The 144179-nt window shown below is 43.5% G+C and overlaps 4 protein-coding genes across 27 annotated transcripts in view; all 4 read left to right on the forward strand.

Moving 5' to 3' along the window:
* Positions 1-1496: 1496 nt before the first annotated feature.
* LOC110490314 (patatin-like phospholipase domain-containing protein 2) lies at positions 1497-16415 on the forward strand. The gene is made up of 10 exons (XM_021563628.2): positions 1497-1541; positions 2074-2287; positions 3601-3833; positions 4141-4206; positions 12893-13102; positions 14416-14476; positions 14676-14864; positions 15068-15200; positions 15681-15800; positions 15926-16415. Exons 1-10 carry the CDS (start codon positions 1533-1535, stop codon positions 16155-16157), a joined length of 1467 nt encoding a protein of 488 aa, XP_021419303.1. The 5' UTR covers positions 1497-1532; the 3' UTR covers positions 16158-16415.
* An 18818-nt stretch (positions 16416-35233) lies between these two features.
* On the forward strand, positions 35234-84832 carry ttll12 (tubulin tyrosine ligase-like family, member 12). 4 transcript variants are annotated; one of them, XM_036944628.1, is made up of 14 exons: positions 35234-35480; positions 36943-37091; positions 37457-37655; positions 37741-37900; positions 43131-43264; positions 43799-43875; positions 43958-44074; positions 44736-44930; positions 45029-45140; positions 47352-47503; positions 54334-54415; positions 54637-54705; positions 59264-59402; positions 64676-65601. In XM_036944628.1, the coding sequence occupies exons 1-14, from the start codon at positions 35256-35258 to the stop codon at positions 64825-64827; spliced, it is 1962 nt and encodes a 653-aa protein (XP_036800523.1). In that variant the 5' UTR covers positions 35234-35255; the 3' UTR covers positions 64828-65601. The 4 variants fall into 4 exon arrangements, with proteins under 4 accessions (XP_036800523.1, XP_036800524.1, XP_036800527.1 ...); XM_036944632.1 differs by lacking the exon at positions 35234-35480 and adding an exon at positions 35487-35625; XM_036944631.1 differs by lacking the exon at positions 35234-35480 and adding an exon at positions 36400-36583.
* LOC110490318 lies at positions 65751-107075 on the forward strand. Of its 11 annotated transcripts, XM_036944622.1 has the most exons (6): positions 66443-66677; positions 67799-73479; positions 73662-73727; positions 76129-76170; positions 76207-76260; positions 76381-77507. In XM_036944622.1, exons 2-6 carry the CDS (start codon positions 67833-67835, stop codon positions 76704-76706), a joined length of 6135 nt encoding a protein of 2044 aa, XP_036800517.1. In that variant the 5' UTR covers positions 66443-66677; positions 67799-67832; the 3' UTR covers positions 76707-77507. The 11 variants fall into 11 exon arrangements, with proteins under 11 accessions (XP_036800520.1, XP_036800521.1, XP_036800518.1 ...); XM_036944626.1 differs by adding an exon at positions 73831-73892 and having other exon boundaries at positions 66442-66677; positions 76129-77507; XM_036944623.1 differs by lacking the exon at positions 76207-76260 and having other exon boundaries at positions 66442-66677; positions 76129-76206; positions 76525-77507.
* Positions 107076-114516: 7441 nt separating this feature from the next.
* LOC110490319 (DENN domain-containing protein 5B) overlaps positions 114517-144179 on the forward strand; it is a 77335-nt gene continuing 47672 nt past the window's right edge. For all 11 annotated transcript variants that reach the window (XM_021563632.2, XM_021563635.2, XM_021563637.2 and 8 more), the window contains exon 1: positions 114517-114917. In XM_021563632.2, the coding sequence (XP_021419307.2) occupies positions 114809-114917 (109 nt within the window). In that variant the 5' untranslated portion in view covers positions 114517-114808. The remainder of the gene's footprint in view (positions 114918-144179) is intronic.

The following is a 144179-nucleotide window of genomic DNA, read 5'->3' on the forward strand; positions in this document are numbered from 1 at the left end:
AACATAGCTACTAGAACTAAAACGTTTGTTAACCAGTTAAAATCACGCAGTACAGTGTACAGCAAGCAGTTTAGCAGTTACACCGTCGGGACCCGATGGTAATAAATAAGTAAAACCGAAAGCTTACCTTGACTTGGAAGAGTTCCAGTGTTGGATAGCCTTAGCCAGCTAGCTAGCATAAATAGCATTCCTCTCTGTTTGAGCCGGGTATTTGAGTAGGCTAAATTAGCTAGCTGCATTAGCTAGCTAATTAGCTGTAAGCTATACTTCGGAATATAATCAGACCCCTTGTCTTTTTCAAAATTTTGTTACGTTACAGCCTTGTTCTAAAAATGGATTAAATAAAATAAAAAATCCTCATCAATCTCCACACAATACCCCATAATGACAAAGCAATGCATTGTAGCTCTCTCTCTGCTGCTTCTGTATAAAACTGTTCAATTATTGTCTTTCTCTCTCTTTGAGTCAACTACTCACCATATTTTATGCACTGCAGTGCTAGCTAGCTTTAGATTAAGCTTTCTATACTAGATTAATTCTCTGATCCTTTGATTGGGTGGACAATATATCAGTTCATGTTGCAAGAGTTCTGATAGGTTGGAGGACGTCCTCCAGAAGTTGTCAAAATGAATGTGTAAATCTATGGAAGGTTGATGAGAACCATGAGCCTCCTAGATTTTGTATGGAAGTCAATGGACCCAGAGGAGTGTGGAAAATATCTGTTCTCCGGCTACACCATGGTGCTACCCCAGAGAGTGCTGTTGAGGCTACTGACCATTGCAAAACAGTGTGTTTTAATCAGTTTATGTGGTGATATCAATATTTGTTGTATAGTTTTATCTAAAAAGGATAACTTTTTAATTGTTCTCTATTTTTATTTTTATTACATTCACTGAGTAGGATGGTCCTCCCCTCCCTCCTCCAAGGAGCCTCCACTGATACACCTAAGACCCTGCATTCTCAAGCCTACAGCATGCTGCATCTCAGGGTAGTGAGGGTACTGCACTAACATATTGCATAGCATCAACACATGTCAATATTGTTAACCTGACTTGGGATACATGACAATCCATAATTCGCTACTTCTGAGGGAGAAGTTGGCGATCTCCTCCATCTTTCCTCTGCAGAAGGGTGGGAGGCGCACTCCATCAAACTTGAAGTATTTGCTCTGCTTGGCGTGTCTGCCTCCTCTCGGCCATCCTCCGCTCTCGGCCATCCTCAAAACGGGCACCAAACGAAAATATCTTTGTAATCAATTCAACGGTTATAATTAGATTTGTTTTGAGAGCGATAATTTGTTTCCTCTTGAGTATGGCTTGGCTAGGACGTGATAGTGCGTGAGCGAAGTACTCCTTGGCCTTCAGGCTTCAGCCAATCACGTCGTTGCAACGTGATGGAATTGTATGCGATCATGTAATGCAAGCGCCTCCTCTTCAGCTTCAGCACCAGTTCGCTGTGGCGGGGTATGCGCGTGCTCACTAGTCTCTGTAGCCGGAAGAGGAACGCCTTCAAGCGTACGCGAAGCATTCAATATGATGCAGGTAGGCCTCTTGTTCTTGGAAGATCAAATCAACAGATTATGTTTTTAAATATACGTGAATGGTATCATGAGCCTATGGAATGCTCTGGATGTTAGCCTATAGGCTCAAATCGGTTAATAATAAAGTTCGACTTGTCACAGTAAAGCAGGCAGGTGAAACGAATATAGATTTGAATATAATATATTAGAATAGAATAGACATGAATGGATTGCATCGCTCTCATGTGTTACCGATGCAGAATGTGGGGGCGTGGCTCCACCTAAAATAAGGCTCAGCCTCCTTATGCGGATTGGCCAGACTTGCCCTGTTCTAGAACCGGGAAGTTTATGGCAAGTCAGCCCTCCCGCGATTCTCAATACATAACTGTCTCTTTGTACGTTACACGAGAGGAGTAGACTGAGTAGTGTGCGCTAGTTTGAGCCGTCCTCTTTCGGAACTGTTGTTGACATTCAGTAATGAAGGGAACTTGTCATAGACTCCAAGGGTAACATTTGGGAGTCATTATTACAAGCGCATTTACCCAAACGTCTAGGTTCTCTCCAAGGACTGTCCACCCGGGATGTTCGACCTAACGAAGGAATGGAATCTATCGTTCGCCGGCTGCGGGTTCCTGGGGATCTATCACATTGGAGTGGCCAGCTGCCTGTTGGAACAAGCGCCCTACCTCATCAAAGGTGCCACCAAGATTTACGGGGCTTCGGCCGGTGCCCTAACCGCCTCGGTGCTCGCCAGCCAGGCATCCATAGGTGAGCATCCAATACCCTACACTGGCCCCTTGAGTTCATCGCACCCTGTCATCAGTGGAATGAATGCCTGGATGGTGACTTTTACGCAAAAGTCGCAATTTTAGATTAGCAACTAAATTACCTTTAAAGAATAATCACTTGTGGCCTTGATACACGGGGGAAATTATTTCAGCAATGCTTAAAACTTTGCTCTTATGTAATAGATAGGTGGTTATACTGGGGCTCCTTTGTAGCTTAGTGTAGAACATGGCGCTTTTAACGCCAGGGTAGTGGGTTCAATTCCCGGGTCCACACAGACACAAAATGTATTCACACATGACTGTACATCTCTTTGGATAAAATCATCTGCTAAATGGCATGTAATTATTTTCATGTAATAAACTACTAATTATTAAGAATTACATAATTACATGGTTAGAGCCAAAATGGCTGCCTGTGTTTAAATATGGTAGCCTTCCACTCATTGATCATGTCACACCATTGATAAATGTCATCTGGGTCAGTTATAGGACTATTGACCTATTGGTCCTCTAGATCAGAGGCCTCCCAATGGTACTGATAGATCTCGCTGACTGAGGGAAAACACAATCATGATTAAGAGCAAACATGCCCCAGCTTGACATAGAACGTGACTCTTAGCTGAGTCTCGGTGTGATACCATGTCTCTTTCACTGTCTTTTAAACCCAATAACCTTATAGTGAAGAGACAAAAGACTGGGGAACTTAGTAAGTGTCCCAGTTGTGTCCTATCTAAATGAGAGCGAGAGAGAGAGAGTTAAAGAGGGTGAGAGATTGAAATAGTAATAGAGGGATAACAATTGAGTGAACAGTCAATAAAGGCATCATTAAGAGTCAAAAGAAAGTACTGGATTGTTGTGAAAATTGGCAGAAGGAAGATATAGGTTACCGTTCATGACCTGAGAGTTTCATGACCTCAGAGTTTCACTGTCACTCAGTGACTCCAATGTGTTCCACTGAAAGTACGAGGAACATCCTTATTTCAGCCAGATAAGACTACCTCAGTGTTTTTGTAATCACTTGATTTTCTTTACTGGAATTCTGTCTGTGTGTATAACAGTCTTTAGATCCATTCCATCCAAGTGTAGACAAGATGAACACACATAACTAGCTCAGTACAGGTGCAGAGCAGTAAATACGTTAAACCAGTGGAGAAAGTTTTTTTTGTGAGCTACAGATCACTGTTTAGTTCCCTTGAGAATCAATCTTCCTTTGAATAGAAAACATCCAATCCCTCCCAATGGAAGGCCCAAACACAACTAACACACTGTCTCTCCGTCTCTCCCCTCCTCTAGCTAAGTGCTGTGAGGATGTGATCGAGACAGTCAAGGAGGCCCGGAAGCGTAACCTGGGTCCCCTCCACCCCTCCTTCAACCTGGTCAAGGTCATCAGGTCGGGCCTGGAGCGTGACCTGCCCGCCGACGCGCACACACTCGCCTCCGGGAGGCTGTGTGTGTCACTCACTCGCGTGTCTGATGGACAAAACGTCATTGTGTCCGAGTTCAAGTCCAAGGAGGAGCTCATCCAGGTGAGTGTCCCCACTCAACCCACCTGGGCTGCTATTCACAAAACATATCCGAGTACGAGTACTGATCTAGGATCAGTTGGATAAGGAGGTGGCACCTGATCGCAGATCAGTACTCATACTGTAAAACGCATTGTGAATATGGGCCCTGAACACCCCTGAGCACTTGAGTTTTTCCATATCCCAGACATATCCCATACATATTTGACCTTTCACCTACTGGCCTTGCCATTGACTGTTTACATGAGTTGTATGTAATTTAAACTGGGTTGGACTGTGTAACATCTCTCTCTCTCTGATGTGTCTACAGGCACTGCTGTGTAGCTGTTTCATCCCCATATACTGTGGCCTGATCCCTCCATCCTTCCAAGGAGTGGTAAGTGCCCAAGGCCCTAATGCCTCAACTGCTTTCTTACGTTTCTTTTAGCACTGTTTCCTTGTTTTCTAAGAAAAAGCAGCAGATGTTAGACTGGGTTTATTATGGTCTCGTCTCTAATGCCTTTATTGCTCAGGTCATAGTCATAAGGTGGCTAGGTTCAAGTGTAGCGTAATGTTGTGTTTTTCTGTTTGTGTGTATGTCTGTCTGTCGGTCTGTGCATACACTCCGGTACTTGTTCATGTGTCAGTCTACCTTACTCTAGGAGCTAATCAGCCCGTGAACCATTTCTCTTGGCAGACCAGTGGTGTATTATATACTTCCAGACTGGTTTCTGGCCTCAGCAGATTGGGACCAGGAAGTCCAGGGTGGCTCCATTCTAGACTGAGTCACTAGGACATAGGAGCACAGTCCTCCAAAACATCAACTACCATGTAACAATGATCTATTTTTGCCACTTATTCTCTAGTATATTTCACTGCTATCTGCTCTTGTTATCATTGAGGGCATATAGCCTCTATCTGGGCATGTCTCTTGCTCAGTGCCAAATTATACATCCATAGAACACAGGCGGAACACACTAGATTGTTCAATAAATATAGGCTATAGTTAGTGTGTCCCATTGTCGGGTGTGTCAGGCTCACAGATAGCTATTTAGATATCCTGTTTAACCTCCTCCACCCCCGCCCAGTCGTCTCTCTCTATCTATCTATCTATCTATCTATCTATCTATCTATCTATCTATCTATCTATCTATCTATCTATATACACTGCTCAAATCAAACTGTCCACTTAGGAATCAACACTGATTGACAATACATTTCACATGCTGTTGTGCAAATGGAATAGACAACAGGTGGAAATTATAGGCAATTAGCAAGACACCCCCAATAAAGGAGTGGTTCTGCAGGTGGTGACCACAGACCACTTCTCAGTTCCTATGCTTCCTGGCTGATGTTTTGGTCACTTTTGAATGCTGGCGGTGCTTTCACTCTAGTGGTAGCATGAGACAGAGTCTACAACCCACACAAGTGGCTCAGGTAGTGCAGCTCATCCAGGATGGCACATCAATGCGAGCTGTGGCAAGAAGGTTTGTTGTGTCTGTCAGCGTAGTGTCCAGAGCATGGAGGCGCTACCAGGAGACAGACCAGTACATCAGGAGACGTGGAGGAGGCCGTAGGAGGGCAACAACCCAGCAGCAGGACCGGTACCTCCGCCTTTGTGCAAGGAGGAGCACTGCCAGAGCCCTGCAAAATGACCTCCAGCAGGCCACAAATGTGCATGTGTCTGCTCAAACGGTCAGAAACAGACTCCATGAGGGTGGTATGAGGGCCCGACTTCCACAGGTGGGGGTTGTGCTTACAGCCCAACACCGTGCAGGACGTTTGGCATTTGCCAGAGAACACCAAGATTGGCAAATTCGCCACTGGCGCCCTGTGCTCTTCACAGAAGCAGGTTCACACTGAGCACATGTGACAGACGTGACAGAGTCTGGAGACGCCGTGGAGAACGTTCTGCTGCCTGCAACATCCTCCAGCATGACCGGTTTGGCGGTGGGTCAGTCATGGTGTGGGGTGGCATTTCTTTGGGGGGCCGCACAGCCCTCCATGTGCTCGCCAGAGGTAGCCTGACTGCCATTAGGTACCGAGATGAGATCCTCAGACCCCTTGTGAGACCATATGCTGGTGCGGTTGGCCCTGGGTTCCTCCTAATGCAAGACAATGCTAGACCTCATGTGGCTGGAGTGTGTCAGCAGTTTCTGCAAGAGGAAGGCATTGATGCTATGGACTTGCCCTCCCGTTCCCCAGACCTGAATCCAATTGAGCACATCTGGGACATCATGTCTCGCTCCATCCACCAACACCATGTTGCACCACAGACTGTCCAGGAGTTGGCGGATGCTTTAGTCCAGGTCTGGGAGGAGATCCCTCAGGAGACCATCCGCCATCTCATTAGGAGCATGCCCAGGCATTGTAGGGAGGTCATACAGGCACGTGGAGGCCACACACACTACTGAGCCTCATTTTGACTTGTTTTAAGGACATTACATCAAAGTTGGATCAGCCTGTAGTGTGGTTTTCCACTTTAATTTAGAGTGTGACTCCAAATCCAGACCTCCATGGGTTGATACATTTGATTTCCATTGATAATTTTTGTGGGATTTTGTTGTCAGCACATTCAACTATGTAAAGAAAAAAGTATTTAATAAGAATATTTCATTCATTCAGATCTAGGATGTGTTATTTTAGTGTTCCCTTTAATTTTTTGAGCAGTGTATATATATATATACAGTGCCTTGCGAAAGTATTCGGCCCCCTTGAACTTTGCGACCTTTTGCCACATTTCAGGCTTCAAACATAAAGATATAAAACTGTATTTTTTTGTGAAGAATCAACAACAAGTGGGACACAATCATGAAGTGGAACGACATTTATTGGATATTTCAAACTTTTTTAACAAATCAAAAACTGAAAAATTGGGCGTGCAAAATTATTCAGCCCCCTTAAGTTAATACTTTGTAGCGCCACCTTTTGCTGCGATTACAGCTGTAAGTCGCTTGGGGTATGTCTCTATCAGTTTTGCACATCGAGAGACTGAATTTTTTTCCCATTCCTCCTTGCAAAACAGCTCGAGCTCAGTGAGGTTGGATGGAGAGCATTTGTGAATAGCAGTTGTCAGTTCTTTCCACAGATTCTCGATTGGATTCAGGTCTGGACTTTGACTTGGCCATTCTAACACCTGGATATGTTTATTTTTGAACCATTCCATTGTAGATTTTGCTTTATGTTTTGGATCATTGTCTTGTTGGAAGACAAATCTCCGTCCCTGTCTCAGGTCTTTTGCAGACTCCATCAGGTTTTCTTCCAGAATGGTCCTGTATTTGGCTCCATCCATCTTCCCATCAATTTTAACCATCTTCCCTGTCCCTGCTGAAGAAAAGCAGGCCCAAACCATGATGCTGCCACCACCATGTTTGACAGTGGGGATGGTGTGTTCAGCTGTGTTGCTTTTACGCCAAACATAACGTTTTGCATTGTTGCCAAAAAGTTCAATTTTGGTTTCATCTGACCAGAGCACCTTCTTCCATGTTTGGTGTGTCTCCCAGGCGGCTTGTGGCAAACTTTAAACAACACTTTTTATGGATATCTTTAAGAAATGGCTTTCTTCTTGCCACTCTTCCATAAAGGCCAGATTTGTGCAATATACGACTGATTGTTGTCCTATGGACAGAGTCTCCCACCTCAGCTGTAGATCTCTGCAGTTCATCCAGAGTGATCATGGGCCTCTTGGCTGCATCTCTGATCAGTCTTCTCCTTGTATGAGCTGAAAGTTTAGAGGGACGGCCAGGTCTTGGTAGATTTGCAGTGGTCTGATACTCCTTCCATTTCAATATTATCGCTTGCACAGTGCTCCTTGGGATGTTTAAAGCTTGGGAAATCTTTTTGTATCCAAATCCGGCTTTAAACTTCTTCACAACAGTATCTCGGACCTGCCTGGTGTGTTCCTTGTTCTTCATGATGCTCTCTGCGCTTTTAACGGACCTCTGAGACTATCACAGTGCAGGTGCATTTATACAGAGACTTGATTACACACAGGTGGATTGTATTTATCATCATTAGTCATTTAGGTCAACATTGGATCATTCAGAGATCCTCACTGAACTTCTGGAGAGAGTTTGCTGCACTGAAAGTAAAGGGGCTGAATAATTTTGCACGCCCAATTTTTCAGTTTTTGATTTGTTAAAAAAGTTTGAAATATCCAATAAATGTCGTTCCACTTCATGATTGTGTCCCACTTGTTGTTGATTCTTCACAAAAAAATACAGTTTTATATCTTTATGTTTGAAGCCTGAAATGTGGCAAAAGGTCGCAAAGTTCAAGGGGGCCGAATACTTTCGCAAGGCACTGTATATATATGACCCATCTATCTATATAGATGTACAGTTGATGTCGGAAGTTTACATACACCTAGATTGGAGTCATTAAAACTATTTTTTCAACCACTCCACACATTTCTTGTTAACAAAACTGCAGTTTTGACAAGTCGGATAGGACATCTACAGTCATGGCCAAATGTTTTGAGAATTGAGTGGCTTTTATTATCTATTTTGGTTAGGCCAGGGTGTGACTAGGGTGGGCATTCTCGTTTCTTTATTTTTATGTTTTCTGTTTCTATGTTTTGGCCGGGTATGGTTCTCAATCATGGACAGCTGTCTATCGTTGTCTCTGATTGGGAATCATACTTAGGCAGCCTTTTTTCCTTTATTTTGTGGGTAGTTATCTTTGTTAGTGGCAGTATAGCCCTAGTAAGCTTCACGGTCGTTGTTTGTTTCTTGTTTTGTTGGCGACATTTACATAAATAAAGGAAAATGTATGCTCACCATGCTGCACCTTGGTCCGGTCATTTCCACGACAACGTCCGTGACAAGAATGACACAAATATACATTTTCACAAAGTTTGCCGCTTCAGTGTCTTTAGATATTTTTGTCAGATGTTACTATGGAATTCTGAAGTATAATTACAAGCATTTCATAAATGTCAAATTTTTTCTTTTTTCTGCTTTTTTCTGGATGCCCCAAACAATCGTAAAGGGGATTCATCAGAGAAAAGGACTTTACCCCAGTCCTCAGCAGTCCAATTCCTGTACCTTTTGCAGAATATAAGTCTATCCCTGATGTTTTTCCTGGAGAGAAGTGGCTTCTTTGCTGCCCTTCTTGACACCAGGTCATCCTCCAAAAGTCTTTGCCTCTGTCACGTTCGTCATATTGATGAGACCAAGGCGCAGCTTGGTAAGCGTACATAACTCTTTAATGAAAGAGAGAACACTGAACAAAACTATACAAAACAACCAAACATACCGTGAAGCTATATGGCTAGTGCAGAACAGGCAACTAAACATAGAATAACAACCCACAAAATAACCAAGGAATATGGCTACCTAAATATGGTTCCCAATCAGAGACAATGATAAACAGCTGCCTCTGATTGAGAACCAATCTAGGCAACCATAGACATATAAACACCTAGACTAGAAAACCCCTAGACATACAAAACCCCCTACACAATACAAAAACTAAACAAACCACCCTTGTCACACCCTGACCTAACCAAATAATAAAGATAACTAAGGTCAGGGCGTGACAGCCTCACTGTGTGTGCAGATGCACTCACACCTGCCTGCTGCCATTCCTGAGAAAGCTCTGTACTTGTTGGGGGGCCCTGACCCCGCAGCTGAATCAACTTTAGGAGACGGTCCTGTCGCTTGCTGGACTTTCTTGGGCGCCCTGAAGCCTTCTTCACAACAATTGAACCGCTCTCCTTGAAGTTCTTGATGATCCGATAAATGGTTGATTTAGGTGCAATCTTACTGGCAGCAATATCCTTGCCTTTGAAAAAAAATGTAGACCTCCACAAGTCTGGTTCATCCTTGGGAGCAATTTCCAAAAGCCTGAAGGTACCACGTTCATCTGTACAAACATAGTACGCAAGTATAAACACCATGGGACCACGCAGCCGTCATACCGCTCAGGAAGGAGACACGTTCTGTCCCATCTCTGGATTTATATTTATGTCCCATCTCTCTATGTAGATGTATGCTCCATTTATCATGTTTTAAGGTAAGACCCAGATGCAGACTGTGTCGAAGTTACAATGTTTATTACAAGAACAGGGGCAAAGGTACAGGATGGCAGGCAGGCTCAGAGTCAGGTCAGGTCAGGCAGAGCTTGGTCATCCAGAGTTGTGGGGCAAAGGTACAGGATGGCAGGCAGACTCAGGGTCAGGGCAGGCAGAAGTCGATAAACCAGAGTAGTGGGACAAAGTTACAGGATGGCAGGCAGGCTCAGGGTCAGGGCAGGCAGAAGTCGATAAACCAGAGTAGTGCGACAAAGGTACAGGACGGCAGACAGGCTCAGGGTCGGGACAGGCAGAAGGGGCAAAGCCGGGAAAAAACTAGAAAACAGGAAGACAAGACTAAGACAAGACAGGAGCGAGGGGAAAAACACTGGTAGGTTCTACGAACAAAACAAACTGGCAACAGACAAACAGAGAACACAGGTGTAAATACACAAGGGATAATGGGGAAGATGGGCGACACCTGGGGGGGTGTAGTAAAGCACAAAGACAGGTGAAACAGATCAGGGTGTGACACCATGTCTCTATATAGATGTATGCCCCATCTCTCTATATAGATACAGTGCCTTGCGAAAGTATTCGGCCCCCTTGAACTTTGCGACCTTTTGCCACATTTCAGGTTTCAAACATAAAGATATAAAACTGTATTTTTTTGTGAAGAATCAACAACAAGTGGGACACAATCATGAAGTGGAACGACATTTATTGGATGTTTCAAACTGTTTTAACAAATCAAAAACTGAAAAATTGGGCGTGCAAAATTATTCAGCCCCTTTACTTTCAGTGCAGCAAACTCTCCAGAAGTTCAGTGAGGATCTCTGAATGATCCAATGTTGACCTAAATGACTAATGATGATAAATACAATCCACCTGTGTGTAATCAAGTCTCCGTATAAATGCACCTGCACTGTGATAGTCTCAGAGGTCCGTCAAAAGCGCAGAGAGCATCATGAAGAACAAGGAACACACCAGGCAGGTCCGAGATACTGTTGTGAAGAAGTTTAAAGCCGGATTTGGATACAAATAAATTTCCCAAGCTTTAAACATCCCAAGGAGCACTGTGCAAGCGATAATATTGAAATGGAAGGAGTATCAGACCACTGCAAATCTACCAAGACCTGGCCGTCCCTCTAAACTTTCAGCTCATACAAGGAGAAGACTGATCAGAGATGCAGCCAAGAGGCCCATGATCACTCTGGATGAACTGCAGAACTACAGCTGAGGTGGGAGACTCTGTCCATAGGACAACAATCAGTCGTATATTGCACAAATCTGGCCTTTATGGAAGAGTGGCAAGAAGAAAGCCATTTCTTAAAGATATCCATAAAAAGTGTTGTTTAAAGTTTGCCACAAGCCACCTGGGAGACACACCAAACATGTGGAAGAAGGTGCTCTGGTCAGATGAAACCAAAATTTAACTTTTTGGCAACAATGCAAAACGTTGTTTGGCGTAAAAGCAACACAGCTGAACACACCATCCCCACTGTCAAACATGGTGGTGGCAGCATCATGGTTTGGGCCTGCTTTGCTTAAGCAGGGCCAGGGAAGATGGTTAAAATTGATGGGAAGATGGATGTAGCCAAATACAGGACCATTCTGGAAGAAAACCTGATGGAGTCTGCAAAAGACCTGAGACTGGGACGGATATTTGTCTTCCAACAAGACAATGATCCAAAACATAAAGCAAAATCTACAATGGAATGGTTCAAAAATAAACATATCCAGGTGTTAGAATGGCCAAGTCAAAGTCCAGACCTGAATCCAATCGAGAATCTGTGGAAAGAACTGAAAACTGCTGTTCACAAATGCTTTCCATCCAACCTCACTGAGCTCGAGCTGTTTTGCAAGGAGGAATGGGAAAAAATGTCAGTCTCTCGATGTGCAAAACTGATAGAGACATACACCAAGCGACTTACAGCTGTAATCGCAGCAAAAGGTGGCGCTACAAAGTATTAACTTAAGGGGGCTGAATAATTTTGCACGCCCAATTTTTCAGTTTTTGATTTGTTAAAAAAGTTTGAAATATCCAATAAATGTCGTTCCACTTCATGATTGTGTCCCACTTGTTGTTGATTCTTCACAAAAAAATACAGTTTTATATCTTTATGTTTGAAGCCTGAAATGTGGCAAAAGGTCGCAAAGTTCAAGGGGGCCGAATACTTTCGCAAGGCACTGTATATGCCCTATACTAGGTCTATAATGACAAATATATAGAACAGTCATAAATGACTTATAAACAGCATATCTGAGGGCATGAAGTTGAACTATCTGCCAGTTGACGGAGCATGTACTTTTTCAGAATAATGTGCATACTATTTATTTAAGTTTCTTGTGAAAGTGATGAAGTTTCATTTAAACTAGATTTCATCACTGGACTCGTAACAGTTGGCTTTGACACTCTGAACAAGGAAATATAGTGCATTCTTTGTCCTCAGCCCTGAACTCTCTTTGCTAAACTCACTGCCAAGTTGAGTCTTGATCATGCTTTGGAACTGGCACTGCTATCCTTTTTCCCCTCAGATGTTCTCAGCGTTTGACACTGGAAAACGATTTATTCGTGTTGAAATGTTAGAGGGTAGCATCTGAACTTGGAATGGAGCTGCATCGGATAATTACATGAGACTGGTGTAAAAATTGATTAATTCTCCGAATAGTAATGTGAGATTGTTTGGTCATGAGTTGGCAGTGTGGAGAAGCTGGCTAAGGGGAAATCTGACATGCCTAATATGCCCTCAAGAGGGGAATGTTTCCGTGAATGTGTTGTATCGTATCATTAGATTTCAGTGATAACCAAGTTGGGTTGTAAGTTACATATTTTTTAGCAGAAGATAGGCAGAGGAAGTCAACAACAAATATTTATAATATATAAATATAGATTTAGAACAGTCATCTATGTCAGCCCTGAGACGTCCGGACTACAGTATGCCTGGGGTGTTGTTATGTAAAGGCTGTGGTCCTGGAAATAGTCAAACAAATACGGCTTGTTATTCGGCAATTATTCTCACTTTCTCGCTCTCTTCCTCCTCCCTGTCTCCCCCTCTTCTCTCTGTAGCGTTACGTGGATGGGGGAATCAGTGACAACCTTCCTCAGTCGGAGCTGAAGAACACCATCAGCATCTCTCCGTTCTCCGGCGAGAGCGACATCTGTCCCCGGGACACCTCCTTCAACTTCCACGAGCTGCGCTTCACCAACACCTCCATCCAGATGAACCTGGACAATATGTACCGCCTCAGCAAAGCCCTGTTTCCCCCAGAACCTAAGGTAGGTATACCGCTATGACTGCTTACCAATGCGTTATGCATGGCCCTGGGAAGAGGTTTGTAGTCCTTATGTCGGACCTATTCCCAAAGGTAGGATGGAGGATCAGGATGCTCCTTAGTCCAATTCATCAGATGGGTTGTTTATGACTACTTGTAAATAGAAGCCTTATGTATGGGTTGTGTGTTATGAAATCCTTATATAGGTACCCTTGAAATAGTCTAAACATTCTATACATTTCTGTAGGAGAGCGTAGTAGTCTGGTATGGGAGACTGGGCCCCTGACCTTCCACTGTCCTATTCCCTGATTATATAACCCCAACTCCCCCATTTCACCCCTTACCTTGTCTCCTCTTTGGACTCCTATCCTTACCGCCCCCCCCCCCCCCCCCCACCATACTTCCTATCTGAACTTTGCCCTCCCCTGTTCCTCCCTAACACTGTGATCAATACTGGCAGGACGTTATTGGCTTCTATTCTTGTTGAATTACATTTCCTGTATTGCACATACTTCTTCACTGTCTGGATAATAACATGGGAGTCAACTTTTAGCATCAGGTGAACTTTGCCCTCTTTGAGGTTGGTCTTTGTCTCTTGGTTCAGTTTTTGCCAAGATCTGCCACCGTCTTTTCCCTTCATGTGTGCCTGGAATGTTGTAACTGGAATTTTGGGATTATGCCAAATCCCACCGACAAAGCCATGTGCAGAGGCCCTACTTAGAAAAGGAAGTGTGTGTTTCACTTCACTCTGCCACCGTTGACATATTGTTTACACATGACATTCACAGACACACACACATAGAAGACTCCACCCTACCTTTTCCCTCACGTGTAATAGTGTTCAACCTACCCTGACTAAAATCACACATACTGTATGTCGTGCCACTGTGAAGTTATCTGTCCAGATACCTCTCTCCCTGTTGCTTTGTTGTTGTAGTAACACAGAATAAGGAGTAGCCAAAGAACAGAAAGAACTCTGCCACGTTGACCTTTAACCCCTAGTCAAACACTGTTGCACAGGAGGGTTCCGGCTGATATTAGTCATTCCCCTCTGTTTTATGTGGTTGTAAACAGCTGTACTTGTTTAACACGGTTGTTAACTGTCAGCGATAACATGATTGCTAATCAGTCAGCGGTAGTGATAGTTATAACTAATCACATAATGTGAGATCATGCTCTGTATCGTGTTTGGGTGGGTACAGCTGAGTCCTAATGATCCTGTGATATGATTAGGAGTATGTCTTATATTTATTCAATCTACCTCTTGCATATGATCCCTTACCTCAATAGGTATGATCTTTGTGTTTTCTTTGACAGGTCATGGCAGAGATATGTCAGAGTGGCTACAAGGACGCCCTTCGCTTTCTTGAGGAGAACCGTGAGTATGACTATGTTGCCTTTGACAGCAGTAGTGGGCTGTGCTAAGATCATAAGCTAATGTGATATACAGTACATGCAGTGGGCATCAATGATGTACAGGGTTTAACATGAAGTATGGAGTTAACCTGCACTTATTTATGGGGTAATGTTTTTATGCTGTGTTACAAAGATGATGAATGTATTGTTTATGATGTCAGATCTGCTGAAGCTGGAGTGTCCGACTGCCGGCCCCAGCCTATCAGAAGCCACACACACCTGCTGCTGCAAGCCCATCGCCACGGAAACCACTAAGGACTGGATGCTCCGCCGGCTCCGCCTCCTGAGGAAGCGGCACTGGTGGCTGGACGAGCAGATTGTTGACAACCTGCCAACCCAAATCAAAAAAGGTAGATGGGAGGTTAACCTAGACTCAGATGTTTTCTGCTCAAAGCTATTAGAAACTGTTGTTATCTAGTTACAACACTGACATTAACATTGTGTTGTTATCATGCTCTTGTCAGTGACGTGTGGTTGTTGTGTGTATCTGAAAGTCATCTGAGGCTGTGCCCGTGTCAGCGAAGTGTGACATATTTTGTCTCTATGACTGTAGTGTTTTGTGAAGCGTGCCAGCAGAAGCCTGGTCTGTATGCTCATGTGTCTGAGATGCTGCCGGTCAGAGTGGCCTCCTACATGCTCCTGCCCTGCACACTACCTGTGGTATCAGCCTACTCAGTGGGCAAGAGGTAAGTCTACATCCTATACCACTACTAGTACTACCTACCACAAACTAACAAGCCCTCAATGAACTCAATGCAGTCACAGTAGCTCAAACAGCAACCAATGACAACAGTAATGCAAACAAATCAGCTTTTAAAAAGCCCAGAAATATTATTTAGCATAACTATCCTTTAGCATAATTAGCCTTTAGCATACAGCAGCCGATACCTTCAAACTAGCCCTGACAGCAACCACTGACAACAAAGTAGTCTTTAAAGTAGTCATTAGCCCACCACAGCAACCAAATAACACTGTGAACGCAAACGAACTAGGAATACAAACAGGTTTCCTACTAAACGCAATAAATTTGAATGTGCTGCACAGGGACTCCACCTAGTTGGCAAGTCAATCCACCACAGGAATTGTTGAGGACCCCCCCACACACACACACACTTGGTGCTACATCACAGTACATTGACTCTTCTTGTCCCTCTCCTGTACTCCAGGTTTGTGGAGTGGATCCCAGAGGTGCCTGCAGATATGCGTTGGCTAGCTGGGGTGGCTGGGGATGTGGCTGGGAGCATGTACAGACAGACCCGGAGAGGAGCACCAGCAGACATAACCAGGTGAGAGACATGGAGTTTCTACTACTGGGTTATATTATGGATGGATGGAGTCTACTTGTAGATTTGGATGTATGTCATACAGTATGAATAAAGTCTAATGGCCTTGTGTGTTTTTATTTTTGCAGTGATGGTTCCCTGAGGAATTGCATGAGTCTGCCCCTACCCCTGGACAGTGACAGACCCAGGGAGAGAAACAGTCATCTCTCCGGGTTCGCTCTCTCTGCTCTTGACCTCCAAAGCCAATACTGGAACATCCCCACCGCCCCCTCTTCCCGCCGCCCCACCAGCCCCCTCATGCCCAGCCCCTCCCCACGACAGATCTGCTTCTTTGTTGGCTCGCAGGACGAGACTGACTGACAGTCCCATCCACCAATGAGAGGACACTTTGACTTTGTTTTAAAAGATGATAGGGCAGTCCAGCTCACGATCCCTCCCACAGGGCCTGTCTATAGGCTATAAAAAACTGGGATGGACAAATGATGGTCATGTGATTGAATAGCTTTGGGATCCAGAACTGTTGCTATAGACACACTAATCATGTCTTTTGATCACTCTAACAATCATATTTTATTCTACAGTACACATTGTAGAACAATTTACCAGATCACCACCAAAGACCTCTGCAAGTGAATTATTTTTTGAAATTATACATTTTATAAATAACTATGTCTAGTTTTTCCAGATAACTTGTTGTCACTACAACTATACCTACCTACTTACAGTACCTACCTACCAGAGGACGCTAGTGGAAGGAGCTATAGGATGACTGGCTCATTGTAATGGCTCGAATATAATAAATGGAACAGTATCAACCACATCAAACAGGGGCGGCAGGTAGCCTAGTGGTTAACCATGTGTATGTAACAAATAAAATTTGATTTTTTTTTGTTGATTTTTTAGAATGTTGGGCCAGTAACCGAAAGGTTGCTGGATTGAATCCCTGAGCTGACAAGGTCAAAATCTGTCGTTCTGCCCATGAAAAAGGCAGTTAACCCACTGTTCCCCGGTAGGCTGTCATTGTAAATAATACTATTTTCTTAACTGACTTTCCTAGTTAAAATAAAAAACATATGGAAACCACATGTTTGACTCTGTTCCATTAATCCATTCCAGCCAATACAATGAGCCTGTCCTCCTATAGCTCCTCTCACCAGCCTCCTCTGCTACCTACCTACAGTACACAGGAGGTTGGTAGCACCTTAATTGGGGGGATGGGCTCGTGGCAATGGCGGTAGTGGAATGGTATCAAATGGTTCCCATGTGTTTTCTGTTCCAGACATTATTATGAGCTGTCCTCCCCTCAGCAGCCTCCTTTGCAACAGTACCTACCTACGTGTGTTCAATTAAATGTAGCATTCATTCCTAATGGACTGTTGACCTGAGTTAAAGTTGACTTCCTTGACTATGAGCTGTGCGTTTTCCTGACTACTATTAGACAGGACCCTTGAACTGAACTATGAACTACTGTGATGAGCTGTGATGTCAAGAAATTTGAATCACAATGTTCTTGAAAGTTCCTTTCAGAACTTCTCGTAATGTTGACCGTTGCTTTTGCACAATAACTTGAGTTGCATAGGATTCACAATTTTTATATGGCATCTCAAATGGGTCATTTTCATGAAACCAGTTTTAAAATGTATGTAGAAAACTGAGTTACAAAACCATGATGCATCTGCAAAATCAACTATCATTCAGAGGATTAAGATGTCTAGTTTTTTGGAAAGTGTCTTATTTTCAATACATTTGACATTTTTGCCAGAATTTTTTATTTTATTTTACCCCAAATTCTCTTTACTGAAATGCTTTCGGATTAAATTATCAAGTCATTTTATTTAAAAAATTTTAGGAATATTTAGGACAACCTAATATCATATGAATAAGACACCAAATATGATGCTGTAATTTGTCCATAAATCATACAAATGGTATACTAGTTGACTATAATAATATTTATAATTAAATGCTTCAGAGTTCAAGTAACCGACACATCTCAACGTCAACTCTTCAGAGGAGACTGCATGAATCAGGCCTTCATGGTTGAATTGCTGCAAAGAAATCACTACTAAAGGACACAAATAATAAGAAGAGACTTGTTTGGGCCAAGAAACACGAGCAATGGACATTAGACCGGTGGAAATCTGTCCTTTGGTCTGATGAGTCCAAATTAAAAAAATTTGGTTCCAATCCCATGTTTTGGTGAGACGCAGAGTAGGTGAATGGATGATCTCTGCGTGTGTGGTTCCCACCGTGAAGCATGGAGGAGGAGGTGTGATGGTGTGGGGGTGCTTTGCTGGTGCCACTCTGTGATTTATTTAGAATTCAAGGCACATTTAACCAGTATTGCTACCACATAATTCTGCAGCCATACGCCATCCCATCTGGTTCGCACTTAGTGGGACTATCATTTGTTTTTCAACAGGACAATGACCCAAAACACACCTCCAGGCTGTGTAAGGGCTATTTGACCAAGAAGGAGAGTGAAGGAGTTCTGCATCAGATGACCTGGCCTCCACAATCACCCAACCTCAACCCAATTGAGATGGTTTGGTATGAGTTGGACCGCAAAGTGAAGTAAAAGCAGCCATCAAGTGCTTAGCATATGTAGGAACTCCTTCAAGACTGTTGGAAAAGCATTCCAGGTGACAACCAGCTCATGAAGCTGGTTGAGAGAATGCCAATAGTGTGCAAAGCTGTCATCAAGGCAAAGGGTGGCTACATTGAAGAATCAAATATAAAATATATTTAGATTTGTTTAACACTTTTTTGGTTACTACATGATTCCATATGTGTTAATTCATAGTTTGGATGTCTTCGCTATTATTCTACAATGTAGAAAATAGCAAAAATAAAGAAAAACTCTTGAATGAGTAGGTGTGTCCAAACCTTTGACTGGTACTGTATGTGTTACACTGAAAACCTCTGCCTACTTGTTCCTTTTATCCTTTATTGTTGTTATTGCACAGTTGGCCCTTATCTTAATAACATAAAGCACAACAAAAAATGTTATGATGTGTAAGGCGTCTAGGTGTAGCAGGTAAGGCGGAGTCAGGTGCAGGACACAGAGATGAGTAATTCACCTAACTTTACTCAAAACAACAAATATTCCAACAAGGAAAACAATCAAGTTCACAAATACAGACCAACTTACAACGATTAAACACGCACAAAACCATGGGGGAACCAGCGGGTTAAATAAGGAAATATAGAATTATGGGAATGGAAACCAGGTGTGTACATTCGTAAGTCGTGACATTCTGTGTTTAAATATACTGTAACTGTTCAAATCCTATTGTGGTGCCTCATCATTATGGAAACTGTGTATACGTGTTTTCAATATTGCCGCAGTATGTACTGTATATTGTTGTACTTTCTTTGTGCAAGTGAAAACTGAAAACATTGGGTCAATTGCAACCAACATTGAGCACCGGCTCAACATGAGGTGATCTCTCATTAAACCATCTATGGGCCGGTTTCACAGACAAGGCTTAAGCCTAGTTAGTCCAAGACTAAAATGCCTGTTTGAGCTGTCTTAACTCAAAGCGACTTGCACAGATTTATCTTAAAATAGTCGTAGATTTATCCTGTTCTGGATTAAACAAAGCCGATTGCAAGATGGAGGATTAGAGCTACTCTAAGGACTAAATTGAAGTTTAAATTAATCCTCCAAAGAGGCATGTTTAACTTCTGCTTAGTACCTTTTGTGAGGGAACATGGACTATTTGGAATATCTAAATGTAGACCAACATGCACTACAGAGGCCAGCCAGATGAGGATTTGTGGATAGGAGTAATCCAATAAATTACTTTGATGAAATTGCTTTTTGAGATCGCCTTCGTATGTACAAAGAACATGCATTGGAGATAATATCTTTGCTTGAGCCTAGACTTTCCTTTCTGTCTCAAAGAGGAAGGCCTTTTCCCAATTCTCTCCAAGTTCTGATCACTTTGGGGTTTCTGGCATCTGGAACATTTCATTGTGAAACTGGTGATTTGTGTGGTGCCAGTGAAGCAACTGTGTGTAGAGTAGTTCAAAGTGTGCAGGGCCATTTGTGAACTGAGGAGGCTTTACATCAAGTTTCCTGATACTACAGGCCAAGCCAACTATAATGTGCTATTCCATGAATATGGGCACTTCCCAGGAGTGATTGACTGTATAGATGGATGTCATGTTCCCATCAAGTGTCCATCAACTCTTGATGCTGACTGAGGAGTACAGGAACCGTAAGAACTGGTTTTCCATCAATGTTCAGGGTGTATGCACTCTTAATTTAGAGTTTTCAATCACTGTTGCCCGTTGGAAAGGCGCAACTCATGATTCAAGGATTTTTCTCAACACTTCATTGTATACTCAGTTTCAGAGAGGACAACATAGTGGACATACTACCTGGTGACAGTGGATATGGTAACTTTTCATTCACACCATACATAAATCCCACAGCAGGTGAGCAGCAAAGATACAACAGAGCTCATTTCTGTTGTATGTTTGGAGTATGGAAAAATTTATTCCAATGTTCACGCAATACACTTCGTTTCAAGTGTTGGGGTAGGTTCCTTGTTCGTTGTCAAATATTTGCTTATTGGTGAAATCAGCAATAAGAAAATATCTTTAAGTAAATCAATCAAAAACCTTTATTAATGCAATTGCAGACAGAAGTTGACAACGGGAACATAGCACGCATGTTTCCGAGTAAGTTCGACAAAATAGGAAAGGTTCCAAGTTGCTTTAATATGCTTGCAGTCAACCCCTAGTGATGTAACTGCCTACATCAAGGCCTTCTACTCATGAGACCAAGCCCATGCATATACAGTTATAGAACCTTGCAGGAGAGACAATAGTTCCAGTGTTTTCTAAGGGCTCAGCAGTCATTTTCCACTCCCCAAGTTGCTTTATAGTGGTATGTCTGACTTGTCTCTTATCTCTTTCACTCCCCTGCAGGGTTATGTGTCTATGAATCTCTTTTAGACGCGAAAGAAACACACACCTATTTAGGCAAGGTGCTGGCTAGCGGAGTAGAACACCTATTTAGGCAAGGTGCTGGCTAGCAGAGTAGAACACCTATTTAGGCAAGGTGCTGGCTAGCGGAGTAGAACAACTATTTAGGCAAGGTGCTGGCTAGCGGAGTAGAACACCTATTTAGGCAAGGTGCTGGCTAGCAGAGTAGAACACCTATTTAGGCAAGGTGCTGGCTAGCGGAGTAGAACACTTTAAAAAAATAAAGGAGAGCTGCACACTAAGAGCTCAGATGCAAAAAAATGTATGTCCAACGTTTTGACAGACAAGCTGTCTTCATCAGGGTATAATGACAAACACTGCAGGGTGACTCATTTATATAGTGTCAAAAGACACACACAGGTGTCTGTAATCATGGCCATGTATGGCCTGATATCATTGGCTAATTCTCATATATTAAAATAGCATACAAAAAACATACATGGAGAGCGTACGATAATAGATATAATTTGGCTACATAAGCCTACAAACATTTACAATAGCAAAATCACAATAATCACAAGAATGGCTTCGGATCAAAGTCTATGTTGAGACTGAAGGGAGCAAGGTCTTTAAATTAAAGATCCAGGCAGCCTCTCGTTTTAACAATAAATTGTCGAGGTCACCCCCTCTCCTAGGGAGGGTGACATGTTCGATGCCAATATAACGTAGAGACGAAATCGAGTACTGAGTAAGTCGAGTTTTTGCACCTAAATGTGCTATGACGCTCCGAGATTCGTACTTTTAATTTGCGCTTTGTTTTACCCACAAACTTTTTACCACAAGGCCAAGTTATAAGATAAATAGCTGCCTTAGTGGAGCACGTGATAACACCTTTGATTGGGATCTGTTTCCCTGTTTGGTGGTGTTTGAAGGATCTACATTTATAAGTGTCATTGCATTGAGCACAGCCGTTACATTTGTAGTTTCCATCCAGTTGGGGAGCAAATAGACGTTGTTCAGAGATATCTTGGGGTGGTAAATTAGAGGTTCAGAGGTTTCTGCCCCGCGAGAATACGACCAAGGGAAGGTCCAAAAACATATTACCAATACTTTTCATCGGATCTTAGAATGTGCCAATGTTTGTGAACGATTCCCTTAGTTTGTTCAGAGCACTTTGAATGGCAGGCAGTTAGAACGCAAGAATGCTTATCTTTGTTTTGTTCTGAATTTTCTGAATGGCAGCATAATCTGACCATTTTTGTACCCCCTCTCCTTTAATTGTCTTTGCGTCTCAGCCATATTTCTGTCGAAATCTGATTGTTTTTTACAAATTATTTTGATTCGACAGATTTAGCTGTAGGGCAAACTGTTTTTCAAGGGAAGTGGGTGACAACTGTCAGCCCTCAACAAACTGTTACGATCAGTAGGTTTCCTGTAAAGATCAGTGTATAGAACATTATCTTCACACAAGATCAGAAGATCAAGAAAACTGATTTGACGTGTATCAGATTGCATTTTTTATTTATTTTTTTATTTCACCTTTATTTAACCAGGTAGGCTAGTTGAGAACAAGTTCTCATTTGCAACTGCGACCTGGCCAAGATAAAGCATAGCAGTGTGAACAGACAACACAAAGTTACACATGGAGTAAGTAAACAATTAACAAGTCAATAACACAGTAGAAAAAAAAAGGGGAGTCTATATACATTGTGTGCAAAAGGCATGAGGAGGTAGGCCAATAATTACAATTTTGCAGGTTAATAACACTGGAGTGATAAATGATCAGATGGTCATGTACAGGTAGAGATATTGGTGTGCAAAAGAGCAGAAAAGTAAATAAATAAAAACAGTACGGGGATGAGGTAGGTAAAAATGGGTGGGCTATTTACCGATAGACTATGTACAGCTGCAGCAATCGGTTAACTGCTCAGATAGCAGATGTTTGAAGTTGGTGAGGGAGATAAAAGTCTCCAACTTCAGCGATTTTTGCAATTCGTTCCAGTCACAGGCAGCAGAGAACTGGAACGAAAGGCGGCCGAATGAGGTGTTGGCTTTAGGGATGATCAGTGAGATACACCTGCTGGAGCGCGTGCTACGGATGGGTGTTGCCATCGTGACCAATGAACTGAGATAAGGCGGAGCTTTACCTAGCATGGACTTGTAGATGACCTGGAGCCAGTGGGTCTGGCGACGAATATGTAGCGAGGGCCAGCCGACTAGAGCATACAAGTTGCAGTGGTGGGTGGTATAAGGTGCTTTAGTGACAAAACGGATGGCACTGTGATAAACTGCATCCAGTTTGCTGAGTAGAGTATTGGAAGCTATTTTGTAGATGACATCGCCGAAGTCGAGGATCGGTAGGATAGTCAGTTTTACTAGGGTAAGTTTGGCGGCGTGAGTGTTAGGAGGCTTTGTTGCGGAATAGAAAGCCGATTCTTGATTTGATTTTCGATTGGAGATGTTTGATATGAGTCTGGAAGGAGAGTTTGCAGTCTAGCCAGACACCCAGGTACTTATAGATATCCACATATTCAAGGTCGGAACCATCCAGGGTGGTGATGCTGGTCAGGCGTGCGGGTGCAGGCAGCGAACGGTTGAAAAGCATGCATTTGGTTTTACTAGCGTTTAAGAGCAGTTGGAGGCCACGGAAGGAGTGTTGTATGGCATTGAAGCTCGTTTGGAGGTTAGATAGCACAGTGTCCAAGGACGGGCCGGAAGTATATAGAATGGTGTCGTCTGCGTAGAGGTGGATCAGGGAATCGCCCGCAGCAAGAGCAACATCATTGATATATACAGAGAAAAGAGTCGGCCCGAGGATTGAACCCTGTGGTACCCCCATAGAGACTGCCAGAGGACCGGACAGCATGCCCTCCGATTTGACACACTGAACTCTGTCTGCAAAGTAATTGGTGAACCAGGCAAGGCAGTCATCCGAAAAACCGAGGCTACTGAGTCTGCCGATAAGAATATGGTGATTGACAGAGTCGAAAGCCTTGGCAAGGTCGATGAAGACGGCTGCACAGTACTGTCTTTTATCGATGGCGGTTATGATATCGTTTAGTACCTTGAGCGTGGCTGAGGTGCACCCGTGACCAGCTCGGAAACCAGATTGCACAGCGGAGAAGGTACGGTGGGATTCGAGATGGTCAGTGACCTGTTTGTTGACTTGGCTTTCGAAGACCTTAGATAGGCAGGGCAGGATGGATATAGGTCTGTAACAGTTTGGGTCCAGGGTGTCTCCCCCTTTGAAGAGGGGGATGACTGCGGCAGCTTTCCAATCCTTGGGGATCTCAGACGATATGAAAGAGAGGTTGAACAGGCTGGTAATAGGGGTTGCGACAATGGCGGCGGATAGTTTCAGAAATAGAGGGTCCAGATTGTCAAGCATAGTAGATCTCAGATGCTCAGAACAGGAGTTAAGAAAAGCATGGAATGCCTGGAGCTGTTTTGCATCACCCCTCCACAGAACAAAAATATCATCAATGTACCGTTTCCAAATAATTATGTTAGGCAAGAAAACATTTTTGAGAGGATTGAAAATAGACTGTTTCTCCATGTAACCCACATACAAATAAGCATAGTTAGGAGCCTTGGGGGATCCCATAGCAGTACCCTTTGTTTGAATAAAGAAATCATTTAGAAACATTAAGTAGTTGTGTGTGAGTACTATTTCAGCTAATGCTATAATGCATGCACTGGAAAGTAGTTCATTAGGGTCAAGTTGCAGAAGAAAATGTTCCATAACTTCAATACCGCCCTCGTGTGGAATATTTGTGTATAACGACTCAACATCAAAGTAACTAACAAAGTATTCTCAGGGAGAGGATCAAGAGATTCAATGATAGAGATCATACTGCTGGTGTCCTTTACAAAGGAGGGGAGCTGTTCTGCGAGTGGTCTAATAAAAAAGTAAACAAAGGTCGATAGAGGAGCCATTACCGCATCAATGCCTGCTACAATAGGGCGCCCTGGAGGTTTTGTAACATTCTTGTGTAATTACGGCAGAACAGTCCTGTGGTCTCCCTTCTCCTAATAGGTTGTGTCTCACTACCTCTCTTTATAAAGTATAAAAACCCACATTCAAGGCCTCCCGGGTGGAGTAGTGGTCTAAGGCACTGTGCCACCAGAGATTCTGGGTTCGTGCCCAGGCTATGTCGCAGCCGGCTGCGACTGGGAGGCCCATTGGGCGGTGCACAATTGGCCCAGCGTCGTCCGGGTTAGGGAGGGTTTGGCAGGCAGGGATATCCTTGTCTCATCGCGCACTAGTGACTCCTGTGGCAGGCTGGGTGCAGTGCATGCTGACCAGGTTGCTAGGTGTACGGTGTTTCCTCCGACACATTGGTGCGGCTGGCTTCCGGGTTGGATGTGTGTTGTGTCAAGAAGCAGTGCGGCTTGGTTGGGTTGTGTTTTGGAGGATGCATGGCTCTCGACCTTCGCCTCTCCCGAGTCCGTACGGGAGTTGCAGCGATGAGACAAGACAGTAACTACTACCAATTGCTCGTTGGCTACAGCCTTCTTCTTCATCTTTCTTTCCGGCCGTTTGGTCTGGGCCCTCTGCTTCTGTCCTTTGGCTCGAAACCCTCTTCCTCCTTCAGATGTTCTCAGGGCCCTGCTCTCCCTCCAGTCACTCATCCATGGCTTCCACTCTGGGAGATTCTTGCAGTGGGAGAGATGATGCCATCCGGACCTCTCCGCTACCTGGATTGCAATCGGTGTTGCCATGGTTACCTGGAAGGGTCCCATCCATCTTGGCTGGTTCCATTTTCTTTTATGGACTCATAGTTTCACCCAGACTTCCATGCAGATGGTCAGAGCATCTGGATCCTCACCTGGGATTGGTTCGGCTGCTTTCCTAGTGTGAGAGTGGAGAAAACTGAAAATAGAAGTTAGTTCTTTCATGTACTCAATGTGATCACACTGTGCCTCAGTTATGTCTGTCGGACAGTCACAGGTCTCACTCCTGGGGTGTTCATTGGTCGTCTTGTTAACATCTCGTAAGGTGTACACCCAATACCTTTGTTAAGGCTGGTGCGCATTTTCATGAGAACAAGGGGCAATCCCTCTACCCATGTCATTCCTGTGGAATGGCAGTTTGGCAAGGGAGCCTTTCAGGGTCTGATTAGCCCTCTCAGTAACTCCCGTTACTCCGCGGGTGATAGATGGACACAAACTTCTGGTCAACACCCATCATTTTGGCCATTTGGGCAACCACATCTCCTATGAGATGGGTCCCATTGTCTGCAGACAAAACCTCAGGCACTTCGAACCTGAGTATAATTTCCCTGACTAGCAATTTTGCAACTGTTCGTGCATCGCAGTTGGTGGTGGGAAATGCTTCCACCCACCTGTTAAACCTGTCAATTATCACCAGGCAGTATCTCTTTCTTTCTTTTTGCTCTACCATGTCTATGAAATCCATAGCAAGGTGGATAAAATATCATTTTGGAGTGGGGAACTTCCCTGGTTGCAGTGGAGTTCCCTTGTCTATATTATATAATAAATAATAAATATGTTACGCAATGATAAATGAACTGTTTTACATGCTGATTCAAATTTGTGCAAGGAGGGAAATAAGAACTGTTGGTGTTCTGATTTCCCATTGGCCATGGCTGTCCTCTGTCATTAACTTGTCCACTGTGTCCATAGGGCATAGGTGGCCCCTGGGGAGCATTTTCAGCTCCGGGCGAGTGGTACTGTGGCTGAGGAGCATATTGTTGCCATGTTGCCATAGTTTCCTCTTCCTCTGCAAGGCCCAAAGTTTCCTCTGCCCCTGTTGTAACCTCTTCCTCTTTCATTTCCCCCACATTGCAAACTCACATGCCCAAACTGCCCACAGGTCCAGCATTGTTCTAGTCACCTCTTCCTCTTTCATTTCCCCCACACTGCAAACTCACATGCCCAAACTGCCCACAGGTCCAGCATTGAGTGTTGTTCCAGGGCGGGCCCACCTCCTCTTCCGGTCCATGTTTGTGGGTCACCATAATGCTGAATGGTGAAAAGCACATACCCTGCATGCACTGGGTTCACGGGTGTGACTGATGTGACTGTGGGGGAGCTGCAGACTGTGGATGTGGTGAGCCTGTCGAAACAACTTGAGCCACCATCATATTGTGAGTAAAATCACCACTTCCTGTCTCAATCTGTGCAAGCTGGGCCTTCTTCAGTGCAGTGTTGTGTCCTCCTTTCACACTCTTCTATCTCCCTCTGGAATTGTCTTACCATATCCGTGGCTTGTCTGACCTCCTCTTTTAGCTTTTTACTTTTGTCCACATCATCTGTGTCCATTGTCTCTTTAATCTTATCAGCAATTAGCACCTGCAGATCTTCTTTCAACTTTCTCTTCTCTTTTCACAGTGTATACAACTTATCGTTTTCCAGTCTTCCTTCTTCTCTCTTCATTTCTTCCATTTCTCTCTGGTCTGGTCACCCATGGATGGTAACACTGTTCTTTTACTTCTTTAATTGTTAGTTTGTTTTCTACAGACGGCCATATGTCTAGGGTCTGCCAGTGTGTTTATTTTTGTGGAGTGAGTTGGGGTGTCGAAGGATACTCCCTCCAGGAACTGTGCCCCCCTTTTCCCCATCCAATTCTATTGTTATCACGCCGCTTGTTGCTGCTGTTGTGTCATTCACCTCCTTCATCAGAGTCCCCGTGAGGACAGTTGTGGTTGCTTCTCCATTTTCTTCTGTCAGTGGTGTGAGAGGGTAGATCTGTGTATAGTCACCCGGGGTGTCCTCTGGGTTGAGTCTCATACGGCGGTGGGGAGTACTCCTGTTCTGCCTCTGTCCTGACTCATTTCTTTCCTCCCGCACTCTATTGTTCTCTCCAGCTTTAGTTTGGTCACGGTAGCCTTGTTCAGAAAGATCTGTCCTTTCAACATCATCATTCCTATCACAGTTTCTGATACGAGGGTACTCTTCTTCATCCCTTTCTTTGTGTCCATTTTTCTTGTCTGAATGATCTCCTTGACTAAATCCAACCTATTCTTGTACAGGCTTCATTGCTCCTATCTCCTCATTCTGGTTCGACTGTGCCATGGTGCTCCGGCTTTTTATTTAGCTAGTCTGCGTGTAATGTATTGTTTAACTTCTATAGGGTTATCCTAAAGTGGGCGTAATATGTAGCAGTATGCCTATATAAATGATTCTCTATCTCTTTTTAGTGTGTGTTAAACAACAGTGGATGATACTGTAATCCTATTTCTACGCTCACTTAATCCAGGCTATAGTAAATGGTTCTACTAAACGCAAATATATTTCACACACGGGCCTCACAGAGACAACCGCATGATATACTTCAATTCCTAATATTATATCTTAAGGGTGCAGAGTAACAGTAATATGTTATACACCAGTGCCCCCTGGTGATAGCGTCACAAAGTCATTTTCGATGAAAATCTCTACAGAACACAACTTCCTTGTAATAATTGTACTGGTATACTAAGGGTTGTACATTTCCTATGGTAGAAAAATATCATTAACAAATATGTTCAACCTTTTATTCAAATAACTTCTGTGCTACTCCTAACTTTTTATTCCACCATTGGGCCATTACCCAATAAACTCCACCATAATCCACAGACAAACAAACAAATGAAACATACAACGCACTATTCATAAACAGCTCATTCACTGGGTCATTTTCACAAACAGCTCATTCACTGGGTAATTTTCACAGAATGACCTCTACAAAAATAAACCACCATCCCATAGGTCAAGGTGGCCTGGGTAATTCTCGTTGAATTACCCCTACAAAATAAAAAATAACTTGTATCCAGAGCGACTTTGTGAGTGCATATATTTTCGTACTTTGTAATAGTACTATAAAATGATAACAAAGTGTACTTCCATATGCTAAAATTACCACACTTAAAGTGTAGCCCACTTGTAAAGACATGATTCAACCCTATGGATTAATCAACCCTATGGATTAAGGGATGATCACCTAATTACATCCAGGTCATTGGGAGGGATCAGCCAATGAATTATACCTTGAGAGGAAACATTCCGTAACTGAAAGTGGAAGTAAATCGTCAACCTTGGCTTTATAGTATGTATGTTTTCCAACTCAAAGAAGTAGTAGAGGAAGAAAATGGACTTCTTCAAAATGGAGATGGCCTCAATGGCGCTCATGGTCTCGTTACCACAGCCACAAAGTCCTGAACCCCGCCTATTTCTACAATTTATCTAATTAAAATGTGATTTTAAACCTAACCTTAACCACACTGCCAAAATCATGCCTAACCTTTAATTAAGACTAAACAGGATTATTTTGTTTTCATAAATGTTTACGATACTGCCAATTTTGACTTTGTGGCTGTGCTAGTGGAAACCGCTGTAAATGCTCTATTTTATTTATATATATTTATTTTATTTAACCTTTATTTAACTAGGCAAGTCAGTGTAGGAGCAAAAACACATGTGTCAATGATTGTAGTTCTAGTTTTTAGACTGACCACTTTGAAGCCTTAGGACAGATTAACATATATAACGATGGACAAAGCTAGATAAACATAGAATTGAACATTAGACTACAGTGAAAACATAATGTCAGCAGAAAATACATTTGGAAACCCTCACCAGACATGTAGACATTGCATGTCAGTAGGTAGAGGTGCATGAAGCTAAAAACCAGACATATAGAAACAGAATGTCAGCAGAAAATGCAACAAAACTAACAATGGTTGTACTGGAAACACATGTGTGTAATAATTGTATTATTTTTTGTATCACAGCCACCATTATAATCTAGACTGTAGCAGATGTGGGCGTTAACAAGAACTGAGACTGGAAGATAACAGTGGCGGAGGGGCAAGGGGAGTTATTATCCATATAGAAGGAGGTAGCTCTTTATGCTATGCAAAGAATGAAGGCTATAAAAACAGAGGTCCAGGGCAGGAGAAGTCAGTCGTTCCATGGAATTGCTCGGCTCTGTTACTTTGTGTTACTCTGTAATAAAGTCTAAACTTTTACAAGTTCCAAGTTCCGGTATCGGTGAAAATATTTGACTTAATATTTCCACAACGTCAGTTAAGATCAAATTCTTATTTACAATGACGGCCTACACGGGCCAAACCCGGACGACGCTGGGCCAATTGTGTGCCGCCCTATAGGAGTCCCAATCATGGCCGGTTGTGATACAGCCTGGATTCGGCCCAGGGTGTCTGTAGTGACACCTCCAGCACTGAGATGCAGTGCCTTAGACCGCTGACCACTCGGATGCTCTAACACAGGGGTTCCCAAACGTTTTCCCTCAGGGCTTTCCTTCCAGCATTGGGGAACATCCCGCGCGCACCACATCTATTTCTATGGGCACAAGCACTGTTCATGACAAACTGTTCACAACTCTCCTGCTGGTGGAGAGAATTTTACAGGTTTATTTCCTGAAATTATACACATTTTGTCATGGGGTAAAAATAACATTTAGCAGTTTTAAAGCAAATGTTCTTGCAATTCTATCGTTTTGCCATGTCTAATGTGTATACATGTGATATTTGAGTGACAAAAAAACGGTATCTGACATGGGCTAGTTGAAGGTATGCAATGACTAACATGACAAGAATAACTTATGATGCACTAACCAATTTCGAAATTGCACCTTGTGCATTCTACTATTACAACTTTAAACTGGGTGGAGCGCCCCACCGTTTGGAAACCACTGCTCTAACAGACACAATAATGGGACAAATACAATGACGACATGTCTATCCAAGTCTATGGTTCCTTCCAGAAATTGTTTGAATGCTAAATGACGAGACAGAGGCATTGATGCGAGTAACCAGTCTTGTTCAGTACATCACAACACATCCGGGTATCTGAAGCACCCCGGTAAAACACAAGAGTTGCAGTAATGAACATTTACCAACAGATGGCATCACTGTGCCATCTTACACCCATAACATCTTCCCTTTAATAAAATAGGACAGGAGGTGTCAATTCACTAACAAAACAAACCTAGTAACAATTTCCAACATGAACAGTTTAGTATTTTTTTTTTTTTTTTTTTTTTTTTCCAGAACAACAACACATTTTGATATTCTCTTCACTTTTATCTCTGTCAACAATCCCTGATGGGAAACCTACAGATTAAGTCTTTTTGGTGGCTGGGACAGACGCCCGCATCGTGAAAAGACAGGGGGCTTGTCTGCGAGGACTGCGGGTTCCCGCACAGGCGTGTCACCTGAATGTCTAAGGGGAGAATTGATGGGTGAGGGAGCGGCCGACCTGTGATCCCCTGGCTCTTCGCCCAGTGCCTCAGGCCCCATGTGACTTGCTGGGGTTCTGTCTTTTGTCATGCGACCCCTTTGACCATCAGGGTTCTGAGTAGGTGCTGTCTCAGCAATCCGAAGGTCAACCCTGTTACGACGGTACAGTGATCCATTCACTTCGACCAAGTAGGAGCGTGGTGCCACTTTCTGTACACAGGATCCGAGTCTCCAGAGGCCTGTCCGGTCCCCTGGTAGTGGCTTCATTCGCACCGTTTCACCCACCCTGAGCTCAGGTAAGTCTTTTGCTGATTTGTCGTAGATGAACTTGGAGACCTGTCTTCTGTGACGTAGCTTCACCAGCACGTCTGTCACCACACATGGCTCCAGGAGAGTGCTGGCTACTGGCAGAGCTGCTTTTAAGCGCCGTGCCATGAGGCGCTGTGCCGGGCTGCTGTCCATGCCTTCTGTCGGGGTATTGCGCCACTGCAGGATTGCTTTCCAAGCATCTTTGCCCTCTCGCAGAGCCTTTTTGCAGAGGTTCTTTGCGATTTTTACTGCGGACTCTGCCTTCCCATTAGCTTTTGGGTGTCGTGGTGATGAAGTGACGTGCTCGAATTCCCATCCTGCAGCAAATTTTCGGAACTCAACTCCGGAGAATTGGGGTCCATTGTCTGAAATTACCCTATCTGGCTGTCCATAGCGGGCAAACTGAGCCTTGCAGCGTTTGATCGTTGTCTCTGCTGAGAGGTCGGGGAGGAGGTCGATCTCCCAAAAGTCTGAGTAATGATCGACTACCAGCAGAAAGTCTTTGCCACTGTGCTGGAAGAGATCTAGACTTACTATCTGCCAGGGGCGCATCGGTAGCTCGTGGGACATCATCGTCTCTCTCTGTTGCTCAATGGCATATTCATTGCAGATTGTGCATTTACTGACATAGTCTTTAATTTCACTCTGCATTCCTGGCCAATACAGTGTGTCACGTGCTTGTCTGTAACAGGCCTCACCTCCTATGTGACTTGAGTGCACGCGTGCCAACATCTCAGGGCGCAGAGACCGGGGAATAACGACTCTCTGACTCTTGAATATCACTCCGTTTTGAACACTGAGCTCCTCTTTGATTGGCCAATATTCTCTGACGGCTAAAGCAGTTTCTTCCCTGCAGTCGGGCCAGCCCATCAGAATCACAGACCTCAATGCCTGGAGTTGCCCGTCCCTGTCTGTGTGCTGTCTGATTTGTATAAAGCGCTGGTCCGTAACATTAAGGTAGTCAGCCTGGTTGATGTGTTCAACATCCACTTGCTCTGTTTGCAAGCTGCACACTGCGTGTTGTTCATGCATGGAGCGTGTGTGAGTGCCTGATGCAGTAGCCCTGCTGAGCGTGTCACTCACATACATCTCTGGCCCTGGCTTATACACCACCTTGAGGTTGTAGTTTTGTAGGGCCAGTAGCATGCTCTGCAGTCGTTTTGGGGCATTCAGGAGAGGCTTGCTGAATATAGCAATAAGGGGCTTGTGATCGGTCTCTGCGGTAATATTGTCGCGCCCGTACAGGTAGTGGTGGAAGCGTTGGCATGCAAACACAATGCTGAGGCACTCCTTCTCTATCTGGGCATAGTTCTGCTCTGTTGGGGTGAGTGCCCTAGAGGCGAATGCCACAGGCTGGCCCTCCTGCATGAGGCAACAGCCAAGTCCATACTGGCTTGAGTCACTCTGAATCGTGACAGGTTTTGACACATTGTAGTATCGCAGTACAGGTGTCTGGGTGACCAGTTGTTTTATTTCCCTCACTGCTGCGTCATGTTTTGGGAGCCAATGCCAGATGGTGTCCTTGTCCATGAGCCTCCTCAGTGGCTCACACACTTCAGAGAGCCGCGGTAGGAATTTGGCCAGGTAGGTGACGAATCCGACGAAGCGCTGCACTCCCTTCACGTCAGATGGGTGGGGCATTTCCAAGACAGCCTTCACTTTTTCAGGATCCGCCTTCAATCCGGTGGAGGACAAGATGTGCCCATGAAAGCGGACCTCTGGCACTTTAAACTGAAGCTTTTTTATGCTTAGCCTTAGCTTGACCTGTCTGCATCTGACCATCAGGGCCAGCAGCTTGGCGTCATGGTCACATTCTGCCTCCTCATCACTGTCCCCACAGCCCACTACGAGAATGTCATCTGCTATGGGTTCCACGCCACTAAGTCCCATCAACAGCTCATGCTGTTTCCGCTGATACACCTCTGGAGCCACGGAGACACCAAACGGAAGCTTCAACCACCTCTTCCTGCCCCAGGGTGTCCAAAAGGTGGTCATGTAGCTGCTGGGCTCGTCGAGCTTGCACTGCAGAAAGGCATCTCTGGCATCCACGAGCGTGAAGACTCTGGCCTTTGGGAGCTTGTAAAGAACATCCTCCAACGTGGGCATAATGTAATGTGAACGTCGCAGAGCCCGGTTGAGGTGTTTAGGATCAATGCATATCCGTAGCTTGTCTGGTTTCTTGACGATAACCATATTACTTATCCAGTCCGTAGGCTCGGTGACGGATATGATGTGGCCATCTGCTTCGTATTTGTCAAGCTGAGCCTTCGTAGCTGCTTTCATGGCCACTGGTACATTGCGGGGTGCACACTGGACAGGCTGGATTTCTGCGTCCAACTCAAAGTGGACTTCCCCAGGAACTGACTCGACCGGTGCGTTGAAGACATCATGGTACTTGCTTAGGAGTGTCTCCTTGCTCAGGGGCCCAGCCTGGACTTTGTCAATAATGTTAAGATCAGCTGGGATGGTGAAGTTAATAAGTCCAAGGCGCTCGCATGTAGAACCTGACAGTAATGGCTGTTGACTAGCCTCAACTATTTCAAACTCAAGGGTGTATTTCTGGCCACGTAAAACACACTCTGTCACAAACAGGCCTAAAGAGGTCATGAACTGGCCTGAATACAGTTTCAGCTTGGTGCTACTCTGTGTGAGTTTGTCTCTGGGCGCAAGCCTCCTTTTGTCTTTAAGGCTCATAACGTTGCATGTGGCCCCTGAATCTAGCTGGCATTGCTGTGGTTTATTATTAAGTAGCAGAGTGACAAACCACTTTTGTCCTTTTGCCCTCACTGCCCCTATGCACTCGCTAGCATATACATCCTCTGTGCTGTCGTTCCCTTCATCTGTGTTTGTTTCCATGGAGTGCACTTTACCCTCCTTTCTCTTGCTTTTCATGCAGACCCTTGCGAAGTGATTAGCTGTACCACAGGATTTGCATAATTTTCCATAGGCTGGGCAGTGTTCTTTTCCTCGTCCATGAGAAATGCCACAATATCGGCATGTATTGGGGTTGTCTACTGCAGAGTTGGCTGTAGTATTAGCATTAGCTGTGGCAAAGGGGAATTTCTTTACTGGCTGCCTGAATGTAGCATTTACATTGTCCGTATGTTGCCTTTCTAGCTCCATGGACCTCATCCGTATATCAGTAAGCTCTGCTGCACGGCATGTCTCCACTGCCAAGGCCAGCGTCAGGTCACGTTCTCTCAGCAAACGTCTGCGGGTGCCCTCATCCGTTATGCCAAGCACAATCGTATCTCTGATCAGTTCATCTCTTAAAGCACCATAGTCACATGTAGCTGCCTTTTCCCTTAACCTAGTGACAAAGCTGTCAATGGACTCCCCGTCCTCCTGTTTGCAACGACCGAAAACATAACGCTCGTAGATGACGTTCTTTGCTGGCGTAAAGTAATGTTCAAGAGCATCAAGAATAGCTATAGCGTTACCTTGCTGTGCTGCTGTTAGGTTCAGGTTGTGTTTGTATACGTGTCGGCATTCAGTTCCCATTATAGTCCTCAAAGTGGCAGCCACTACCTCATCTTCCTTTTCCAGAAGTCCCGTTGCTAGCGCGTAGTCCTCCCATTCACCTCTAAACGTATCCCAGTTCGTGCTCCAATCCCCGCTGAGCTTCATAACGGCGGGAGGGGGAATGTTCGCTGCCATGTCTAACCGATGCTAACAACACTGAAGCTAACTAGCAAACTCACTCTAGCTTAAGGCCAATTCCGGGCGAAATTTTACACAAATAAGCATTTGTTTGTAAACCAGAGCAGGTGACTCTAATTTGCGGAAAGCATGGTTAGTTATCCGACTCTGACACCATGTTTGAATGCTAAATGACGAGACAGAGGCATTGATGCGAGTAACCAGTCTTGTTCAGTACATCACAACACATCCGGGTATCTGAAGCACCCCGGTAAAACACAAGAGTTGCAGTAATGAACATTTACCAACAGATGGCATCACTGTGCCATCTTACACCCATAACAGAAATCTCCCATAATGCACCGCCAGTATGCTCCGGTACTACCCGGTAGTTCGGTACACGTTCTTATGTACCTCATGCTATTCACGCGTAACGTTAAAGATGGAGCAGCCAAACACGGAATCTAACACAAACGTTATGAATGGCGAGGAGGAACATTTCAATACCTTCCTGTCTTTGCACTCCGCTGCATTACAGTCCTCAAGAATCCCTTCGCTGTATTGGAAGAGCTTGTACTACAAACTTATCAACGAGGTCGGTAGCGTAATGGCTGAAGCTAAAGATATAGCCCTTGATCATGACTGTTCAATTACATTACGCGTAACGTTAAGTCATTGGACGAAGGGGAGATATTTGTTAAGATCCTGGGCGCTCGGTCTGAACACATGCAAAGCTTGAGGTACGGTTTTGCAAACATAAGGATCGTTGAAATCAGTGAGAAAGAATTGTCAAAAAACAAAAGGTTAGGTTAAATTGATATACACGTTTATGGCCGTGTAGGAACAGTAACCCCTATTTTTTTTTACCGCGCGTTTATTAACGGAAAACAAAAGGAGACCGAGCACCTGTGGTAATTAGCTATGTAGCATGCTCCGAACACCTACACTATCTATACAAAAGTATGTGGCTGTTTCGGCTGTTTCAGTCACACCAGTTGCTGACAGATGTATACAATCGAGCACATAGCCATACAATCTCCATAGACAAACATTGGTAGTAGAATGGCCTTACTGAAGCACTCAGTGACTTTCACTATGGCGCCGTCATAGGATTCCACCTTTCCAACAACTCAGTCAAATTTCTGCCTTGTTAGAGTTTGGCAGATGCCAGGAGGATGCTACCTTCCCGAATGCATAGTGCCAACTGTGATGTTTGGTGGAGTAGGAATAATGGTCTGGTGCTGTTTTTCATGGTTTGGGCTTAGGCCCCTTAGTTCCAGTGAAGGGAAATCTCAATGCTACAGCCATCAATGACTTTCTAGACGATTCTGTGCTTCCAACTTTTTTGGGGCAAGACCTTCACTGTTTCAGCATGACAATGTCCATGTGCACAAAGGGTGGTCCATACAGAAATGGTTTGTCGAGATGGCCGTGTAAGAACTTGCCTGGCCTGCACAGAACCCTGACCTCAACCCCATCGAACACTTTTGGGATGAATTGAAATGCCAACTGTGAGCCAGGCCTGATCGCCCAACATCAACTCCATATTAATGCCCATGGTTTTGAAATGAGATATGCGATGAGCAGGTGGCCACATACTTTTGCTCATGTAGTGTATGTGTAAAAGTAACTCAGGAAGTGTCGTTTCGTATGGCTGTATGGATCCATGGTTATATGGATCTGTGCAAAACTGCTACAGTAAGTGTTTTTTAAATATTTTATGTTAAGGATTCTTTCTCGCTGATGAAAGATAAGGGCCATATGTTTCAAAGCCATACCGAAAGTGATCATTATTGATGTTTCTAGAAGATGTGTATAATAAAATGAAAATCCTTGATGACAGGACAGGGGCTGCTGTATTGAACCCACTGCACAGCCATCTTGATACTTGATATGTTTTGGAAGCTATAGAAATGCATTTATTAAGATTTACATTAGTTAATTCTATTGCAGGCACCTTAATGTACACTTTTAATTTATATTATGTGAGCTAAACGTTCTGTGCATGCTGTTGTCTGGCTAGCCTATCTAAATCTGCCCTTGCTCTTCGGATCTAGGTGTACGATGCAGGAGAAGTGTTTGGCGTCATGCAGGTAGAACAGGACGATGAAGATGAAGAGGGAAAGAAGGCTTATCCTAGTGTAGAGATTAGGTGTAAAGTGGTTGTGACCAGGGGGACTGGCATGCAAGCCTCGGACCCCACCAGGTGAGGGCGCTTTAGTCATAATAAATAACCACCTGTTTACCATCTCATGCAAGTCATCAGTGCATGTCACCTACCACCTCACTTTTTCATGGAGATATATTGTTTTTCTTTATTTTCTCAAGGTCAAGTGCAGTGTTTTCATAAGTAGGTGTAAAACTACAGATAGTATTGTATAAAGTGGGTACACTTATTTTCTTACGCTTTGGTGAGTCTACCCATTTTTTTTAAAGACATCCCACATACTAGCATTTCACCTCCAACTACATCTCTTCTATTCTTTGTCTGTCCTGCCTCATCACTTCCTCTTCCATCTCCATATCCTGTATCTCTTTTACCTCATATCCTCTAATTCCTACATCCTCCAGTATCTTCCTGGTTGACCATGCATGGACGTACCGTGTGGAGAGCTCTAGGCAGCAGCTGGAGCAGATCCCCGGCCTCCTGCCCAGGATGGCTTCCCTCATGGGGGTGGACTTCCACGGAGAGGCCCCTGACCCAGACGTTGTGGAGCTGGTGCTGAAACAAATGTGGAAGTACAACCAGACCTACCAGCTGGCCCAGGGGGTATGAGCACATACTCTCTCTTTTTCACGCACACTATTTCTTTCTCTTGCTCTCTAACACCCCCCCCTCTCCTGTGTGTGTCCAGTCAGCAGAGGAAAAAGTGCCCGTCTGGTACATCATGGATGAGTTTGGCTCCCAGGTGCAGCACTCTGATCAGCCTAGCTGTTGCATGGCCCCCTTCTTCTACACACAGGGCCAGCTGGCCTACACTGTGCTCTGGCCTCTCGCAGACCTGCAGGAAGGAGGTATAGACACTCATGTGCATATACACACACACACATTCACAGTGTAGGGTTCTGAGTCTTGATGAATCCCGAGAACAAAATGACAGAAACACTTAAATTCAAGGTTTTATAAATGACGAGCCATGACGAGTTGTACACATGCAGCGTACAAACTTCCAACACACATGGATCTCAATCACCACTTGATCTACATTAGAGAGAGGGACGTTTCCTCAACCTGTAGAATCCATGCAATACTAATCATAATGTGATTATGACAGAAGGAAACTACTGGAAAAAAATAACCGCAACATGCAAGAATTTCATAGATTTGACTAAGTTACAGTTCATAGAAGGAAATCAATCGAAATAATTTCATTTGGGCCTAATCTATTTATTTCACATGACTGGGAATACAGATATGCATCTGTTGGTGACAAACGTTGAAAAAAAAGTAGGGGTGTGGATCAGAACCAGTCAGTATCTGATGTGACCACATCTCCTTCGCATAGGTGATCAGGCTGTTGATTGTGGAATGTTGTCCCACTCCTCTTCAATGGATGTGCGAAGTTGCTGGATATTGGTGGGAACTGAAACACTCTGTTGATCTGTAGGACCGTTAAGGTACCCCCCGTCGAGTGATATAAGTCGTCTCACTCAAGTTCTTATGCCACCCGGCTAACAGGTGACTCACAGGCCCGCCGGACTGGCCTGGTTATGTATCCTACCCTTTATTCAGAGATTAGCCTTGTGTGGTGCCGTTAGGCTTGTTTCGGGATCCTAGATAATATCAATCAGACTTAGAGTACCTCTTGTTTTACTTTCCCTTTAAATGCTCTTATATCTAGACTCGCGCAAGTTATAACTTGGTTACGATTTATAGTCTATGTCCGTCGACTAATACTACTAGAGTATTAATATTGAGGATAACTGTTACAATAAAATGATTATTCTGCCCAGACCATTATATTGTCTTTAGTGTAGAAACTAGACTTGTTTCCCTAGATTGGGAGTGTCAGAGGTGTTCTCTCCCCTAGGGTTTTGGGTCTAGTTTCTACTTTTTATTCAATGTTTGCATTTCACACAGTTGTACACGTTATTACAGTTGTATTTTTTGTCCTAAATCTATAACATCAACAATCATCAAAACACTTACTACTATTAATGCCTTATATGTATTACAACAAGCGGTTAATTACCTTAGCGTAGGTTGACCTGGTTCGTCTCCAAAGAGTGTTTTTCCACTCACAATTTCTCTAGAGGCTTATCCAATCACTCAGTATCTGTTTCTCCTACTAGATTTTTGTACTATGATTTACTGATTAGTGAAGAGAACGGTTCGAGATCAAGTCCCTTGGTAACACCCCCGATGCTATTTATCTACCCCGGTTAGGGGGTGGGTACATTCAGCACGAGGAGGGTATTTGGTAGGTGTCTCAGTATGTCTCGTTCAGAAATCAGAAGTCAAGAGATACAATTGTTCTAGAGAATGAAAGTCGGATATGTATCTGTTTCTCCTACTAGAAGTTGTACTATGATTCGCTGAATGTTGTTAAAAGGCTGTGTCGAGGTCAAGACCCTTCGTATCTCCACTGAGGCTGTGTATCTACTCCAGTTACGGAGTGGATTTATTAAGCAATAGGAGTGTACAGGGTAGTTGTCTCTGTTCGTCTCTTTACAAAATCCAGAAATCAAAAGTTACAATTCTTCTAGAGTATGAAAGTCAGATAGAGGGTGCCAAATTCAAACCACAAATCTCATAATTACAATTGCAATGCAAATAGTCTGGTTAGCCATTTGATTAGCTGTTCAGGGGTCTTATGGCTTGGGGGTGGAAGCTGTATAGAAGCCTCTTGGACCTAAACTTGGTGCTCTGTTACCGCTTGCTGTCTGGTAGCAGAGAGAACAGTCTATAACTAGGGTGGCTAGAGTCTTTGACAATTTTAGGGGGTTTCCACTGACACCGCCTGGTACAGAGGCACTGGATGGCGGGAAACTTGGCCCCGGTGATGTACTGGGCCGTACGCGCTACCCTCTGTAGTGCCTTGCGGTCGGAGGCCGAGCAGTTGCCATACCAGTCAGTGATGCAACTCGTCAGGATGAGGAACTGAGGACCCATGCCAAATCTTTTCAGTCTCCTGATGGGAAATGGGTTTTGTCGTGCCCTCTTCAAGACTGTCTTTGTCTGCTTGGACCATGTTAGTTTGTTGGTGGATGTGGACACTAAGGAACTTGAAGCTCTTAACCTGTTCTACTACAGCCCCGTCGATGAGAATGGTGTGAATGGGTGTGCTCAGTCCTTTTCCTGTAGTCCACAATCATCTCCTTTGTCTTGATCATGTTGAGGGAGAGGTTGTTGTCCTTGCACCACACGGTCAGATCTCTGATCATCTCCCTGTAGGCTCTCTCATCGTTGTCAGTGATCAGGCCTACCACTGTTGTGTCATCAGCCAACTTTTAATAATGGTGTTGGAGTTGTGCCTGGCTGTGCAGTCATGAGAGTACAGGAGGGGACTGAGCACGCACCCTGTGGGGCCCCTCTGTTGAGGATCAGCGTGGCGGAGTTGATGTTACCTACCCTTACCACCTGGGGCCGGCCCGTCAGGAAGTCTAGGATCCAGTTGCAGAGGGAGGTGTTTAGTCCCAGGGTCCTTAGCTTAGGGATAAGTTTGAGGGCACTATGGTGTTGAACGCTGAGCTGTAGTCAATGAATAGTTTTCTCACAAGTGTTCCTTTTGTCCAGGTGGGAAAGGGCAGTGTGGAGTGCAATGGAGATTGCATCATCTGTGGATCTGTTGGTGCGGTATGCACATTGGAGTGGGTCTAGGGTTTCTGGGATGATGGTGTTGATATGATCCATGATCAGCCTTTCAAAGCATTTCATGGCTACAGACGTGAGTGCTACGGGTCGGTAGTCATTTAGGCAGGTTACCTTAGTGTTCTTGGGCACAGGTACTATGGTGGTCTGCTTGAAACATGTTGATATTACAGCATCAGACAGGGAGAGGTTGAAAATGTCAGTGAAGACTCTTGCCAGTTGGTCTGCGCATGCTCATAGTACATGTCCTGGTATTCCGTCTGGCCCAGTGGCCTTGTGAATGTTGATCTGTTTAAAGGTCTTACTCCCATCGGCTGCAGAGAGCGCGTGATCACAGTCATCTGAAACAGCTGATGATCTCATGCATGTTTCAGTGTTAATTCCTCAAAGCGAGCATAAATGTTATTTAGCTTGTCTGGTAGGCTCATGTCACTGGGCAGCTCTCGGCTGTGTTTCCCTTTGTAGTCTAACAGTTTGCAAGCCCTGCCACATCCGAGTGTCGGAGTCGGTGTAGTACGATTCAATCTATACAGCTCATTGAGTGCGGTTTTAGTGCTAGTCTTGTTCTGTGGTGGTATGGAGACCGCTACGAAGAATACAGAAACTCTCTAGGTAGATAGTGTGGTCTACAGCTTATCGACTTACGGAGGTGGTCCCTGCACAGGGACAGCTCAGCGGAAATTTCAGAGCGCCACCTATAGTACTAGAGTATAGTACTCGATAAATCTCAAACTTTCATAAAAATACACATGCAAGGTACTGAATTAAAGCTACACTCGTTGTGAATCTAGCCACCAAGTCAGATTTGTAAAATGCTTTTCGGCGAAAGCATGAGAAGCTATTATCTGATAGCATGCACCCCCCCAAAATACCAGCACGACACGTAAACAACAGATTTTGCGGTAGCCGGCGCTACCCAAAACGCAGAAATAAAATATAAAACATTCATTACCTTGGACGAGCTTCTTTGTTGGCACTCCTATATGTCCCATAAACATCACAATTGGGTCTTTTTCCCGATTTAAATCCGTCATTGTATACCCAAAATGTCATTTGCTGAAGGCCAGTCTGATGCTGCAAAAAGCCCATTTACAAGACGCAACGTCACTTTTTAAAATTACAAAAGTCACCTATAAACTTTTACAAATCACTTCAAACGACTTTTCTAAACCAACTTTAGGTATTAATAAACGTTAATGATGTATCAAATTGATCACAGGGCGATCTGTATTTGATAGCAGCAAGTCTGGAAATCATCGTCCATTTTTTCAGTTTCACAACATACTGTGGTGCGCCTCAAGAAAGGAGGGGCCTATTCGTGACGTAACCAAGGATAAATGAGTCAGAAATTGACAGCAATGGCGAAATCGTGTGGAAGCTGTAGGCGTTTACAGGGGATTCACATACATTGAATGGCGGACAAATATTTTTTTTGTGTTTTTGGTAAACAGTTTTACCAGGGATTTTTACTCCTAAACACGTTCTGTTATAGCCACAGACCCGATTTAACCAGTTTTAGAAACTTCAGAGTGTTTTCTATCCACACATACTTATCATATGCATATACTATATTCCTGGCATGAGTAGCAGGACTTTGAAATGTTGCGCGATTTTTTACAAAAAGCTGTGAAAATTCGCATCATCCATAACAGGTTATCACAATACCTACATGAAGTTTCTGAACTAATGTTTACCACGGTTCCTTTTTAACTCTCTTTATTTAGAACCTGGCGGACAACTAGTCAAAGCTCCAAACCAAGTTTATTCACCTGCTGGTTCAAACAGCTGAAAAAGACAGCCATAAAGACAGACACAAGTACATATATTGTGTGGAGTCAACTCATTGCACATCTAGACAGCCAATACATCTCTGTTGCTAGGCAGGAACTTAGAGTGTTGGACTAGTAACCGAAAAGTTGGAAGTTCAAATCCCAGAGCTGACAAGGTACAAATCTGTCGTGCTGCCCCTGAACAGGCAGTTAACCCACTGTTCCTAGGCCGTCATTGAAAATAAGAATTTGTTCTTAACTGACTTGCCTAGTTAAATAAAGGTTTAAAGAAAAATGTGTGTAATAAAACTGTTCCTTCTCCTTTCATCTGACCTGACCTCACCAATTCACCCTTATCAGTGACCGCAACAATGTTATTCCCTTTTCCCCTTACTTAGTAACTTTCCAGGCCCATGGCTCTTATCCACCCTCCATTGACCCCACCATATACATGTAACCAACCGTATGACGAATGTATACTTCTAGTATAGCAAGTATTTCAAACTAGAACCCAACAACACACTGCTTAAAAATGGTCCACGTAATCTATAGGCTAGGTGTGATGAACCGGTCAGTGCATCTCTTTCTCTCATGTGTGTTCCCCCTATGTCCCCATAACCCTTTTTCCCCCAGTGTCTCTCTCTTAACTAAGTTTCTCTCCCAGAGGAAGTGACACGGGACTATGCTTATGGCGAGAGCAACCCTCTGGTGAGGAGATGTCGACTGTTGCCATGGGTACCAGCTGACTTGGAAGGGGTCAGCACTCTGACCCCTGAACCCTCTGATATCTACTATGAGGTAGGGAGACCGGAAACATGTTTCTAGTGTCAATACAGTCAGCCAATGAATGACTCACGCAATGTCTTGAGGAAGTTCATAAGTGAAAAGTCTACACATGAAACCTGCAGAGGTCAAATGAATGACATTTTTATCTACATTTAAATATGTCCTCTAGTGAATTATGTAATTAATAATAATACTTTTTTAAGATCCTGTTGAAAAGTGATATACCAAGTATAAGTACAGTAAAGTACACACACTAAAGGGTAATTTAAAAAAAAAATGTTTAACAAAAGTGTTTATTTAGACAACTGCAAACCTGCATGGAGTAGGGAATTCAAGGAGTTGATCTGATGGAGATCTGTTGCTTGAGGAGCAATAGAAAACAAATAAGTAAAGCCCCCCCCCCCCCCCCCCACACACTTGTGCCATGTCATGACTTACCTGGACCAGTTATTGAGATGTGCCTTTTGTTAAATGGAGTGAAAAGCAGACTGGAGTGCCATTTTAAACTGCCAACCCCTCTTTCTCCCCCTGCCTTTCTCTCCTCAGACCATTTCACAGGAGAACAAGGAGATTCTTCCTCTGGACATTCAGCCCCATACTGTCCCCAAAGACAAAGTGCTCAAGTCAGTCCAAGTCCATCTTAATTTCATTACCGAGATGTGACATAATCATGCTCACACACCTCTCTGCGTGCATGCCTTGCAGGGTGTTTACAGAGATGGGACAAGTTCTAAACAATCTCCATCACCCCCGGTTCACCTTCACCGAGACTGAAGAGGAGGCGGATATTCTTTGGACCTTCTCCCACATCAGAGACTACAGGTGAACACACACACACTCTTTCGACATGTACCCAAAAACACTGTTCCATCATGTAATCACACTGACGCCCGATGAGAATCTACCCGACGTATCAAACGCCTGCATTATTTCAGAAATGATACTGTTCACTTCTACAACTAATGTGGGGTTTTCACTAGATGTGGTCTTTTTGGTGTGCTCTCTGAGAATGTTGCTTTTGGCTGACACCGCACTGTCGTCTTAGTAAGATCAGGGCTCACTTCACCACAACCCATATCTTATGTCAACCACTGACGTCACAGGTGCATATGTAACGCTGGTGGCCTTCCAAGTGTGAGTACCTTTTAGTAAGAAGTGTTAGGTGACATGTAAATGATGAGATGCTTCAAATTGTAGTTAATTTCTAGTGCATTGGGACAGAGATGGCTGCTCTCTGTCCCAATGACACACACCACAGACACTTTAACCAAAGCCTCCAGGCTGTTTGGGTGGTGAGATAAGATTGAGATAAGACTTATCTGTCTTTTAGGACACCATTAATGAGAGTACAAGTGATTTATTGATAATTTACTCATCTAGGATCTCTCAATCCTAGCCTTGATGTGAACAATACCAAACTAATATAATAATCCTAATCTGACTCACTCTCCCTCAAACACGGAGTCTGTCTGTGTCTCCACAGGAAGTTAAGCGAGGAGCGTCCTCACGTTATGACTAATCAGTTTCCCTGTGAGACGGTTGTCACAGTGAAGGACTGCGTCTCCGCCGTGTCGCGGAGGGTCCGGGGAGGCCAGGGGGCCGAGTGGCTGCCAGAGACATTCAACCTGCAGACCGAGCTGCCTCAGTTTGTCAGACATTACCAACAAAGACAAGGGAGGTAAGCTCAGATAATCAGATGTCTCCCTTCATATAGGACATAACTTGCTACCTCGATATGTTTTCATCGAAGTCATTGTGGGTGTGTGTCTGCTCCAGGGGAGAAGACAATCATTGGATCTGTAAGCCTTGGAACCTGGCTCGGGGGCTGGACACACACATCACCAACAACCTAGACTACATAATCAGACAGAGAGAGAGCACACCCAAGGTAACACACACACATCACCAACAACCTAGACTACATAATCAGACAGAGAGAGAGCACGCCCAAGGTAACACACACACCATGGTCATATGGAATAACAATTATGGAAAAGCATGCTAATTTAACCCCCTGCAGTTGTATCTATTTACATCAGACTTAAATATTAACACCACCAGTCTTCTCTGTCTAAGGCCTGGAGTTTTGTGTCCCATGTGGTCTTATCTTAAACCCCTCTGAGACCCGGTCCAGATGGCCTCATGATCAAAGCCGTTAACCCCTCACTACCCCACTTTATCGCCAACAGAGGTGTCTCTGGGCCAACAAAAGGCTAATTGAGGCCATTCACACATGCTTGTAACCCTTTAGCACCTAGTGCAGCCATCTCTTTCCCAATGTAGTTCTAAGAGGTTAAATGACATGTCACTTTGCACTACTCACCCTTTAGTGATCACAAGTAGATTTATGTCAAAACTGTAACTAGGCCACTCGGGAACATTCACTGTCTCTTTTTGGTAAGCAAGTCCAGTGTAGAGTTGGCCTTGTGTTTTTAGGATATTGTCCTGCTGAAATGGGAATTCATCTCCCAGTGTCTGGTGGAAAGCAGACTAAGGTTTTCCTATAGAATTTTGCCTGTGCTTAGGTCTACTCCATTTCTTCTTTTTTTTTTATCCTGAAAAACTACCCAGTCCTTAATGGTTACAAGCATAGCCATAACATGATGCAGCCATCGCTGTGCTTGGAAATATAGAGTAATAGTAATAACACTTTGTATTCAGGACATTTTTTGCGGTATTCCTTAAAAATGTTTTACCTTTATTTACCTAGGCAAGTCAGTTAAACAAATTCTTATTTTCAATGACTGCCTAGGAACAGTGGGTTAGCTGCCTTGTTCAGGGGCAGAACGACAGATTTTGTACCTTGTCAGTGTCACGAGAATTTCTAGTTCCAATGATATTAACTCAGTTAATAGAAGAATTTGACCAAGTCCCAGAAGTCTGCAAAAGGTAAATTCTTTATTCAGGGAGCTCTGAAAATCATACAAGCACATAGCCTCTTATACCTCACATTTGGTCATACCATATACCGTACCCCTTATAAATGCCCCTCTTCTTTAACACTGTCAATGCTATTTACAAGTCTACTCCAACACATACGTTGCTTTTCATATCCTGCAACATGTTGCATAATCTACTGCAAGCCTAACGGTTTCTCCCCTCTCTGGTTGGGGAGACCTCCTTCCTATTGTCAGTTTCACAGTGGTCACAAGTTGTCTGACAATTCCTCTTTTCCTGTGCACACACTGTCTCGACTACACTTCTAAATAGTACAGTCTTAACTTGTCCTATGCACACACATTAAAGAATTCTAGTCTTATGATTCTGATACATTTCAATCCATTATACAGTGACTGGGTGGAATAGTCATTGCCTTAAATATATCATTTCCTTATCAGTCAGCTCGGGGTTTCATTCTTGCAACCTTTTTGTTACTAGTCCAACGCTCTAACCACTAGGCTACTTTAGTGCCTTGTTGCAAACAGGATATGTGTTTTTGAATATTTTTCATTCTGTACATGCTTGCTTTTCATTGTGTCAATTAGGTTAGTATTGTGGAGTAACGACAATGTTGATCCATCCTCAATTATCCCATCACAGCCGATAAACTCTAACTGTTTTCAAGTCACTGTTGGTGAACTGTGGCTTTAGACTGTGGAGGAAATTAATTACATACTATGTGGTTTAATTAGACTTTGTGACCTCTGTTTACGATCGGCAGGATTTTAGCTATGTGGAAATTACAGAGAATGGTGGCGATATCAGCTCTCTTGATCTGCACAGATGAGCTAAATTACTTTTTTTACCACTCTGTTCCCCGGGCCCCTGCACATCTAACTGTCACGTGGATAAGAGGATGTACTTCCTATAAAAGGAGAGAACTCTGATCGTTCGGATTTTCAGCTGTGAGCTATTTGAGTGATGGTTGAATTGTTCAATTTCTGCTAAAAATCATCTAGTCTCTTGGTTAGGATTTCCACCACAGGTGTAAGCCTAAGGCAAGCCTCGGAGAGAACCATAATGCCCATACACATCCAGTCAAAACAGCACATTATGAAGTGAACACAGCAATTAGATGTTGCCTGATGAATGAAGTTGTTGACTAGCCTATTTGTTGAAGGTGTGTGTATTTACGCCTGTGTGTGTGTGTGTCTCCCAGGTGGTGTGTAAGTACCTGGAGGATCCGGTGCTGTTTGAGAGGGAGGAGGTGGGAATGGTGAAGTTTGATATCCGCTACATGCTGCTGCTGCGCTCCGTTCAGCCTCTACGCCTCTACTCCTACAACGTGTTCTGGCTGCGCTTCGCCAACAGGTTAGAGACACTTCCCATCAACTGCTACAGGAGGTGGAGATTGCTTGCAACACTTGTTTGTCCACGTTTGTGGCGTTCACCACAAAATGCTGGTCTATACTGGGTTTCTTTCCAGTAGGAAACCAATCAATCACGTTTTATTTGTCACATGCGCCGAATACAACTGGTCTCGGCTTTACAGTGAAATGCTCGTTTACAAACCTTTCCCAACGATGTGGAGTAAAAAAAGAAAAGAAAAAAAGAATATAAAATAAAATATGCACACAAATGGAGCTTACATACAGAGAGTCCCAGTACCAGATCAATGGTACTGACTAGGCATCAGGATATATGATGATAATAATAATGTGTACATGAAGGCAGGGTAAAGTGACTAGGCATCAGGATATATGATGATAATAATAATGTGTACATGAAGGCAGGGTAAAGTGACTAGGCATCAGGATATATGATGATAATAATAATGTGTACATGAAGGCAGGGTAAAGTGACTAGGCATCAGGATATATGATGATAATAATAATGTGTACATGAAGGCAGGGTAAAGTGACTAGGCATCAGGATATATGATGATAATAATAATGTGTACATGAAGGCAGGGTAAAGTGACTAGGCATCAGGATATATGATGATAATAATAATGTGTACATGAAGGCAGGGTAAAGTGACTAGGCATCAGGATATATGATGATGATGATAATATGTACATGAAGGCAGGGTAAAGTGACTAGGCATCAGGATATATGATGATAATAATAATGTGTACATGAAGGCAGGGTAAAGTGACTAGGCATCAGGATATATGATGATAATAATAATGTGTACATGAAGGCAGGGTAAAGTGACTAGGCATCAGGATATATGATGATGATAATAATGTGTACATGAAGGCAGGGTAAAGTGACTAGGCATCAGGATATATGATGATAATAATAATGTGTACATGAAGGCAGGGTAAAGTGACTAGGCATCAGGATATATGATGATAATAATAATGTGTACATGAAGGCAGGGTAAAGTGACTAGGCATCAGGATATATGATGATGATAATAATGTGTACATGAAGGCAGGGTAAAGTGACTAGGCATCAGGATATATGATGATAATAATAATGTGTACATGAAGGCAGGGTAAAGTGACTAGGCATCAGGATATATGATGATGATAATAATAATGTGTACATGAAGGCAGGGTAAAGTGACTAGGCATCAGGATATATGATGATAATAATAATGTGTACATGAAGGCAGGGTAAAGTGACTAGGCATCAGGATATATGATGATAATAATAATGTGTACATGAAGGCAGGGTAAAGTGACTAGGCATCAGGATTGATTATAAGAGTAAAATAAAGAAATGAGTTGCTGCAGCAATGAGTGAGTGTGTGGGAGTGGCTGTGTGGTGTCAGTGCACATGTTTTCTCTGGTACCGTTTGCCGGACGGTAGCAGACTGAACACTCAATGGCTTGGGTGGCAGGAGTCTTTGGCAATTACACCGCCTGATATAGAAGTCCTGGATGGCAGGAAGCTTGGCTCCAGTGATGTCCAGGTGGATCTGTTTGGGCCGTATGGGAATTGGAATGGGTCTAGGGTGTCTGGGATGATGGTGTTGATGTTTTTCATGACCAACCTTTTCAAGGCAAATCATAATTACAGATCTGAGTGCTACAGGGAAATGGTCATTTAGGCAGGTTACCTTGTGAACAGGGACAATGGTGGTCAGCTTGAAACATGTTGGTATTACAGACTGGGGTAAGGAAAGATTTGAAAATGTCTGGGACACCTGCCGGCTGGTTTGGGCATGCTTTGAGAATGCACCCTGGTATTCTGTCTGATTGTTAACCTGTTTAAATGTTTTACTCCCATCGGCCACAGAGCGAGATCACATAGTCATCTGGAAAAGCTGGGGCTTTCGCGCAAGGCACAGCGTTATATTCTTCTAAGTGAGCATAAAAGGCATTTAGCTCGTTTGGCAGTTCTGCATTGCTGTGCAGCTCATGGCTGGGTTTCCTTTTGTAATCTGTTATAGTCTGCAAGCCCTACCACTGTTGTGGAAAATTGTCCTCAAGTTTCCTTCAAAAAAGCAAAGCATCTCCAAGTTTGTGGAATCAAGATGGACTTTATTACAAAAGCGATAGAGCCGAGCTGGTCTGCAGAGCAACTGATTTTCCAGTCTCGGGACATTTCTTTTATACAGTTTCATCCTTGCATCATATTCATAGCCGTTTCCTCTTGTGTAAATGATCTATACCCCTTGGCTTCTCACAACCATTATCTTTGTCTCCTTCCATTATGTTTACTCCCATCTTAATCTGCTCCCCTTGTTGGTCCGTGTTTAGATTTTATTGGTGGCGTAACCTTGACAATATCTGATTAACCCTCTTCCTGGCCTTAGTTTCCAAGCATCAATTATATTGGTGGCGAAACCACAGTGTTAATGCAAAAATAGTTTGGATGCACTCTCCTAATGTAGGTCTGTGTCCACTGGTGCCCATATAGTTGGTCAATGGCTCCCAAGCACAGATCTAATGGCCTCTTGGGATAAAGCAATGACTTTCAACCAGGTAACCCTTTCTCTAGTCCACCTACCATGACACACACACACACACACACAACTTCTAACCTAGTAACCCTTCCTCTAGTCCAGTGACCATGACACACACATACATTATAATGGACTCTTTGGACTAAGTAATGACTTTCAGCCTAGTAACCTTTCCTCTACATGTGGTAAAACCCTGTAAGATGCATACAGTGAAGCTTATAAAAACATAATTCCAGTATACGTGTTTTCTCCAATGACACCTTCCTTCTATATTGTCCTTTTGCATTTTTGGTGTCTCGTCGGAGGTCGTAGTGGGATTTCTTGTATGCGTCTGTGTCCTGTTACTTGTCAGTGGTAGCTCTAGCCTTTAGCACAGTGCAGATGTTACCTGTAATCCAAGGTTTTTGGTTTGCATACATTCTTAGTCACTGTGGGGATGACATCATCTATGCACTTGGCTGTTGTGGTTAACCCCTCAATTTTTATCAGATGAGTCCCGGAACATGTCTGTACTAGCAAAACAGTCTTGTAGCCTCGCGTCTGCTTCATCCGACCATGTCCGTATTGAGCACGTCACTGGTACTTCCTGTTTTTAGCTAGAAACCAGCTGCCTTGCTAACCACAGCTTCCCCCTTTATCGACATGCTCCACTCAAGACTGCATATTCTGTTCGTCGCTCATCTTTTAGAATGTGTGGGGGAGGGGTGTGAGGCTCATAACATTTAAGCAGGGGCAGAATTTGAAAGTCAAATGCTGCAACCCATAAATCAAATGTATTTATATAGCCCTTCGTACATCCGCTGATATCTCAAAGTGCTGTACAGAAACCCAGCCTAAAACCCCAAACAGCAAGCAATGCAGGTGTAGAAGCATGGTGGCTAGGAAAAACTCCCTAGAAAGGCCAAAACCTAGGAAGAAACCTAGAGCGGAACCAGGCTATGTGGGGTGGCCAGTCCTCGTTTGGCTGTGCCGGGTGGAGATTATAACAGAACATGGCCAAGATGTTCAAATGTTCATAAATGACCAGCATGGTCAAATAATAATAATCACAGTAGTTGTCGGGTGCAGCAAGTCAGCACCTCAGGAGTAAATGTCAGTTGGCTTTTCATAGCCGATCATTAAGAGTATCTCTACCACTCCTGCTGTCTCTAGAGAGTTGAAAACAGCATGTCTGGGACAGGTAGCACATCCGGTGAACAGGTCAGGATTTCATAGCCGCAGGCAGAACAGTTGAAACTGGAGCAGCAGCACTGCCAGGTGGACTGGGGACAGCAAGGAGTCATCATGCCAGGTAATCCTGAGGCATGGTCCTAGGGCTTAGGTCCTCCGAGAGTGCATACTTAAATTCACACAGGACACTGGATAAGACAGGAGAAGTACTCCAGATATAACAAACTGACCCTAGCCCCCCCGACACATAAACTACTGCAGCATAAATACTGGAGGCTGAGACAGGAGAGGTCAGGAGACACTGTGGCCCCATCCGATGATACCCCCGGACAGGGCCAAACAGGAAGGATATAACCCCACCCACTTTGCCAAACGCACAGCCCCAACACCACTAGAGGGATATCTTCAACCACCAACTTACCATCCTGAGACAAGGCCAGTATAGCCCACAAAGATATCCGCCACAGCACAACCTAAGGGGGGTTCGCGTTAGACAGGAAGATCGCGTCAGTGACTCAACCCACTCAAGTGACGCACCCCTCCTAGGGACGGCATGAAAGAGCACCAGTAAGCCAGTGACTCAGCCCCTGTAATAGGGTTAGAGGCAGAGAATCCCAGTGGAGAGAGGGGAACTGGCCAGGCAGAGACCGCAAGGGTGGTTCGTTGCTCCAGAGCCTTTCCATTCACCTTCACACTCCCGGGCCAGACTACACTCAATCATATGACCCACTGAAGAGATGAGTCTTCAGTAAAGACTTAAAGGTTGAGACCGAGTCTGCGTCTCTCACATAGGCAGACCATTCCATAAAAATGGAGCTCAGTAGGAGAAAGCCCTGCCTCCAGCTGTTTGCTTAGAAATTCTAGGGACAATTAGGAGGCCTGCGTCTTGTGACCGTAGCGAACGTGTAGGTATGTACGGCAGGACCAAATCAGATGGATAGGTAGGAGCAAGCCCATGTAATGCTTTGTAGGTTAGCAGTAAAACCTTACTCAGCCCTTGCCTTAAAGGAAGCCAGTGTAGAGAGGCTAGCACGGGAGTAATATGATCAAATTGTTTGGTTCTAGTCAGGATTCGAGCAGCTGTATTTTACACTAACTGAAGTTTATTTGGTGCTTTATCCTGGTAGCTGGAAAGTAGAGCATTGCAGTAGTCTAACCTAGAAGTAACAAAACCATGGATTCATTTTTCTGCATTATTTTTGGACAGAAAGTTTCTGATTTTTGCAATGTTACGTAGATGGAAAAAAGCTGTCCTTGAAACAGTCTTGATATGTTCGTCAAAAGAGAGATCAGGGTCCAGAGTAATGCCGAAGTCCTTCACAGTTTTATTTGAGACGACTGTACAACCATCAAGATTAATTGTCAGATTCAACAGAAGATCTCTTTGTTTCTTGGGACCTAGAACAAGCATCTCTGTTTTGTTTGAGTTTAAAAGTAGAAAGTTTGCAGCTATCCACTTCCTTATGTCTGAAACACAGGCTTCTTGCGAGGGCGATTTTGGGGCTTCACCATGTTTCATTGAAATGTACAGCTGTGTGTCATCTGCATAGCAGTGAAAGTTAACATTGTTTTCGAATGACATCCCCAAGAGGTAAAATATATAGTGAAAACAAGTGGTCCTAAAACGGAACCTTGAGGAACACGGAAATGTACAGTTGATTTGTCAGAGGACAAACCATTCACAGAGACAAAATGATATCTTTCCGACAGATAAGATCTAAACTAGGCCAGAACTTGTCCGTGTAGACCAATTTGGGTTTCCAATCTCTCCAAAAGAATGTGGTGATCGATGGTATCAAAAGCAGCACTAAGGTCTAGGAGCACGAGGACAGATGCAGAGCATTGGTCTGATGCCATTAAAAGGTATTTTACCACCTTAACAAGTGCAGTCTCAGTGCTATGATGGGGTCTAAAACCAGACTGAAGCATTTCGTATACATTGTTTGTCTTCAGGAAGGCAGTGAGTTGCTGCGCAACAGCCTTTTCTAAAAATTTTGAGAGGAATGGAAGATTCGATATAGGCCGATTTAGTTTTTAAATTTTCTGGGTCAAGGTCTGGCTTTTTCGAGAGAGGCTTTATTGCTGCCACTTTTAGTGAGTTTGGTACACATCTGGTGGATAGAGAGCCGTTTATTATGTTCAACATAGGAGGGCCAAGCACAGGAAGCAGCTCTTTCAGTAGTTTAGTTGGAATAGGGTCCAGTATACAATACAGCTTGACGGTTTAGAGGCCATGATTATTTTCATCAGTGTGTCAAGAGATATAGTAGTAAAACACTCGAGTGTCCCTCCATAAATGCCACCTATGATGCGTTGACTTCTGTTACTGTAATTTAAATATACCAATGTGTTTTCATTACTTGAATTCCCGTAATCTATTTTATGAGAATTTGTACGATTCTTGTTTGCATAAAATAGACAGAGACCAGTCTCACCAATAATAGGTAACATAATTTATTCTCGGAGTACGCTCCCACGTTACCACGAGCAACAGTTTATATACAATAACATGAAGTAATTTCATTGCTCCTAAAATGAATCCCCTCCTCCCGACCAAGAATCAAGTGAGGTTAAAAGTTAATTCTAAGTCACTAACACACTCACAGGTCACACAACATAACTGAATTAACGTTTGACCCCTCAACATTATCGATCACCACTTAGCTGACGGTTCTAATTAACAGAACCTAGGAATGCACTCACAGCCTTATCTAAAACACCCCAGAGCTCAGTTTCATCGGTTCAACCATAGGTTAACTACCTTATCTGTTTACTTAATCCACAACCCATTTGTTTCTGCCTAGTTGGAATGGTGTTCCTTAACTTTAATTACTCCTTGTCCGTGTCACACAATCCCTTCTTATGAACTCATATTGTTAATCAGATATAATAAAACAGAGTATAAGTTTACTTAGTTACAGTTCCATTTAAAATGATTTGTTCAGTCATTTTAATCATAATTTTCCTAACACTTCCAGAATGAGAGTGCTGATCTAGGATCTGTTTTGCCTCAATAGAAGACGAACCTGATCCGAGATCAGCACTGCTATTCTGAGACGCTTTGTGAATACAGGCCCTGAGCTTTATGCTGGTCTCATCTCTGTTCCACACAGGCCTTTCTCTCTGGACCACTTTGATGACTACCAGAAGCACTTCACTGTCATGAACTATGCAGAGGGGGTCCAGCTCAAACAGGTAATGATGACAAAGCAAACCCCCGCCTTCATCAAAAGCAGACGAAGCCAACCGACTGAAAAGGACACACACATCCACACACACACTCAGAAAAGTAAACAAACACTTGTCAAAGAAAACGCGCGCACACACAAGGCAGCAACACAAAAATATACACACAGCTACAATAAACACACACCACCTGAATGTATTTCCTAAATCTGATACTCTGTGTGCCCCAGGTTCACTACGATGAATTCATACCAATGTTTGAAAAGCAGTATCCTCAGTATCCATGGAAAGCGGTTGAGGTAAACGCACACTTTTAATCTTTCACTTGTCTGTCTGTATGTGTGAGTGAAGACGGGTGAACACTACGTGACTTTCAACATCCTAACATCACTGAGCCTCACGACCGTCTTTCCTGTGTTTTTGTTGGTGTTAACAACGTAGTGGTGCGCACACTAAACAATGTGTCACAGAAGGTGGGGGTCACACACTACAAGATTCTTCACTTGGTCGTGAGGATTGTTTTTGCGAGACAGCGTGGTATCGACACTGTGATTTATCGTCGCTACAACGAGCTGTGGCTCAAAGCAGCCTCAAATGTTTTCAGTCAGACATTCAGTTGAAATATCTAGGCAGCATTTTTAATTGAGTAACATTTGCTTGTGAACTTCAGAGCTGTAACAATATGACACTTTGTTATGTAAAGAGGGAAAACTATAATAGACAGGGCTCTATGATAAGAAAGTCGGTTCTTCCATGGAATTGCTCGGCTCTGTTACATAGACTTTATTACAAACTGAATTTACAAGTTCCGGTATTGGTGCAAATATTTGATTCAATATTTCCACAACACCTTTAAGCAGGGTCACCTCCCTCTATATGGAGAATAATAAGTCCCCTTGACTTCGCCACCATTATCTTCCAGTCTCAGTTCTTGCTTGTTAACGCCCACATCTGCTTCGGTCTAGATTATAACGGTTGCGGGTCCTTGTTACTATACAAAAAATAATACTTGTGTTTCCTGTATTGGTTCTGTATTTTCTGCTGCCATTCAGTTTCTTCATGTCTAGTTATCAGGTCCATATACCTTTCCTGCTGATATTCAGTTTCTTCATGTCTAGTTATCAGGTCCATATACCTTTCCTGCTGACATTCAGTTTCTACATGTCTAGTTATCAGGTCCATATACCTTTCCTGCTGATATTCAGTTTCTACATGTCTAGTTATCAGGTCCATATACCTTTCCTGCTGATATTCAGTTTCTACATGTCTAGTTGTCAGGTCCATATACCTTTCCTGCTGACATTCAGTTTCTTCATGTCTAGTTATCAGGTCCATATACCTTTCCTGCTGATGTTCAGTTTCTACATGTCTAGTTATCAGGTCCATATACCTTTCCTGCTGATGTTCAGTTTCTACATGTCTAGTTATCAGGTCCATATACCTTTCCTGCTGACATTCAGTTTCTACATGTCTAGTTATCAGGTCCATATACCTTTCCTGCTGACATTCAGTTTCTACATGTCTAGTTATCAGGTCCATATACCTTTCCTGCTGACATTCAGTTTCTACATGTCTAGTTGTCAGGTCCATATACCTTTCCTGCTGATATTCAGTTTCTACATGTCTAGTTATCAGGTCCATATACCTTTCCTGCTGATATTCAGTTTCTACATGTCTAGTTATCAGGTCCATATACCTTTCCTGCTGACATTCAGTTTCTACATGTCTAGTTATCAGGTCCATATACCTTTTCTGCTGACATTCAGTTTCTACATGTCTAGTTATCAGGTCCATATACCTTTCCTGCTGACATTCAGTTTCTACATGTCTAGTTGTCAGGTCCATATACCTTTCCTGCTGATATTCAGTTTCTACATGTCTAGTTATCAGGTCCATATACCTTTCCTGCTGATATTCAGTTTCTACATGTCTAGTTGTCAGGTCCATATACCTTTCCTGCTGACATTCAGTTTCTACATGTCTAGTTATCAGGTCCATATACCTTTCCTGCTGATATTCAGTTTCTACATGTCTAGTTATCAGGTCCATATACCTTTCCGCTGACTTTTTTTACTGTAGTCCAATGCTTAACTCTTTTTATTTTTTATCTAGCTCTGCCCATTTCCCTAAGCAGATATTCAGCTCACATATGTTTTATCCCTTATACATGTTTCTGTCTCAATACCTCAGTGGTCAGTCCGGATACTGGAAGTGTAATCATTGTCATGAGTTTTGCTCCTACAAAGGCAAGTACAAACGCATGCTAGTAGTAGTCATGGCTCCTGCCCCAGAGTCGACACATTCTGGGTGATGTCTTCTCTGGTGAGCTCTCATTGGCTATTGCTGATCATCGTTCTCAAAAATTGTCACACCACAAGAGCGTTGCAGATTTTGTGCAGATAAAATCAAAAATGTTTGAGGAGTCCCAGACGTCCCGATACTGTCAGACTAGATCGGTAACCCTCACATTGCGTCTTTGACCCGCTCACATTAAATTAGCGTCGGTGACGGCTGCGCGCCCCGAATAGGTAACAACATTGGCATATTGTCTCCGGTCTCAAAAATGTGTCTAGGACTGATGAATCGTGTAGCGTACACTCAGCTTTACTCTAACTCTGTTACATAATCAGTGTTGAGATGAGTTAGTTGGGAAAGTAATATATTATCTATTGCGTTTAACAAAGTAATGTTACTTTGCAATATTACTTTTTGTCGGAACTAACGAGTTATTACTTTTCACTCATGAAAAGAAATCTGAATCTCACCGGTGTTACTGTCAGAACAAGGCAACACGCGCATGCTCTACCAAAGATGAGCTACTTAATCAAATGTTATTTGTCACGTGCTTCATAGACAACGTGTGAACTAACAGTAAATGTCTTACTTGCGGGTCCTTTTCCAACCAAGATAAAATAATATAAATGGTGACACAAGGAAGAAATGAAGTGAATAAATAGTTAAAATAACATGGCTATATACCGCGAGTACTAGTACTGAGTCGCTGTCCAGAGGCACGAGGTAACTGAGCTAGCTAGGTTTCTATAGGTAGAGAAAGTAACTAGGCAACAGGATAGATAATAGACAGTAGTGTGTATGTGTGGTGTCACTATGCAGAACTACTAACTCAGGTTTGACGATCACTAGTTTCCCCTTTCATCTGTGGCGCTGCTTTCCTGTGCTAGTCTACAAGTGCTGCGCTGTATATGGGATGCTTAATTAGCCATATATACTGATGTGTAAATAATTGCTTTAGTGTGATTTTAAGTTGAAGTTCAATTAGGCTTTAAACCTTTGGGATGTTTTGATGTATAAAGTCGTAGTATGAGAAGAGAAAAGGCTTGCTGTATGTCTGGGGAAGTGTCTGTGTGACCGAAGACCCCAGATATGCAATCTGGCACAACAGCAAGTCAGTATTTTTCACTGCGACTCCAACATGTTTATTACCTAAACTTAATGAAGGTATATTAAACAACGTTTACTGTTAGGTTCTACTCCAGGTCCAGACCAGACCGACACTGATAAAAGCTCAAACCAGATTTATTCACCTGTTTAGGTTCTGAACAAAAAGAGAAACTCACGGACGACTAGAAAAAACTCAAACCGAGTTTATTCAACCCACTGGGTCATACAGTTGCAAAGACAACATACATGTCACACAAACACCGCTTTTGTACATTCCAACTAGCTGGAGTCACCTCCTTGCAGGTCTAAGATAAGCAATCATTCTTTGGTTTTAGGCAGAAATGCCGTAGGTTCCTCTTACTGGTATTGTCATGGACCTGCCTAACTCTAGGACCCTGATGGGAGTGAGTATGTGAGAGAGGACTGTATTCGGATGTTCTTCAATGTGGGCCCCTGTGGCCCCCCTTTGTCATATAAATATTTGCTCAATAATATTTCTCAGATACCGGAACTTGTGAATTCAAATAGACTTTATTACAAAGTAACAAGCCGAGCTGGCCCATGGACCAACTGTCTTCCCAGCCTCGGCACACACTTTTATGTCTAATGGTGCTTAAGTAATACACACCTATGCTCCTAATGCAGGTAGATGTCTTCTGGCGCCTATAAATGATTAACTAATGTGTATGGCCTTCACAAGACCAGGCATGGCCCAGAATGGTTATGCCTGTTCTGATCCAACTTTGCACATTCACATGGATTCTGTAAGATGCATAACACATGTACTGGAATATTCCCAATACCTTCCAGCAGATTGTGTGCTTTTTCCAAGGACATCTGTTTGGAGAAGTGTATTCCCTGTGACCTAAAGACCCCAGCGGTGTCGTTTACCAATCATGCTTGAGCACAAATCTGTGTAAACCATGCATGGGATTTCCACGCAAAGTGATGTTATCAATATGAGTGTTTGCTTGAGTGTGTGATATGTCATATTACCCAATTTGAGAAAATGATTTTACTCCGTTAATCATAAAAGTAATCAAACACCTGCCCCCAATCACCCCTTCCCCAAAACAAATGTACATTTTGGACTATAAATTGTGCCTTCCTGTATTATACGTTATTTTAAAATGTTTGTTCTATTCTACTGACATTGACTTTATGTTCGTACTCTTTTATTATTTCTTATCGTTGTATTGTCAAGAAGGAACCTGCAAGTAAGCATTTGGTTGGACAGTGTCGACAATGTGTATCCTGTACATATGACTAATAAAACTGGAAACTTTAATGTGTTACCCCCAACACTGTAGGTAATATAGTTGTTACTGTTCTCTCTCTACTCCCATCCTCTCTCTTTCCCTCTGTCCTTCACCTGTCATCTTTCTCTGTCTACCTCCTCCCCTTGTTTTTTCTCTCTACCCCCTTCTCACACTTCACCTCTCTCCTCTTTCTCAGAGAGAGGTGTTCAAAGCATTTGCAGAGCTCTTCCAGGCAGCCTCGTCCCGGCCGGCCCCCTACGGTTTCTGTGCCTACCCCTCCTCCCGGGCCATCTACGCTGTAGACCTTATGCTCAAGTGGGGCACTGGGGACAGAGGTGAGGCCTGGCTGTATTCATGCGTCCTTATCATGTTTCTGTACCTCCAAGTGTGTCTACGTGTGAGAGCGCTACATTCCTCACTGAGTTCCTCACACATTCACAAGATGGGCTAACTGTGTACACTGCAGGAACAGGAGGACGGCTAGTCTGGCCTTGAACTGGCTACAGTCTCAAACAGTAGATAAGCTAACTGTTATTGTCCACGTTCTCATTGATAATCTCCCACTTTGAGTGGCAGTGATCCCACGCATGGGTTACACACAGATGTGTGCTTACGCACGATTGGTACATGAGGCCTTGTACGCATTTCACGTTAAGGTCTACACCTGTTGGCGCACGTGACAAATGCATTTGATTTGATCTATTGTTTCTGAGAATAGCCAGTTCAAGGCCAGACCAGCTGACCAGTACCCACGTTGTATGCAAGGTAACGCAGCCAAATCAGCCTCTTGTCTCTGTGACCAGACTAGTTGAACCAGCTACAGGAGACCCCCATAACTGATCGTGTTGTAATGATGACACCATGCATCTGCACTGTGAGAAGTAAAGAACCTGATCTGATGTGTGGTACTGCCAGTATGGGGCGGGGAGGACCAGCAGCAGCTGCATACATTTTTGTATAGTAACACATGCCTTGGCATAAGGTTGTTACTCTGTATTCGTTGGGTTCCTACATTTACAGACCTAAAACTGTATGGCTACTGGGGCTTGTTGGGAACAATACATTTTTTCAAGGTGTGGAAAATGCTGGATAAAAATATAGTGAACACGTTTTAGTATTTTAAAATGTTTAATAGACACACATGCATATGGGGAGACACATGTTCCTTGGAAGGTCTGTACTTATCTACTGAAGAACTGAAGGACAAACCACTCATCTTATCTCTGTTTGCTCTCCAAGTGCCTAGAGGTCATCATGAGACCTGAGTGACAGGGCACTAAATGGTCAAAACATCTCCACCCTCTGGGTCAGAGTAAACTCTATCATTTGAATGTGCCTATAGCTGAGTTATAGCTATCGGCCTTAGCCTCAGGAAGGTCACCTAGGATACCAAGTTCTGCTTTATGGCGATGAGGTCACCCAGATGCTACAAGTTAATTTAGTGGGCATGAATAATTTAGGACCCAACAGGCTAGGAGGGTGAGAGTGTAGTTCATTTATTTTATTTTTTTATTTCACCTTTATTTAACCAGGTAGGCAAGTTGAGAACAAGTTCTCATTTACAATTGCGACCTGGCCAAGATAAAGCAAAGCAGTTCGACACATACGACACAGAGTTACACATGGAGTAAAACAAACATACAGTCAATAATACAGTATAAACAAGTATATATACGATGTGAGCAAATGAGGTGAGATAAGGGAGGTAAAGGCAAAAAGGCCATGGTGGCAAAGTAAATGCAATATAGCAAGTAAAACACTGGAATGGTAGATTTGCAATGGGAGAATGTGCAAAGTAGAAATAAAAATAATGGGGTGCAAAGGAGCTAAATAAATAAATAAATAAAATACAGTAGGGAAAGAGGTAGTTGTTTGGGCTAAATTATAGGTGGGCTATGTACAGGTGCAGTAATCTGTGAGCTGCTCTGACAGTTGGTGCTTAAAGCTAGTGAGGGAGATAAGTGTTTCCAGTTTCAGAGATTTTTGTAGTTCGTTCCAGTCATTGGCAGCAGAGAACTGGAAGGAGAGGCGGCCAAAGAAAGAATTGGTTTTGGGGGTGACTAGAGAGATATACCTGCTGGAGCGTGTGCTACAGGTGGGAGATGCAATGGTGACCAGCGAGCTGAGATAAGGGGGGACTTTACCTAGCAGGGTCTTGTAGATGACATGGAGCCAGTGGGTTTGGCGACGAGTATGAAGCGAGGGCCAGCCAACGAGAGCGTACAGGTCGCAATGGTGGGTAGTATATGGGGCTTTGGTGACAAAACGGATTGCACTGTGATAGACTGCATCCAATTTGTTGAGTAGGGTATTGGAGGCTATTTTGTAAATGACATCGCCAAAGTTGAGGATTGGTAGGATGGTCAGTTTTACAAGGGTATGTTTGGCAGCATGAGTGAAGGATGCTTTGTTGCGAAATAGGAAGCCAATTCTAGATTTAACTTTGGATTGGAGGTGTTTGATATGGGTCTGGAAGGAGAGTTTACAGTCTAACCAGACACCTAAGTATTTGTAGTTGTCCACGTATTCTAAGTCAGAGCCGTCCAGAGTAGTAATGTTGGACAGGCGGGTAGGTACAGGTAGCGATCGGTTGAAGAGCATGCATTTAGTTTTACTTGTATTTAAGAGCAATTGGAGGCCACAGAAGGAGAGTTGTATGGCATTGAAGCTTGCCTGGAGGGTTGTTAACACAGTGTCCAAAGAAGGGCCAGAAGCATACAGAATGGTGTCGTCTGCGTAGAGGTGGATCAGAGACTCACCAGCAGCAAGAGCGACCTCATTGATGTATACAGAGAAGAGAGTCGGTCCAAGAATTGAACCCTGTGGCACCCCCATAGAGACTGCCAGAGGTCCGGACAGCAGACCCTCCGATTTGACACACTGAACTCTATCAGAGAAGTAGTTGGTGAACCAGGCGAGGCAATCATTTGAGAAACCAAGGCTGTCGAGTCTGCCGATGAGGATGTGGTGATTGACAGAGTCGAAAGCCTTGGCCAGATCAATGAATACGGCTGCACAGTAATGTTTCTTATCGATGGCGGTTAAGATATCGTTTAGGACCTTGAGCGTGGCTGAGGTGCACCCATGACCAGCTCTGAAACCAGATTGCATAGCAGAGAAGGTATGGTGAGATTCGAAATGGTCGGTAATCTGTTTGTTGACTTGGCTTTCGAAGACCTTAGAAAGGCATGGTAGGATAGATATAGGTCTGTAGCAGTTTGGGTCAAGAGTGTCACCCCCTTTGAAGAGGGGGATGACCGCAGCTGCTTTCCAATCTTTGGGAATCTCAGACGACACGAAAGAGAGGTTGAACAGGTTAGTAATAGGGGTGGCAACAATTTTGGAAGATCATTTTAGAAAGAAAGGGTCCAGATTGTCTAGCCCGGCTGATTTGTAGGGGTCCAGATTTTGCAGCTCATTCAGAACATCAGCTGAGCAGATTTGGGAGAAGGAGAAATGGGGAAGGCTTGGGCGAGTTGTTGTGGGGGGTGCAGTGCTGTTGACCGGGGTAGGAGTAGCCAGGTGGAAAGCATGGCCAGCCGTAGAAAAATGCTTATTGAAATTCTCAATTATGGTGGATTTATCAGTGGTGACAGTGTTTCCTATCTTCAGTGCAGTGGGCAGCTGGGAGGAGGTGTTCTTATTCTCCATGGACTTTACAGTGTCCCAGAACTTTTTTGAGTTAGTGTTGCAGGAAGCAAATTTCTGCTTGAAAAAGCTAGCCTTGGCTTTTCTAACTGCCTGTGTATAATGGTTTCTAGCTTCCCTGAACAGCTGCATAGCACGGGGGCTGTTCGATGCTAATGCAGAACGCCATAGGATGTTTTTGTGTTGGTTAAGGGCAGTCAGGTCTGGGGAGAACCAAGGGCTATATCTGTTCCTGGTTCTAAATTTCTTGAATGGGGCATGTTTATTTAAGATGGTTAGGAAGGCATTTTAAAAAAATATCCAGGCATCCTCTACTGACGGGATGAGATCAATATCCTTCCAGGATACCCCGGCCAGGTCGATTAGAAAGGCCTGCTCGCTGAAGTGTTTCAGGGAGCGTTTTACAGTGATGAGTGGAGGTCGTTTGACCGCTGACCCATTACGGATGCAGGCAATGAGGCAGTGATCGCTGAGATCTTGGTTGAAAACAGCAGTGTATTTAGAGGGCAAGTTGGTTAGGATGATATCTATGAGGGTGCCCGTGTTTAAGGCTTTGGGGAGGTACCTGGTAGGTTCATTGATAATTTGAGGTTGAGGGCATCAAGTTTAGATTGTAGGATGGCTGGGGTGTTATGCATGTTCCAGTTTAGGTCGCCTAGCAGCACAAGCTCTGAAGATAGATGGGGGGCAATCAGTTCACATATGGTGTCCAGAGCACAGCTGGGGGCAGAGGGTGGTCTATAGCAGGCGGCAACGGTGAGAGACTTGTTTTTAGAGAGGTGGATTTTTAAAAGTAGAAGTTCAAATTGTTTGGGTACAGACCTGGATAGTAGGACAGAACTCTGCAGGCTATCTTTGCAGTAGATTGCAACACCGCCCCCTTTGGCAGTTCTATCTTGTCTGAAAATGTTGTACTTTGGAATTAAAATGTCTGAATTTTTGGTGGTCTTCCTAAGCCAGGATTCAGACACAGCTAGAACATCCGGGTTGGCAGAGTGTGCTAAAGCAGTGAATAGAACAAACTTAGGGAGGAGGCTTCTAATGTGAACATGCATGAAACCAAGGCTATTACGGTTACAGAAGTCGTCAAAAGAGAGCGCCTGGGGAATAGGAGTGGAGCTAGGCACTGCAGGGCCTGGATTCACCTCTACATCGCCAGAGGAACAGAGTAGGAGTAGAATAAGGGTGCGGCTAAAACCAATAAGAATTGGTCGTTTAGAACGTCTGGAACAGAGAGTAAAAGGAGGTTTCTGGGGGCGATAAAATAGCATCAAGGTATAATGTACAGACAAAGGTAAGGTAGGATGTGAATACAGTGGAGGTAAACCTAGGTATTGAGTGATGAAGAGAGAGATATTGTCTCTAGAAACATCATTGAAACCAGGAGATGTCATTGCATGTGTGGGTGGTGGAACTAATAGGTTGGATAAGGTATAATGAGCAGGACTAGAGGCTCTACAGTAAAATAAGCCAATAAACACTAACCAGAACAGCAATGGACTAGTTAAATAAAATGACTAAGTCGCTTTGGATAAAAGTATCTGCTAAATAACATGCTCAGATCTGTCAGAGGTAGATTGGATGGTTTAACAGTTGATTAGTGATGTATAACACATACTGATTCCAACAGAGGTTTAGTTTCACACCTTAGCGTGTAGGAAAACTGCTATGTATCTTAGAGGGGGTTTCCCGTAGTGATAGTTTCCACCCAGGAGGATGGGTACAATGGCACTGTTCATCTATAAATCAATAGTTATACCATTGTGGAGTATTACCAGTATAGACCATTGTACACTACATACCATATACTTAATCACATTTCTCACACTTAATTTGTATTTCTTTATAAAACTCATATTTTAGTTATAATATAAGTTCCATTGAAATGTAATCCATTATTATCCCCTGCTAATAATATTCAGTGTATGATCTAACCCTCTTTGATCTGTTCCTGGATCAGGTGAACGTGTGATGAAGCCTCAGATCCTGGAGGTGAACTTCAGTCCAGACTGCGCCCGGGCTTGCCTCCATCACCCTGGTTTCTACGACCACATGTTTCAAACACTCTTCCTGGATGAGGCTGATCAGTGCCCTGTCACTCAGGTCTCATGATGACCTCTAACCCCTGATCTTGAACCCATATTACACACTTGAAAAGGTCCATTTGGACAATTTGTTTCTAGTAGGAATTGATCATGAGTAATGGTCTGGACCAGCAGTGCCAAATAAATGTTTCCCCGTGGGTTGCATTCGTTCACTACTGAGGTCCAGAGGATCGCACTTCAAATGTATTATATTTCCTCTTCATCAAAATTAGTAAGGAAAGTTTTCTATGCTTCCTGACTGTCTAGATTTTGTTTCGATGGCTGTTAGCAAACTGGAAAGAGACTGTAAATGTAGGTTCCTTATACACAATGATCACACCCCCAGTAAAATGGGGGGGGGGGGGGGGGCTGACATGGGGAAAGATTGGGAACAAGCTAGAGGTTGGGAAAGTGTTCTAGAAGGAGGGCAAGGGGAAAGTGTTCTAGAAGGAGGGCAAGGGGAAAGTGTTCTAGAAGGAGGGCAAGGGGAAAGTGTTCTAGAAGGAGGGCAAGGGGAAAGTGTTCTAGAAGGAGGGCAAGGGGAAAGTGTTCTAGAAGGAGGGCAAGGGGAAAGTGTTCTAGAAGGAGGGCAAGGGGAAAGTGTTCTAGAAGGAGGGCAAGGGGAAAGGCAAGTTTTTCTCCGCTCCAGTACAGGAGGTCGACCACTGCACTTCCTGCTGGAGAGGACTGCTGAGCAGGCAAAGTTAGGAAATTGCACTGTTATGCTCTGTGGTTTCTCTCTAGAACACTGGTTTATTTTGTAAGTGTTCTGATCGGTATTAAACCTCATGCAAATGTTAAATGAACTGTCAGACAGACTGGTGTATTACTATTAATTTGTGTGGGGCGTTCATAATCATACCCCAATCAGAAGTATGGTGATTAGTGTGAAGAGGCGTTCATAATCATACCCCAGTCAGAAGTATGGTGATTGATGGGTTACAGTGTTGTAGAAAAATTTGCTCTTGTAGTTAAACAAAAACTTTTAAGTATTTACATAAGGTTTATTCAATAGTGACCTGCGCAGGGAATACGTTTTCTGGACAGACATCAATTTTTAGCTTATATAGGCACGGAACATCGGGTTTAAATGAGTATTCTCTTTTCTGCTGGGTTTTCTTGGCAAACTTAACAATTAGATACTGCCACGTTTCATACTACCTTCTCTCAAATCCATATTTGTCTGGTTCTAGTTCAACTTAGATAATAGCTTTAAAGCACACAGTACAGTTGTCTTTAAGCTCATAACGTTTTCCTTCTGTGAGCATTTCTCATTCTATGACAACGTTCTCCGGACTCCACGTGCTTTCGGCAAATGATGGAATTTCACCGTTTTGAATATGCTTTCTAAATAGCTGCAGATCTATAGTCAGTTCTTCCATATCACTAAGCATTAGTTCAGTAATAAATCAACGAAACAACTGGTGATCTTTGTTTTTTACTTGATCAACGGTCAATTTATAGAAGGATTTTATATTTTTTTAAATAAGTAAATTATAGCAAAAAACACAGAAATTATAACATTTTTCTGTAGATTAATTTGTCTTGTAAAATTGGTTTCATGTTTTTTTTTGTCATTTGCTTCAATAAAATAGTTAAAAAATACTGCCGATCAGTTGCGAAGGAGCGAAGAAAACTCTGGGGGCGTGGAACTTGAATCTACTAGTACCAGCCACGGGCGCTCCCACATATACATTTGAAGAAGTTCTAACAGAAGACAGGAGTGTTTTTACCAATAATGCACTATAACGTTGGATGCTGATAAACCCCACCCCAGAAGAAGAAGAGTGCGAGTTGTTGATAGATATCGGTTAGGGATATCCATGTGTTCAGCTGATCTGCCGGATGTGAAAGAGAAAGGAGCGGGGCAGACTTTCTGTAAGTATTCTAGGAAAATCCAATGGTTGACATGAATAACAATGCTATCTATGTTGAACAGTTTTATATTTGTGCAAAAAAAGCAGCAGATTTACGTATGGGATTTACGTTCATTCCCCAAGAGATATCCAAGCAAATGCGTGGATGACCGTTTCAAGGTGTTTGCGCGTCACTTTGTAACACATTTTAGCGCAATCATTACTAAGCTCTTCACCCCACAAAACACATTGGGCGCTCTTCGTTATTTCTCAAAGTTTGTATGGAAAATAAGAGAGAAAGTCATCGCTATTTGCGTTTTATGACGATTGAGCTCAGTCAGCACCTGTGGGTAGCTTGAGTCCACTCGATAACGGCGGTGAGTTGCTGAGGAGTGGGACTGACAAGTCAGTGTCTGATAGCTTATCACCTGCCGCACAGACGCTGCATGGGCGGGGAGTGATCTACAAGAAAACAGCCGAAAAAAGATCCGTTAAACCACGTAGCGCACAGACATCTCTCTCCCACTCGCAAAGCTGTCAAACTGAGCAGAGGCACCGCTGCTAAGCAGAGAGCGCACTGAACCCGAGAGCGCAGATGCACTTGGCCAAATCAATTCCAGTAATTTATATAATAATTATACATTTCCTCTGACACATCGCGACCCGACCAATACTTTAAGATACGATGCTCTAGGGAAGTTGTTTAGATAGCTAAGAATGAATAGGCTCCATTGTTATGTTAACCGTTTAACCAGTGTGATTCATGCACTTCAAGGTTGCGTCTCTGCATCACTTCAAGGCTGGAGACAGTTGTGTGGTTAATCGTTATAATACTGATTAGTCTGAGACAAATTACTTTAGATTAATCCCGGGAAAGGGCCTTGGATATCAACAATGCCGATATTATATACTAAACAGATGTGGGTGGATCAACACTCCTCCTATATGAGCGTGTACTATATTGATGGTGTTACTTGATTGTGATCTGCACTCTAACTAACTTTCAGCCCATAATGTCAACTGGCAGTCACATATCAAAAACATGTTGCAGTTTGTTAGAAAAATCAGTAACTTGGTTGATGGATAACCATTACTTAGTTTTCACAATAGTTTCTCTTTTTTTATACTTGAAATCCTACCCAGTTCAATGTGCTGGGACGGATAGAACTGACACAACATGGATAACGCCTATGAAAATGCCAGATCAAGAGAATGGAGCTATGGTGATGGATACAGCCGCCATAATATGGCTCAGTGGCAAAGTGCTCTCCCTGCTGGTGAAAGACAGTACCTCACCCAACAGGAAAGGGAACGACAGTGGCTGAACCATGAGAAAGAAGCTGCCATACGGGCCCACTACAACTCCCTTAGACAAAACTCTCCAATGGACTTCCGTGGACATGGGGCACAAGCGACCCAGCCGCCGCATCTGTATCATCAGGACCATCACAGAATGGCTCCGAGTCAGAACATAAGGGATTGGCCAAATCTCTATGGACCCCTGAGAGGCCAGGCATCCCCTAATGTAACCTTACACCGCAGTGGAGAGATAACAGAAACATGGGCTAAGCATGAACCCCACTTCCCCAGCTATGAGTTTTTACCCCCACTCATTGTCGAAAGAGGGCATGAGGATATAACCCATCACCATAAAGCTGACCGGGATTATATGGTTGGTCGGATAGTGAATCATAACAATCTCCATTGCTTGGAAAGCAAATGGCAGATGTTAGATCCCACCCATTCAAATGGACATGCTAGAGGACATTTTAATGAACATTCAAGGGGACATTCTAATTCCTATTCCAGGATTCATTCTACTGAATGCTCAAAGGGAAGTTCTAGGGGTAGGTCTAGTGCACGTTCTAGGGGTGGCTCTAGTGGACGTTCTAGGGGTGGGTCTAGTGCACGTTCTAGGGGTGGCTCTAGTGCATGTTCTAGGGGTGGCTCTAGTGTATGTTCTAGGGGTGGCTCTAGTGGACGTTCTAGGGGTGGCTCTAGTGGACGTTCTAGGGGTGGCTCTAGTGGACGTTCTAGGGGTGGCTCTAGTGGATGTCCTAGGGGTGGCTCTAGTGGACGTTCTAGGAGTGGCTCTAGTGGATGTTCTAGGGGTGGCTCTAGTGGACGTTCTAGGAGTGGCTCTAGTGGACGTTCTAGGGGTGGCTCTAGTGGACGTTCTAGGGGTGGCTCTAGTCGACGTTCTAGGGGTGGCTCTAGTGGACGTTCTAGGGGTGGCTCTAGTGGATGTTCTAGGGGTGGCTCTAGTGGAAGTTCTAGCGTCCATTTCAGCAGGTCTCCCAGGCTGGACTTCCAGGCTAAGCATGTCAACCCTTTTCAATCTATGACCAACAGTTCTACAGACATTCAGAACGCCAACATCACTCCAACTGTTCCTATGGTCAACAACAAACACAGTGAAACAACATCAGGACATACAACTGGTCCTGCGAGATATTCTACATCACTTGTTTTTACAGATTTCCCTTCCACGGGAGGTACAGAATCTGGTGTTGTTGACCTAAAAGCAGCCCAGGTAACACATGCAGACACCCATGGTATACTAGGACCTAGTGTTCCTTCCCAAGCCATAACACAACATACAGATCATCTTCCTGGCAATGCTGCTCTGGTTTCTCACACACAGACCTCTACCACCCCTGAACAGCAACATGCTTCCTCTCCTTCTCTCACTGACACCCCTCAGGAAAAACCTCATAAACATAAGATCTCGCTCAAGGAAATACAGCACTGGCCCCAGAGTGTTTTAAGATCTAAAAATGGACCTGTAAATGGGAATAACTCAACACAAGACCCCTCTCAGTCCCTACAATTCAGCACAGAGAAGATGTATGTTTTACAAGCAGGCAAAACACAACTACATCTAAACACCAAAGACTACCAGGCGAGGCCCCCTGAGAGGTTTAGTGATGAGGACTCCGCTATACGGCTGGAGATTAAGTCCAACCCCAGGTACATGACCCTGACGGCAGTCGCTACCGCTCCGCCGCCCCCCGTGGCTATCGTCCCGCCAATGGGTCCACAGCAGTCCCCAGAGCCCATGGAGACAGAGAATGCAGGCAATGAGCTGCCATTTAAGATTTTACAGGCCTGGTCCATCAACGAAAAACAGGCAGAAAACCTGTGGGAAAGAGCTAAAGATGATGCAAGTTCTCTCTCTGTCCTAAATGAGATGGTTCAAGTTGAGAGTCTTCTGGAGTGTGATAAACCTGTAGATGCATCTGCAATAAGTTCAATGGCATCTACAGGAGAGGACAATGATGAGGTCCTTCAGGTCATCACACAAATGGACAAGAGATCACCTTCACCATTTGTCCACACCAACCCTCAGGCAACTGATATTGTATGCATCGGTGGTGCCCAGATAATCGTGGAAGGTAGCTCTAATGTTGCAGATGAGAACACTCTTGATTTGTCCACAATTGCTGAAGTTCAGTTCAAGTTATGTGCGCTGCAGCAACTGGATACTTATCTGGAGAGTGCGACAACAGTCACAGAGGCAGAGGATGGTTGTCTCGAGGCCATATTGGAGTTGTATCGGGGAGGGGATACCTCTGACCTGGTAGAGGCTTTAAAAGATCAAATGGATGAGAAAATCATGCAGGATGTGTCTGCCTGGGCCGCAGAGGATGAGAAGGCAGTGGTTCTCTTTGCAGTCAGTGGTATATCACTAGGGGAAGTGCTCGAGAAGTTTCCCATTCCAGTACATGTTGACACCTCTTCCCAAGTGGGTTACAGGTCGTCATGGTTAAATGTCAACGAGAAGCTGAATGACATTGACAAAGATTCTGGAAGAGCTTGGTCTCTGTGGTTCATACCAGATAAAGCAGAGGACAGTTCCAAAGTGGTTGGGGGTGTCCAGATGGATGACACCTTCCACAGCAAGATGGAGACTGTGGAATTTCCTGCAGAAGCAATAGACTCAGACCTCACAACAAACACACACCTCACGATGGACGTAGACCCCCCAACAAACACAGACCTCCCAACAAACGCAGACTTAGAGACAGAACCCCTTTCCCCAATGATTTTGACCGTCCTCACACCAGAGGACGCTGTGAAACTGCTTGCTGAAACAGAGGCACCAGACACAGACCTCAAAACGGTCGTAGACCTCACAACAGACTCGGACACAGAACCCCTTTCCCCAATGAATTTGACCATCCTGAGATCTGAGGATGCCATGAGACTGTTTTGCCAGATCGAGAATGGCTCTGACCTCCAATTCGCGTCCCCTGAATCCTGCTCTAAAAACAAAGATAAGACACAGACAAACCAACTAGAGAATATAGAAAGTGGCAGCTTAGATAAGTCCTGCTACTGTCCTTGTGGTATTGAAACTGACAATGGGTTTGAAATGGGCCTATGCTCCAGTTGTCAGAGAGAGAAAGGATTGCAGCAAGATACAAGATGCATAACAATCGCTCACTGCTTTACCATGTCACATAGAAATGATCAGGAGACAGAGGTCCCTAAGGACTCTGGGGGGAAGGTGACTGCTGTTGACAATCAATGCAGGGACAAGAAGCAGACACATTCAACTGAAGAAGAGGGTGATGACAATAAGACACAGGGTGAAATGCAGCAATGGACAGGCGTCATACCGATCATTGACTTTTTTTTCTGGTCAGATACAAGTGAGGATTCTGATCAGGAGACAGAGGAGAGCTATAATGAACAACATGCTCAGATTGAGGCTCATGCTTCTAGTGTTAAAAGGACAGAGCCTGAAACTGATGCCAAAGCACCATGTGAGTCAGCCCAAGAACGTACGACCCAAAGCAAAGTCAGTCCTGGTTCCGAGGATAGGGAAAGATGGCAAGAGAAGGACCAAGACTGCAGGATGACTACATTACCACTTCCCAAGGTTGAAAACCCCTCTAAGTTAAGAGCTAACATCATAGCAGACAACTGGTTTTCACCTATAGAGGACTGTGGTTCACCTGTAGAAAAGTATGACAAAGTTGCTGACTTTGTCACCCAATACAAAACCTGCAAGTCAAAGCAAAAAGGACATAAAAAAATGGAAAAGGAGAAGTCCCTCCATCCAACGTCATCTGACAGGCAAAGTTACAAGAAAAGCCATGGGAGAGCAGAGAGGGGAAGGACACCATCCCAAACCACTAAGTGCTATGGGTTGAAGGCAACTGTGGATAATCAATGCAGGGACATGAAGCCACATGCACCACACAAGACGAGACATTCAACTGAGAGTGATGGAAATCGATGTAAAGACAAGAAGAGGGGATCATCAACTGTGAAAGCGTGTGAAGGCTGTCAATCCAGGGACAAGAAGCCACCGAAGAGGAGACATTCAACTGAGAAAGAGAGAGAGGATAATCAAAGTAGGGACAAGATGTCACAGAAGAGAAGATATTCAACTGAAACTGACGGCAGGAACTCAAACTCCAAAGAGTTACAGTGCCAGTTGGTGGACATAGAGAGGAGCAGTGGAAGCTCACTCCCGTGCCCTGGGGTGAAAACCCTCCATGTGCAGGGATCCTCAAATACCACCGTTCCTCTCAAAATCTCCATAAACATCCCCAAAAAGCCTTCCATAAACGCCTCACCCTCAAAACATGCAGAGGAAATCCTCAAAATCCCGAAGACTAAAGCCCAGAACAAAACTAACAGACACTGCTCCCTTGCAAAGTCGGTGTCTCCTGTTGTCAAAGAGAGGCAGAGGAATGGCGGCAAACAAAAGCAAACAATTCAATGCTTAAAAATCAGATTGGAAAAGCTGTCCTTACCCCAAAATCTTGTCAGGAAAGGTTCTCCACCAAGCCGGAAGAGGGAGGAAGGTTCTCCACCAAGGCAGAAGAGGGTGGCAGATAGAGGAGAGCCTGAGGGTTTAGGGGTAAATGTTTCTAGGCATCCTGACTTGTCCAAGAAACTAAAACGTAAGGCACAGAGCGACTTGAAATCCCAACAGAATTTGACAAAGATTCCGAAGATGTTGAATGGAGTGTTTTCAAAAAGTGAGTGTAAGAATGACTCGCCGCCAAGGATTCTGAAGCTTCCAAGGACTCCAGAGGTTTCAAAGGATTTGCATGAGAGAGAGAACAGGAAAGAGCCATCTCCCAGTGCTTCCCCTGAATCACAAATGCTGGACAAACCTGCAAGAGTGGCACACAAGCCCAAATATTTTATCAAACCTGCCAGTCCCAGTTGTTACAGCCCAGGTAGTCATGCTTGCCCTAATACGGCCATGGTTTCACCGTCACATAGCAACGTAGATTTTTGTGAAAAAGTCTCTGCGAGGCAACAGGTGTTCTCAGATTGGGAGAGCAGCTTTGTCCCGACTCCAACCCCCCGGACTTGCAGGCGATCAGGGTGTCCTCCAGAGGAAGTGGAAGGTCAACAGGCCAGTCGCAGGTCCAGCTCGGAGACCAGGATCATCCGACCCATTCTAAAACGTGTCGATGCTCCGCCAAAACCCAAGCGGAACATCAGCTTTCCTTTGAATCCAAGGAACGTGCACTACTTCAAGCCCTGTGAATATGAAAATTACGTCATGTTCAACAGGTCTTACACAGATCCGGAAGATGCACAGCGCTCTGATGATGAAGAGGAAGATGCTTCTGTGAACTGCCAGAACAAGAAGAAACAGCCCCCCGTTATGGAAGCGAAGCAGCAAGATATAGGGGAGCTGAAGCCTGGACCAAGCGGTTTATGTGAAAAGCGCTTCAAAAGGAAGTGGGAAATGCAGGAGCCTGCTGCCATTTTGATGAAGGAGAGCATTGTTCAGGCAAAGCATTGGACGAAGTCTCTCCATCGTGATCCTCCAAAAGAATTCAGACACTCAGGTAAGGACACTAATCGCAAGCCACTGGCAAAAGAAAACGGCATGTATTCCCTCAAAGTTTTTGTGTAATATGTATAGCTAGCATGGACATGAAAAACGAACACACAGAATAACACACAACAGGTCAATATTTAGATACATTGTTGGGGATTTCCAGTCATTGACAAGTTCTTCTGGTTACAGCAAAAATAACTGGAGTTGGTTACAAGTGGTCCGAGAAGCAGAAGAAGAGGCCAAATGAAATTGAAGGTAAGTCGCAGGCTATGCTAGCCTCACATCGTAGGCTACTTTTACAATTGCACCAATGATTTCCCAGTATTTCAAACTGTTGTGTATGTTTTTTTCCTTTTAGAAAAATCTCAGACCTAGACTGACTGACTGTTGGGTTCTGATTGGAATCATCTAGATGAAAGGGTATTATGTTATTTATAGGAGCTGAGTAGTGAATGCAAATGTATCATGCTATATTGAGTCTGGGTCAATTTGACCTAAGCAAACTTGGGAGTCAAAGTGAGAGGGGTGACAGAGAATAGGGGTGAACAGACCGGTGTATTTCCCAACTCTCACAGGATGTGACTTAATATATTACCATATGTAATTGGTAAGCGTCATTCCATTTGATTTCAATCCCGTTTTGACCGGTCAAACATGTGTGGAAAGATTTGTTCAAATCTGCAGTCAAAAGGTGATTGAAATCAAATGGAACGACCTATAAAGTAAAGGGAAAGCTTGGGGAAAAAGTTGATGTACTTGTTCAAAGTGTACAAAAACTTCACTAGAAAATCAGCCTTATCGATGAGAACATCAATACCAACTTGTTAGGTAACTGAAACCTATGTACAGTGGGGCAAAAAAGTATTTAGTCAGCAACCAATTGTGCAAGTTCTCCCACTTAAAAAGATGAGAGAGGCCTGTAATTTGCATCATAGGTACACTTCAACTATGAAGTGACAGACAAAATGAGAAGAAAAAAAATCCAGAAAATCACATTGTAGGATTTAGGACATTGCAAATTATGGTGGAAAATAAGTATTTGGTCAATAACAAAAGTTTATCTCAATACTTTGTTATATACCCTTTGTTGGCAATGACAGAGGTCAAATATTTTCTGTAAGTCTTCACAAGGTTTTCACACACTGTTGCTGGTATTTTGGCCCATTCCTCCATGCAGATCTCCTCTAGAGCAGTGATGTTTTGGGGCTGTTGTTGGGCAACACGGACTTTCAACCCCTCCATCTATGGGGTTGAGATCTGGAGACTGGCTAGGCCACTCCAGGACCTTGAAATGCTTCTTACGAAGCCACTCCTTCGTTGCCCGGGCGGTGTGTTTGGGATCATTGTCATGCTGAAAGACCCAGCCACGTTTCATCTTCAATGCCCTTGCTGATGGAAGGAGGTTTTCACTCAAAATCTCACGATACTTGGCCCCATTCATTCTTTCTTTTACACGGATCAGTCGTCCTGGTCCCTTTGCAGAAAAACAGCCCCAAAGCATGATGTTTCCACCCCCATGCTTCACAGTAGGTATGGTGTTCTTTGGATGCAACTCAGCATTCTTTGTCCTTCAAACACGACGAGTTGAGTTTTTACCAAAAAGTTATATTTTGGTTTCATCTGACATTCTCCCAATCTTCTTCTGGATCATCCAAATGCTCTCTAGCAAACTTCAGACAGGCCTGGACATGTACTGGCTTAAGCAGGGGGACACGTCTGGCACTGCACGATTTGAGTCCCTGGCAGCGTAGTGTGTTACTGATGGTAGGCTTTATTACTTTGGTCCCAGCTCTCTGCAGGTCATTCACTAGGTCCCCCCGTGTGGTTCTGGGATTTTTGCTCACCGTTCTTGTGATAATTTTGACCCCACGTGGTGAGATCTTGCGTGGAGCCTCAGATCGAGGGAGATTATCAGTGGTCTTGTATGTCTTCCATTTCCTAATAATTGCTCCCACAGTTGATTTCTTCAAACCAACCTGTTTACTATTGCATATTCAGTCTTCCCAGCCTGGTGCAGGTCTACAATTTTGTTTCTGGTGTCCTTTGACAGCTCTTTGGTCTTGGCCATAGTGGAGTTCGGAGTGTGAATGTTGGAGGTTGTGGACAGGTGTCTTTTATACTGATAACAAGTTCAAACAGGTGCCATTAATACAGGTAAAGAGTGGAGGACATAGGAGCCTCTTAAAGAAGAAGTTAAAGGTCTGTGAGAGCCAGAAATCTTGCTTGTTTGTAGGTGACCAAATACTAATTTTCCACCATGATTTGCAAATAAATTCATTAAAAATCCTACAATGTGATTTTCTGTTTTTTTTTTCAAATTTTGTCTGTCATAGTTGAAGTGTACCTATGATGAAAATTACAGGCCTCATCTTTTTAAGTGGGAGAACTTGCACAATTGGTGGCCGACTAAATAGTTTTTTTGCCCCACTGTAAGGGTGACTTCTGTTGACTGGGTTGGAACATTTTCTGTTCATGCTCTTGAGCATATTCTGAGGCAGTGTTCTCAGGATCCTGTGTACGTTCAATAGATTTTTGAACTGAAAAGTTGCCTTACTGATCCTTCATCTCCACTTGGAAAGCCAGTAGCTGGGTGACAGCTATTTCCTACAGTGCTAATGTGGATATTTCTCACCTTCTCACTAATGCTTGCCTCTAGGTTCCTCTCTGAATGCAAGCCCCCTTCACGGTCACCATCCAGGTTCCTCTCAGAATGCAAGTCACGGTCACCATCCAGGTTCCTCTCAAAATGCAAGTCACGGTCACCATCCAGGTTCCTCTCAGAATGCAAGTCCCCGTCACGGTCACTGTCCACGTTCCGCTCAGAATGCAAGTCACGGTCACCATCTAGGTTCTTCTCAGAATGTAAGTCCTTGTCACGGTCACTGTTCACGTTCCTCTCAGAATGCAAGTCACGGTCACCATCCAGGTTCCTCTCAGAATGTAAGTCCCCGTCACGGTCACTGTTCACGTTCCTCTCAGAATGTAAGTCCCCGTCACGGTCACTGTTCACGTTCCACTCAGAATGTAAGTCCTCGTCACGGTCACCATCCAGGTTCCTCTCAGAATGCAAGTCCCCGTCACGGTCACTGTCCACGTTCCTCTCAGAATGTAAGCCCCCTCGTGGTCACCATTCATCCTCCGGCCAGGGGAGAAGAGTTAAGCCAACAGCCAGGCACCATAGCTCTCCCATGGATGAATGGAACAAGCGGTGGTCGGGAGAGACGTGATTCGTAAGCATATCAGTCGGACATGACAGGATACACCAGACAGAACAGTAGTTGATGTCAACCTGCAAAGACAATACTTTTACCTCAAACCTGACATCGTGCCTATGCTGTTCTTTAAAAAAAAAAACTTGAAACCCTACATATTTAGGCTACATTATGCAGTTTACTTCTCTACATGTTTTCATCTGTTTTTAAATGAATAAATGACTGATTTCTCTCCCTAATTAATAGGTTCGGTTAGCTGTGGTTGAAGTCAGAAGTGTGTATTATATAGTATGTACATGTGTTATTGTTACTCTTGACACCTAACGGTGATTGGTGTTTGGTTACCTGTATTCCTATAGTATTGTTTGCCTACATTGTTAGGACACCATCATAGTGATGGTATCGGACATTGTTTGTTTACAGTGTTTTCTATTGCAACCAGAACCAAAACTTAAGGGAAGAAACCCGACAACTTTTTGTTGTTGTTGTAATATGTTATTTTTTTAACGCTGGTGGTAAAGTGGGTAAATGTATCATGGATATCGACATTAAATGATGTTTGAAAGACATTATGTCGCTTTTTTTGATGTGATTTCTTGCACTGGTTTATAGTTTTGTGGCCATAGATGATGTTTCGGGTATTGAGGAATGTATGTAGTTTACAGGTCACTGGTTTCATACTACGTCCTAAAGTTGTCAATCCCATGTTTTGTTTTTAATATTTGTCAATTTTTGTCCGTTTTGATGCTGTATTGTTTTTTTTATGTACACCTCTGTTTACTGTATTGTTATGGCACTGAAATAATATAAATATAGAAAATATGTTTTTGTTGATTGATACCTGTCCTCTCAGACTACCCAGCATCCAATGAAGGTAATTGTAGTATTATTTACCCCCACCACCAGGTGAAGACCACAATTAAGACACACACCACCAGAGGGAAGCAAAGTACAATATTAATGTTCCTTTCATTTCAGTCACTCGCTTGTGCAAGGCTTCTCCAATGTGTTGAGACTAAAGAGGAAAAAGAAACGCACACCTATTTAGGCGAGGTGCTGGCTAGCGGAGTAGAAAACTTGAAAATAAAGGAGAGCCGCACACTAAGAGCTCAGATGCAAAAATGTAATGTCCGACGTTTCAACAGACAAGCTGTCTTCGTCAGGGTATAATCACAAACACTGCAGGGTGACTTGTTTATATAGTGTCAAAAGACACACAGGTGTCTGTAATTAATAATGTTAATTCTCAAATATTAAAGGACATACAAAGAACAACATACAAAAAACAAATGGATAGCATATGATCATAGCTTCAATTTAGTCTACATAAGCCTACAAACAATTACAATGGCAAAGTCACAATAATCACAAGAATGCTTCAGATCAAAGTCTATGTTGAGACCGAAGGGAGCAAGGTATTGGAGTGGCCATCACAAAGCCCTGACCTCAACCCTATAGAACATTTGTGGGCAGAACTGGAAAAGCATGTGGAGCAAGGAGGCCTACAAACCTGACTCAGTTACACCAGCTCTGTCAGGAGGAATGGGCCAAAATTCACCCAACTTATTGTGGGAAGCTTGTGGAAGGCTACCCAAAACCTTTGACCCAAGTTAAACAATTTAAAGGCAATGTTACCAAATACTAATTGAGTGTATGTAAACTTCTGACCCTCTGGGAATGTGATGAAAGAAATACAATACAAATTCTGACATTCCACATTCTTAAAACAAAGTGGTGATCCTAACTGACCTAAGACGGGGGCATTTTTTACCAGGATTAAATGTCAGGAATTGTCAAAAACGGAGTTTAAATGTGTTTGGCTAAGGTGTATGTAAACTTCTGACTTCAACTGTACATGTTTATATGTAATTATTATTTAATTCCTTTCCAAGAGAAAAAGGCCTGGGGAATGATCTATGGTAAACCAACACCTCCATCAGTCTGTAAATCACCACCGTCAAGATGTGACTGGTTCAGACATTGTCTCTTCCATGACGTATCTCCAGAGCCATCCATGTTTCTTTTCATGTACATTTCCCAACTCTTTCAAATGCTCAAACACATTCCACAGTTCAACAACGTCACTACACATCAATCACCAGGACAGCTTGATTGCAAACACATGTTTTACCCAAAACAGTTGCACTATCAGGTTACATAAGCACTCACTCGATAGCGTGAGAACATCCGGACAGGATGTACATAAATGGGCATAACCACGTGATACATAAAATAGGTCATCAATCACTTTCAGAGACATGCCGTCTACTGTATTCTCTCTCTGCCCCAGGTTCACTACGATGAATTCATTCCTATGTTTGAAAAGCAGTATCCTCAGTATCCATGGAAAGAGGTTGAGATAAACACACACTTTTAATCTTTCGCTTGTGTCTGTGTGTGAGTTAAGAAACAAACAAACACATACTAGTAGTAGTCATGGATCCTGCCCCAGAGTCGACACATTCTGGGTGATGTGAAACAAGTAATCTCCATGGCTTCCTCTCTGGCGAGCTCCCATTTGCTATTGCTGATCATTGTTCTCAAACATTGTCGTTGCACATCTCGCACTGCAAGAGCATTGCAGATTTTGTGCAGATGAAATCAATTATGTTTGAACGTGTTGGGACTTCTTGGATTGCTCAAAGCCTAGATTGGTAACCCTTAGATTGCGTCTTTGACCCGCTCACATTAAATGAGCGTCGGTGACGGCCTAGCGACCCGAGTAAGCAACATGGGCATATTGTCTCTGATCTCAAACTTGTCTAGGACAGGTATATCGTTGCCAAAATTGTGTAGGGTATACCCGGCTTTTCTCTGTAACTCTTTTACACAATCAGAGATGAGTTACCTGGAAAGGTAATATATAGTAATACATTTAACAAAGTAACCCGCTACTTTGCAATATTACTTGTGTGGATAGTAAATGCGTTATATTACTTTCATGAGAAAAATCTAAATCTCACTCATTTGTTTGACTGTCAGAGATACGCTACCAGAGACAGGATACTTACTCAAATCAAATGTTATTTGTCACATGCTTTGTAGACCACGGGTAGACTAACAGTGAAATTCTTACCTACGTGTCCTTTTCCAACAATGCAGAGTTAAAGATAAGATCAAATAAAAATATATAAATAGTGAAAAGAAAGATATAAACAGTGAATAACTAATAGAAATGAGTAAAAAATAACATGGCTATATACAGGGAGCACCAGTTTGAAGTCGATGTACTGTACCTACCATAGCCTTCGGAAAGTATTCAGACCCTTTGACTTTTTCCACATTTTGTGACGTTACAGCCTTATTCTACAATTTATTGAATGGTTTTTTCCCCCTCATCAATCTACACACAATGCCCCATAACGACAAAGCAGAAACATGTTTATAGAAATCTTTGCTAATGTATTATAAATAAAAAACGGAAATATAAATAACTATTCAGACCCTTTGCTCAGTACTTTGTGGAAGCGCCTTCGTTAGCGATTACAGCATTGAGTCTTCTATGACGCTACAAGCTTGGCACACATGTATTTGGGGAGTTTCTTCCATTCTTCTCTACAGATTCTCTCAAGCTCTGTCAGGTTGGATGGGGAGCATTGTTGCACAGCTAGCACAGGTGTCTCCAGAGATGTTTTGATCAGGTTCAAGTCTGGGCTCTGGTTGGACCACTCAAGGACTTTCAGAGACGTTTCCCGAAGCCACTCCTGCATTGTCTTGGCTCTGGAGCAAGTTTTCATCAAGGATCTCTCTGTACTTTGCTCCGTTCATCTTTGCCTCAATTCTGACTAGTCTCCCAGTCCCTCAGGTGCCAGGTTTCCTCCAGACGTGACACTTGGCATTCAGGTCAAAGAGTTGAATCTTGGTTTCATCAGACCAGAGGATCTTCTTTGTCATGGTCTGAGAGTCTTTAGGTGCTTTTTTGGCAAACTCCAAGCGGGCTGTCACGTGCCTTTTACTGAGGAATGGCTTCGTCTGGCCACTCTACCATAAGTCCCGAGTTGGTGAAGTGTGTCGAGGAAATTCATACTGAGAGAGTCTTTGTCATTTCTTCAAAAGAAATCATCTTTATTTAATATTGAATTAATTATTGCAATAATGAGACAAGGCAACCCAACATTCTCAAGTAGACTACACTTCACAGACAATGCACAGTTTTTATATAGCTGACATTAAAGATGCTTAGTCATGGCTGGTTCCACCCATCTCATGCAGATTGAGAGTGCACCATAAGCACCTATGGGTTTATCTATCTGCCTCTTATTGTAGACACAATAAGGATTATATTCTACTCCCCAGGCTTATCCTCATCTTGGTTACACCCACCACATCTTATCTACAGAATGCCAGCTGTAGGATTTTAGGATTCTCTCAGTTCACACAGACATTTAATAGAACATAAATGTCTTACGATTAGTTAAGTATATAATCGTTAACTATTAATATCAAACAAATCAGGTAAATATGTCATTTTCCTATCACATGTGCTGCAGAGATGGTTGTCCTTCTGGAAGTTTCTCCCATCTCCACAGAGGAACTCCAGAGCTCTGTCAGAGTGACCACCGGGTTCTTGCTCACCTCCCTGACCAAAGCCCTTCTCCCCCGATTGTATGGAATGGGTCACAAGGTAAGACTTGATATATAAGAAAGGAGTATCCCCAAGCCAGTTAGCATTTGCTATGAAGACTGTTCTTATTGTACAGCGTTTGGCCCCTAAGACAAGGCTCTTATCTCGTCCCTGGTACCTCACAGCACAGAAACACCAACTCATTCTATGGCATAAATCAATTGTCAGCTCCAGATACTCCTTTCTCACGTAAAACCCATGTCTTGACCACACGCCTAGACTAGCTGCAGGGAGCTGGAGTATAACCCATCCCTTTGCAAAAACACAGCCTTAGTAGAACAGAAATGTTTTACTATTTGTTAAGTATATATAATTGTTAACTATTAATATTAAACAAATCAGGTAAATACCAGATATTTCTCTCACAGAGCTCACTGAGGGGAGTGAGCCTCTGGGTCATTGTCCCAGTGCAACATCAGAGATGACATACAATGGTTCCAGACACTACCCCACACATCCTGTCTCAGACCTTACACCCCCCCCCCCCTCCCACACACACACACCAAGGCCGAAGGAGGGAGTGACTGGCGCACAGACATTGTGGAGACAAGTATTTGGCTCCCCATTAATCACGCCATCTCTTCACATGCTTTGCAATAGGTAAAGACACATTCACTTATGAAGACAATGTTCCCTGTTGTCCTCCTTTGCCCTATTCTCTTTCTGATATTCTGCATAGCAACAGGGACATGTGATAGACAAGCCTGACTCCTCCCCTCTCTGGACCCCAGGTGACTGAGGCCCATATGAGGGCGGAAGTGCAACTACTGTCGTGGATAATCGGATCAAATATAACGCATACCAGAACTTGTGAAATCAATTAGGCTTTTAATACAAGAGTATAGCAAGCCGGGATGGTCCGCGGAACACACACCGCTTCCCAGAGCCCCGGCTCCTGTATTTATACACATATAGCATATGGGTCCATCCCATATGCAAATAAACATACTTCCCCTATCCTTCTGCCACCATTGTCTTTTAGTTCAGGCTTCTTGCTTGTTCACGCCCAATAACGCCCATATCTGCTTTCAGTGAGATTATAATGGTGGCAGTACCCTTGCTTTGTCCTAAAAATAATATGCGTCCCTTTATTCTATAGGCCTATTCTTTGGCCCTGCATTTAGCTTATGGTTCTTGTGTGTGTGTATTTCTATAGGCCTATTCTTATAGGCCTATTCTATGACCCTACATTTGACTTATGGTTCTTTTGTGTGTATGCTTTTGTCAGCCGACTATGTGTCCCCTCTTAGTGTATCCACTTCTCCTAGGTGTAATGTTTCTTTTGTATGTGGATCAATAGACTATGTGTCTCCTCTTACTTTAGTGTATCCAATTCTCCTAGGTGCCTGTGTGTCTCATTTACTCCCACACTACCAACACCAGAGTCCGAAGTGATGGGTTTAGATTTCTGAGCTTGAACTATTATTAATCATTAGTTATAATAGAGACACGAGGGGAGCCATAATGAAGCTTGCGAGGGGCTGAGTGCAGGGAAACCAGTCACATATGGCAGTACTGATAAGGAGAGGAACCGTTTATTGCCCATATCACTTAACTTCCAACCTAGCAATAAACATGCACGTTTTAGCTATAAGGAGGAGACTCCATCCAAGGTGGAGTATGTATACTACCACGGGTGGAGCCATGTCTTTGTCTGTTCAGCTGTTCGATCCTTTGGGAAGAATACACACGGTTTAAGCTCTCATAGTGTCCTTCGAGTTCTTACCCTGATGTATTAGAACCTAACAGAAGGGATACATTCGAAGTACAATTGTTCAACAGTTCAATCATATATGCATTTTATGTAGATAAGACATCTTAATTATCTATGTTACCGAGCTAATTCTGATTCTTCCGCCACAGGGTCGGAATACTTTCCGAAGGCACTGTAATAGGTAAAGTAACTAGGCAACAGGATAGATAATAGACAGTAGTGTGTATGTGTGGTGTCACTATGCAGAACTACTAACTCAGGTTTGACGATCACTAGTTTCCCCTTTCATCTGTGGCGCTGCTTTCCTGTGCTAGTCTACAAGTGCTGCGCTGTATATGGGATGCTTAATTAGCCATATATACTGATGTGTAAATAATTGCTTTAGTGTGATTTTAAGTTGAAGTTCAATTAGGCTTTAAACCTTTGGGATGTTTTGATGTATAAAGTCGTAGTATGAGAAGAGAAAAGGCTTGCTGTATGTCTGGGGAAGTGTCTGTGTGACCGAAGACCCCAGATATGCAATCTGGCACAACAGCAAGTCAGTATTTTTCACTGCGACTCCAACATGTTTATTACCTAAACTTAATGAAGGTATATTAAACAACGTTTACTGTTAGGTTCTACTCCAGGTCCAGACCAGACCGACACTGATAAAAGCTCAAACTAGATTTATTCACTCAACTGGATGCTTCAGCTGAATAGCATAAGTCACACAAGCATATACACTGAGTATACAATATATTAAGGACACCTGCTCTTTCCATGACATAGACTGACCAGGTGAATCCAGATGAAAACTATGATCCCTTATTGATGTCACTTGTTAAATCCACTTCAATTCAGTGTAGATGAATGGGAGGAGACTAGTTAAGAGGCCGGTTAAAGAAGGATTATTAAGCCTTGAGACAATTAACATGGATTGTTTATGTGTGCCATTCAGAGGGTGAATGGGCAAGTCAAAAGATTTAAGTGCCTTTGAACAGGGTATGGTAGTAGGTTCCAGGAGCACCAGTTTGAGTGTGTCAATAACTGCGACACTGCTGGGTTTTTCACTCTCAACAGCTTCCCGTGTTTATCAAGAATAGTCCACCACCCAAAGGACATCCAGTCAACTTGACACAACTGTGGGAAGCATTGGAGTCAACATGGGCCAGCATCCCTGTGGAACGCTTTAAACACCTTGTAGAGTCGTATCATACTTATGCTAAAATGTTTGTTCTATTCTACTGCCATTTACTTTGTTCGTACTCTTTTATTATTTCTTATCGTTGTATTGTCAAGAAGGAACCTGCAAGTAAGCATTTGGTTGGACAGTGTCGACAATGTGTATCCTGTACATATGACTAATAAAACTGGAAACTTTAATGTGTTACCCCCAACACTGTAGGTAATATAGTTGTTACTGTTCTCTCTCTACTCCCATCCTCTCTCTTTCCCTCTGTCCTTATCTTCACCTGTCATCTTTCTCTGTCTACCTCCTCCCCTTGTTTTTTCTCTCTCTACCCCCTTCTCACACTTCACCCCTCCCCTCTCTCCTCTTTCTCAGAGAGAGGTGTTCACGGCATTTGCAGAGCTCTTCCAGGCAGCCTCGTCCCGGCCCCCTACGGTTTCTGTGCCTACCCCTCCTCCCGGGCCATCTGGCTGTAGACCTAGGGTCATGGGTTCGATCTCTGCTGGGTTTAACAATTAATTTGTGATTTATAACACATACTGATCCCTACAGAGGTTTAGTTTCACTAAACTGCGAACAGCATATAGGAAAATGGCTATACTGTATATGATTGAATCAAATTTTATTGGTCACATACACATGGTTAGCAGATGTTATTGGTCACATACACATGGTTAGTAGATGTTATTGCGAGGGTAGCGAAATGCTTGTGATTCTAGATCTGACTGAAGTATAATCTAACATGTAATCTAACAATTCCACAACAACTACCGAATACACACAATTCCTAGTAAAGGGATGGAATAAGAATATGTACATATACATATATGGATGATCGATGACCGTGCGGCACAGGCCAGATGCAATAGATGGTATAAAATACAGTGTATACATATGGGAGGAGTAATGCAAGATATGTAAACATTATTAAAGTGGCATTATTAAAGTGACTAGTGATCTATTTTTTAAAGTGGCCAATGATTTCAGGTATGTATGGAGGCAGCAGCCTCTCTGTGTTAGTGACGGCTGTTTAACAGTCTGACCTTGCATTCTGGATGGTAGCGGGGTGAACAGGCAGTGGCTCGGGTAGTTGTTCTCCTTGATGATCTTTTTGGCCTTCCTGTGACAGCGGGTGCTGTAGGTGTCCTGGAGGGCAGGTAGTTTGCCCCCAGTGATGCGTTGTGCAGATCGCACCACCCTCTGGAGAGCCCTGTGGTTGTGGGCTGTGCAGTTGACGTACCAGGCGGTGATACAGCCCAACAGGATGCTCTCAATTGTGTATCTGTAAAAGTTTCAGGATTTTAGGTGACAAACCTTAGTGGGAGTTTCCCCGAAGTGATAGTTTACACCCAGGGGATAGGTACAATGGCACTGTTCATCTATAAATCAATAGTTATACCATTGAGGAGTATACCGGTGTAGACCATTGTATACTAAATCCCATATACTTAATCAAATTTCCTACACATAATTTGTATTTCATAATTTGTGTGAAGAGTGTGGTGGAAAATGGTCTTAGAAATATGACACTTACAATAACTTGTGAATTCAATAAAGGCCTTTAATACAAGGGTATCACAGGCCGTGCTGGTCCGCGGAACAACCGTTTTCCTTGTGCACTGGCCCTGCTTTTATACACATACAGCATATGAGTCCATCCCACATGCAAATGAAGTTCCTTCCCTCAGTCCTTCTGCCACCATTATCTTTTGGCTTAAGTTTCTTGCTTGTTCACGCCCAATAACGCCCATATCTGCTTTCAGTTAGGTTATAAAGGTGGCAGGACTCTTTCATGCCCTAAAAAAATATATATATATCTATCATGGCAAGCACTCTCCTTGGTGTGTCCTTCTGGTATTGATCTGTCCTGCACTTATGTTCAGCTTAATGTGCACCGCCCGATGGGACTCCCAGTCACGACTGGTTGTGATACAGCCTGGATTCAAACCACGGTATCTGTAGTGACGCCTCAAGCACAGAGTTTTCTTGTGTTGGGGAATAATCAGAATTAGGTGGTAACATAGATGTAAGATGTTTTATATTCATCATATGTTTGTAAATTACTTCTCATCAGAATGTTATTTTTGTATAATACTGTGGCAGGGTTTGCAGTATCTGTTCTATGTCAAGACTAAGTTGCATGGCCGCAGAGAGGGGAGAGGTCAAGGTGTCATCATGTGTAAACATATTTTTTGCTCCGCTGTGTCTGTGTGCCAGTCACTGGATGGCAGTGTCTGGAATCATTCTATGCTCGCCGTGAGCTTGTCCAGGATTGGTTGTATTTAGAATTGGTTGTCTCTAAATGACAATTTGATATATGCCTGTGGATATTGTTACGGATACCATTATCCTGTGTGTGTGTGTATCCTGTGTGTGTTTATTTTCTCTCCGTCTCCCCTCACAGGTGAAAATCATCACTCCCCAATCAGTCAACAATTAACCCATCAATCAGAAGACACACCTCCTCCTGTTTCCTACCCTATCACAGTTCCTTCCCCATGGTTTAAAAACCCCATCATTTGTTTGCTCTAGAGCTCAATCTCTTTGTAAATGCCATGTTGGTAGATCTCTGTTCTTCATAGATTTCAGTAGCTCAATCGCTCTGTAAATGCCATGTCTGTAGCTCTCTGTGTTTCACTCTCTCTTTGTGTCTTAAACCTCTCTTTTGTTTGAGCACCTCCATAGCACTTTGTCATCTCCTGTGATGTCATCTCCTCCTTTTTGGTTATGGTGTTTGTTTGTTGCTGGTGGGAAAGGGGAAACCAAGACAAGTCGCCCATGGGCATACACTACCCGTAGGTAAACTTTGTTAAACACACTAGTTAGAACTGGGCGGACCACCCACTGTATTTTTGGTTAGTTAGTTAGCTGTTGTTAAAGTAGGCTAGTCTAGCTTAGGGGTGTTTTTGTATACTTATTGTTTCTTTCCTTGGGTCCAGCTCAGCCCCTTTTCCTGCTCCCCCCCATTACCGTGTGTTTATAAATAAACCCTGAGTTTGACGGTATTATTTCAGTTGTCGTGGTTATTTCGTTCACACTTTGTCACAGCTATAATTTACATGAGTTATGTTACGGGTCTCATTACCATCCCCCCTAGACTGTCGGGCCAAAAGGGATTCGTAACAATATGTAGGATTGGTTTATGGTTCTGGGTTTGAGTAAGGAGACAAAGCTGAACGATTTATTATGTCTATGCTGTCTGACTATGTGTGTTCTTTGCTATTAAAGGATCTCAGTTGCAATGTAGAGGGGGCTCTCAGAGAATTCATTGATAGACACTGAATTGATCAGAGTCACAGGGTTGTGATAGAGCTCATATAATTAAAGATGGACTTTGATAACTAACTCTGACTTGTGTTGTGGTTTGCGCTCATGATTTGGTAAATAGAGGACATTTCCACGACACTTGCCAAGCTATCTATTAGACATACATGTGGGGTTCCCACTTTTCATACTCCCCTTTCTGAAATCCTGATTTGTCTCTTTCTACTTGGATAACCTCTTTACAGTTGTCTAACACAGTTGACATGCATGACAATTTCAATTACACCACTGAATATGTTTTCTAAATAGCTGCAGATCTATAGTCAGTTCTTCCATATCACTAAGCATTAGTTCAGTAATAAATCAACGAAACAACTGGTTGTTTTGAGCTTGATCAACGGTCAATTTATAGCAGGAATAGAAAAAAATGTATAAATTATAGCTAAAACCGCAGAGAAATTATAACGTATTTCTGTAGATGAATTTGTCTTGTTGTAATATTGGTTTTATGTTTTTTTGTCATTTGCTTTGAAATAGTTAGAGAATACTGCGGATCAGTTGCGAAGGAGCGAAGAAAACTCTGGGGGCGTGGAACTTGAATCTACTAGTACCAGCCACGGGCGCTCCCACATATACATTTGAAGAAGTTCTAACAGAAGACAGGAGTGTTTTTGCCAATAATGCACTATAACGTTGGATGCTGATAAACCCCACCCCAGAAGAAGAAGAGTGCGAGTTGTTGATTGATATCGTTTGGGGATATCCATGTGTTCAGCTGATCTGCCGGATGTGAAAGAGAGAGGAGCGGGGCAGACTTTCTGTAAGTATCCTAGGAAAATCCAATGGTTGACATGAATAACAATGCTATCTATGTTGAACAGTTTTATATTTGTGCAAAAAAAGCAGCAGATTTACGTATGGGATTTACGTTCATTCCCCAAGAGATATCCAAGCAAATGCGTGGATGACCGTTTCAAGGTGTTTGCGCGTCACTTTGTAACACATTTTAGCGCAATCATGGTTGACATGAACAACAATGCTATCTATGTTGAACAGTAGTTCATATTTGTGCCCCAAAAAAAGCATCGGATTTACGCATGGGTATTCATAATCCAGGAGCTATCCAAGTAAATGCATGGACGACCGTTTTAATGTTTGTTCGTCACTTTGTAAATAAAAGAGAGCCGCAAACTCTGAGCTCATGTGCAAAAATGTAGTTACCAACGTTTCGACAGCCAAGCTGTCTTCATCAGGGTATAATCACAAACACTGCGGGATGACTCGTTTATATAGTGTCAAAAGACACAGGTGTCTGGTTAATAATCAAATATTAAAATGTAATTCAAAGAACAGCATACAAACAACAAATGGATAGCATACGACCATATATTAATTTGACTACACAAGTTTACAAACAATTACAATGGCAAAGTCACAATCACAAGAATGGCTTCAGATCAAAGTCTACGTTGAGACCGAAGGGCGCAAGGGTCTTTAAATTAAAGATCCAGGCAGCCTCTTGTTTTAACAATAAATGATCAAGGTCACCCCCTCTCCTAGGGGGAGAGGAATATCTTGGGGTGGTTCGTCACTTTGTAACACATCATAAAGCGGCAATCAGCAGAGGAAACAATAACGAAGTGAATCCCTGCCACTGTTTCTATAAAAAGCTGAGGGATGGGGTTGGAAAAATGTAGCTACTCTAAAATTCATATACATCGCTGTGGATGCAAAGACTGACTATCCATGATCAAAAATTATAGTTTTAACCACGTTTTGAGGCTATATAGTCAGTGGCGATTTTAGCATGTAAATGTTGGTGGGGCAAACAAGTAAAAACATTTTTTATGCATGACAGCAAAGACACAGCACTTAGCAATACATTAATTGCACTATAACGGTGACAAACGGTGCCCAGGAACTGTTGGTGCCCACATTAACCTGTCCCAACAGCAGAGCTTTCTTTTCAGCAACATGGGTTGAATCCTTACAACTGCTACAACCACTGCTTACCACTGAGCCTTGTCTGGCAGCGAAAGTGTATTCAGCTTCATTTACTAACTGATATGGCTGACTTGCTTAAACAACTGTGGATTCTTGGTTTCTACTGATAATTGAGATGTACAAACTATGGAACAATGAGCAGATAAGAGGACATCCATACATTTTATTAAGAAATTGATGAGCGAGCTAAGACAGTCAACATAAATATTTGTTCAGCACTTTTGAAATGTACAGGAATTCAGATCATGGGCTGTTCTTACAGTATTCTTCCTGTACACCAAGTCAGAACCATAGGAAAAATAAAGGGGGCATATAAGCAGACAATAAAATCTCTTACAATATTCGATGAAGACATTTCACCAAGTCATAACAGTGGGCTTAGTTACGAGGGGTAAAGGGATCAAATTATTAGGGTGAGGCACATGGGTAACTAACAGCTTACTACACAACATACACTTAGTATTACTTTCTTAGCCCGTAGTATAAATATCTCCAGGGGCGCAACTTTGGTTTTTAGAAGTGAGGGGGACATTATTATTATTATTATTAGTGATGCACCAATATTGTCAGAGACTCCAGTCACCCAAGTTCTAGACTGTTTTCTCTGCTACCGCACAACAAGTGGTACCGGAGCGCCATGTTGGGGACCAAAATGACCTTCAACCGCTTCTACTCCCAAGCCATTAGACTGCTGAACAATTAATAAAAATCGCTACTGGACTATATACATTGACACCCCCCGCCCTGTACACTTCTGCTACTCGCTGTTTGTTTGTTACCTATGCATAGTCACTTCGCCCCCACCTACATGTACAGATGACCTCAACTAGCCTGTACCCCCACACACTGACTTGGTGCCAGTGCCTCCTGTATATAGCCTCCTTATTGTTATTCTTATTGTGTTACTTTTTATTATTACATTTTATTTTAGTCTACTTGGTAAATATTTTCTTCTTCTTGAACTTCACTGTTGGTTAAGGGCTTGTAAGTCAGCATTTCACGGTAAAGTGTACACTTGTTGTATTTGGCGCATGTGGCAAATAAAATGTTGATTTGATATTACATTTTTGGCCGATACCGATATCCAATATTTCTCACCCCAAAAAAACAGTTCAATAACCGATATATATTTTAAAAAATTGCGGCCTTTTAAGTATTCTAGTACAGTTAAATAGGTAACACATACACATGGACACAGCAGTCTAAGGCACTGCATCTCAGTGCAAGAGGCATCACTACAGTTCCTGGTTCGAATCCAGGCTGTACCACAACCAGCCGTGATAGGGGGTCCCATATGGCGGCGCAATATTGGCCCAGCGTCGTCCGGGTGTGGCCGGTGTAGGCCATCATTGTAAATAAGAATTTGTTCTTAACTGACTTGCTTAGTTTAATATAGGTTACATAAAATAATTTAAAAATACAATAAAAAAATGTATTACATACATACAACCTTAAAAGTTTCTGAACAAACAGAGTAAAAACTCAAACGGACGACTAGAAAAAGTGCAAACCAAGTTTAATCACCCACTAGGTCAAATAGCTGCAAAAGATGAGCACAAATATTTATACCCTCCTACTAGGCGGAGTCGACTCCTTGCACATCTAGACAGCCAATAAATCTCTGTTGCTAGTCAGGAACTGTTACTGTAATTTAATACCAATTTGAATTCATTAATTGAATTCCCTTAATCTATTTAATGAGAATTTGTAAGATTCTTGTTTGCATAAAATAGAGGGAGAACAGTCTTTTCAATAATAGGTAACATCATTTATTCTCGGAGCGCGCTGGCATGTTGCCACGAGCAACAGTTTATATACAATAACATGACGTCATTTCATTGCTTAATAGAATCCCCTCCTCTCGACCGGGACAAAGGGAACTTTAAAAGTTCATTCTGACCACCCTAGCACATACACAGAACACAACTGAATTAACTTTTGACCCCTCAACATTATCGATCACCACTTAGCTGACAGTTCTAATTAACAGAAAACCTAAGAATGCACTCACTGTCTTATCTAAAAGACCCCAGAGCTAAGTTTTGTCGGTTCAACCATAGGTTAACTACCTTATCTGTTTACTTAATCCACAACCCATTTATTTTTTCCTAGTTGGAATGGTGTTCCTTAACTTGAATTACTCCTTGTCCGTGTTACACAATCCCTTCTTATGAACTCATATTGTTAATCAGATATAATAAAAAAGAGTATAAGTTTACTTAGTTACAGTTCCATTTAAAATGATTTGTTCAGTCATTTAATCATCATTTTCTTAACAGGAACTTGACTGGTTCTTCTCACTGGTGTAGTCATGGCCCTGCCGGATGCTATAACCTGTGTTGGCGTGGAAGGATATGTGTGTGGGATAGGACTGTTTTTTTTCTCTCACTTCATCAGTTTACTTGACCTTGGGCTGAATTCCTCGCTCCTCCCTGTCCTACCATTATCAGTGACTAAAACCAGATAATTTTGCTTTGCCTCTCTCCTTAGGAGCCTTGATATTCAACCATAACATTTTTGACAGAATGTAAACTTTCTGTCCTCCACTCGTCTCACTCATTAACTTTCCATATGCCACATTCTTATTACCCCCTTCATTGACCCCAACCTTCCTTAGACATGTAATCAATAAGATATGGTAACCTTAATAAGTCTATTTTAAGCTAGAATCCAACAATACACTCTACATATTTATTTATATACTCGGGCAGCAGGTAGCCAAGAGTGTTGGGCCATTAAACGAAAGGTCGCTGGTTTGAATCACCGAGCCAACTAGATGAAAAATCTGTCTATGCCCTTGAGCATGGCAGTTAACCCTAATTGCTCCTGTAAGTCTCTCTGGATAAGAGCCTCTGCTAAATGACAACAGAAAAGATATTCTTGCCATAACTCACTCTAATATATAATTCTTATTATATCTTGTGTAAATTCATCCGGTGTATATACATATAGATTGCATTTAGACTGCTGTTACAGTCCTATTTGGATTGTGAATTTGATTCATTACGACATTTTATTATAAAATATTACTTTGTACTTGTTTGACATTTTACTGCATTCTTAGGAGCTAGTAACATAAGCATTTCAGCTAACTTTTTTAGAAAGCTACATTTTTAATGGGCATGGTCTAATAGATTCAACAAACAAAACACATATCTCATATCTTCTTTTTATGAACTAGAAAATCAATAGTTGTATCTGGTTGCTTAATAAAGTTAGCTGGCTTAATTGATTGTGATCGTAGTATACCACTCTGGTCCAAACCTAGAGGGGCCAATAGCTTGAAACCTGGTGTGACTAGGGAAGTTGTCTACATAGCTAAGAATGAATAGGCTCCATTGTTATGTTAACCGTTTAACCAGTGTGATTCATGCACTTCAAGGTTACGTCTCCGCATCACTTCAAGGCTGGAGAAAGTTGTTGTGTGGTCAATTGTTGTAATAATGATTAGCCTGAGACAAGTTACCTTGGTTTAACCCTGAGAAAGGGCCTTGGATATCAACAATGCCGATATTATATACCAAATAGATGTGGAGGGATCAACACCCTCTCTGATTCCTCTGGAGGGTCAACCTGATCTGAGGTGGAACTCTACTCCTACCCAGACTGCTATTTGTGGGGCACAGGCTCCTCCTATATGAGCGTGTACTATATTGATGGTGTTACTTGATTGTGATCTGCACTCTAACTAACTTTCAGCCCATAATGTCAACTGGCAGTCATATATCATAAACATGTTGCAGTGTATTTTAGAAAAATCAATAACTTGGTTAATGGATAACCATTGCATAGTTTTCACAATAGTTTCTCTTTTTTCTCTCTCCAGAATTGACCTATCACAATTGAACTTTTGAGTATGGTGCCCCATATGCTTGTAATGCAGCCCAACTCAATGTGCTGGGACGGATAGAACTGACACAACATGGATAAAGCCTGTGAAAATGCCAGAGCAAGAGAATGGAATAATGATGATGGATACAGCCACCATAATATGGCTCAGTGGGAAAGTGCTCCCCCTGCTGGTGAAAGACAGTACCTCACCCAACAGGAAAGGGAACGCCAGTGGCTGAACCATGAGAAAGAAGCTGCCATACGGGCCCACTACAACTCCCTTAGACAAAACTCTCCAATGGACTTCCGTGGACATGGGGCACAAGAGACCCAGCCGCCGCATCTGTATCATCAGGACCATCACAGAATGGCTCCGAGTCAGAACATAAGGGATTGGCCAAATCTCAATGGACCCCTGAGAGGCCAGGCATCCCCTAATGTAACCTTACACCGCAGTGGAGAGAGAACAGAAACATGGGCTAAACATGAACCCCACTTCCCCAGCTATGAGTTTTTACCCCCACTCATTGTCGAAAGAGGGGATGAGGATATAACCCATCACCATAAACCTGACCGGGATTATATGGTTGGTCGGATAGTGAATCATAACAATCTCCATTGCTTGGAAAGCAAATGGCAGATGTTAGATCCCACCCATTCAAATGGACATGCTAGAGGACATTTTAATGAACATTCAAGGGGACATTCTAATTCCTATTCCAGGATTCATTCTACTGAATGCTCAAAGGGAAGTTCTAGGGGTGGGTCTAGTGGATGTTCTATGGGTGGGTCTAGTGCATGTCCTAGGTGTGGCTCTACTGCATGTTCTAGGGGTGGCTCTAGTGGACGTTCTAGGGGTGGCTCTAGTGGACGTTCTAGGGGTGGCTCTAGTGGACGTTCTAGGGGTGGCTCTAGTGGACGTTCTAGGGGTGGCTCTAGTGGACGTTCTAGGAGTGGCTCTAGTGGACGTTCTAGGGGTGGCTCTAGTGGACGTTCTAGGGGTGGCTCTAGTGGAAGTTCTAGCGTCTATTCCAGCAGGTCTCCCAGGCTGGACTTCCAGGCTAAGCATGTCAACCCTTTTCAATCTATGACCAACAGTTCTCCAGACATTCAGAACGCCAACATCACTCCAACTGTTCCTATGGTCAACAACAAACACAGTGAAACAACATCAGGACATACAACTGCTCCTGCGAGATATTCTACATCACTTGTTTTTACAGATTTCCCTTCCACGGGAGGTACAGAATCTGGTGTTGTTGACCTAAAAGCAGCCCAGGTAACACATGCAGACACCCATGGTATACTAGGACCTAGTGTTCCTTCCCAAGCCATAACACAACATACAGATCATCTTCCTGGCAATGCTGCTCTGGTTTCTCACACACAGACCTCTACCACCCCTGAACAGCAACATGCTTCCTCTCCTTCTCTCACTGACACCCCTCAGGAAAAACCTCATAAACATAAGATCTCACTCAAGGAAATACAGCACTGGCCCCAGAGTGTTTTAAGATCTAAAAATGGACCTGTAAATGGGAATAACTCAACACAAGACCCCTCTCAGTCCCTACAATTCAGCACAGAGAAGATGTATGTTTTACAAGCAGGCAAAACACAACTACATCTAAACACCAAAGACTACCAGGCGAGACCCCCTGAGAGGTTTAGTGATGAGGACTCCACTATACGGCTGGAGATTAAGTCCACCCCCAGGTACATGACCCTGACGGCAGTCGCTACCGCTCCGCCGCCCCCCGTGGCTATCGTCCCGCCAATGGGTCCACAGCAGTCCCCAGAGCCCATGGAGACAGAGAATGCAGGCAATGAGCTGCCATTTAAGATTTTACAGGCCTGGTCCATCAACGAAAAACAGGCAGAAAACCTGTGGGAAAGAGCTAAAGATGATGCAAGTTCTCTCTCTGTCCTAAATGAGATGGTTCAAGTTGAGAGTCTTCTGGAGTGTGATAAACCTGTAGATGCATCTGCAACAAGTTCAATGGCATCTACAGGAGAGGACAATGATGAGGTCCTTCAGGTCATCACACAAATGGACAAGAGATCACCTTCACCATTTGTCCACACCAACCCTCAGGCAACTGATATTGTATGCATCGGTGGTGCCCAGATAATCGTGGAAGGTAGCTCTAATGTTCCAGATGAGAGCACTCTTGATTTGTCCACAATTGCTGAAGTTCAGTTCAAGTTATGTGCGCTGCAGAGACTGGTTACTTATCTGGAGAGTTTGACAACAGTCACAGAGGCAAAGGATGGTTGTCTCGAGGCCATATTGGAGTTGTATTGGGGAGGGGATACCTCTAACCTGTTAGAAGCTTTAAAAGATAAAATGGATGAGAAAATCATGCAGGATGTGTCTGCCTGGGCCGCAGAGGATGAGAAGGCCGTGGTTTTCTTTGCAGTCAGTGGTATATCACTAGGGGAAGTGCTCGAGAAGTTTCCTATTCCAGTACATGTTGACACCTCTTCCCAAGTGGGTTACAGGTCGTCATGGTTAAATATCAACGAGAAGCTGAATGACATTGACGAAGATTCTGGAAGAGCTTGGTCTCTGTGGTTCATACCAGATAAAGCAGAGGACAGTTCCAAAGTGGTTGGGGGTGTCCAGATGGATGACACCTTCCACAGCAAGATGGAGACTGTGGAATTTCCTGCAGAAGCAACAGACTCAGACCTCACAACAAACACACACCTCACGATGGACGTAGACCCCCCAACAAACACAGACCTCCCAACAAACGCAGACTTAGAGACAGAACCCCTTTCCCCAATGATTTTGACCGTCCTCACACCAGAGGACGCTGTGAAACTGCTTGCTGAAACAGAGGCACCAGACACAGACCTCAAAACGGTCGTAGACCTCACAACAGACTCGGACACAGAACCCCTTTCCCCAATGAATTTGACCATCCTGACATCTGAGGATGCCATGAGACTGTTTTGCCAGATCGAGAATGGCTCTGACCTCCAATTCGCGTCCCCTGAATCCTGCTCTAAAAACAAAGATAAGACACAGACAAACCAATTAGAGAATATAGAAAGTGGCAGCTTCGATAAGTCCTGGCACTGTCCTTGTGGTATTGAAACTGACAATGGGTTTGAAATGGGCCTATGCTCCACTTGTCAGAGAGAGAAAGGATTGCAGCAAGGTACAAGATGCATAACAATCGCTCACTGCTTTACCATGTCACATAGAAATGATCAGGAGACAGAGGTCCCTAAGGACTCTGGGGGGAAGGTGACTGCTGTTGACAATCAATGCAGGGACAAGAAGCAGATACATTCAACTGAAGAAGAGGGTGATGACAATAAGACACAGGGTGAAATGCAGCAATGGACAGGCGTCATACCGATCATTGACTTTTTTTTCTGGTCAGATACAAGTGAGGATTCAGATCAGGAGACAGAGGAGAGCTATAATGAACAACATGCTCAGATTGAGGCTCATGCTTCTAATGTGAAAAGGACAGAGCCTGAAACTGATGCCAAAGCACCATGTGAGTCAGCCCAAGAACGTACGACCCAAAGCAAAGTCTGTCCTGGTTCTGAGGATAGGGAAAGATGGCAAGAGAAGGACCAAGACTGTAGGATGAGTACATTACCACTTCCCAAGGTTGAAAACCCCTCTAAGTTAAGAGCTAACATCATAGCAGACAACTGGTGTTCACCTATAGAGGACTGTGGTTCACCTGTAGAAAAGTATGACAAAGTTGCTGACTTTGTCACCCAATACAAAACCTGCAAGTCAAAGCAAAAAGGACATAAAAAAATGGAAAAGGAGAAGTCCCTCCATCCAACGTCATCTGACAGGCAAAGTTACAAGAAAAGCCATGGGAGAGCAGAGAGGGGAAGGACACCATCCCAAACCACTAAGTGCTCTGGGTTGAAGGCAACTGTGGATAATCAATGCAGGGACAGGAAGCCACATGCATCACACAAGACGAGACATTCAACTGAGAGTGATGGAAATCGATGTAAAGACAAGAAGAGGGGATCATCAACTGTGAAAGCGTGTGAGGGCTGTCAATCCAGGGACAAGAAGCCACCGAAGAGGAGACATTCAACTGAGAAAGAGAGAGAGGACAATCAAAGTAGGAACAAAATGTCATCGAAGAGGAGAAATTCAACTGAAACTGACGGCAGGAACTCAGACTCCAAAGAGTTACAGTGCCAGTTGGTGGACATAGAGAGGGCCAGTGGAAACTCACTCCCGTGCCCTGGGGTGAAAACCCTCCATGTGCAGGGATCCTCAACCACCACCATTCCTCTCAAATTCTCCATAAACATCCCCAAAAAGCCTTCCATAAACGCCTCACCCTCAAAACATACTGAAGTCCCCAGAATGCCAAAGACTAAAGCCCAGAACAAAACTAACAGACACCGCTCCCCTGCAAAGTCAATGTCTCCTGTTGTCAAAGAGCGGCAGAGGAACGACATCAAACACAAGCAAAAAATTAAATGCCAAAAAGTCAGATTGAAAAAGCTGTCCTTACCCAAAGATCTTGTCAGGAAAGGTTCTCCACCAAGCCGGAAGAGCGAGGAAGATTCTCCACCAAGCCGGAAGAGAGAGAAAGGTTCCCCACCAAGGCAGAAGATGGTGGCGGATAGAGGAGAGTCTGGGGGTTTAGGGATAATGGTCTCTAAGATTCCTGACTCGTCCAAGAAACTAAAACCTACGGCAGAGAGTGACTTGACATCCCAACAGAAATTGACACAGATTCCGAAGGTGTTGAAAAAGAATGAGAAAGGAAGGTTGTCAAAAAGTGAGTGTGAGTACGACTCGCTGCCCCCCAAGCCAAAGCTGCCAAGGATTCCGAAGCTTCCGAGGACTCCAGAGGTTTCAAAGGATTGGTGTGAGAGAGAGAACAGAGAAGAGACATATCCCAGTGCTTCACCTGAATCACAAACGCTGAACAAATCTGCAAGAGTGGCACACAAGCCCAAACCTTTTATCAAGCCTGCCAGGCCCAATGGTTATAGCCCAGGTAGTCATGCTTGCCCTAATACGGCCATGGTGCCGGAACATGACAACCGCCATTTTGGGGCAAAAGTCTCTGCGAGGCAGCAAGTGTTCTCAGATTGGGAGAGCAGCTTTGTCACGACACCAATCCCCCGGACTCGCAGGCGATCAGGGTGTCCTCCAGAGGAAGTGGAAGGTTCACAGGCCAGTCCCAGGTCCAGCTCGGAGACCAGGATCATCCGACCCATTCTAAAACGTGTCGATGCTCCGCCGAAACCCAAGCGGAACATCAGCTTTCCTTTGAATCCAAGGAACGTGCACTACTTCAAGCCCTGTGAATATGAAAATTACGTCATGTTCAACAGGTCTTACACAGATCCGGAAGATGCACAGCGCTCTGATGATGAAGAGGAAGATGCTTCTGTGAACTGCCAGAACAAGAAGAAACAGTCCCCCGTTATGGAAGCGAAGCAGCAAGATATAGGGGAGCTGAAGCCTGGACCAAGCGGTTTATGTGAAAAGCGCTTCAAAAGGAAGTGGGAAATGCAGGAGCCTGCTGCCATTTTGATGAAGGAGAGCATTGTTCAGGCAAAGCATTGGACGAAGTCTCTCCATCGTGATCCTCCAAAAGAATTCAGACACTCAGGTAAGGACACTAATCGCAAGCCACTGGCAAAAGAAAACGGCATGTATTCCCTCAAAGTTTTTGTGTAATATGTATAGCTAGCATGGGACATGAAAAACGAACACACAGAATAACACACAACAGGTCAATATTTAGATACATTTTGTTGGATTTCCAGTCATTGACAAGTTCTTCTGGTTACAGCAAAAATAACTGGAGTTGGTTACATCAAGTCAGAGAAGCAGAAGAGGCCAAATGAAATTGAAGGTATGTCGCAGGCTATGCTAGCCTCACATCGTAGGCTACTTTTACAATTGCACCAATGATTTCCCAGTATTTCAAACTGTTGTATATGTATTTTTACTTTGATAAAAATGTCAGATCTAGACTGACTGACTGTTGGGTTCTGATTGGAATCATCTAGATCAGTAGTTCCCAAACTTTTTATCGTCCCTTACCCTTCAAACATTCAACCTCCAGCTGCGTACCCCCTCTAGCACCAGGGTCAGTGCACTCACAAATGTTGTTTTTTGCCATCATTGTAAGCCTGCCTCAAACTCAACATGCGTTACATTTATTAAACATAAGTGAGTGTGAGTTTGTCACAACCCGGCTCATGGGAAGTGACAAAGAGCTCTTATAAGACCAGGGCACAAATACAGTGCCTTGCGAAAGTATTCGGCCCCCTTGAACTTTGCGACCTTTTGCCACATTTCAGGCTTCAAACATAAAGATATAAAACTGTATTTTTTTGTGAAGAATCAACATCAAGTGGGACACAATCATGAAGGAACGACATTTATTGGATATTTCAAACTTTTTTAACAAATCAAAAACTGAAAAATTGGGCGTGCAGAATTATTCAGCCCCTTTACTTTCAGTGCAGCAAACTCTCTCCAGAAGTTCAGTGAGGATCTCTGAATGATCCAATGTTGACCTAAATGACTAATGATGATAAATACAATCCACCTGTGTGTAATCAAGTCTCCGTATAAATGCACCTGCACTGTGATAGTCTCAGAGGTCCGTTAAAAGCGCAGAGAGCATCATGAAGAACAAGGAACACACCAGGCAGGTCCGAGATACTGTTGTGAAGAAGTTTAAAGCCGGATTTGGATACAAAAAGATTTCCCAAGCTTTAAACATCCCAAGGAGCACTGTGCAAGCGATAATATTGAAATGGAAGGAGTATCAGACCACTGCAAATCTACCAAGACCTGGCCGTCCCTCTAAACGTTCAGCTCATACAAGGATAAGACTGATCAGAGATGCAGCCAAGAGGCCCATGATCACTCTGGATGAACTGCAGAGATCTACAGCTGAGGTGGGAGACTCTGTCCATAGGACAACAATCAGTCGTATATTGCACACATCTGGCCTTTATGGAAGAGTGGCAAGAAGAAAGCCATTTCTTAAAGATATCCATAAAAAGTGTAGTTTAAAATTTGCCACAAGCCACCTGGGAGACACACCAAACATGTGGAAGAAGGTGCTCTGGTCAGATGAAACCAAAATTGAACTTTTTGGCAACAATGCAAAACGTTATGTTTGACGTAAAAGCAACACAGCTGAACACACCATCCCCACTGTCAAACATGGTGGTGGCAGCATCATGGTTTGGGCCTGCTTTTATTCAGCAGGGACAGGGAAGATGGTTAAAATTGATGGGAAGATGGATGGAGCCAAATACAGGACCATTCTGGAAGAAAACCTGATGGAGTCTGCAAAAGACCTGAGACTGGGACGGAGATTTGTCTTCCAACAAGACAATGATCCAAAACATAAAGCAAAATCTACAATGGAATGGTTCAAAAATAAACATATCCAGGTGTTAGAATGGCCAAGTCAAAGTCCAGACCTGAATCCAATCGAGAATCTGTGGAAAGAACTGAAAACTGCTGTTCACAAATGCTCTCCATCCAACCTCACTGAGCTCGAGCTGTTTTGCAAGGAGGAATGGGAAAAAAATTCAGTCTCTCGATGTGCAAAACTGATAGAGACATACCCCAAGCGACTTACAGCTGTAATCGCAGCAAAAGGTGGCGCTACAAAGTATTAACTTAAGGGGGCTGAATAATTTTGCACGCCCAATTTTTCAGTTTTTGATTTGTTAAAAAAGTTTGAAATATCCAATAAATGTCGTTCCACTTCATGATTGTGTCCCACTTGTTGTTGATTCCTCACAAAAAAATACAGTTTTATATCTTTGTTTGAAGCCTGAAATGTGACAAAAGGTCGCAAAGTTCAAGGGGGCCGAATACTTTCGCAAGGCACTGTAATAATAATCAATCATTTTGCTCTTTATTTAGCCATCTTACATATAAAACCTTATTTGTTCATCCAAAATTGTGAATGCTAATGAGAAGGGTGTGCTTGAAGGGATGCACATAAATCTGCAATGTTGGGTTGTATTGGAGAGTCTCTGTCTTAAATCATTTCCCACAGACACAGCCTGTATTTAGCTTTCATGCTAGTGAGGGCCGAGAATCCACAATCACATAGGTACGTGGTTGCAAAGGGAAACAGTGTCTTAACAGCGCGATTTGCCAAGGCAAGAAACTCTGAGCGCAGCCCTATCCAGAAATCGTCCCCACAGTGAGTGTACGTACATACCCCAACCAGAAGCCATGGATTACAGGCAATATTTGGGTGTAGAGCTGCCGCTTTCAAGAAGCGGGACTCTAACCTGGAAGCCTATAAGAAATCCCGCTATGCCCTTTGACAAACCATCAAACAGGCAAAGCGTCAATACAGAACTAAGATCGAATCGTACTACAATGCTTGTCTCCGATGCTTGTCGGCTCCGATGCTTGTCGGATGTGGCAGGGCTTGCAAACTATTACAGACTACAAAGGGAGGCACAGCCGAGAGCAGTCCAGTGACACAAGCCTACCAGATGAGCTAAATAACTTCTATGCTCGCTTCAAAGTAAGTAACACTGAAACATGCATGAGAGCATCAGCTGTTCCGGGCGACTGTGTGATCTCGCTCTCCACAGCTGATTTGAGTAAGATATTTAAACAGGTCAACATTCACAAGGCCGCAGGGCCAGACGATTTACCAGTGCATGTACTCCGAGCATGTGCTGAGCAACTGGAAAGTGTCTTCACTGACATTTCAACCTCTTCCTGCCTGAGTCTGTCATGCCAACATGTTTCAAGCAGATCACCATAGTCCCTGTGCCCAAGACCACTAAGGTAACCTGCATAAATGACTACCGACCCGTAGCACTCACGTCGATAGCCATGAAATGCTTTGAAAGGCTGGTCATGGTTCACATCAACACCATTATCCCAGAAACCCTATACCCACTCCAATTTACATACCGCACCAACAGATCCACAGATGATGCAATCTCTATTGCACTCCACACTGCCCTTTCCCACCTGGACAAAATGAACACCTATGTGAGAATGTTATTCATTGACTACAGCTCAGCGTTCACCACCATAGTGCCCTCAAAGCTCATCACTAAGTTAAGGGCCCTGGGACTAAACAAATCGCTCTGCAACTAGACTCGGGACTTCCTGACGGCCGCCCCCAGGTGGTAAGGGTAGTTAACAACACATCTGCCACGCTGATCCTCAACACGGGGGCCCCTCGGGTACATGCTCAGTCCCCTAATGTACCCAGTGTTCACTCATGACTGCACTGCCAGGCATGAATTCAACACTATCATTAAGTTTACTGATGACACAACAGTGGTAAGCATGATCACTGACGATGAGACAGCCTATAGGCAGGAGGTCAGAGACCCGAACGTGTGGTGCAAGGACAACAACCTCTCCCTCAATGTGATCAAGACAAAGGAGATGATTGTGGACTATAGGAAAAGGAGAACCGAGCACGCCCTCATTCTCATCGACGGGGATGTAGTGGAGCAGGTTGAGAGCATCAAGTTCCTTGGCGTTCACTTCACCAACAAACTAACATGATCCAAGCACACCAAGACAGTCGTGGCGAAGGAATGACAAAACCTATTCCTGTAGATTCCATTGAACCTATTTCCTTGGGAGACTGAAAAGATTTGGTATGGGTCCTCAGATCCTCAAAAGATTGTACAGCTGCACCATCGAGAGCATCCTGACGGGTTGCATCACTGCCTGGTATGGCAACTGCTCGACCTCCGACCGCAAGGCACTACAGAGGGTAGTGCGTACGGCACGGTACATCACCTGTGCCAAACTTCCTGCCATCCAGGACCTCTATATCAGGCAGTGTGAGAGGAAGGCCCTAAAAATGGTCAAAGACTCCAGCCACCTAAATCATTGACTGTTCTTTCTGCTACCACATGGCAAGCGTTACCAGAGTGCCAAGTCTAGGTCCAAAAGGCTCCTAAATAGCTTCTACCCACAAGCCATAAGACTCCTGAACAGCTAATTAAATGGCTGAAAGACCTGTGTGTTGTTTTTGTTAATGCAGACAGAAAATATAGTTGCGGAGAGTCCCTGTAATCATAGACTCGAATCATTCAGGTGAGAAAAAAACATGAAGCAGATAGGCCAGTCGTGTGAGAAACTCGTCATCATGTAAGCGGTCAGACAAGTGAAAATGGTCAGTAAAGACAACTTTAAGCTCATCTCTCAATTAAAAAAAATGTGTCAATACTTTGCCCCTTGATAACCAGCTTCTATGATAACTTCTCTATGTTGTAAAAGCGTTACATGGTCGCTGCCCATATCATTGCATAATGCAGAAAATACACCAGAGTTCAGGAGCCTTGCTTTAACAGAAGTTAACCATTTAAACTGTAGTGTCCAAAATGTATTTTGGAATTTTGTTGCGTTACAACCTGTAATTTAATTTTTAAATTTGTTTTTCATGTAATGGACATACACAAAATAGTCAAAATTGATGAAATGAAAATAATAACATAAGCATATGTATTCACCCCCTTTGCTATGAAACCCCTAAATAAGATCTGGTCCAACCAATTACCTTCAGAAGTCACATAATTAGATGGTCTTATGGACTTTATTTAACTGTCACATGATCTGTCACATGATCTCAGTGTATATATGCACCTGTTCTGAAAGGTCCCAGATAATGCAACACCACCAAGCAAGTGGCACTATGAAGACCGAGGAACTCTCCAAACTGGTCAGGGACAAAGTTGTGGAGAACAGATCAGGGTTGGGTTATAAAAATAAGATAAAAAATGTGGAACATGCCACGGAGCACCCTTTTAAATCCATTATTAAAAAATGGAAAGAATATGGCACCACAACAAACCTGCCAAGAGAGGGCCGCCCACCAAAACTCACGGACCAGGCAAAGAGGGCATTAATCAGAGAGGCAACAAAGGGACCAAAGATAACCCTGAAGGAGCTGCAAAGCTCCACAGCGATTGGATTATCTGTCCATAGGACCACTTTTTAAGCCGTACATTCCAAAGAGCTGGCCTTTACGGAGAGTGGCCAGAAAAAAAGCCATTGCTTAAAGAAAGAAATAAGCAAACACATTTGGTGTTTGCCAAAAGGCATGCGGGAGACTCTCCAAACATATGGAAGAAGGTACTCTGGTCAGATGAGAGTAAAATTGAGCTATTTGACCAAGGAAAACGCTATGTCTGGCACAAACCCAACACCTCTCATCATCCCGAGAACACCATCCACACAGTGAAGCATGGTGGTTGCAGCATCATGCTGTGGGGATGTTTTTCATCGGCAGGGACTGGGAAACTGGTCAGAATTGAAGGAATGATGGATGGTGCTAAATACAGGGAAATTATTGAGGGAAACCTGTTTCAGTCTTCCAGAGATTTGAGACTGGAACGGAGGTTCACCTTCCAGCAGGACAATGACCCTAAGCATACTGCTAAAGCACCACTTGGGTGGTTTAAGGGGAAACATTTAAATGTCTTTGAATGGCCTTGTGAATTTGTGGTATAACTTAAAGATTGCTTTACACCAGCGGAACCCATCCAACTTGAAGGAGCTGAAGCAGTTTTGCCTTGAAGAATGGGCAAAACCCCAGTGGCTAGATGTGCGAAGCTTATAGAGACATACCCCAAAAGACTTGCAGCTGTAATTGCTGCAAAAGGTGGCACTACAAAGTATTGACTTTGAGGGGTGAATAGTTATGCACGCTCAAGTTCAGTTTTTTTGTCTTATTTCTTGTTTGTTTCACAATAAAAAAATATTCTGCATCTTCAAAGTGGTAGGCATGTTGTGTAAATCAAATGATACAAACCCCCCCAAAAATCTATTTTAATTCCAGGTTGTAAGGCTACAAAATAGGAAAAATGCCAAGGGGGGGAATACTTTCGCAAGCCACTGTACCTGGCAGCTTCATTAAATAGTACCCGCAAAACACCATTCTCAATGTCAACAATGAAGAGGCGACTCCGGGATGCTGGTCTTCTAGGCAGAGTTGCAAAGAAAACGCCATATCTCAGAATGGCCAATAAAAATAAAAGATTAAGATGGGCAAAAGAACACAGACACTGGACAGATGAATTCTGACTAGAAGACCAGCATCCCAGAGTTGCCTGTTCACTGTTGATGTTGAGACTGGTGTTTTGCGGGTACTATTTAATGAAGCTGCCAGTGAGGCATCTGTTTCTCAAACTAGACACTCTAATGTACTTGTCCTCTTGCTCAGTTGTGCACCAGGGCCTCTCACTCCTCTTTATATTCTGGTTAGAGCCAGTTTGCGCTGTTCTGTGAAGGGAGTAGCACACAGCGGCGTACGAGATCTTCAGTTTCTTGGCAATTTCGTTGCATGGTATAGCCTTAATTTCTCAGAACAAGAATAGACTGACGAGTTTCGAACCCACAAATGCTGATGCTCCAGATACTCAACTAGTCTAAAGACGGACCGTTTTATTGCTTCTTTAATCAGAACAACAGTTTTCAGCTGTGCTAACATAATTGCCAAAGGAATTTTCTAATGATCAATTAGCCTTTTTAAAATGACAATCTTGGATTAGCTAACACAACGTGCCTTTGGAACACAGGAGTGATGGTTGCTGATAATGGGCCTCTGCGCCTATGTAGATAGTCCATAAAAATAATCAGCTACGATAGTCATTTACAACATTAACAATGTCTATACTGTATTTCTTATCAATTTGATGTTATTTTAATGGAGAAAGAAAATGTGCTTTTCTTTCAAAAACAAGGATATTTCTAAGGGACCCCAAACGTTTGAACGTGTGTGTGTGTGTTCACATGTTTTTGCATATCCTGAATGGGATATGCAAAATGGGTTTACATTGAGCACCTCTGACTCCTAAAAGTGTTGGCCTTCAGGTCCAAAAATACACTTTCTGACCACTTGCATGTATGGAATGTTTTGTTCAAATCAAGAGGGGTGCAGTCAAAAAGGGATTGCAATCAAATGGAACGACCCATAAAGTAAAGAGAAAGCTCGGGGAAAAAGGTGATGTACTTGTTCAGAGTGATCTTGTGTACGTTCAATAGACTTTTGAACTGAAAAGTTGCCTTACTGATCCTTCATCTGCACTTGGAAAGCCAGTAGCTGGGGGTCGGCTATTTCTCACCTGCTTGCTTATGCTTGCCTCTTAGGTTCCTCTCGGAATTCAAGTCCCCTTCACGGTAACCATCCTACTGACTCTCTGCATGCAAGTCCCCGTCACGGTCATCATTCAGGTTCCTCTCAGATTGTAAGCCCCCCTCGTGGTCACCATTCATCCTCCAGCCAAGGGAAAATAATTGAGCCAACGGCCAGGAACCATGGCTTTCCGGTGGACGAATGGAACGAGCGGTGGTCAGAAGACAGACGTGATTCGTAAGCCAATCAGTCGGCCATGACAGGATACACCAGACAGTACAATAGTTGATGCAACCTGCAAAGACAATGACATTGTGCCTATGCTGTTTAAAAAAAACTTGAAACACTACAGACAGTGCCTAAATTTAGTCTACATTATGCAGTTTACTTTTCTACATGTTTTTAAATTAATAAATGTCTTATTTCTCTCCCTATAATAAGGTCGGTTATCTGCGGTTGAAACAGTCAGGAGTGTGTATTATATACTATGTACATTGTTACTCTTGACACCTAACATGCTGACCAAACGGCCCGCTTGCGTGGGTACGCCATCGCATGCAAGTTGATTTTGTTCACCCACACCAGAAGCGATCAGGACATGCAAATATCAAAACAAACTCTGATTAGATTCATTTGTGGACAGGTCAAAAAGCATTAAACATTTATGGCAATTTAGATAGCTAGCGTGCTGTTGCTAGCTAATTTGTCCTGGTTCAGTGGGGCAAAAAAGTATTTAGTCAGCCACCAATTGTGCAAGTTTTCCCACTTAAAAATATGAGAGAGGCCTGTAATGTTCATCATAGGTACACTTCAACTATGACAGACAAAATGAGAAAAAAAATCCAGGAAATCACATTGTAGGATTTGTAATGAAATTATTTGCAAATTATGGTGGAAAATAAGTATTTGGTCACCTACAAACAAGCAAGATTTCTGGCTCTCACAGACCTGTAACTTCTTCTTTAAGAGGCTCCTCTGTCCTCCACTTGTTAGCTGTATTAATGGCACCTGTTTGAACTTGTTATCAGTATAAAAGATACCTGTCCACAACCTCAAACAGTCACACTCCAAACTCCACTATGACCAAGACCAAAGAGCTGTCAAATGACACCAGAAACAACATTGTAGACCTGCACCAGGCTGGGAAGACTGAATCTGCAATAGGTAAGCAGCTTGGTTTGAAGAAATCAACTGTGGGAGCAATTATTAAGAAATGGAAGACGTACAAGACCACTGATAATCTCCCTCGATCTGGGGCTCCACGCAAGATCTCACCCCGTGGGGTCAAAAATGATCACAAGAACGGTGAGCAAAAATCCCAGAACCACACGGGGGGACCTAGTGATTGACCTGCAGAGAGCTGGGACCAAAGTAACAAAGCCTACCATCAGTAACACACTACGCCGCCAGGGACTCAAATCCTGCAGTGCCAGACGTGCCCCTCTGCTTAAGCCAGTACATGTCCAGACCCGTCTGAAGTTTGCTAGAGAGCATTTGGATGATCCAGAAGAAGATTGGGAGAATGTCATATGGTCAGATGAAACCAAAATATAACTTTTTGGTAAAAACTCAACTCGTCGTGTTTGAAGGACAAAGAATGCTGAGTTGCATCCAAAGAACACCATACCTACTGTGAAGCATGGGGGTGGAAACATCATGCTTTGGGGCTGTTTTTCTGCAAAGGGACCAGGACGACTGATCCGTTTAAAAGAAAGAATGAATGGGGCCATGTACCGTGAGATTTTGAGTGAAAACCTCCTTCCATCAGCAAGGGCATTGAAGATGAAACGTGGCTGGGTCTTTCAGCATGACAATGATCCCAAACACACCGCCCGGGCAACGAAGGAGTGGCTTCGTAAGAAGCATTTCAAGGTCCTGGAGTGGCCTAGCCAGTCTCAAGATCTCAACCCCATAGAAAATCTTTGGAGGGAGTTGAAAGTCCGTGTTGCCCAGCAACAGCCCCAAAACATCACTGCTCTAGAGGAGATCTGCATGGAGGAATGGGCCAAAATACCAGCAACAGTGTGTGAAAACCTTGTGAAGACTTACAGAAAACGTTTGACCTCTGTTATATACCCTTTGTTGGCAATGACAAAGTATTGAGATAAACTTTTGCTATTGACCAAATACTTATTTTCCACCATAATTTGCAAATAAATTCATTAAAAATCCTACAATGTGATTTTCTGGATTTTTTTTCTCATTTTGTCTGTCATAGTTGAAGTGTACCTATGGTGAAAATGACAGGCCTCTCTCATCTTTTTAAGTGGGAGAACTTGCACAATTGGTGGCTGACTAAATACTTTTTTGCCCCACTGTATATAAATATTGGGTTGTTACTTTACCTGAAATGGACAAGGTCCTCTACTCTGACAATTAATCCACAGATAAAAGGGTAAACCGAATTCGTTTCTCATCATCTCTCCTTCCTTCAGGCTTCTTTTTCTTCTTTTAACTTTATATGGCGGTTGGCAACCAACATAACAGCATTACTACAACCGACCAGAGTGTGGATATAAGTTCATCTTTCAATCCCCCAGGTGGGTATATGCTCCTAAAAACCAATGAGGAGCTGGGAGAGGCCGGACTTGCAGCACGTTTAGTGTCGCAAATAGAACCAATTTCTATTTTAGCTCCTGGCCGCGCAGGCGCTCGCTGACGCACAATGATTGATTAACATGTATGTTTACATTTATTTTGCAACGCTCGCGCATGCGAAGAAAGGGGTGTGGTCAGCATGTAAGGGTGATTGGTGTTTGGTTATCCGTATTCCTACAGTATTGTTTGCCTGCATTGTTAGGCCATCATCATAATGATGGTATTGGAAATTGTATTTTGTTTGTTTACAGTATTTTTTTGACTATCTATTGCAGCCAGAACCAAAGCTAAAGGGGAAACCAGACGAGTTTGTTGTCCCATACACAAAACATGTCAATTGTAACAGGTGTTTTTTAACACTGGTAATAAATGTATCATATACAGTGCCTTGCGAAAGTATTCGGCCCCCTTGAACTTTGCAACCTTTTGCCACATTTCAGGCTTCAAACATAAAGATATAAAACTGTATTTTTTTGTGAAGAATCAACAAGTGGAACACAATTATGAAGTGGAATGACATTTATTGGATATTTCAAACTTTAACAAATCAAAAACTGAAAAATTGGGCGTGCAAAATTATTCAGCCCCCTTAAGTTAATACTTTGTAGCGCCACCTTTTGCTGCGATTACAGCTGTAAGTCGCTTGGGGTATGTCTCTATCAGTTTTGCACATCGAGAGACTGAAATTTTTTCCCATTCCTCCTTGCAAAACAGCTCGAGCTCAGTGAGGTTGGATGGAGAGCATTTGTGAACAGCAGTTTTCAGTTCTTTCCACAGATTCTCGATTGGATTCAGGTCTGGACTTTGACTTGGCCATTCTAACACCTGGATATGTTTATTTTTGAACCATTCCATTGTAGATTTTGCTTTATGTTTTGGATCATTGTCTTGTTGGAAGACAAATCTCCGTCCCAGTCTCAGGTCTTTTGCAGACTCCATCAGGTTTTCTTCCAGAATGGTCCTGTATTTGGCTCCATCCATCTTCCCATCAATTTTAACCATCTTCCCTGTCCCTGCTGAAGAAAAGCAGGCCCAAACCATGATGCTGCCTCCACCATGTTTGACAGTGGGGATAGTGTGTTCAGCTGTGTTGCTTTTACGCCAAACATAACGTTTTGCATTGTTGCCAAAAAGTTCAATTTTGGTTTCATCTGACCAGAGCACCTTCTTCCAAATGTTTGGTGTGTCTCCCAGGTGGCTTGTGGCAAACTTTAAACAACACTTTTTATGGATATCTTTAAGAAATGGCTTTCTTCTTGCCACTCTTCCATAAAGGCCAGATTTGTGCAATATACGACTGATTGTTGTCCTATGGACAGAGTCTCCCACCTCAGCTGTAGATCTCTGCAGTTCATCCAGAGTGATCATGGGCCTCTTGGCTGCATCTCTGATCAGTCTTCTCCTTGTATGAGCTGAAAGTTTAGAGGGACGGCCAGGTCTTGGTAGATTTGCAGTGGTCTGATACTCCTTCCATTTCAATATTATCGCTTGCACAGTGCTCCTTGGGATGTTTAAAGCTTGGGAAATCTTTTTGTATCCAAATCCGGCTTTAAACTTCTTCACAACAGTATCTCGGACCTGCCTGGGGTGTTCCTTGTTCTTCATGATGCTCTCTGCGCTTTTAACGGACCTCTGAGACTATCACAGTGCAGGTGCATTTATACGGAGACTTGATTACACACAGGTGGATTGTATTTATCATCATTAGTCATTTAGGTCAACATTGGATCATTCAGAGATCCTCACTGAACTTCTGGAGAGAGTTTGCTGCACTGAAAGTAAAGGGGCTGAATAATTTTGCACGCCCAATTTTTCAGTTTTTGATTTGTTAAAAAAGTTTGAAATATCCAATAAATGTCGTTCCACTTCATGATTGTGTCCCACTTGTTGTTGATTCTTCACAAAAAAATACAGTTTTATATCTTTATGTTTGAAGCCTGAAATGTGGCAGAAGGTCGCAAAGTTCAAAGGGGCCGAATACTTTCGCAAGGCACTGTATGTCTGACATCAAATGATATTTGAAAGCTGTTGTCATTTGTTTAATGTGGTTCCTTGCACTGGGTTTATAGTTATCTGTGGCTATAGATGATGTTTGTAGTTCAATTCAACTGATGCTGCTGATGTTTCGGGTATTGAGGAATGTGTGTAGTTTACAGGTCACTGGTTTCATACTACGTCTTAAAGTTGTCAATCTCATGTTTTGTTTTTAATATTTGTCCGTTTTGATGCTGTATTGTTTTATATATACTCCTCTGATGTTTACTGTATTGTTATGGCACTGAACTAATATAAATATAGAACATATGTTGTTGTTACATATCTTCTCAGGCTACCCAGCATCCAATGAAGGTAATTGTAGTATTATTTGCCTTCACCACCAGTCAAAGACCACATTTGAGACACACACAGTTACACCACCAGAGGGAAGCAAAGTACAATGTTCCTTTCATTTCAGTCACTCACTTGTGCAAGGGCTTGGCTTCTTTCTCGGGTTCTCCTATGTGTTGAGACTTGAAAGACTCACATAGGTGAATGGTTCAGAACAGATAACAGAGAGGAATTTTCAGTCATATTTTCTGTTTCTACACAACACTTATTGTATCTTTATTGGAGAAAGCCAAACAGAAACTGCTGCATACAAGGACAAGAGTGGTGGAGGCCTGTTGAGAATGTACACTACCGGTCAAAAGTTTTAGATAAACCCTTGAATCATTTGGTTTTTCTTTATTTTTACTATTTTCTACATTGTAGAATAATAGTGAATACATCAAAACTATGAAATAACACATTGAATCAAGTGGTAACCAAAAAAGTGTTAAACAAATCAAAATATTTTTTTAAATAGTCACCCTTTGCTTTGATGACAGCTTTGTACACTCTTGGCATTCTCTCAACCAGCTATGATGTAGTCACCTGGATTGAATTTCAATTCAACACTTTTTTGGTTACGACATGATTCCATGTGTTATTTCATAGTTTTGATGTCTTCACTATTATTCTACAGTGTACAAAATAGTGAAAATAAAGAAAAACCCTTGAATGAGTAGTTGTTATAAAACGTTTGACTGGTAGTGTATAGTTAAGCAATAAGGCATGGGGGGTGGGGGGTGGCATATGGTCCACGTTGTATCGTACCTAAGACCAGCCCTTAGTCATGGTATATTGGCAATATACCACAAACCCCCGAGATACCTTATTGCTATTTATTATAAAGTCCCTTAGGGTGGTGCACAATTGCCGTCATTGTAAACTGACTTGCCTAGTTAAATAAAGTTTTTTTTAAATTGTGATTTGATCAGTAAAAATAAATGTTTTGTCATACTGGTGATATATGATCTGATATATCACGGCTGTCAGCCAAACCACCCAGTTTATAATACAAGATGTATCTCTTCAGGAGTTGAAAAGTCCTAACCTTACATACAGTACCTAGCCTGTTATTTCCCTGATATTCCTATCCCATGTAACAGACACAATGGACTTCCTCAGGTTAATGACTGGTGAGGTGAGGAGAATGAACATGAGAGTTTTAGCACTGTGTTGGGAAGGGCCTTTTCCGCCACAGCCCAGCGCCTCTCATCTGACACCTGCTGAGATCAAAACACACACAGCTCATTTACAGCCATTCAGAGGACAGTGGAATATTATGACCCCTTGTGAGAACCTATCTTCCTGTCACATAGTCTGAGGAATAAGAGGGGAGAACAGGGAGGAGGATAGAGGAGAAAAGCTATTATTACATTGGCTGACTCCATAATTGTCTGTCATGGATTGTGTGAACACTGGCTGGATTTAACCCTCCGATCCCCCAGGCAAGGTCAGCCATGTTCAGAATCCTGTAGCCTGGCTCTTCCCAAACTGGGGTAGCAATGCCGTCCGGGGTATGCCTAAAAAAAATGTGATTCACATTTTCAAACAGTCCATTTTGACTTTTCAACAGGGCTATACATTTGGGTGATGTTTTTTTCTTGCCTGAGTAGCCTCGTTTCACTACCAAAAATAAAATTAAACCATCTAGTGTTCAGCGAAATAACCATTTTCAGCATTATGCAATGATATGCGCGGCGACCATGTAACGCTTTTACAACATACAGAAGAAGTGCGCTGGTTATCAAGGGGGAAAGTATGGACACGTTTTTTTTTTTTTATTGAGAGATGAGCTTAAAGTTGTCTTTACTGACCATACTTTTCACCTATCTGACCGCTTGCACGATGACGAGTTTCTCACACAACTGGCCTATCTGGGCGATGTTTTTTCCTCGCCTGAATGATCTGAATCTAGGATTACATGGACTCTCCGCAACTATATTCAATGTGCGGGACAAAATTGACGCTATGGTTAAGTTGGAGTTCTTCTCTGTCTGTATTAACAAGGACAACACACAGGTATTTCCATCATTGTATGATTTTTTGTGTGCAAACGAACTCAAGCTTACGGACAATGTCAAATGTGATATAGCGAAGCACCTGAGTGAGCTGGATGCGAAATTACGCAGGCACATTCCCGGAACGGACGACACAAACAACTGGATTTGTTATCCCTTTGATGCCCTGCATCCAGTCCACTTACCGATATCTGAAAAGAGAGCCTCATCGAAATTGCAACAAGCGGTTCTGTGAAAATGTAATTTACAGAAGCCATTTCAGAAGCCACTGCTAAATTTCTGGATAGTGCTGCGCTCAGAATATGCTGCCTTGGCAAATGGCGCTGTTAAGACACTGATGCCCTTTGCAACCACGTACCAATGTGAAGGTGGATTCTCGGCCCTCACTAGCATGAAAACTAAATACAGGCACAGACTGGGTGTGGAAAAGGATTTAAGATACACTCTCCAATACAACCCATCATTGTAGTTATGTGCATCCTTTCAAGCACACCGTTCTCATTAACCTGTGGTGAGTTATTCACAATTTTGGATGAACAAATAAGGTTTTATATGTAAGATGGCTAAATAAAGGACATTGATTGGACAATAATTGATTATTATTATTATTTGTGCCCTGGTCCTATAAGAGCTCTTTGTCACTTCCCATGAGCCGGGTTGTGACAAAAACTCACACTCATTCTTATGTTTAATGAATGTATTCTATAGTGTGCGTGTGACAGGCTTACAATGATGCCAAAAACATTTGAGAGCGCGCTGACCCTGGTGCTAGAGGGGGTACGCAGCTGGAGATTGAATGTTTGAAGGGGTGCGGGACTATAAAAAGTTTGGGAACAACTGTTGTAGCCTATTAAGTAAAAAACTGGAGTTGAGGAAAACGATAACAGAAAGAAAAGCAAGCTGACCTATTGTATGTTAGGCCCATCTCATGAGATAATGTCCATGTAACGACGTTTTATTAACAATCAATTTAGAGAAAATTAAACATAGGCTTTAGCATGCAATATATTGATTAATATGTAGACCACATACAGTGCACATTTTGCACCTAATTGACCTAATATATGCATCCGATTTGATTTAAATGTCCCGCCCTGCGACGCTTGCCACGCGTCCGCCCTCGCGAGGCAGTAAAGCAAGCGCACACGCACACAGACACAGCTAGCGTTTCCAACTCTGTTCCGTCAGTATTGTCAGTGCGACCAAGAGCTGACAACCAGCAAGTATTCCCTTCGATATTTCAGTCAATTTAAATATATCTTTGATGAACCGAAAACTAATTTAATCGTGCTTCGGAACTATCATTCTGCCATTTACAAAGACTAAAGAATAGTTTAAAAAACAGTTTCATTCTCGCTATGTAGATGTCTCGGTTGGAGTACTAGTAACGGGAGCACGCTGATCTGTGATCCAAGATGAGTGGGACCAACGCGGCTTCTGGAGCGGCGCCTTGCCGTTTTGCTCATTACTTTGTGATATGCGGAATAGACACCGAAACTGGGCTGGAACCGGACGAATTAGCCGGTAAGATTACTTTCTTATTTTTTTTATTAACCTTTTCCCTATGAGGTAACTATGCAAAAACAACGTTTTTTCTTAAAACGATCTATTTGATTTTAAAGTAATACACTTGAATCTTAGTGACACTGTCAATGCATATCATTTATTTGGAACATATTTTACAGTTTGAAGGTAATACATTATGTGCTGTATTTAAAGACAACAACATAAGGACAATGGCTAGAGTTGCAGGCTGATATCACCTTGTTTACATTCTTGTAGTCTCTGGTGAATTGGGTTAAATGTATTTGAAAGGTATTGGGGACATTTCTTCACATGTTTGTCAGACCTGTCCAGGCTGTTTTTGTGGACTAGAGAGCGCAAGAAAGCAATGGCCATAATGTCATTATTTCAATGATAAAACGCCAACACTTCTTATGATGCTGGTGTTTCAGTGAAGGATGCAAAAGTGGAGGCTTTTAGGATGTTTTTGTTTACAAAGGCTGCAACTGAGGATAATCAGCATTATTTTACTAATAAAATAGTTAAAACCCCATGAACCCTTCCTCAGTTACGAAGAACTGCGATTATATCTCTGCACATATTTTAGGTTCAATCAGCGTTGGACTCAGGTCCTCTCTCTGTTTGTGTTTGGCGAGGCTGCGTGTTTGTTCAGTGCGATAGCAAGCTTTAAGTACTCTCTGTTAACCATGCAGGTCCAGTATTGATTTCAGGGTCACCCCTCCCGTTTTGCATCAGTGACTGAACAAAGTGCACAGCCCGCTAAGAACAAAAGCAGAGGCCCTCCATCGATCGCTTGGCTACGTTCAGGGGCCAACTGAGCTGCGTTCAGAGTCACTGGAACACTGCCAAATAGCAGTATTCTGGTGTTGCTGCATGTTTTTAATTAGTTTGCATCCTGTTCAAATTGAACTACCTGGCAGATTCAGACTCGTCTTCTCCTGTTGTGTTCAAATATTTCCTCTGTGACATAGTCCTTCTATAGAAAGGGAGCTTTCTTTGACATTGAGTGCTTTGCACGTGGTTCTGTTGGAGAAGTAGACAATGTTCCTGTATGGTCGTGTCATGCTGTTGTTGCATATGATATCACGTCTCCATGGCTGAGTCTCTATATAACTAGAAGTTCAGAATTACTTAACGGTCTGTGCCGTGTTCATGGAACAGCTTTACCTGAAGTGAGTGAGCTGTGATTGCTTCTGATGTGAATCCTTTGTCCTTCGGGAAACATCTCTTCTAGTACTTTCCAAGCACAAGACTCCAGAATGTGAGGATTCAGGATTCCTTTAGTTGGATGTTTAATCAGACACATTTAGCCTCTCTATGGGGGGCAGGATTTTGGGACAATCCGAGTGCTAATCGGGGTGTTATTTTGGGGCTAATATTTAGATTGTGTGAGGATTAATTTGCACCAGGGTGAGGAGGCATCATGAATGATATGGCACAGGCAGTTCAACGGCTATCAGGTTATGACACTGTGGGATGTTTCCTGTCTGTGTTCCTGTCTCGTCTCTACAAATGTGTGTGTGTTGTCTCTGTGACTAAATTCATGTTGCTGTTTCTCTTTATTTGCTTGTGGTTAAGTCTGCACCGGAGCCATTTGTTGCCAGTGTGCTGATCTCAGGCTATGGCGTGTCGTTGATCCTCAGATGTGACACTGCTGAGCATCCACCACACTGAGCCCATATGCCTCCCTGTCTGCTGCCCTCACACTGATCACCCCAACCCTCTGATCATCTGCCTGTGTGTCTGTGTTGAACTGGGGCACAAGTTAACAGTCGGAGGAGTTGAGCCATCGGCTGTTAGGAAAGGACAGGGTGAGAGAAAGAGATGGCGTGTTGGAGTGATTCGTTAGAAGAGTGGCCAGAGTGGTAATGTCTGTGTTGCTGTTGATTTAGATCATTTAGAGACTATCTCTGGTGTGATGATTAACCAAGCTTTGTGGGACTGAGTTTAAGTTTCTTTAGGGGATTTGATAAATCTGTCTCCAGACATGATTAGATAGTTGAGATGGCACCACCTGTCAAAATCCTAACTCTACTGTTCTTAATCCTACAGAATACTACTCAGCAAAGTCTCTCAGAAAGAACTATACCTATACTTGGGCATTATGTTACACTATGTCAATGGGTCTCTCTGATTTGTGTGTGTGTTTTTGGCATGTGGTAGTCTGCTGCAACATTTTCTCCATTGATCTTTGAGTGCTCTATTGTGGGCTGCTGTGGAGGTCCGTTAACGTAGTATTGTTTATCCACAGACACAGTGGGAAAAGTTCTAGTAGAATCCATTACAGGAGCCATTGGTAGACCGTTCTCTCCTCCCCCTCTCATTCAGCATCCCATCCACAGGGCTTTGTCATCTGCCCCAGTGAGCAACTGAACATCCAAACTGACATTAATTTACAATTCCGATCAAGCTGCTCTTCGCCCACTGCTCTCCTCCCCCACGACACTCCTCAGATGGCCATGATGGATATCATTGACATCAACATGTCGCCACTCGCTGTGAGCTTCTTCTTTATTAGCCTTCGCTATAGCAGCCCAAGCCTGGCTTGTATCCTGTTTTACAGTGGCTGGTTTGGTCTGGGCTGGTTTCAGTCTGATCCACATTAGGCTCAGGCTTGGCCTTGCTTATTTTGAGCTGTGAATGTGGCTCTGACTCCCCTCCTTCCATACCCCTGCCATTCCCTTTGTGTGGCAGTAGGCCTGTTTCCCCAGGCCCATTGTTCTAGGCGCCAGGGCCAGACTTCCTGTGGATTTGACCGGCCTTCCCGCCTGCATGTGTGGCTGCTGGGGAGGTCACTCTCCCAGTGGATGCCGTCTATCTCCCTATTTGTTCATTCAGTGAGCATGGTAGTACCACACTTTTTGTTGGCTTTGACCTCAATGTTTGTCCTCCAGAGATGAAACATTTCCAAAGTAGAGGAGAGTTGAAGTGTGTGTCACTCCTATTAAAGGGATAGTTCGGGATTTTGGCAATGAAGCCAAAAAGCTACTGTCCCAGAGTCAGATGAACTCATGGATACCATTTTTATGTCTCTGTATCCAATATGAAGGAAGTTAATAGGTAGCATTGGCTCGCGAAACTAACTAGCTGTAGCGTAACGACTGGAAGTCTATGGGAACAGCTAGCATGCTACACGTTCATCTGACGCTTGGGAGGTAGAGAAAAGGCTTCATTGCCAAAATCCTTTTCGTATCACTTTAATGGTGGCACTATAATAGAAGTCTTACTCAATGACTGTATCAGAGTCTTGAAGTGGTTTATATATATATCCTGGCTGGTGACGAGAGCGACAGAAATGGTTCCACTCTAACAGAGGCCCGCCACCAATGTGTTGTTTGTTCCCTGTATTCTAGGACCAGCTGCTGTGTGTGTGTGTAGCTGAAAAGTGAGAAAGGGTGTGTGCTATTCTGGGAGTTGAGGTTGGCACAACCAGCTGTACAGGGAAAGTTATTATGTCAGTGTTCCATCCTCGTGAGCTTCCCCTCCCCTCTCCTCACCTAACCCCCCCACTGATGGGAAAGGCATGCACGAAGCATCCATAAATATGAAATGAAGTAGTCTTACTGACAAACACACTTAAGATGCAGCCTGTACCAGTGAACAACAGATGTTCAGCTTTCAGTACGCAATCCTGCAATGATGCTATGTACTTCATCAGGTCTCCCTCTTTCATACCGCAGACTCCTCACACCAGCCTTTTATCCTAACCGGCACATTTGATACTGGCGGATTAAGGTTGGGTTAGTGAAATCGTGCGAGTGATTCAACCCCATCCATAAACTGTATTGGCTAATACATGCACATATTTTCTAGCGTCTGTCTCTAGAACTCTATACGTGTCCCTGGAGTGCAAGAGTGTACACGTGTAGGCTACAAGTGTACTAGTGTTTCTGGTGATATGATCTACACGTTGATAACGGAATGTAGGTCTGTAGGGACTACCTAAACTGGCCTGAGGTGGGACAGGGAGTGTCAACAAGCCCAGTGAAGGAGCCTCACAAAGGCATTTGAAGGGCTTTACTGCTGGCCTTGGCCATCTGTCCTCCAGGGGCCAGTCTGGAAGTCAGAACAATGCAGTCCTTGGCTAATGCTAATACAACACTGAAATATGCTAATGATGACACAGGCCAGCGCTGATGCACGCCCTTGTTGACATATGCTAATGACCATGTAGGAATCTGTTAATTAACATAAACCATAGGCTAACACTGATGCCAGTGTATATTAATAGGTAAACATTGTGGCTAACACCTTCAGTTCTCTGGTAATGTGACCAATGAGGTTTCTCTAGACAAAAGCTAAATGTCCTCCAAAGCAGAGTACTCTTTTAATGGTCACACACTGAAATCTTCCTTCTTCCCACTCTCCCTTTTCTCTTTCTCTCTCTCCCCTACATCTCTCTCTCTCGACTTTATTTTCTTCCCTCTTCCGCTCTTGCGCTCTCCCCCTCTCTCTCTCCACTGTGTAGTGATTTCCTCCATCTCTCTATGCCACCGTCTCCTGTGTGTAATAGTGTGATCTGTAGTCAGGCCAGTTAGCGAGGCAGTAGGCAGGGCTATCTATCTGTGGGCTGTGTTAAGCCTGTTAGTTTAATCCATTCAGACAGATCCTTCAGGCTACACTGAGCAGTGCTCCATGCTTTAACAATCTCTCTAATCTAACGCAGGCCTCCATACACGCACGCACACATGCAACCACAGCCTCTGCACTCTGCTTCCCTGAACGTTTGACCCTTTTAGACATGAGGGTTACTCAACTCCACTCCCACAGAGTCACCCTGTCTGCTTGTTTGTAGTCTTCACCAAGGAGGTCAGGGAATTTACCTCCTATTACCTAGTGATAATACTAGTAGTAACTTAGTGATAACATTTATGCCAAAAAGCTGTGAAAATGGCCAGACACTGAAGTTGACGCATACTGGAATTCAATGGGGGGAAAAACGGTTTGTTTGTTAGGTACAACGTAGGCTACTCTGTCCTTACAGCGTAGTGTAGCAAGAAGCTTGTTAGATCAATGTCAGGGACACTGTCACCCCCATTATCCCCATCGATCACTGTCGACCTGTCAAGTGTTTTAAGTTAAAGATCAAGATCAGAGGTTAAGAGTTGGAACCGACCCACCTGATCATGATGGATACCCAGCCTCAGGGAGGAGTGGGCGAGAGGTGGGGCTGCTGTTGCTGGGAGCCTGTTGCCACGGTAGCACCGTCGGTCCCCCAAACCCCGTCCAAACACACATATACCCCCGACCAGTCTCAAAACGAGGAGTTGATCACTGAGGGTTGTGCGCCCCATTTCACACACCCCTCCCGGTGACCCTTGACCCGGTCTCCAATATGCTTCCTCTCTCCCTAGGCTCGGCAGCAGCAGATGTGGGAGAATGGGGTGTAGTGGGTGAGGGGGAAAGGAAAAGGGATACCTAGTCAATCACAACTGAATGCATTCAACCAAAATGTATTCTGCATTTAACCCAACTGGGACAGGGAGTTGTTGTTTTGGTAAGGCCAACCAGGGGCGTAACGTTATTTATACTGGTGGCCTAGGAGCCATGTTTAGATGGGGGTGTTCAGTGTTAGTAGGCTCTTGGAGAAATCACATTTCTGTGGTAATAAGCTTCTAGCAGATTCTAAGCTTTTGTCGATTTGATTGTTCTGAGGCAAAATTTACTCTCTTGTTGCTTTTCTGTCACTTTTTCTTCTACAATAGAATGCCTCGCAGTCCAGAATAGACACTAGGTATAAATCTAAATGGTTATAGTGAGGTAATGTCCTTGGTTCTTTTTGAAGTGCCACATTTAGTCTATTACGGACCATGTTTACTGTTTAGTAGAGGTTTGTAGTGTACCAACTAGCTCCGCTGGTTGTATGAACTGGCCTTGATTCATCCTGTGGTAAAAACACCATTTGTTACATCTCTGAAAGTCAAACGAGGCGCTCAGTATATGGAAATGTCACTATCTGACATTTCACTCTCTCTGTTTCTGTCAGTTATTTATTATGCTGCTATCTATGTTGGAACAGTACTGGCAGAGAAGCCTATTGACTAGTGTTTGGTTCTGAGAACATGAAATGTGCTTATTCATGTCACTGAGGGAGAGAGGGTAATGTATAATGTTCACATTGTCAGGATATGTTATGGTTAGCCATCAGGGATCCTATGGGAGGGATCCTCTGGGGGGGAGACGAGACACAGTCTGGTACCAATCACCATGACAGCCTTGAGTTGGGGAGGAGTGAGCACTTTGGGGCAGAGGTCAGGTCAGATGAAGTGAGGAAGAACAGATATCACTAAGTTTCTGTTTAGCAACAGAGATGCATTGGCTGTTCAGATGTGTAGGAGGAGACTCAGCCTAGGAGGAAGGGTTAAATATCAGGGCTTGTACAGATGTATAGGAGGAGACTCAGCCTAGGAGGAAGGGTTAAATATCAGGGCTTGTACAGATGTGTAGGAGGAGACTCAGCCTAGGAGGAAGGGTTAAATATCAGTGCTTGTACAGATGTATAGGAGGAGACTCAGCCTAGGAGGAAGGGTTAAATATCAGGGCTTGTACAGATGTATAGGAGGAGACTCAGCCTAGGAGGAAGGGTTAAATATCAGGGTTTGAACAGATGTATAGGAGGAGACTCAGCCTAGGAGGAAGGGTTAAATATCAGGGCTTGTACAGATGTATAGGAGGAGACTCAGCCTAGGAGGAAGGGTTAAATATCAGGGCTTGTACAGATGTATAGGAGGAGACTCAGCCTAGGAGGAAGGGTTAAATATCAGGGCTTGTACAGATGTATAGGAGGAGACTCAGCCTAGGAGGAAGGGTTAAATATCAGGGCTTGTACAGATGTATAGGAGGAGACTCAGCCTAGGAGGAAGGGTTAAATATCAGGGCTTGTACAGATGTGTAGGAGGAGACTCAGCCTAGGAGGAAGGGTTAAATATCAGGGCTTGTACAGATGTGTAGGAGGAGACTCAGCCTAGGAGGAAGGGTTAAATATCAGTGCTTGTACAGATGTGTAGGAGGAGACTCAGCCTAGGAGGAAGGGTTAAATATCAGGGCTTGTACAGATGTATAGGAGGAGACTCAGCCTAGGAGGAAGGGTTAAATATCAGTGCTTGTACAGATGTGTAGGAGGAGACTCAGCCTAGGAGGAAGGGTTAAATATCAGTGCTTGTACAGATGTATAGGAGGAGACTCAGCCTAGGAGGAAGGGTTAAATATCAGGGCTTGTACAGATGTATAGGAGGAGACTCAGCCTAGGAGGAAGGGTTAAATATCAGTGCTTGTACAGATGTGTAGGAGGAGACTCAGCCTAGGAGGAAGGGTTAAATATCAGGGCTTGTACAGATGTATAGGAGGAGACTCAGCCTAGGAGGAAGGGTTAAATATCAGGGCTTGTACAGATGTATAGGAGGAGACTCAGCCTAGGAGGAAGGGTTAAATATCAGTGCTTGTACAGATGTGTAGGAGGAGACTCAGCCTAGGAGGAAGGGTTAAATATCAGTGGAAATGTTTTTGTCTACTGCAGCTGTATTGATCCTCTGGGAAGAATAAACTTGGTTAAGCTTTCATAGGTTCTAATTTTAAGAGTAAAAACACTAACACTAGGAACATAATTATCTGCCACAATAGAAGCCACAGGAATGTGCTGAAAATCACTGTAACCAAATACTGTAGCTCTACACTTTTTTTTTTAGGTGACGAGAGCAGAGACTAGTGGAATAACTATACATCATTAAGGTAGCCTCCATAATCCTCATTTGATGTTCAAATGACACTCTTTCCTTGTTGGAAAAAACATAAATGTACTTAAAAATCACTATGGCTGTGTTTTTTTTCTATGAATATGTCCCTTCTGGAGGGGATTGAAGCTGGACTTGAATAGACGCTGTAGAATGCCATTGTTTCTTGTCAATTTCAAGAAGACTTCCTGTGGTTTCCTACAATGAGTCAGTCTGTACACTCTGCTCAACTATGAGAATCCTGATGTATATTACATACAAGTCAATGTCAGTTAAGCCACAATATATGACAATCAGTGGTATCCTACCCTTGCCTCTACTCCTCATTCGTCCTCTGTTCTGTGGTTCGCGACAGACTTTAGTCTGAATATGACACATTTAAAGTTGTTTGGGTGACGTGGTTTGTGGTGAAAACAAAGTGGTCAATGATTGGATCGTCTATAACCAATCAAAGTATCAAAGCCAATTATGGTATAGTATAAAGTCTTCCGTGAACTCTCGCTCTGAGTTCCTCCTATTGGCTGACTTCTCCATCCCCAACAATAGCATCTCCAACAATAGAACCACAACATATATTTAAGGCTCATTATACAACACAATTTATACAAAACATATGCTGCTTGTCCTGGTAGCCTAGTGGTTAGAGCGTTGGGCCAGTACCCGAAAAGTTGCTGGATCAAATCCCCGAGCTGACAAGATAAAAATCTGTCGTTCTGCCCCTGAGCAAGGCAGTTATCCCACTGTTCCCTGAGCAAGGCAGTTATCCCACTGTTCCCTGAGCAAGGCAGTTATCCCACTGTTCCCTGAGCAAGGCAGTTATCCCACTGTTCCCTGAGCAAGGCAGTTATCCCACTGTTCCCTGAGCAAGGCAGTTATCCCACTGTTCCCTGAGCAAGGCAGTTATCCCACTGTTCCCTGGGCGCCGACGACGTGGATGTCGATTTAAGGCAGCCCCCCCACACCTCTCTGATCCAGAGGGGTTGGGTTAAATGCGGAAGACACCATTCAGTTGTATGACTGACTAGCTATCCCCCTTTCCCCAATATGCAGGTTTCAAGCAATTCATTTATATTCCTCTAGCCATCCCTTTCTCGCCTCCCCCTCAGTCTCTCTGTCATACAAGGGGCAACAAGTGTTGTTGCTGCAGTTGGTGTGTGTACCCTGGAGAATGGATGGTGGTTATACCCAGTGGTGAAATGGTACAGCCAGGGTTCTGCGGTCTGTGTGCTATGTCCTGTTTGTTTGGTCTCTGCCCTGGAGTGGGCTGACCCAGAGAGGGCAGTGTCGCTGAAAGACATTTCAAAGAGACCAGGCTTCTGTTGAAATGGCTAACTGGGATTGAGAAAAAGGGCAAGGGATACAGAGAGGCAACACAGAGAAATAATGAGAGGGAGAAGGATGGAGATAAATAGATATGTGACAGGGAGAAAGAATGAGAGGGTTACACACAGGGAGGTGGGGACCCAGGGAGACAGGAAAGAGTCATATCTTGGGAGAATCAAATGATGAAGAAAAGGGAGAGAGAATTTCTGAAGGGCAAGAGAGGGATAGAAAGGTAGAAGAAGAAAGATGCTTCTGGATGAAAGCGAGGGGGAAAATCCCTCTCAGATGAAGAGCCGTGTGTGGTTTAGTGCACGCTGGTTCATTTCCATCAATCACAGGATGATAATACAACACTGCCCAGCGTCCCTAGCAACACGGGTCACACCGCCAGCAGAACAGCACCCGGCCTCCTCCTCTCCTTACGTAACTAACACCCGATAGCCATCACCACGGCAGCCATCCAGGGCCATCTCCCGTGACAGATTACAGCACAGGGCAGTGGTAGGCTGCTGGCGGTGCCTAGCAACGGGACTATCGCCGCGGCGTCCAGTGTGAAGCCATGCTACTGGACAGTTGGGGATTATTCATGTTGTGTAAATCAGAACATTGAAGAGCTGAAATGTATTAATTACGTCATTCCTGTGTGCCAGCCAGACCAGTTGATGAATGAGAAGAGATGATCACAGACATGCAACATATGTGAGCTTGGTGTAGCAGATATGGTTTTTAGAGCCCTTTTCTCATCTGTGAATCTGTCCAACAAGCATTTTTATGTAACGTCAACATGTATGAATCTCTATTTTAATATCGGTTTCAATTTACTTAGTTAGATTATGGATGTTTGGATACATTTGTGAATATATTTGAAGAGCTCCAGTGCAGCCAATAGTAATGTTGATTCAACGACTTGATAGAGGCTAAAGCTGAGTCACATTGGCTGTCCAGTCCAGAAGGAAACCAACAACCTCCAAGGCCCTCAGAACATTCCAGAACATCTAGTTGCCATGACAACCCCGGGATATGTATCCAATTGCTTCACAGTATGGTCAATCTGCTAGGGATTAATTGGAAGGCATTCTCTGTTGTGGCTGCTGGGAAACAATCTTTCAATGTGTGTGTGTGTGTGTCTTTCTGGGGATGCTTAGCTGGCCGGTAATGTCGACTTTGTTCTTTGACCGAGCTCCAACTCATCCAGCGACCTGTGCCCTGTGATAAGCCTGCTGGGTAAACAATACGTGACCGCAATCTGATAGGACACATTGTTCTCTCTATTTCTCTCTGTTTCTCTTTCCCTCTCTGTGTCTTGCACAGGATAAAGACGCGCACACACACACACACTGTGACTGTCGCTACATCCCCAGGCTGTCCCTACAGGTCTCATGTTGACAGAGAGATCGGCAGAGGCTGAGAGCTCCTCAGTGGCCTACAGACACACCGCCATGATAAAGACATGTCATAAGTAGCTCCGGTGGTAGTGTCACGGTGACCATAAACCCTGAAAGACTGTGGGTAGTCATTGGCTAGGACTGTCTCTTCTAAGTCACACGCTGATGATTCAAAAAGAGCGGCGTTTGTGGAAAAGGATGGAGCAGAGGGGGACAATGGGCTGGCAATGCAGGACTAGAGCTAACAGAGAACCCTGTATGTTCTAGCCATTCTGTTTCTATGCACAACATACATTATACTTCTCCTGTCTGCTCCATTGAAATATCATTCATTTAGTAATCTGCTCATTAAAGCAGACCATTAAATGGGGGAGCGAGAGAATGAGGCAGGTAGAGTGCACAAGAGGGCGAAGGCAAAAGTAGTGCACTTTATTGGAAACCGAGTGTCATTTGCGATGTAGACATTCACACTGCTGGAGGACTGTGATTGTTTGCCACTTAAGCGATTTTCTGTAACAGTCACACTCAGCAGTGTTAGGTTCTAATTATCAGAGTAAATAACTCACGGGCACTAGAGAAGCTTAACCAAGTAAAATTCTCCCCAACGGGTCGACACAGCTGTAATTCAGACACAGGCATGGCTTCCCCCGTGGCGGTAAGATTGTGTAGATTAGTTTGGTGTTTAGGAGTTGGAGTGGAGTTTCTAATGAGGACACTTCCATTGAGAAGAGGGAAGTAGGAGGCAGGGGTTGGCTGTAGTCCAGTCATTTTCCCTCCTGCTTCTTAGGCCTATTACAAGACGAAACACATTTCTTTGTCCATCTACCATGAATTGCGAGACTTTAGAATGATTCGGTATTTTCCGATCTGAAAAATATACTTGGACAAAACCTGACGGAGACATTCTCAGTTGATTCATTCTGAGTTCAGTTCAGATGGCTCGCTGCTGTAGGCTCTCCACACCACCATTGAGAGGGAATTGGCTGGAGTCTGTAATACTGTTAAAATGAGAATGGATTGGCGTGCCGAGATTGTGAATGAACAGTAGTAGCTACTTGATATGTGGATGGGCGTAATCTCCCTCCAGCTGTTAAACATTTATCAGGGCAAACGCCAATGTCATTGTGTGTTTTTCCTGGATGAAACACAAAGCGTAAATCTCTGTTCTCTGAAAGCCTCATTTCCACACCAGGGAAATAAGCTGTTTTGTTGTACCTCGCTCTGCTCTCGTTTGCTTTATTTGAGTCGGTTTGTTGTACCTCGCTCTGCTCTTGTTTGCTTTATTTGAGTCGGTTTGTTGTACCTCGCTCTGCTCTCGTTTGCTTTATTTGAGTTGGTTTGTTGTACCTCGCTCTGCTCTCGTTTGCTTTATTTGAGTTGGTTTGTTGTACCTCGCTCTGCTCTCGTTTGCTTTATTTGAGTTGGTTTGTTGTACCTCGCTCTGCTCTCGTTTGCTTTATTTGAGTTGGTTTGTTGTACCTCGCTCTGCTCTCGTTTGCTTTATTTGAGTTGGTTTGTTGTACCTCGCTCTGCTCTCGTTTGCTTTATTTGAGTTGGTTTGTTGTACCTCGCTCTGCTCTCGTTTGCTTTATTTGAGTTGGTTTGTTGTACCTCGCTCTGCTCTCGTTTGCTTTATTTGAGTTGGTTTGTTGTACCTCGCTCTGCTCTCGTTTGCTTTATTTGAGTTGGTTTGTTGTACCTCGCTCTGCTCTCGTTTGCTTTATTTGAGTTGGTTTGTTGTACCTCGCTCTGCTCTCGTTTGCTTTATTTGAGTTGGTTTGTTGTACCTCGCTCTGCTCTCGTTTGCTTTATTTGAGTTGTTTTGTTGTACCTCGCTCTGCTCTCGTTTGCTTTACTTGAGTTGGTTTGTTGTACCTCGCTCTGCTCTCGTTTGCTTTATTTGAGTTGGTTTGTTGTACCTCGCTCTGCTCTCGTTTGCTTTATTTGAGTTGGTTTGTTGTACCTCGCTCTGCTCTCGTTTGCTTTACTTGAGTTGTTTTGTTGTACCTCGCTCTGCTCTCGTTTGCTTTATTTGAGTTGGTTTGTTGTACCTCGCTCTGCTCTCGTTTGCTTTATTTGAGTTGGTTTGTTGTACCTCGCTCTGCTCTCGTTTGCTTTATTTGAGTTGGTTTGTTGTACCTCGCTCTGCTCTCGTTTGCTTTATTTGAGTTGGTTTGTTGTACCTCGCTCTGCTCTCGTTTGCTTTATTTGAGTTGTTTTGTTGTACCTCGCTCTGCTCTCGTTTGCTTTATTTGAGTTGGTTTGTTGTACCTCGCTCTGCTCTCGTTTGCTTTATTTGAGTTGGTTTGTTGTACCTCGCTCTGCTCTCGTTTGCTTTATTTGAGTTGGTTTGTTGTACCTCGCTCTGCTCTCGTTTGCTTTATTTGAGTTGGTTTGTTGTACCTCGCTCTGCTCTCGTTTGCTTTATTTGAGTTGGTTTGTTGTACCTCGCTCTGCTCTCGTTTGCTTTATTTGAGTTGTTTTGTTGTACCTCGCTCTGCTCTCGTTTGCTTTACTTGAGTTGGTTTGTTGTACCTCGCTCTGCTCTCGTTTGCTTTATTTGAGTTGGTTTGTTGTACCTCGCTCTGCTCTCGTTTGCTTTATTTGAGTTGGTTTGTTGTACCTCGCTCTGCTCTCGTTTGCTTTATTTGAGTTGGTTTGTTGTACCTCGCTCTGCTCTCGTTTGCTTTACTTGAGTTGTTTTGTTGTACCTCGCTCTGCTCTCGTTTGCTTTATTTGAGTTGGTTTGTTGTACCTCGCTCTGCTCTCGTTTGCTTTATTTGAGTTGGTTTGTTGTACCTCGCTCTGCTCTCGTTTGCTTTATTTGAGTTGGTTTGTTGTACCTCGCTCTGCTCTCGTTTGCTTTATTTGAGTCGGTTTGTTGGCCACACCGACGGAGGTTGTTGCAAAAGTCACTTTGCGTTAGATTCCCCGGCTGCGTCCGTGACGATCAAGACCGTAAACGTCAGACTGACTAAAAGCAATCTGTCCATGTTCTTCCTAGTCAAACTAGTTTATGTGCGTTTTCTGTTTTGTTTCAGTTTCTTTGTGAGGGCCATGTTTTTCTGTCTTCTATGCTGTCGGTTACATGAAGATGACTGTTACAGTGGATCATAGCAAAGGGCTGTGCTGAACTATTCAGAGTGAACATAGATTATTCCCATACGTTCAGGTTAGGGTTAGGAGTGGTGCTGTCTGTTATCCTTTTGATAGTATTCATTCTAGTGCTTGTGTAACATGGATCGAGTCGACCCTCAACACTAACCATTACACCAATTTACTTTCCACCCAGTTCAGGAGCAACTGTTCTCCTCATGGAAGCCTTGTTGTAGGGTGCATCTTTTGACCAATGGGTAAAATTGTGTAGCTAATCCCCCTTGACAACCAATGGTCCAAACCTTATGTAGTTGTTACCCTTGTAGGATGGTCAATAATGCTGAGCGATTAACCAACTTTTTATTTAATGTAATTTTTTGGTTGGGGGGGTTATTAAACAATTATTAAACAATTTATTGACCGATGTCAGTTCAATTACTTGAATTACAGTTAGTTCAGGTTTTTCTGGGCCCAACGTGCCTTTTCTCTAGAGAGAAATCAAATAATTTATGAGAGAGTGAGACGCTGAGCTGAAGGGAGTTGTAGTTTTCATTTAAGCAAATATTCAGTCTAGTTCAGCGCAGAAACGTGGTGATTTAACTACTATGACCATAATCCATTGGGTCTTTTTTTCCTGGCTCTGACATAGATGGATACACTTGTACGCCTGCTACATTAGGTTAAATACACACAAACCGCATGAGAGAGGAAAGGAAACCACACATCGACGAGAGAGAGGGATAGAGACAGTTCGTGAAAGTATGCCTTACTTACTTCGATAAACTAGTAAAATGATGGTCGGACGGCTCTGCAGCATGCTTAGGCAGACTAGCCCAGCTAAATAGGATGACTGAAGACAGTACAGTATGGGGAGAACAGAGAACGTTGTCTGGCTGTTTGTTGCTACTGCCTGAGCATGAGATGATGATGATATACAAAATAAGTCCTTAAAAAAGGAAGTCTTTTATTTCATAGGAAATTACTATTTTATTTGTATTTTAATATCATTATTTCCTAATTGTATTTTTTACTAAAGTCGGTTAAAAACAAATTCTTGTTTACAATGACAGCCTACCCCGGCCAACCCGGACGACGTTCGGCCAATTGTGTACCGCCCTATGGGACACCCAATCATGGCCAGGGTATGTAGTGCCGTCTCAAGCACTGAAATGCAGTGCCTTAGACCGCTGCGCCACTCGGGAGCAAATGCATTGGTTATATTTTTTTATTGAAACTGAAATTGACAACCGTGATTATTTTGTAAATAATCGAACCGAAACCGAACTGACCTCAAAGCCATAATAATCAATGGAGGCTAGAAGAAAAAAGTGGAACATTGCTTTCTGTCAGCTAGACTGGATTCTGTGCTAGAATTAAAGATGATGGTTACCTGACGGGCTCAGTTTCCCATTGAACTCGCCATCTTTCTTCTCAAATCCGCAGGACATAAAACAATATAGAGGGAATAGCCCAATTTACCTACCTCATCCCCATACTGTCTTTATTTATTTACTTTTCTGCTCTTTTGCACACCATTATCTCTACCTGCACATGACTTTATCACTCCAGTGTTAATCTGCAAAATTGTAATTATTTGCCTACCTCCTCATGCCTTTTGCACACAATGTATAGACTCTCTTTTCTAAATTATTTTTTTCTACTGTTATTGACTTGTTTATTGTTTACTCCATGTGTAACTCTGTTGTCTGTTCACACTGCTATGCTTTATCTTGGCCAGGTCGCAGTTATAAATGAGAACTTGTTCTCAAATAGCCTACCTGGTTAAATAAAGGTGAAATATGAAATATGAAAGAAAAAAAATCATATTAATTCGAAAGATTCCTCACGAAAGCAAGCATTTATTTGAAGCACTGAGCGCATACCAATCGTTTTATTTTCATAGCTTTTTCGTCATGCTAATTTAGTTTTTTGCGACCCGCGGAAACAACTTTAAAGACGACGACCATAAAACGTAAAATCCTCAAAAGTTGTTTACGAGTAACCTGCACTGCTATATCAACAGAGTTCGGTGCTTATTATCAGATGTCTTAGGTTACGAAATCCAATTTTATTTTTTTACATAAGATTAATTATATATTTGAGCGACCCCACTGAACATTTCAGAACCCAAATAATAATTTATTTTTTTTATTTTTTATCAAAGTGAAAATTCATCACCAAAGTGCGTTTTTACACCATACTTGGTCGGATATGTAGAGAGTGATAGCAGGAAACTTGTAATGGAGACAGATGGACTGTTGTATGAGATCTGATGGGGCCTTGGTGAACGCTGAGCTCCACGCCATGGTGATTGATGAAAGGTGTCAGTGGCGTTATGATGGGGGAAGTCCAAATGTATTATCTTACAGCTCTATCTGGTGTGAAGGATGGGGATGGTGGCTTGTTGTGCTGGCTCGTGGAGGATGGGGATGGTGGCTTGTTGTGCTGACTCGTGGAGGATGGGGATGGTGGCTTGTTGTGCTGGCTCGTGGAGGATGGGGATGGTGGCTTGTTGTGCTGACTCGTGGAGGATGGGGATGGTGGCTTGTTGTGCTGGCTCGTTGAGGATGGTGATGGTGGCTTGTTGTGCTGACTCGTGGAGGATGGGGATGGTGGCTTGTTGTGCTGACTTGTGGAGGATGGGGATGGTGGCTTGTTGTGCTGGCTCGTGGAGGATGGGGATGGTGGCTTGTTGTGCTGGCTCGTGGAGGATGGGGATGGTGGCTTGTTGTGCTGGCTCATGGAGGATGGGGATGGTGGCTTGTTGTGCTGGCTCGTGGAGGATGGTGTGCTGAATTTCAACTGGTTCTGATTTCTGAAAGCCTTGAAGTCCATCTGTCCATCCACCATTGTTTCATCTCTTTTCTCTTTTTTTGTCTCTCAGCTTTCCTTCGTTTTATCCTTCTGTGGTCAAGTTGTACGGTGGGTGTTGTCTTTATACTCCACTGTCGAGGCCTCCATCTGTGAGAGCAGCTGTAAAGTGACGTGTAATTTCAGCCTGTTGCAATCCGTGCCAACCGATGAACACAGATTGGTCATTTGCATGTTGGCTTAGAGAGAGCGGGACACACACACACACACACACACACACACACACACACACACACACACACACACACACAGTTGCTCAGGTGTCGTTAGTGCTCAGTGATCTGTTTCCTCTCTGGGTGTTTGGTATGAAGCCCATCTGTAGCAGTAAGCATCACCAGATAGTAGTGGACTGTTGACATTAAACAACAAGGGATTATTTGTCTGTTTTTATAAACATTTAGGGGTGAACAAATGATTTGCCCTTCTCTACCCTACCCACCACCCACACACTTGTCTATCTCTTTCTTTCCCTCTCTTGCTCTCTGTCCTTTACACTCTATTGCCTGGCTTCAAGTGAGCACTCCGCTTTGTTGGCCTGAGCTTGTGCAGTACAGATCTCCCTCTCTCACGCACCTCTACCCTTTGTCACTCTCTGTAATAAGTGACCCTTCTCTCTCTTCTTTGTTGTGAAATGACCTTAGCATTGTCTGTTGGTTGTCAATCAACTCATGTGTCCACTCGTCTCAACACACAGGTACCCCTCTCTTCGAGGTGGACATGGGGCTTCTAATGAGTGCAACGCAATTAACATGTGTTTATAGGGTTGAAATAGGATGATGTAACCTCACTTCAACCAGGGCCATTAGTCTCTTCAGAGCGTTGGGATGCGTAACAGGTTGCCATGGTAACCAACGGCTTTTAAGCAAGTCCATATTATGCCGTAGGGGTAGATGGGTTGTTCGGTAGAGGGAGACCCCACCCTCTCCACCACTATAGTCCCATTCTCACTCTGCTTAGGCCTAATTCTATTCAGATAATTTTCATTGGCTGTCAGTGGTTGGCGTTTTGGAAGCATTGAGGCAGCAACATATTTGACCCTTTATACACAGCCACACACACAAAACACATAATTTTCAATGCACAAGTATAGTAATTTTAAGAAATAGTTTCCTTTCTTCAGAGCCCTCACTGAGACTATGCACAGCTCTTAGAGACAAATGGATCAACGATGGCCGCCGCTGGCCTTCAATGTGCCTGTTTGTGTGAGGGGCTCTTACATGGCCATGCTGCAGGGATGTGCGTACAGCACTGTGGGGAGGAACTATTCTACAGAAGGCTCCGTAATACTACCGTAATTAGTCTGAGGGCCAACCAAGCCAAAGCCTTCTCTGTGGATATCAAAGGAGACGGAGAGCGTTTCAGATGTTTTGTTCCTCTTTCGGTCTTCCTCCCCGTATCTCTAACTGATGACCGTTCCCTCTCCTCAAGGCCAATGTGTTCCTAGTCCTTTCCTCTGCCTCTGAGGAATTGAAATGTGCTGCCAGTGGCATTGTTTTACCACCGTTAAATGTTTTTATTTCGTTCATGATCACTTTATTTAAATAATCTACCATGTGATTACGGGTGTAGAAATATTGATAACCTTGACATCTGAATCAAAACCTCCCTTACGCCATTATACTGTGTTTTTTATTTTTATTTTTTGCCAGAAAGACTGTTTGTTTATTTTGTAAGAATGGCATTGCTAGGCTTTTCTTTCAAAAGATAAACCTAAGGGAAGGGAAATGTTTATATGGGATGTGGCTAGTTATTTTTGGGTTGTGAAAACGTCAGGCAGGCTGGCAGACTTTTCCCCTGGAGGTTTGAGAGCTGGCACTTCTCCCTAGTGTACACTACACTGAACTCTACAGCTGTTTTCTCTCTTCTTTCTCTCTCTCTTTTTTTTATCTCTCACTCACTCTCCTTTGTTCTCCCTACATCTATCCCTCTCTTCGACATTTTCATCCACACACTCCCTCACTCTGGTCTCCTTTGCTCTGTGCTCATCCTCTAAGGCTCACTCACTCCCTTTTTTTTCCCACATTCCATCTACCATTTCTCTCACTTGCTCTCTGTATTTTTCAGTCTAACAATCCCACCCTCCCTGTTCTCTCCTGGCAGGCTCTCTCCTCTCTTTGTCTTTCAACAGGAGGCTGGGTCAGTCAGGCTGTATACTACTGCAGCTGGCTTTACCCCTGTGGAAAGAAACATTTGGACGAAGCTACATTAACTTTTTATATAACCCCACTTGATCCCACTGAACCCAGATGACTCTTCTAGAGGAACACCTGGCCACCTGAATACACCTCTTTACCACACAGCTTGGTGGACACTGACTCAGCTCAGACCAGTCACCAGTCATCGTTTTCATCACCTTGTTATTGCAATGCTCCCACGAAAACAGCTGTTAGTAGTGCTCTCATCCAATTGCTTAATTATAAGTTGCTCCTGCCCTCAAAACAGAATTAGAATAGGTAGCTAATAGCCGCCCTACTACAGTTTTCTCCACAGGTCGGTTTGTTCCCCCCCCTTTCATCAGGTCCCACTTCCAGGATGGGCTGACGTCTCCTTCTTCATGTTCACTCCCCAGTGCACCCCTGACAAACTCCCTTCTGAGGACCGCCTGTGTGCTAAACCCCTCCTGGAGTGTCTTACTTTTATTTATATCCTTGTATCACTCCTGAAACAGCCTGTACCCGCCCCTCGCACAGTGTTACAGCCGACAGCACGCACACCTCCTGCACAGCATGCTGGGAAATCCCAGTTGCATATACCAGCCACCTGGGGCAAGATGCAGGAGTCGCATGTCTGTCATTATTCAAAATAGTCTCGGAGCTTTGTTTTTATAAGGGAAGAAACAGTGTCTGAAACTGTAAACTGAAACTGGCTGAAACTGTGCTGTCACCACCATGAATTACAATGGTGTAGCATCAACTTCACGGTTTCTCTGTTCTGTATCTCCCTTAAAGTAGGGCTGGAATTGCCAGGGACCTCACAATACCATATTATCACAATAACTTAGGTGCCAATACGAGATGTTTTGCGATTGTCACGTTTCTATATGTATTGCGATTCAATCCTATGATTTTTGTTTGAAACCTATTGCTCACCATGTCTGCTGCACAGAGCCTTGAGAAAACGAGTTTATCAGTCATGGAAATAAGTGCGTGCTGAAAACGAATTGTCTCCCTATTTTAAAAAGAAGTTAGAGAACAAGCTAGTTTTGAGGCAGCTACAGCGAACTAGAGCAAAATTATATTGCGATATTTGTCAAAACGATCCGAAATATCGTCAAAAATAATATACCGATTTATGTAACTATCAATTTCTTTTTCTTCCCAATACTTCCCAATAAAGCGCCATCTTTCTCTCTCCTAAACAAATGGGGCTGATGATGCCGTTGTCATGGGGAAAGAATGTTGGACAGGTTCCACTGTGGTGAACCCAGCTTAGCAGGGATAAAAGATCTGTTGCAGAAGCTTTTTCCCCCTCCTAAATCCCACGTCACAAACATGTCATATTTTTCCCTCTGTTTTGTTCAGATCCATCAGTTATTACAGGGCGTGGAAATGCATCTTATGTTGATTAATGGGTTGTTATTTCATTTGTTTTGTGATGATGATTATTATTCTTAGTGTAAACAGTGTTTATTAAGTGGCACCTGTACTCACTCCCTTCCTCAGCTACACCTCCACATTTAGCATAGGGATCAGCAACACCTTCTAATTGACCTATCAGAGGATCACGTTACAGTGAGTCACTAAGCTGGGATAACTCAACCTGGCTCAACGAAGGACCCCTGGGAGAGTGGTGCATGCGCCTGAATAAAAATGTGTCATCCATACACCTCCTCCTTCCCCCTTCCTTTCTTTTCTCTCGCCTTCTCCTCACCCTCCTCCTCTCCCCTCCTCCCACTTAACCCAGGCTCACATTTCTCTCTCCCTCTGTTTTACCCCTCTCCTCCTGCTCTCTTCTCTCCTCCTCATGGAGAGGACAAAGCAGTGGCTGAGAGAATGACAGAGTGGTGACATCACCGTGCCAGTGTTCTGTCCCTTTACTCGGGCCAATAGAGTGCTGAATAGGGCCATCAGAGCCAGGCTAATCTGGGCTGTGATACATGACCATTGTGACAACACACACACACGGGCTGCCACTGGCAAACAAACTGAAAGCAGATGCACACTCACACCAACGTATTCATTCACACACTGTTCTTCTGTCTCACACACTCCCACACTCACATTCGGCCCTGCACATCAAGACCCCTCATGTAAAGATAATTCATGATAATTAAGAGATTACAAGGTGGCGACCCTGCCCCCTACCTAATTATCTTGTTGCCAGGAGACAGATGCTGTGCTGCTATATATAATTGGCCCGTCAGCGTCCAGGTTTGCCTGGTGTAGGCAGTCATTGTAAATAAAAGGTTGTTCTTAACTGACTTGCCTAGTTACATTTTAATTTTTTTTAATTTCACCTTTATTTAACCAGGTAGGCTAGTTGAGAACAAGTTGTCATTTACAACTGCGACCTGGCCAAGATAAAGCAAAGCAGTGTGACACAAACAACAACACAGAGTTGCACATGGAATAAGCAAACATACAGTCAATAATACAATAGAAAAATCTATATACAGTGTGTGCAAATGAGGTAAAATAAGGCAGGTAAGGCAATAAATAGGCCATAGTGGCAAATTAATTACAATATAGCAATTAAACACTGGAGTGATAGATGTGCAGACGATGAGTGTGCAAGTAGAGATACTGGGGTGCAAAGGATCCAAATAAATAACAGTATGGGGGATGAGGTAGTTGGTATGGGCTATTTACAGATTGGCTATGTGCAGTGATCTGTGAGCCACTCTTGACAGCTGGTTCTTAAAGTTCGAGAGGGAGATATGAGTCTCCAGCTTCAGTGATTTTTGCAGTTCGTTCCAGTCATTGGCAGCAGAGAACTGGAAGGAAAGGCAGCCAAAGGAGGAGTTGGATTTGGGGGGTGACCAGTGAAATATACCTGCTGGAGGGCGTGCTATGGGTGGGTGCTGCTATGGTGACCAGTGAGCTTAGATAAGGCGGGGCTTTACCTAGCAAAGACTTATAGATGATCTGGAGCCAGTGGGTTTGGCAATGAATATGAAGCGAGGGACAGCCAACGAGAGCATACATGTCCCAGTGGTGGGTGGTATATGGGGCTTTAGTGACAAAACGGATGGCACTGTGATAGACTGCATCCAATTTGCTGAGTAGAGTGTTGGAGGCTATTTTTGTAAATTACATTGCCGAAGTCCAGAATCGGTAGGACAGTCAGTTTTACGAGGGTATGATTGGCAGCATGAGTGAAGGGTGCTTTGTTGCAAAATAATAGGAAGCCGATTTCTAGATTTAATTTTGGATTGGAGATGCTTAATGTGAGTCTGGAAGGAGAGTTTTACAGTCTAACCAGACACCTAGGTATTTGTAGTTGTCCACATATTCAGAAGTCAGAACCATCCAGAGTACCGATCGCTGCCCTTCCTGCATCACTAAAGGTTAAAAATATATATATATACATGTTATCTCTTTTTTTCTGGTGTCACTGTGGCACTGTGGCACTGCCAGTCTTGGTTGGGTGGGCTTGTAAGTATGCATTTCCTGTTGTATTCGGCGCATGTGACAAATAGAATTTGATTTGATTTCAGCACTGAAGCACTGCCAGTCTTGGTTGGGTGGGTTCAGCGCTGTGGGTGGTGTGGGTGGAGGTTATGGGGTAAGAGTTGTGTGTATGTGTATTGTACAAGATTGTGTCTGAGAAAGTTTGGCTGCATTCACCTGGCTGTGTGTGTGTGTGTGTGTGTGTGTGTGTGTGTGTGTGTGTGTTTCTGTATGTGTGTGTGTGTGTGTGTTTCTGTATGTGTGTGTGTGTGTGTGTTTCTGTATGTGTGTGTGTGCGTGTTTCTGTATGTGTGTGTGTGTGTGTGTGTGTGTGTGTGTCTCTGTATATGTGTGTGTGTGTGTGTCTCTGTATGTATGTATGTATGTGTGTGTGTCTCTGTATATGTGTGCGTGTGTCCTGACTAGGCCCTGTGCCCAGCCTGAGCAGGTGCTGGTCTGGTGCGTACGGGAATGTGTTCAGAAGGCCAATGGGGACAGGGCCAGCACTGCAGGAGGCAGCAAAGCTAACTTTAACACTGAGCTACTGTTCCTAGCTGGGGAAGTAAAGTATTAGCCAAATAATGAAATGTTAATAGCTTAGTCTTAAATCATGACTTAAAGCTTATCTTTATAATTTTACAACCTGTACATTTCTCTGTCATAATTATCACATTTTGTCCTCAGAATTCTTTGTTCCTATTTTGTCATATCACAGGCTTCATTCGTTGAGGATAGTGGCATAATGTATTCAGGAGACACTCCGATATGGAGAAGCTTTTTGAAGTTAGTCTAAAAGCCCATGGGATTGTCTGTCATGATGGGCCCTACTGCAGAATGCCACATCTATCCATTCATAGTGCCGGCTCCCGTCTCTGTCAGGGCTGGGTGACGATCGGGACAGACTGTGTTGTCAAACATCCACAAAGCAACTCTGTCTGCTACGATCCCACAGAGCTGATTCAAACCAATGACACACCCATGCATGCATGCATATACAGCCATGTGTGCACACACACACAGACACACACACACACACTATGGCTACAGCCACATCTGACGGACGCCAACTCTTTCATGGCAACAAAGCCTCCTTCTCTGTGGCTGCCATCCCCAGCTGCATGTATTGTCTACTCCCTCAGTTTAGCACGTATGAACACCCTGCAGCCCAGCCTGCTGAACACAACGCATGCATTATACATCACTGCCTGGAGCTACACTGTGTGTATATGTGTCTGCGTATTGATGAGTGTGTATGAGACTTTCTGATTGTGTAGATGAGCTGATTGCTGCTGTAATTGGCCAGTGTTTTTTTTTTGTGCTGATGCTGAAGGGGGAGTTGGGGTCTCCCTCCTAATGAGGGAGAGCACGTGGGTGTGTGTCATTCTCTGGGGGGATTTTAGCTGGTAAAAGGGATGCAATAATTGGTCTCTGCTTTCAATCATCACACAGTCAACTGGAGCTACAGAGGACTAGATTGGGAATGGTGGGTGGGGTTTAGTTTATGGATGGAAATAATTACGGCAAATTATAATGTCATGGAGGGAGAATGTGAGGTTGGGAGAGAGGGAGAGTGGCGCTTGCTGCCTTTTGATAGGCCATGAAATGAATGAGCACACTGAATAGAATCCCATTACTTCATACCCTGTCAATAGAATTCAGCTCATTTCAATTACTGCTAGATAGATGAGAAAATGACACTCAGAAATGACTGAAAAGGGGGAGGCTACTTGTGTTTTTTAAAGGTGTTGCCACTTATGAGATGGTAATCTGTGTGCTCCTCTGCGCTGCTCCATCCAAGTCCTTGATTTGTGGTCGGCTCACTTTGTCTGTTAGGTGTTCTGGTCTGGCTCAGACTACGGCTGTCGCGGTAACCGTATTACCGCCGCACCAGCAGTCACGAGTCATGACCACAGTCAAATTCCCTGTGACCGTTGGTCACGGTAATCCCAATCCAAAACTGCGCAAATAAATGGCATTGATGGGTAGCCTACCAAACTGGCTAACGGCCCTCGTTAATGGCCTGGTACCAAGCGCTCTAGTGTCCCTATAATCACTCTCTAAACACTTCATGATTGAATTTGAATAATCTGAATGGTCTGAATGAGGACAAATGGTGATGGGAGTTTGAGGTCCCGTACCAAAAGGCAAAGAGCAAGCAGCTGTAGGCGATTAGGGCGTAGAGGCCCCGTGGGGGGGGGGGGGGGGTGGTGGTGTGTGTGTGTGTGTAACACACAGGATGGAGGGAGAGAGCAACTCGCAATAGACTAACTTCTTGCTAGTTATTTATCATCCCATCTGATTACAGAGTACCTGTCTGGACTGAATCAAACCGAGAGAAGCTAGCTAACGAGGCTAATTGAGGCGAGCCATAACGACTTCTCACCATCCTGCAGTTATCCTACACATAACAACTCCATTCAGATTATAGTGTAAATAGCAGCCTACCTGTTGGCTTTTGGTCGTTGTTGCCTTTCTTTCTCATTTCACTTTTAATTCTGTCATTTTAATTCTATTTTTGGAATTGATCTCCTAATCTACACAAGCAGAGCAGCAATGGAATGATCGCTCTCCGCTGGAAGTGCAACCATCAGAGCGCATGCCTTATTTACTGACTTATTAGTCACACCATGCGGTACTTAGGTTTTCTACGTGATTTCTGAGGCACTCCCAGGTTTGTAGGCCTATCACAACTAAATAAATGATTTCATTGTGACGGTGAATGCTATATAAAATTGATTTATTTGACTTTTTAAAATGGAGATGTTCCAAAGGCACACTAAACATGTTTGTTAATTAACGGTCAATTACTGTGAGCCCTGGGTCGGGCTGCTTTTGACCACTATTTGTCATTTCCCAAAATAACAAATATCGTACACATACAGAGTAGGAGACTTGGTTCTGACAACCAGGGCATTGGTTTTGGCTTGAGTTGACTGGTCAGAGCTCAAATGGTGCTAGGAGTTCAATGTGTTGTCCCATGTCTCTTTGTGCTCCTGTATTCTACATCTATGCATCTCTGTTACACATTCCAGTGTAGTAGATTATCATTATTGTAATTTATGATTCCTGCGTAGCTCCATTGTTGTGTGCTATACAGACACCAAGCACAGCCTGTCCCTAGGAATGTTGTGGAACAGATCCTTATCTGCCCCCTTTGACCTCCCACCTCTGAACTTCAGTGAACCTGTCACACTGACAGCAGGGGGAACACCATGATGAATCTCATGTTTTTTTCCCTTCTTATTGCTCAAAGGTCACACTGTCTCTTATTATCCTCCCCCTTTCCTACTGTGTGTGTGTGTGTGTGTGTGTGTGTGTGTAAAGATGAGAAATTGCTATCTTTTTCATTGCTCATTCTTTCTTAAAGACCATTTCTCTATCTCCCGTAGCTCAGGATGCACTTCATTAAACAGTAGCAATCTTCCTCCTCAGCTGGTTGCTCTTTGAGGTAGCAAGTTCCAACAGACACACACACACACAAACACACTTTTACGGTTATTGTTTTACAGGCCTTGTGCTGTGATGTAATGGTCTCTCAGGCAAAATCGCCTAGTTTTATTGACCATAGTGAGATCTGATGAACACTGCCAAACCCTGTATCCAAGAGGTTGATGAACTGCCTGACATTAAAGAGATGGACAGCTATAGACTGCCAACCACTACAGTATAATAGCCAGTAAGATCACTTTCAGTGACTCCATGTGACATAAAGGTATAGTGGAAAACAAGGTGGCACAACAGGAAAAACACTGGTGAACAGGTGTGACTCAGTCAGCACTGTGTCCTTTGTAAGGGGGATCTCCTTCTCCTTAACCTGACCCAGTCTTCTCCTGCTCCTGCCCCTGCCATTACTCTCCTGAAATAGGCTACACGAGGAGTCTGCAACATTTCTCATGTGGAACGCCAATTTATCTTACTATTTCTACCGATCTGCATGCCAGTTATGGTTTTCATATGCAAATTTTCATGAAACGGTTTCATTTTAATTTATAATAACGTTTTCGTACCTCAAAATCATTGTCATGTGGTTAATCAAAATTCTATCCAAATCTAAATGATAATGATACAAACCTAAATAAATAAAAAATAACGTATATTGCCATTGCCAACTATGTAAAAATAGTCTACCTAAAACCAACAAATAAAAACAATGCAGCCTGCATGTAGAAAATATTCTCAAAATAAATATCCTATAAATCAGATTCGCTACACGTGCCCTGCCTGCAAGGAATTTAAAACATTGTATCAACTATTAACTTGGGTCAAGCCTGTAGGCTATTTGATCAAGGGATAAGAAGCAGTGATGGACTTGGACAGGAGCTCACCTGAGCTGAGTACCGGCACCTCTAATGTTCTACTGCTTGAGCTCCTGTTCCTCCTATAGAATATTAGGTACAAGTATTGTCCAGCTCCTGCACCTAAAATATAAACCGTACCAGCAATCAAAATGAGCCCCGGAACCTTTTTCAGTCCAAGTTAAGCACTGATGAGAAGTAGTAAGGTAGACCTAATTTAGGACGTTTCCATTAGATCAGAGCATGACATGTTTCCCTTCCACACAGAGTGGTTATCAAAAGAGGGAGAGTTGGAACGATTTCTCAAATACATTGAGGAACTATTGTCATTCTCAATGGATGTAAAAGCAGACTTTGTTTGCTTGCTGTTTTGAGGTGAAGAAAACAACATTACTTTGAGAAGTTCCACAGCTCATTAGTGGTGGTGTGTTAAGCGAATCAGAAATACTATCAGATCCTCAAATGGGCACATTTATATGCCTACATTTGTGCACAGGCCATGTAACCTATAGGCCTACTTCCATGTGTGCGCGTCCTTACTCAACATTGACGGGAGCGCTCCAAACAAAAGACAATGACTCAATTGTCGACTCGTAAATGGAATGAAATAAACCAAGTGTAGCATAGGTTGTGCACTCTGCAAATAATGTGTCCACTCCGACAATGAGAACGGGAAGACTGGAATAATAACATTGAATGCATTAAAATAAATTATTATAATCAAAGTAACAAACGTTGTTTAGAAATGGTATGTAATTTGGTATGTAATTTAATAAACGTAGGACTGGTGATATGTAATGGGGAGGTGATATGCAAACAATTCACACAATGAAGTTATGAAACAATGAATGTGCACAAATTGGCAGGAGAGTGCATTCTGGAGAGAGAAGTGCATTGTGCACCTGGGCGCATGGTCATTCCAGACGTCTGCATTGGCCGTGCAGCATTTATGGTGATATGGCCTCAGCAGAAGTCAGGGCATTCGTACGTCTTGCGCTTCGCAGAGCAGTGCAGAGCTGTTGTGAAGGAAGTGTGTTTGTGTTTATACAGGCTGTACCATCCCCTCCAACCGTCAACAAATCATGTCAATGCGGAGCTATGCATAGCTCTCCGTATTGTTACACCATTTGGGAGGTGGATGGCGATCAGCTCCATTTGGCCTCGGGAGGCTCCGCATTTACATTACAACCTCCGTATGGAGCCTCCTTCCACATTTTTTTGATCAATCATAAGTTGTCTTTTTCTAGGCCTCCGCAATGGATTAGTTCACTGAGATGGGCGCATATATACATATATATTTATTTGTTGCTGCTCGACTAAAACAATCTCGGTTGACCCAACAGCCTAACGACAACACAATCGACCAGTCAACTAATTGGGTTCAGTCCTAGTGTGTGCTATTTTGCTTTATAGCGATGCCATCATCCATGATTGTGTGAGGACTTTGCCAAAGCTTGGTCCATACTCTCCAAGTGGCTTTGCCTCCAATTGGTGGAAACACTCCTCTGCAGAGAGAATTAATATAGTATTAAACCCCATTACGTCCAGGCCGCCACCACCACTCAATACACCATTACAATGGCTGATGGCTGTTGATATACCGTATTGTTCCTTTTGTGCTTAAAGCTGATGTTGTATTGGTGCTTTACAGGATATTGTAGTCAGATCATTCAGTTCTACCATTGGAATGAGTTGGTCAAGTCTATTCTATTAGTGTTTATGGCACCAATAATGGAGTGGTATCATTTCAGACCAGTGTGTATTGATTTAGCCTTGGTTTTCATTGAGCCTGGTCTCCCAGTAGAATTGCATTAGGACCCCGCAACCCATTCCAGCCCAATGGGTAATCAGCTTAATACTGCTGCACATTGATCCTCATGCAATTTCTAATCATTGCAATCACTCACGACTAGCTTTGTATTTGGGACAACAGATCCATTTTGTGTGTGTGCACGTTTCTGCAAGTGTGTATGCATGTGAGGGAGGATCTCTGTGTGCACGTTTCTGTGAGTGTGGATCTGTGTGTACAGTGCCTTGCAAAAGTATTCACCCCCTTTGCCATGAAGCCCCTAAATAAGATCTGGTGCAACCAATTACCTTCAGAAGTCACATAATTAGTTAGATTGCACACAGGTGGACTTTATTTAAATGTCACATGATCTCATGTGCACCAATACACCTGTTCTGAAAGGCCCCACCACTAAGCAAAGGGCACCACCAAGCAAGAAGCACTATGAAGACCAAGGGGCTCTCCAAACAGGTCAGGGACAAACTTGTGGAGAAGTACAGATCAGGGTTGGGTTATAAAAAAATATCAGAAACTTTGAACATCCCACGGAGCACCCCTAAATCCATTATTAAAACATTGAAAGAATTTGGCACCACAACATACCTGCCAAGAGAGGGCCGCCCACCAACACTCATGGACCAGTCAAGGAGGGCATTAATCAGAGAGGCAACAAAGAGAACAAAGATAACCCTGAAGGAGCTGCAAAGCTCCACAGCGGCGATTGGAGTATCTGTCCATAGGAACACTTTAAGTACACTCCAAAGAGCTGGGCTTTACGGAAGAGTGGCCAGAAAAAAGCCATCGCTTAAAGAAAAAAAAGAGGCACCAAAAAATACTGGTGTTTGCCAAAAGGCACCTGGGAGACTCCCCAAACAAATTGAAGAAGGTACTCTGGCCAGATGAGACTAAAATTGAGCTTTTTGGCCATCAAGAAAAACGCTATGTGTGACGCAAACCCAAAGCCTCTCATCACCCCGAGAATACCATCCCCGCAGTGAAGCATGGTGGTGGCAGCATCATGCTGTGGGAATGTTTTTCATCGGCAGGGACTGGGAAACTGGTCAAAATTGAAGGAATGATGGATGGAGCTTAATACAGGGAAATTCTTGAGGGGAAACCTGTGTCAGTCTTCCAGAGATTTGAGACTGGGATGGAGGTTTACCT

This window comes from Oncorhynchus mykiss, chromosome 15 (genome assembly GCF_013265735.2).
Source record: "Oncorhynchus mykiss isolate Arlee chromosome 15, USDA_OmykA_1.1, whole genome shotgun sequence".
In the NCBI taxonomy this organism is placed as follows: domain Eukaryota; kingdom Metazoa; phylum Chordata; class Actinopteri; order Salmoniformes; family Salmonidae; genus Oncorhynchus; species Oncorhynchus mykiss.

Bases quoted from the DNA above. Each gene is read 5' to 3' on its own strand.
- LOC110490314 (XM_021563628.2), top strand. The intron at 3,834-4,140 runs GTGAGTGTCCCC...ATGTGTCTACAG, and splicing joins CCAAGGAGGAGCTCATCCAG to GCACTGCTGTGTAGCTGTTT. The intron at 14,477-14,675 runs GTGAGTATGACT...TTATGATGTCAG, and splicing joins TCGCTTTCTTGAGGAGAACC to ATCTGCTGAAGCTGGAGTGT.
- ttll12 (XM_036944628.1), top strand. From the start codon at position 35,256: ATGCTCCGGTACTACCCGGTAGTTCGGTACACGTTCTTATGTACCTCA. The intron at 37,656-37,740 runs GTATGAGCACAT...GTGTGTGTCCAG, and splicing joins CCTACCAGCTGGCCCAGGGG to TCAGCAGAGGAAAAAGTGCC. The intron at 43,876-43,957 runs GTCAGTCCAAGT...CATGCCTTGCAG, and splicing joins CCCAAAGACAAAGTGCTCAA to GGTGTTTACAGAGATGGGAC.
- LOC110490318 (XM_036944617.1), top strand. From the start codon at position 67,833: ATGGATAACGCCTATGAAAATGCCAGATCAAGAGAATGGAGCTATGGT. The intron at 73,480-73,661 runs GTAAGGACACTA...TTCTGGTTACAG, and splicing joins AAAAGAATTCAGACACTCAG to CAAAAATAACTGGAGTTGGT. The intron at 73,728-76,128 runs GTAAGTCGCAGG...GCTTGCCTCTAG, and splicing joins GAGGCCAAATGAAATTGAAG to GTTCCTCTCTGAATGCAAGC.